The sequence below is a fragment of the Charadrius vociferus genome, unplaced genomic scaffold (assembly GCF_000708025.1).
Source record: "Charadrius vociferus isolate BGI_N301 unplaced genomic scaffold, ASM70802v2 scaffold235, whole genome shotgun sequence".
In the NCBI taxonomy this organism is placed as follows: Eukaryota; Metazoa; Chordata; class Aves; order Charadriiformes; family Charadriidae; genus Charadrius; species Charadrius vociferus.
Genome location: NW_009648536.1, coordinates 1,764,337 through 1,868,114, shown reverse-complemented (window position 1 = coordinate 1,868,114; position 103,778 = coordinate 1,764,337). Strand labels below are relative to the sequence as shown.

The 103,778-nt window shown below is 37.2% G+C and overlaps 2 protein-coding genes across 2 annotated transcripts in view; one reads left to right on the top strand and one right to left on the bottom strand.

Annotated features, from left to right (window-relative positions):
• Window positions 1-8,510, top strand: part of LOC104287168 (chromosome unknown open reading frame, human C9orf3) — a 221,923-nt gene extending 213,413 nt beyond the window's left edge. Inside the window, 2 exon segments of the mRNA XM_009885835.1 lie at window positions 5,651-5,737; window positions 8,370-8,510. Coding sequence (XP_009884137.1) covers window positions 5,651-5,737; window positions 8,370-8,510 — 228 coding nt within the window.
• Window positions 8,511-22,010: 13,500 nt separating this feature from the next.
• On the bottom strand, window positions 22,011-89,805 carry FANCC (Fanconi anemia, complementation group C). Its single transcript, XM_009885834.1, has 14 exons — window positions 89,641-89,805; window positions 87,957-88,041; window positions 82,540-82,634; window positions 53,360-53,479; window positions 52,506-52,570; window positions 48,426-48,590; window positions 45,290-45,446; window positions 39,202-39,254; window positions 36,091-36,190; window positions 31,556-31,631; window positions 30,665-30,746; window positions 27,083-27,254; window positions 23,983-24,183; window positions 22,011-22,154 (listed from the first exon to the last, which is right to left on the bottom strand). Exons 1-14 carry the CDS (start codon window positions 89,803-89,805, stop codon window positions 22,011-22,013), a joined length of 1,680 nt encoding a protein of 559 aa, XP_009884136.1.
• Window positions 89,806-103,778: the final 13,973 nt, after the last annotated feature.

The following is a 103,778-nucleotide window of genomic DNA, read 5'->3' as shown; positions in this document are numbered from 1 at the left end:
CCCACTGAAGCAACCTGGCTGGCAAGTTAAACAGTAACTATTTCAGATAAGATAGAAGGAAAAAATTAGATCATTAAATGCACTGTAAAATTGGCAATTCTTGAACTGTAGTTCTTCCATGTTAAGCAATTGTAAAACCTGTTTTTGAGTCCAAATATTGCCCTGTAACATGTGGCATTGTTCCTTAATTATCTAGGAAAATGATCTAATATTTGAATCCAATTTATGTGTAGATAGGAAGAGACTAGACATAAATGCTTTCAGATGGAACAGAACAGCATTCTGGTGCTCTGGAGATACCAGTTTCCTTCTTGTTAATTAAAACTAATCTGTAGTAGCGTGGCTTGGTTATTTGAAAAAGTTTCTTCGTATTTTTTCCTCTGCAAATTAGACTGGAGTCTGGCCTCTGAGACTCTTTAATTAACATTTAAGATTCAAGTTGTTCTAATTTTTTTTGATAGAGTCTGAACCTGTGCTGTATAAAGATCACATATGCCTCCTACATTTTATAAAGGTTCCATTTTGTTGGACAATAGCTCTTACTGTATTTCAAATTACCCCGTTTTCTAAGATCTCTCAGTATGTTGCTTTTGTTCAGTGATTTAGATTTGTTGTCTCCTGGCGCCTTTTAAATTGGATCCAGCTATTAGCAAAATACACTCTTTTTCCCTGAAGCTACTCTCCCATTCTGCAGACCAAAGGCTTAGTAAACTCTAGCTTTTTTCTCACTTTAATAAAGGCATGGTTTAAATTACTTGCTTTCTAAATCTTATTTGTAGACCTCAGAAGTAAAATATTTATTTTTTTGCTTGCATACATATGATTGAGAACATTAGCAAGCTAGATAATTACAATACAACATATGAAGCTTTCTGTGAGGATGTTTGCTTTAGGCTTGCCTGATCATTTATACGGGGCAGGAGAGAATAATATGGATTAGGCAAAGTAATTTATCACCTGGGTAAAAAAGATATTTTTTGCTTTAATTTAGAACTTGTTCAAAATAGTTGTTGTTCAAATACTGTTTCTCAGGTATGTCACTGGGAGTTTTTCTTTTGAAAGTCAAGGCACATATTCGATGCCTTAGATGGGTTTAGTCAGTCAGCTTCAAGCCCTGTTTCCCAAAAGGTCTTGGCCCAGGTCACTAAAACAAGGGGACTGTCTTAGAGCTGGACTATTAGTATATTTTATATAAGTATTTATTGCAGTTAAGTAATCTAATGCAACAGCTTGCGTTCTCTGAAGACAGACTAAGACAGCATAATTTTGGTTTCTTGCCATCTCCCATTGCGCTGTCAAAATACAGGTAATGTTTGAGTTGCAAATAATATTGTGCAATACTGTGTACTTTTAAACTGGAATTAAAAGATAGTATGAGACCACTGGAATTATTTGTATAAGCTGCTGCTCCTAAATTTGGGACTCTCTGCTATCTGATAGTAGCATCCCTTCAAGACATTTCATCTAGGTGCTGGCCACTGCTTATACATTGATGTAGTTGATATTTATGAAAATGTAAGAGCTGTTTTCCAAATTTCATACCTGAGACAGTGAGTGTTTCAGTGTCTTCCTGCCACCGAATTGTGCCTCAGAAATACGCTACTAATATGCGTAGTGTCTTGCAAAACTAACAGTAACAACCTTCGCTTAGCTTAAAATGCTGGTAGCAGAGAAGCCCGCACGAGCCGCAAAAGCAAGGTGGGAGGAAAGAACGATTTCCAGGCAATAAGGATCCATCCACGAGAAACCTGAGGTCCCAGCAGACCTCCGTCGCTCCCCCTGCCACCTCTCCCCATCCTCGGGAGTACCAGCCGTCAGTCGAGGGCTCGGAAGGACAGCTCTCAGCCTGGGATCGGAGGCTGAGAAAATAAATTGCGTTTCCAACTATGGCACGTGGGTTCCTGCAGCTGCCAAACCAGCAAAGTGTGTGTGGGTGGGTGGGCGGTTACAGGTGCTGCTTCAGGTCCAGACAAAGTTGTATGTGCTGTCTGCCAGCATTAACAGGAAGGATTGCTGTAAATTACTTTTCAGATTTAGTTTATATTGTTTATGGTGTAACCGGCCAAAACGACATATGGTGTGCATCTCTGAACCGTGCAGAAGAGCACAGAGAAATGTGCAGAGAGAAAACTGGGAGAGGACTAATGGATTCTTATTTTTGCCACTGAGTACTTGCTCCTGGGAGGAACAGCAAAGCCAAGAAGAGCATACACAGGATGCGGTATGGTTAGCTCAGTCCTACCACAAGCTACTTCGTTTTCAGAATTTCCTTTCAAGACTGGTTGTGCCTGTGCACATGACTCATTCATTAGGCTGTGAAGCTGTGGGGCCCGTTTTACTTTTCCTGCTCTAAGCATTGGATGAGACGTTGGGAACTGAGTATTTTTTTTTTTTTTCCATCCCTCTCTTATGTGAATAAAATTCTCATGTTTGTGGTATCAGCCTAGGGCGTGGATTATACTAGAAACATTACTTCTTTGTAGTGCATGTATCTGAGAAATGACTGCGTTGGCTTTAGCTGCAGTTTGTGTTACGCGGCCATCTACACACCGCGCTGCGTGGGAGCCGTGGGGGGCAGGAGGGAAACAATTACATATGTGTATATATATATATATATATATGTTCAGTCCAAGTAGTAACAAAGATTTCAGTGCCAGCATTGTGCAGGTCACCCCCTGCCCCTCTTTGACGCGGAGCCAGCCTCGGCGTCTCTGCTCAGCTCACTGGGGTCCCCGACCCAGACACACGGACACAGCAGAGCCGTCGGGGCCGGCCGCCCCGCTGCTTCCACCCGCGCTTCAGCAGCCAGGGGTGCTCCTGCACTTCGTTCTGCCACGAGAGCGTCTGGGGCTTTTTGGGAAAAACAGGAGGCAGAGGTGTAATCTGAGGATAACAGGCATGTGCCGCCCCGGCCCCAGCTGGCAAGGCGCCAGTGTTTTTGGATCTGGAAACGTGCCGGGATCTGTACTCGCCCTGGGAAAGAAGGAGAGGGGGGGGAAAGCAAAAGAGAGAAAGAAGAGTATGCCGTGCCCCAGATCTCATTCAACAAATAAGTATTTCCCTTTTAAGCGATTTGAAAGGAGATTTATTGCCAAGAACGGGAACCCTATGGGGGGAGGAACAATTAAGGAAATGGGCACAGCTTAATTGTTCCATGATTTCCAAAGTTGTTGGGATTCAGACGGTCAGGCTGTGATACAAATGTGAGGGAGACAAACACAACATCAGTGTGTGAGGAAGTAGGGCCACATGAACGCCTTCACAGGGAGAAGTTCTGTCCTGCTCTCCACGCAACTATTATGGTTGCACCAGAAAAGTGTTGTTGGGGACGAGGTGGCTTGTGTGCTGCACGAGCCAGGTCCTTGCTTCTTATTGAAAGTACTCAAAAAAGTAGGCCCTGAAGTCTCATGACCTCCTCCTTTAGGATCAATAAATATCTTAATAGCTGCAGGGGAAAAAGCAGCTTTACCAGGAGGTATGCAGAGAGCCCCATCCCAGAATACTTTATAAAGTGCTGTTGAAATACTCTCGCTGAAGGCACAGTTTGACATCTTGAGCAGACGTGGAAACTGAACTTGATTGCGTACCTCCTGGCTAAGTGCTGGAACTGCTCGGCCATGAGATGTAGAAGAGCAGTCATCACAGGAGAGGACCACTGACCCTTTATCCTCCTTGTGTTTCTCATACATGGTATAAGAATACATAGGGAATTTATTTTTTCTTAATATATGACAGAAGGTGCAAAATAAAGTGTGTCAGATGAAGACATACAACCTTTTAAATGTGGTTATATTCCGTATGGTAGACTAACCTTACAGATGAGAGGGGTGTATGTTTAATTTTTCAGCCTTGAAGGTTTGGTTCAGGCATGGGGCTGCTCAGTGCTATGAGAAACGCTCTGTAACAAAGCTGGATTTCCTGGGAAGATTTTACTGGTGAAATGTTTAGTGTCTCCAGGGAGAAGCAGCAGCTGGGTAGGGTTTTGAAGTTCCGCATTATGGATATGGGCATCTACAGCAAAGTGAGTTGAATCTTGGAAAGCTATTTACTTTTGTAGATTTAGCTCTGGTTCCACTTGCAGGAATCTTAACAGCTGTTATTTTGTCAGCAGAAAGCTTTAAGAGACAGCTTTCGTTCCCTATCATGCGTTGCATTGTGACTGTTCAGTATCTTGCGTGCTGCGAAAACACCACTCAGGCACAAAACCCCCTCAGGATTTTATTTCATTCATAAGCTGCGTTCAAACTATTTCATATAAGAGGTCAGCTGGAAGGAGATACCAGATACCCAAAAAGGACTCTTCCAGGATCTGTAAGCATTTATCACTTGTTGATTATGCTAATGGTATTAACATCTAATTACCTATGTCTGTGAGTTTTTTTCCTGAGATGTAAAATTGGCAAGGACTAGGATGACATGGAAAGTATTTCCAGATAACCTTATTTCCAAAAGCAACAATATATTAAGCGTGACTTTCTTCCCCTGCCTTTCTGGCTTCCATTCTCGAAGTTATCAGTAAATCTATCATTCAGAAAAAGGTTTGTGCTCGGTTACTTGATATGAGCACAATTTGGACTCAGTTTTGAAAAAATGTTAGAACTGCTAACATTTTACTCTTGCTGTGAAAGGTGTTTGTTATTAGGTGCCCTGTCTTTTGAAAAATGGTAAGAACAGAGGCTGAACCAGAAGGACCGGGAAGGTTTTATTGCACTTAACTGTTTTTCTTTAGGATCAGTGTTGAGCCACTAATGGAATGTAAAATATTAGGTTGATCACTGCCTACAGCTGAGGAAGCCTTACTGGAGAGTAAGATGATGCTTACACCACAAAAGCAGCTAAGAACAAAGTCAGAAATTTAAAGACAATGACAAAAAAACCCACGTGTAATTCATGTTTGCACTACTTAAAATATTTTTCAATCGCGATTTGCTTGAAATTTTCCTTACTTTTCATTACAGTACGTTAATAACTGGTTGTGTTAATGTGCATTTGGTAGAATAGCCTGGCTTTTTAAGTGTAGATGGATTTTAAACACTTTTCAAGGTGCTTAAACTCTATTACTGGCAAAGAAACGGTGGCAAAGCTACGTTTCATTTAACTGAAAGCTCCCTGTTTCATGGTTTTATAATCTGTTATCCTTTTGGTATGTATTTAGTATTGCTACAGAATTATATTTAAGCTTTTTTATCACTTGGAGTATACACTTACATAGGGGAAATTATCAATTATATCTTGTGGCTCTTCCAGATGTTGGCAGCGCTAATCTCCTCCCCCTCCCACCTTCTAACAGTATAAAAGAAATAACCTCTAGCCTAACTTAAAGGGAAAAAAAGTCAAGACTGGAAACAGTGGAGGTGAAGACGCTGCAGATCTGTACCTGGGTGTGGATTAGTTTCCTAACGTGGAACCAGGATTTTGTCTTTGGGTGTTCTGGGTTTCCAAAACTCAGGCTCACACACGCAGAGCGCTGCACCGACCAGTGTTGGAAGGCATCTGCCAGGGAAAAAAAAACCCAACCCACCAAAAAAACCCCAAACCCAACAACAACGACAAATCCAAACTGGTTAGAGATGTATTGTTTATCGACACTCACACAGATACAGTACAGTTTCCTTCCCCCCCACCCTTAATATTTTTTCTTTTCCCAAAGGTTCGTCATCGGTGGTGTGAACTTGTTGTTAAACACAAGTACGTGGCTGGGTATGGAGATGTTGAGAGATTTCTCAGAGAAGATCAGGTCAGTTACATTTAATTAGCATTTTCAAAGTAGTCAACTTTTTGACACCTTAGTGTGAAACTAAAGAATGATTTTAATATGTATTATTCCTGCAGTTTGTCAAAAGCTTAGGGGTGTATTCAGTTTTTGCCTCTTTTGCTCCTTTAACACTGTATTTTAAGGAAGTCATCTAGGGGTATTCAACCCCACCTAAGCATGCTCAGTGGAGAAATAGACTATATTCCCTCCTCTCCTTCCATTTTATGAAAGCCAGAGGGAGCAGTGACGCTAGAAAGATTCTTCTCAGCATTGATTTCTTTTGCAGGATGGCAAAGGCAAGTCTAGCTGTGAATATTAATGCGTGTAGATTTGAGCTAGGGGCAAAGCAGTCGGTGCTGTGGTGACTTCAGTTTTCAACACAACGTCCAGAAGGAGAAGCGTAGCACAACGATACACCTCCGGAGAATGCAGACCCCCCACGGTTAGGAAAATGATACCACAAGATTTTGAAGGCCTTAAAAGGGTGGCCATACATGGTGTTTTTACCATGGCTTTTTATCTAGGCCATTAGGAACTTACAATTCTAATAGTTGTACCTCTGCCTTGTTTTTTCTATTTCACTTTTATTTATTTTTATTCACTATATGAACTCTAAAGCAAGACATTCCCTGCTTAGGATGACTTACATATATTTAAGATGCATGTAAAAAATAGAAAGTGTTGCAAGATATGTCAAGGTCTAAGCAAGATATTAATGTCTTTACCTTTTATGTTGACAATGAACAAAGCCATTTACAGCCAATGAGGTTTTTGTGCTTTCAGGCAAAAACATTTTGTCACAGCACAATAAAGTTATTGCAGTCTCTTTCAGCAATTGATAGAGTACTATATGGGGGGAAGATTAAAAGAACATTATTTGTGAAATAAGGAGTTTATATGTTGTGTGTATTTTAATCGTATGAAAGGATGGAGATAACCACCAGCAGAAGCCTGGGGGAGGTGGGAAATCCTTGAGTTCATAAAACCAAACACACTGAATTGCATTATGTTTGGAACAGATACTATGCCAAATAAAGACTAACATTATCTGCAGCGCAGGGAAATAATTTTTGCAACTTTTTTTAATGGAGTCTTCAATATCTTTCATTTCATGTACTCCAGCAGTGCATGCAGTTTATGGCACAACCAGTTTCTGGAGTGATTACAACTGAAATCAGAGCAGTTGCATGTCCTTACTGATCATGAAAGACTTGGCTTTTTTTAAAGTCTGGGAAAAATGCAAATGTGACTATTTAAATCCTTTTCAGGACTATAAAAACCCAGTGTGTTTACTGCATGTTAATGTTTAGGCTTGAGGGGAAATTATTAATGCTGGATAGAGAAGGTATTTCCTATTTGTAATGAAATTCCAACATTTTGAAATTCTCTCTGAAAGTGAGTGGAGCCCGGCTCCAAGGTGGTGTGCGTACTTGGTATGGAGGCCAGACCCTGGTCCAGCTGCAGACCCTGGAAGTCCGAGTTCTTGGGTCTCTGGATGGAAGGAAGCACACATAGGGGATTGGCGAGGAGTCTGGCAGGTTTATACCACTCCAGGACTTTTTCCTTTAACTTCAGTCTCTGTTAAACTTTAAATTTCCCTTCTTGTTGAAGCTAATTTTTTTTAAAGGCTTACCAGGCAATGCTAGAAACTGTGAGGAATAGTATTAAAAATTGTGTTTTTTCAATGCTATCCAAATTTTTCCTCTCCTGCAACTGTCCAAACATTAAGCACAACTGTAAAAACCAGTGTGCTAAGCTGCTAATATTTTGTCACACGTGTAATCCTATTTTGATAAGTGCAGTTTAACGCTTACTGAATTCCTGTAATTAGGTGAAAAAAAATTATATAATCAGAAAAAATTGGCAGTCCCCAGTGTGTTTCCCATTAAGTTAGCCGGTGCTTTTTTTACCTGCCCAGAAGGGGCCCAGATCTCACCCCCAGCTACCCTGTTATCTTTCTTGATAGCCACTATGTCCAGAATGAGTAGTTAGGAAAAGCCTGCTGCCTTACCAAACCAGAATTTGTGCATCTTCAGCTATATCTCAAATGTAGAGAGAAGAGTCTGAAACACAGACCTGACCGCATTCAGTTGATGTCCTGTTACAGAATTGCCAAATGGGAATTTGAGAGTGTACCGTTTCGGTTGATGTCCTCTTTATTTGTGTGTGTGTGTGTGTATGTAAACATCCCAGTTGGAAAGAAAATGTGTATCCTGTTGAAGGAAAGACAAGATATTTTCTTAAGGGGCATTTGGAAATATTTCAGATATTGTATAAAAGAAAACGGATTTCAACCTGAAAAGTGGCAAGAAAAATGGAGTGAGAAAGCATTTTCTTCTCACGACATAATGTGCGCCTCTTATATTCATATCCTGTTCTTACGTACTCAATACAACACAGCGAAAACCATCCTTAGGCTAAAGAGATCCAGAGAAACCTACTTTTTGGGGGGAAGGGTAGGTGTTATAGAGTATATGGTATTTTCTGTGTTTTGGGTTGTTTGTTTTTGTTTGGTTTTAGTTAAATGCGTACTAGGAGGAGGTCAATGGAATGAAACCCAGCTAACTGGTCATTACTGGTGATAGGATGCCTGTGTCTTGTGTTCCTATTTCAGGCAATGGGTGTGTATCTCTATGGTGAATTAATGGTGAATGAAGACGTGAAACAACAAGAACTTGCACATAAATGCTTTGCTGCAGCAAGAGAACATATGGATGCGTCCTCAGCCAAAGTGGTGGCAGAGATGTTATTCTGAAGAGGTGATTTTTCTTTTTAAATTAAACACCCTGATTTTGTCTGAAACAGAAATAATATGCAGAGCTCACTAAATGTAGTAAACTTTGGCCATACCATACAGCTTGTGGCTGCTTAGCTTCAGAAGTAACTCTTGTTAAATATCTTGCCTTTTTTTTTTCTTTTTTTAAGCCCAGCTGCTGGAGCAGTGAGTTAGATACGTGTAGGCACTAGCTGGAGAGCATGGAGGATGGCTTTGTTGTAGACTTTGTAACAGACTGTACAAGAGGCAACTGTAAGTCCGAATGGCCAGAGAAGGCCAGGCTCCACCTGCAGTTGTTTCCCATTCTGTATTCTTAACTCTGCTTAAGGAAATTGCAGTTGTGCAAAGGGCATTTCTGTTTAACTGCATGTTGGCTTGATAGTCAGCACGGTCTTTGAAAAGAAACTGAGCCCACAGTGGAAGTACGAAGCTGTGCACTTGGAAGCAAATCTGAATCATGTGAGAACAAGCTGATAATTCAAATGTTTTTGTGTTAAGTGTAGTGAGGCCTTTGAAGACTGATTATGAGGTAAGAAGAGTAGCCTTAACATGAAGAAGCTGACTAATACATAATCTAGCTTGTTTCTGAACTTAATGGGGAGGAATCACCAGAGAAGAAGCAGAATTGCAAGAAATACTCATGAAATAAAGATTGCTGCAGGCTATAAACTAGTAATTTGCAAAGATATTCTCCGTTTCTCAGTCTATTTGAGTAGCCGGAGGTAACCTTACAGTGTTTGTACTTGCATGTTTAACACACAGCCAGTTAGGATTGGCATGAAGGTCTCTTCCACTACAGCATACCTCAGATTTTTGTTTAATGATATAACTCATCTGCCAGACTGATTGCCTTGGCTGTTCACATAACTTTACAGTTGATTTGTGGTATCAAAATTCAGGTGTCTCATTTCACAAAATCATCATTTTCTCATTGGTAATGAGCAGAAATCTTATTTTCTCCTGTTTGTGCATATAGCAGTACTCAATAGCAAGCTCCACTTGAATTTGAGGTGTTTACTTTATTTATATGAAATACAGCAGGTAGATATCATGAAAGAAAGTTTGTTTATGAACAGCCATGTTGTTCTTCTGTATAGGCAAGAACTGTGCCTGCCAAGAAAACTTTTTTTGGAAAAAGTGGGTTAAACTGTGGAGTGCCAGGATATCAGTTATGGGGTAGGAGATTCACCCTCTAAAACAGGTAGGGCTAAGAGACTTGCTTGTGTGCTCCCAGTTACCAAGGACCCACAGAAATTTGAGTTATGTTCAACAATTTTTACTCTGGCAGATAGATGCCTTCAAGTGTATGAACACCAGAAAAATGGAATCATAGAATATTCTAGGTTGGAAGGGACCTTTAAGATCATCAAGTCCAACCATCAGCCTAACACTGCCAAAACCCACCACTAAACCATGTCCCTCAGCACCACATGTACCTGTTTTTTAAATACCTCCAGGGATGGAGACTCCACTACTTCCCTGGGCAGCCTGTTCCAATGCTTAACAACCCTTTCTGTGAAGAACTTTTTGCTAATATCCATCCTAAACCTCCCCTGGCACAACTTGAGGGCATTTCCTCTTGTCCTATGGAGATGCAGTTTGTTCTGGTACTACTGTACTTTGAACTGTCTTCCTATAGTTCCTTCAATAATAAAATAAGAATCAAAATTTCTGCAAGCTTCTGGTGGTAAGTACCTACCACAGGAAAACTACATGGTATGTATGTGTTAGCAATAGTCTAGAATTGCCCGTTTGACTTTTCAGACAGACTAGAAGTGCATAGTGAGCTGTAACATAAGATCTAAAGATACTGTTATGAGAACAACACTCTGTGTGACTGCACAGCTTTCTTTTAATGTTGTGGCTGTTTGGGTTCCTGGCATGATGATTTGTGATTTAAGATTAAAATCACATTGCCAGGGATTACCACACAGCCATGACCACAGCTGCTAGTATGAAACTCACCTTAACTATCTGGTCTGTGCACAGCGTGGAATCCTCTCCATCCATTAAACAAAACCGAAAAAAAAAAAACCCCAAAAACCCAAAAACCAACCAAAAAAAAAGAGGAAAGCAGCAGATGCATCATGGAAGAACCTCATCCGATAATTAGCTATACCAAGACGGAGACCTCTCTGTCGAGGTGCAGAGCTTAGCTGATTGGTGAACAGTGATTGTTTCCCTCTTTGTTCACAGTGGCTAAGTTCTGCACCTGAGGAGAAGGGGAGAGGAGACTTTGCTTAATGTCAGCCTGCGCAGGGTGGAGAGCGTTTGCTGGCTGAGATGCCTTGCTGCTGAATGGGCAGACTTACAAGGAACACGTGTGTGCGAGACGCAGTATATCGAGCATAAGAGGCAGAGGTGACTTGGGGAGGACCAAAGACTCTTGGTTTTAGTTGAGAATAAACAATTCTCCTTAAGTTCTCGACCTGCCTGCAGAAGTAAGGCATCGCCTACAGTAATTTGGTTACCATGCTTTTCTAAAGGTCAGAGGAAATAAATGTTTGTGACTTTAAAACTGGAATTGTCTATAAAGCTTTGTTTTGTAGTCTTCTCTTTAACGGATGCTGTCTCTGCAGTTGTAGCTTAGCACTGTGCGTCGTTTGCAGGAAATGGTTGTTTCCGACTGGAGCTGCCACTTACAGCTGCTGCTGTTGTTCCAGGCTGTTGATGGACCCGTCCTCCGGTGCCTACTGAGCTGATATCAGTTCTGATTTTACACACTGGCTCAGTTCAGCATTAGCCCTAGAGCAAAAAAAAAAAAGATGTACCTTTTCTAAGAGCCTTTGAGAAATGCTGTTACTGTTTTCTCTCAAAAAACGGAATTAATATACATTACAATGTCCTGATGCTAAAGACTAAACAGCCTAAGGTGGAAAAGCTACCTCAGTACTGTTTAGAGAACTGTTGGCTTAAGACGAGAAGGTATGTGGGCATGTAGCACATCACACAGTACTGCTCTGGTAACTGACCTCCAGCATCATTTTCAGTGTAACCTGCTAATAACCAAGAGAATGTGCTTGCACTGTGGATCTTCCCTGTTTTCCCCAGACCTCGTTGTGGTAGCTGTAGAAATCTAAAGAGATCATTGTAAACTCTGTAAACACTGTTACACTCTACTGGTAACCTAAAAAATAACTCTGTTTGGAAAGCTGGGGCAATCAAGAATGCAGGGATAGGCCTTTATCGTGACAGAATAATAACTTTTACTGCTGTTTCCGTTGCAGGAAAGATCACAGAGAAACTCTTTTAATATATACCCCGATGGTACTAGGATTTCACTGACCCAAGACATCAAAGGAAGGATTATGTGACTGCTAAAACAATCAGCTGACAGGAACATTTACCTCAATATTTATGTCTTCCAGAGGCTCACTGTAACCAAGAATGCAGGCACACAAACCGAACAACACACACACACACACACACACGTTGCTGCAGCTTTAGGTAGTTCTTTAATACAAGAAAATTGGGGTTTATCCTTGCTCTTTGGTGATACAACTGTTCCAGTTTGCAGATGCCAAGGACTCTTGATTTGAACGATTTTATGCATTCCACTCATTTGGCCAACATCAGTAATCTCTGAAATTCAATGACACTGTATTCTGTACTTAAAATTTTGTTTGTAACTTCTATGCCAAAATAAAAAGCCAATATAAAATTAGTGGGAGCTGGAGTGGGGCTGGGGAGGTTAACTGGAAGCTGAAATAATCTGTGAAAAGTGACCAGCTGTCATCCTGGTGATTGGCACAGGACTGAAGGAAAGACGAAGATCAGCATTCTCTCTCCATCTTGTTTACGTTAACTTTTACCAGAAATATCAGACCTTCCATTTTCTGAAAATGTCTTCCATAGCCCTGCGCTGCTTCTTTTACGCAGTGATATATCAAGTGTAGCTCTTCTTTCCTAGGAACGTACTGCTCCACTGGTCAGAAAACATCTTAATCGTTCCTTTCAGAGAGTAAGAATTTAAAACACAAAAATTTGTGAACATGTTTACTTTGTACACTATTGTTTTACATCAAATGCTGTTATAGAAATAAATATTTTTTGTCAAGTATGTGTAGTCTTTCCATTGCACAGTTAGTTCAATATTAATTTACAAACTTAGGACAAAGAATTTCTGCTTTTGCTGTAGGAGAGAAGCAGCTGAAAATCCTTAGTTAATGCATATTAACATGAAAAATTAAATGTGGTAATTTTTAAGTTCTTGGGCTCAGAATCTAAAGTAACAGCCTGCCTCAACAGCGACTTCAGTCCAAAGAGTACAGTTCCTCTTTACCTCACTACATTTTCTGACCTCCCCCTTTCCAGGCACACACAGCGTCAGTACCTGAAGTATGGAACACTCAGCAACTTCTTTCAAATGCAGCAAAAACTAGGGCATTGTCCAAGAACACGCTGAGATACTGCAATGGTTCCTAATGTAGTTACGCTCACAGATGTAGTTATTCAGGGATCCCGTTCATAAAAGAGTTACGCTTCATTTCACAGGTTTTTCTGCAAAGGTCAGCAAAAGAAACCAGCTTGCTTTTTGCCTTTTCCATTGTGTAAGGGAAAAACCCAGAGCTGCATAAGGCTTGTGCACAAGACACAAAAATCAAGTATGTTGTAAGCCTGTTCATAGCCAGTACTGTTAACACTACATGGCAGGTAAGATATGCCACACGTTTGTAAGTATCACCAAATTTTTGTTCTTTCGACACAATTTACTTTTCTTACCTTTTTTTAAAAAAAAATATTGAGAACGGCAGTAGTTTATTTTGCTTGCTACAGCTGTTCCAGCGTGTCTCAGCAGTATTAACATAAGCATGAACTTGAACATTGATTTCTCTCACAACAACTCTGTCCATCCATCATGCACTGTAGCAGCTGAAAAAATGAACAGAAAATAAAGCGCTAACACCAGAAACCTAAAAAATGGCAGAGATGGCAGCCGTGGCCCTGCATCTGGGCTTGTATGGCCCTTTGTTGCTAATCCAAGCATTGCTAAATAGAGTGAGGCTCCAGATTAAGAAGGAAGCTAAAGGTGGTTTCAAATAGTTGCTGTCACCGTAACTCATCAGAAGTGAGAGAGAACAGGAGACTCCTGTATGTATTATGTAGTAGCTTTATTAACATGATGCAAGCGTTACCATTAGTTTAAAATCCTTCTGAATCATGTTAAAAGCTCTGAGAGTGAACCATACAAAGTGCCATTTAAGTTTTTAATAGGCCCTATTCAGAGATTAGCAGGGGAAAAAAAAAAAACAAAAACAACCCACAACCAAACAAACACAGTGTTTAGCACTGTTCATTTTACTCCAGATTCTCCCAAGGTGGGTGTTTCTATATTAATTTCCTGAGAGGAGGAAGTTGTAGATTCTAATTACAGTAAATAAAGCAAACAACAGCAAAAAACATCCAGATTCAAATTTATTGTCACTAAAATCATTACTGGAAGTGATGTTTTATCAACTGATACCTCTATCCAGACTTGACTGTCAACACATTAAAATCCAGTGAAACTGCCCATTTGTTAACTTGTTTCTTCCTAAGTATAGTGAGGCATTTGGGGAAAGTGGCAGAAATGCTACAACGTTCAAATCTCTCTGTAGCTGAAAACTAAGACTTCAAGGCTAACATACATCTACATATCAATGCACGTGGCTGTGACAAGCACAGGCATTCACCTAGGTGTGTCCTTGCCCTACATCGGTTCCTTTCTGCTTCTGTTTCATAACCACCCCCTTCTGAATAGAAGGGGCTGTTTGTTTGGTGTGGTTTGTTTTTTTTCTACCAAATGAGAGATGTGTTCCTGGTCATATGCCTTCTGCTACAAACACAGAGTAAAACATACCATTTTGCTGACAGCAGTTCCTCTGCTTTGTTTTCTACCCTCAGCTTTGCTGGGAGGTGTTTGCAGCTGCTGCTGGCTCTGTGCTTTCTCCTTTAGGAGGGAATTAGATGTACCTTGTTGCCCGCTCCGTGTAGGTAAGAGGGAAGGGAAGAGGTCTAGCCTGGAAACAACAGGTCTAGCCAGGAACACAGCTGGAGCAAGTGGGCAGCTTGAGGAAACAAGCAGGACTCAAAGCATAAGGAGCATATATGGATTTCTGACACATACAAAGCACTATGGAAAAGGATATTACAAAAACAAACAAAAACAAAGTTCTGTAGAGCCAGGCCATGATAATGTATCACACAGAGTACTGTGGCCAGCCAGTTTATCGCCACAGCTGATGAAAGTCTTAAAAACTGGTATTTCTATTACAAAATTTTAGCTGTTTTGGTAACAAGAGCTTGCAGGCACAGGCTCCTCTGCATACACAAGTGTCCGCAAGGAAACCACGGCACCTTTGTAAGAACGAACAAGCAGCTGCGTTACCGTCTGCCATTACGCACCAGAGGCTTTACTAGTTTCGGGTTGATTCTTTCCGAGCAGAAAGTGGTCTGGAAACATCTGGAAAACCCACACCTTTCAGGAGCGGGTCACCCCCAGGCCCCCATACCGCAGGCAGGTGGTGGCGGGCGGTGGTGGGTCCTGCAGGTTCTGCAAGGCTGACGCACGACAGCAGTGAGTCGCGGGTTACGGGTTGTCCTGCTGCGCGGCACTGCTGTCTCACCTTTTGGGCCTCAGGAGGGAGGAATTTCCATGCCTTGGTTTGTCCTTCCATACGCATGATTTAAGTGTCAGGAGTAGTTGTGTATGAATTATCTAAGCATGTTCAAATTTCACATCTCTAACTTAATGGTGTTTTCCTCTGAGCAAAGCACTCTCTTAATATAGTAACATATTCTACAGTAAGACTACCATTTGACATAAACCCATACACTGAGCACAAAACCTGTGCTGTAATTCACTGCACAGAACCTTCTTCCAGGACACTAATTCTTAGTATCTAAAAGAAAATAAAGATATTTTGTGGTCTTTTAAAATTACAAAATATCTACCTTTGTGCTACAATCCCCAGCATTCAGGAATCAGGTTTGATGTGCTCTGTAACAGGCAAAGATTTTAACAGACGCTTATGTGCATCTCTGTTCTTGGCTCAATCTTTGATGCCCAGACTAGTAGTCCAAAAAAAAAAAAAAAAATTACAAGAAAGGACAAGCAAGCAACCAAAAAGAGGAGCCTGACTCATCTAGAATTTCACCACGAGTATACTCAAGTGTAGGCACATATAAATACTGAAGTGAATGTATACACTAACATGGATATGTTCCCTTGTTTCTGTGGGCACAACACATCGGAAAAATTATTTTAAAAACGCCCCTTGCTGGCAGGCTGACATTTTGTGCCAGTAAAATATGCCAGTGCAGAAAGAAATTGAGACATTTGCACAGTGCTTGGGAGATAAACTGCATTTGTGCATTTACTGTGGGTAAAACTGAGTGCATATTTTCTGCACAAAATTACAGGTCTCATTCCTTGCTGCTTCCAGAAGAACAGGCATTTGTTGTAATTGTTATTTGAAGGCATGCAGAAATTGCAATTGTGTAAACAATTGCTTTTTCATGATAATTTACGCATCAGAAAACAGAACTTAGTTTTAAGATGAGGATCACTTTGTACCCCAGCAGCAGTAACGCCCACGGTACGACCACGCAAAAGCCTGGTTTTGCTTATCACCCCCCTGTTGTAGAGGTGATGGCAGCTCTGCTGCCCTCTCGCAGGGCTCTGAGCAGCAGCTGGACATCACTGTAACCTTTGGTTAATGTAGCTCACTTTGGTCATCTCTGAAAAATGACATTTCTCTGACTACTTCTAGGCTTCTCTTCTGGGCTTGCTGGGAGCGATGTCTCAGCAGTGGGGCGATGGTGGTACCTGGGAGCAGAGCTGGCATCACACACATAGGGACATACAGGGGCTGACACGTTTCTTTCTCTTCTCTGGCAGGTACACTGGATGACTTTGCACCATTAGCCTAGCAAAACCCAGTTGGTTTTGGTTTCTTTTTTTTTTTTTTTTTTTTTTTCTAGAAACCCATTATGGCTCATACCTACATTCATCTTGGACCCTGGGCAGGAAGGGAGAGAGGGGGAAGAGAAAGAAAAGGCAGTGTTTCTGCCTAAAGAGAAACTGCGTCTCACTCTGCCAATACAGCAAGTGGAAGAAGAACGGTTGAAAAGAAATCAAGATCAGAAAAGCTCTGACGAAAAATCGCCAACAGCTATCATCTGAAACCTTCACATCCCAACAGAATTATCTTTCCGAAATGGATGTTATAGCTTAATTGCAAAGGTTTAGGCTTGACGTTTGCTCAGCATCCCCTCATGGCCAAAGTCAAGCAGGCCAGAGCAAGCAATGATAGCGATTCAGTCTGGCCCTAAAAGCACGCTGTACAGTGTATTGCTCAGCACTGATCACCTGTGTTTTAGCAAAGAAGCAAACCTACAAGAAAGGAAAGTTGAAATGTAATCATGGCTTTTGTGATGCATTTGAAGAAGAAATTTAGACATGGTCTATGGAGACATTTGTATTTTTGTCATGTCTCCAGGAAAGGTGGCAATGATCCCGCCTAGTAGAAACTCACAAATAACACCTGAATTCGCAGACACACATATCAGTCATTTCTATCTTAAGAATTAATTCTGCATTAAATTTCAAGGCCTCTCTCCTCTTCAGTGGAATTTGATACTGGCTTTTCCCTTGCTATTCACAGACATCTCAAGCTAATACGGAAGTACAGCACAATCATGAGTTTGAGAGCACTTAAACACTTATTGGTAGTCTCTGCAGGGAATGATAATACGGATGGGAAATTTGTATCTTTAGCTACCATTACGAGTTAGTTTGGAACAAAAAAAATGGAAGTCCTATCTTTAGACAACTTAGTAGAACTTACAGCATCATTAGTCAAAACAAAGAAAAGCTGCTGTCTCATACATGAAATATTAAGGGAACTTCTAACAGCAGCATGCCAACGACATAGTGCATGCACCTGTTTTGGGAGCCTCAAAATAAACCCACAAGCTAAGAAATAAAACAGCAAGGAGTGAATAAACTGTATATACAGGCTGATTTGGCACATACGCATGTGAAATCTGAAGGACAATATAATTCAGAATGTGGATAACTAAGTGGAACTGTTCATTATGGTCAAGAATATGTAAAAATATGTTCCTTTCAAGATGGCAATATGCATCTGCCAAAGTTCATGGGCCTAACAGATCTTTTTATTCAAAATAATTGAAAAGAGAGGGCCATTGTTCCTGAGGGGCTGCTTTTTTTAATGAAATGAATCTATCATCTGCCATAATACAGAAGAGTTATGAAACATGCTTTTAAAGTAGCAAGATTTGTTAAGAGATGGGAAGTTAGTTAAATGTACAGACCTATTAAAGACATAGTATTGCTGGAAATTTTTTTCTGCTACTTGTTGTTCAGGTTTACTGTCTTATATGGAATTGCTATTTCCTAATCCTATCAGTACTACGGTTCAATTGAATATAAACGTTACAGCTAAATTTCTGTAATCTAGTTTCAACATCCTGGGTTTTCTCTTCCTTCTTACCCTCTCTCCCTTCACACACATGCAAGAATATAGAATACAAACTAAGGCACAATCCGTGCCTTGCTACAACTCAGCTACAGCCGGCTGACATTTCAAATTTTTGTTTCAGGGGCTGATGAGAAGCCAATGTCTATCCCTATCTAGCTCCTGGCGCCTAAAAGGACCCAGTCACTATGAGTACACTTAAGCCATCAGAAGGGGCTCATGAGGTTTATTCCTCCCCATCAGCCAGACAGCTGGTTCAAGGAAGATGGCCAACGCAAGCAAGGGAAACTCCTTTTTGGCATTCACAAGTGAACAGACCACCTAACAGCAAATTCCCAGAATAAGGCAACAAATGAGCTAAGGCTACCATGAGCATATCTTTTAAATCCAGGCAAGCGTTTAAGGAAAAATTATATCACATGTAAGATAAACTTGCCAGAGAGGTAGGCGGACTTAAACAGGCCCACATGTGAATACTGCTATGAATTAAGTGCTAGAGGGCTGCCTCTAGCACCAGATAATTCAGCTGCAGTGGTTTAACTTCTGGTCTTGCCCAGCAAAACATGCTGACTGCATGACAAGGCCATTGCAGACTATCTGGAAAGTATAAAAGCATGGATTCAAAAACATGCTCGGTGCTTTAGTGGATGACTCCTCCCATAATGTTCCAGGTTTTGACTTTTCAAACGTGGGTCTAGTGGAAAGCTGTGCTTTAGTGTCAGAATTTCTCACCTTCCTACAGCCTTCTTATACCAGAAGAAAAATTGCATTTTAATTAGTGTGATATTATTCACTCACATAGAACATTAGAATCTTACTCTGTCATTGGATAATACAGCAAAGAAATGGAGTAAATGTGTTTTAGTAGCCTTTGGTTTAATAATTGCAAGTCATTTTTGCTAGACATTTCATCCTACGCTTGTATAATGCTTCAGAATATTTTTTTATCGTATCTCCCCAAAACCAAAACCAAGCCAAACATATACCACCACTGCATGAACTGTAACTTACCAAAACTAATTTAAACTCAGTTGCATCTTCAGTATGACTTTTACTACCACCTCTTTACACTTACAATGGAAACCTGATCACAAATCCCAGAAGTAACAGATTAACATGTTACTACTGGTCAGGTAAATTGCAATACCTGGTAACATACCTTTTCTTACCATACCTAATAAAATGTATTTTGCTTTGTGTATGCACTGTACTAAGATCTTGGTTGAATGAAAACCATAGAAATAGCTTTTTTTTTTCTGAAGAAAATCCACAGAAACCACCCAGCTCCATGCTAGAAAGCTTGTAAAATTCAAAAAGCTGTAACTTAGCAGTCTTAGATTGGAAATAAGCATTATCAACAAACAAATAAAATTTACTGTTTGTATCGAAAACAACTTGAAGCAGAAAAATTCTGACAAGCTCTCTATATTCAGTATAATATCCAGAATTAGGGTGTGTGCTGACACAGAAATTGGAGGGACAGGAACAAGCTACTTGAAAGACTGATTTCAGAACTCGTTGGCTGGTTCTGCATAAAAGTACAGCCCTGAAGGTTCCAAAGAACTTTTTCAGAAAGCAGTGATTACAGAGGAGAAGACGCATGTTAAATGGATAATGCAGGAGCCACCATATGAGAAATCTTCCATTACTCAGACCTACCAAATCATACTGTTGCCTTCCACTGGCAAACTAACAAAAGTAGCTTCAACATGCCACAAAATCATGGTTTATATCAAAGTTAGATCATAATTCAAGCACTGTGAAAGAACAAGGAAAAAGAAATACCAGAGACTTATAACTACTATGCTAAATAAAGCAAAATGAATGCCAGTACAGATGTATCTTTTTAAAGTTACAGATAGCATCAATTATGTTTCATCCTTAAAGCCTCCTGAAACAAGCAAACCCTCCTTGTAATGTTTAAATCACGCACTATTTCTTATGAAGCCAAACACAAGAAAACAAGAATGTACCAATTCACAACTAATTTTGTTCTTTCTGCCTTTGTTGCACATATCCTTCCTGCTTGAATTGACTTATCACTATTTAACAGTATATTCATTTTGTTTAAGAAAGTTAGAATTCTCATGCACTTTATTAGTGCAAAAAAATATGACTGCACTGTGAAAGGACAGTCACAAATTCATCTCCAACAAGTGTAATACACATATCATATCATTGACCTAACAAATCTGCAAGAATCACACATTGCAACTCTTTGCCAATATTTAAGTACTTTTATGTAGTTGTAATATGGAGAATTTAAGGATAACCAAAGAATCTCACATCCAACAACCAGATTAGAAATTAAAGCAAAAAAAAAAAAATTCTTTGGAGACACATTTTAGATTATTTATCATTCTAGGTAGAGCACTCTGCACATGTTCCCACTAGACAAATACCTCAGAGTTTCTGATCAACAAACAAATATTTAGTCTAATCCCATGCTTTTCAGGTATATTCAGGGAATAGAAAAGTGGGTTGCTTGATTTTGCTTTTTTTAGATCTGCATGGCTACCAACAACTGAAAAATTGCAACATATCTCTTTCTGATTTTTCATTCAGAAGTATTTTTAATCCAAAAGAGAAAGAAACCCCTTTCTTCACAGACATACATTATGTATTTATTCTTTCTCCGTATGCTGGAATAAAATATTACAAACATTAACAAAATGGCTGAGAGGACATGTAGCTTCTGTAATTTGGTCTATGACTCACTGGGAACAAAATTGTAAGGAATCCGTCAACAGCGTTACAGAAAATATCCTTCCACTTCTCACAGCCAAAGGACACTAAGTACCTCGTTTTTATTTTCCCTTGCTCAAAAACAAATGCTACATTCAGAAAGCTGTGTTAATTTAAGATACATGCTTCTGATTTTATATGCGAGAATAGTATTCCAAGTCACATCTTTGAATATAGCACAAGTGTTGACATTAAAGCTACATAATATATGAGACCAAATTACTGAAAAGAACTAAGGTGCTCTGTCATTGCTATTCTCCATGCTTATTTTTCTAGTTAAGCTAGAAACACGTTCACAAAACCTCTTGGGACAAATACTCTTCTAACAATAAACCAGTAAGCCATTGCTCACTGTCCATGCTCTTTGCATGAGACAAATAACCTAAATGAAGAAGCAAGCTAACTACCTCTGGACACAAATAGAAAGGACATGAGTTGTAACCATGGGCTCTTTTTAGGAAATTTGGCCCTCAAACTGGAAAGTTTCCTTATGCCTATGTTGTGCTTGCCCTGTTTTGTCTGAATAAAAAAAAAAAAAAAAGTCTTAAATAAATAAATAATAGCATCAGTCATGGCACACTGAAAATAGGCTGTACTGCAAGCAACCTTCTACCTGTAGTATCTGTTGACGGAGACCAACTATTGGGATAGTACTTTGCTGAGAACACTGTTCTGTGAAAGCTGCAGTACTGAAAGAAGTCATTTAGCAAATCTGAGAGGAGTTTTATTTCAGAAATATTTTCAAAAAGAACTAAGCAGTTCAGGAAACGCTGATTTCCTGAGAACATGGAGTGCACTCACCATGAATCACTCACTCTTACTTGAGATCATCGTTAGTTTCATAAAAGCAGAATTACAGAACAAAACATTTTAGGAACAACTTACCAGCCAAGCAACCGGGTACAATTTGCTAATAAAGCCATGTGCAATTTGGGAGAAAAACTGACCCTCAGCCAGATAAAAAAAAAAGGAGATGAGTGAACTGCTTTAAATGACATAGGTCTCTTATTAAAGAAGGTGCTCAGAACAAAATTTTCAACCATCTTCAATATTTAATGTTATGTTCTAAAAGGTTAACATTTCCAAACATAGGATTATTTTCAAATATATATAAGGGAATACAAAATCGCGGCATATCCTTAAGGCGATATTTTTCTACCCTTGGTAACCTGCAGTGCAAGATGTTAATTAAAGTCCGACACCTGGATAAAGATCTAATTTGTTGGCTTGATGAATAGATGACATTAAAAATCTAAACTTTCACTGTCAGTTTTTGAAGAAGTTCATTCAGGAGCTTCACAGTCCTTTGGTTTTCTTCTCCACTGTGGTTAATTCTGTATGCAGTACGGATAAGAAGGCTACAAACTTCTTTGCTTGTATCAGTTGCCTCAGTAATCTGAAGGGAAACAGAGAAGAAGGGAAATAATGCCATTATGTTGTTAAGTACTAAGCATCCTCCATTAATATTTGCAACAAAACCACTGATTTGTCCCTCACCACTGAACACAGAAGATGCTCTGAGTTCAAAAGCAACTTCTGCCCAAGGCGTCTCTTCTCATACTTCTTGGTGGAACTGAGCAACTTTGAGATTTCTACTGTTCTCTCAAATTTAAGAGAAACAAATCAAGATGTCAAAAAGTTTTAAAAGGAAACACAACTGGGTAGACAGTGTAACTATCTCCTTAGAAAACAACTAAAAGCACATGAAGGTTTTGGGTGGGTTTGGGAACATAATTCAACTCTGTAAAGCTTTCAAAAGTAAAAATAAATCCATCTCCCAAAAGATGACAAAGTACCAGGAAAGGACCTTAAGTCGCAATTTTTGCAGATCAGGAAGGACTTTACTCCATGTTATCTGCTATGTTAATCCCTAAGTTTACTATGCTAACCAAATCCACTGCCAGGCATCCCAGCTCGGTTTCACACCATTCTGCCTTTCATATATTGTCTTCAGGCCTTTTCAAATCACATGGAGAGCCTAGCTACACATTAATGATTACACGGATACAGGCAAAATTAATCATACTGATATACTCTGGCCTTCAACAACTCATGACCACCCTGCACTGGGAAATACTCAGAGTTCTGGAAGTTAGTTATGTTGCTTTCTATGAAGAAACAAGAAATTCCCTTTGGTCTTCCTGAAGAGGTTTAAAGCAGCAGACTATTATATTACAGCCTCACTGCTCAACAGCCACACTCCTCAAAAGAGAAATGCTGAAAACAGTAGACTGTAAAGATACACACAACCACCCTAATTTTATTGTACATTCTTATGCTAAGAAGAAATTGATCATTTGTGAACCAACACCTAAAATGCTAGAAATATCTTAGCCCTTCTTAAACAGAAAAATATTATGTCCGTTTAGTCATCCAGAAAGAATAACCACCAAAATAGGTTTTCAATTCCCTGTGTCATGAAATCAAACTCCGTATACCCTATGCACTGCTGCTGAAAGGAAAAAACTTTTGAAGTGCTAAAACCACACACTAGCCCTAGAACTGCTGGCACAGGAGACTTGTACTTCTTAAAGAGTACAGTTTTCTAGTCAGAGAGGAATAAATTCCTAATCTCATACTGTGATAGTACTATTTATCTTGAGACACACAAACACATTATACTGCTTGCACCAACACACCTGGAGGCTCTCATCAACAACAGAAAGATATTGTGCCACACTTCCAACATTTTACTCTTCTTCTCTTCATTTTTCACGTTAAGTGACACTCTCGGGTCTTTATTCTTTTTCCTCTCTGGCTTTGCTAAAGCACCAGACTTCTGCCTCGTCGATGCTAACACTTAGTAACCAGCTATTTTACACAGTGGCAAACAGAGAGAAGACAGTTCCATCATTTCTGCAGCAGCTGGATAATTAAGGGAGTGATTTGTAACTGGGAAAAGTGAAACATTTCCACATGCTATCTATGCTAGGTGCAAATGAACTGCAGGTATCCCTTAGCTGCAAGACGCTGCTCCAACTATTTCTGCAGCTATAGTCAGGACAGCAACCTTTTCAGTCAGATATTGTCAAGAAGCACCAACAAGGAAAATATTTGAATGTAGCTGAAATAGATATGTAGCAGGTTAGGTATAGTTGCCTTAGTCATGATCTTCTTCTATTCTCTGTTATGTATTTTCTTTATTAAGAGGTAGGAACTTAAATCCAAACCAGTGAAAATTATCTATTTTACTTAAAAACTGAAAAAAAGGAAGAAACACTTACATAGTAAATAAATTCCTGGCCAGTCATATGTGCACCAGAAGAAAAGAGCAAAAAGTTGGTAAGAAGATGTATTATGAGATGCTGGTTACAACATTTCTCTGTATCCATCATACTGTGTACAGCAGCCTCCAGATCTTTGACAGAAAGGATTGTACAGCTGAAGAGCATCATTAGACGATTATAGACTGCTTGAGCTTCTACCTGTAGAAAACAATTTAAAAGGCCGTAGGATCAGATAATAGTAAAGGTCATACATATGGTATTTTTCCTTTGGATTTATTCACTAACAGGAAACTGAATCCTTGGCAGAAACTACCCAAACATGAAAAGAGTTTGAATTTAAGCAGCAGGGAGAACAGGGAAGGAAGGGCTGTACACATTTCTTTGATACCGATTCACACACACAGAGGTGGACAGAATGGATTTTCAAACTTTCTTTGGTCTTGCAAACTAAGCAGGCAGGGCATCAAGCCAGGATTTGACCTTTTTTAATAATAAAAGGAAATGGAGAAAGTCCCTCAGCAGAACATGGTCAGATTTTTGCATTGTGGGAAAAAGAACAGAGGCTCCTCAAGGGCTCATTTCAGCATTGCTGCTACAAATCAATTAAATCCCCATGCAACCTGACCTCGGCTGATAAAATGTTCTGGTAAGAATGCAGTTTTTTCCTTCTTCCTGTGTTGTTTGCCACTTATGGTTTTACCTTTTGAGTTAGCCAATAAAAACTCATTTTTACTGGGAGTCGAAAACAGAAGATTTGGCACCTACACAATGGAAAAAGAACTATAAGCTACTATTGCAAAAAATCCTAACAATTACTCTGTTCACTATATTAAAAATAAACCAAACAAACTGGTAGAAAAAAATCCAAATGAGTAAGTGCAGGAACAATGGAAAAATATACCACTGCAGACCCAAAGGAAAGGACACCCATTTCTCAACTACGTTCACTAGGACAATTTGTTTCAGTCAATTAGCAGACCTTACTTTTCTCATCCCTGCCCTCTTAACGATTCCACATAAAATAGTTTGAAAAAGCTGGTATTCTTGAATTATGTCCACAATTACATGTCAGGCAACAAATGATACCAGAACCTAAAGGAAGGTAACTGGAACTCTTCAAGATTCTTTATCCATTTGTGCCTCCTATCCTTGGTGTGCCTCCATCCCATGTGCCACAGACTGGAGACTGATAGTAGCAGGCTCTGCTCCATGAGCTCATGTACCCTAGGAGACTCATTCTTAAGTTAAGTTAACATAGTATCTCAAAGTTACTATGACCAACCCCCAAGTTTTGTTCTTCCCATGTTTCAGAGTCTAAAGGTATGAAAGGACTCCAACAAATGAATAAATATTGAGGAGCAGAATATTCAGTCCTGCACCTATGAGTGAAGTCTAGTGAACAGCAAAAGTAGCCTTTTTCTTCTTTAAAGCATTTTAGCCCTATGTATCCCACTCTTGCTGATATATAAGCTGCTACCTACATTAAGTAGCAGAAAGACAAAATCTTAAGTCATGAGTGCACACCTTTCCACACAAAAATACCCTGAATGAAAAGTCCTCCAGGCTGATAACTGCCAGAAGTTTCCATCCCATCTTAATCCTCAACTGGTGAAAAGTGCAGGAGTTGAGGAGGAAACCATTCCATGTGAAGGAGCTGAGAGCTAACCTGCCAAAGGACAAATTAAAAGAAAAAGCAAATATCTAACTAAAGGCAGAAGCTTTGCATGAACTGCAGGAACGCTTCTGAAGTAGCCCGACCTGTGGAAAAAGTCTTACTTGAAGTAACTAAAGAAAAGAATCCTAATGAACTGAAATATTAGACCTCTGGGACAAGATGAGTAACTATGTAGGCTGTCAGTGAAAAAGCTTTTTTCCCACTGTAGTTTATCACACATTATGACAGAATAACAAATTGATAGAATAGGGGACACACAGGGAGATAATTTTATATATGGGACAATGTGGTTTCATTCTGTGGTGTTGGAGTTAGGACAATGTTCCATACATACATCTGCACCTATAGTCCTTCAGTTTCATTCACTCATGTTTATTGCTTAGGTATTGCCTTCTTGCCCAAAACTGCATTCTAAAAACAACCCTGGTTTCCTTACTTCACTGTAGCTCTAACCTAACTCTGCTCAGCCACCATCCCACCCCTGCTCCTAGACAAAAAGAAATTAAAGAGGAAAAAAAAATTAAAATTGATTGGGATGTAAGCTTGCATTTGTAGTGACATCGGGGTGGCAGGAGGAGAAGGGAAGGAAATAGAGTATTGCAGAACACACTGTTGTACATTGACCATTAGATGTAAAAAAGTATGACGTTTTACAAGCGCGGTGTACTGAGATGCATTTTTAAATCAAACAGAATTGGTTTTTGAATTAAGGAAAACTAGAGATGCTGCAGCCAGATTTTGAATCCGGGCTTTGTAGATCAGATTGCTTGGGCTAGTTCAAACTTGCATAACATCTCTAAATTAAAGGCTTTCACGTATTTGCATGCATACACAGACACACAGCACTCTTCGTGCAGTACAGTGCATGAGGTTAGAAGAGTGCTTCCTTCTGTTAGAAACCTAGCATGTAGGAACATAACACACTTGTTACAATCTCATACATGCCAAAAATCAGTAAAGATATGGAAAAGAAATCAGAATACATGGGCAAGGTTAGGCTTCAAGGCTGTATCTGGTAAATATCTATACTGCTTTGCCTGCTGTTGTGATTTCTCCTGTGTTTCCTTCTCAGAAGATGCCATAACACAGGGATGCTGAATTTTGTCACACAGTGATTCAAAAAATACCATTCCTAGAGTAGTTTTACTTGTGATTAAAAGCACACAAGATATGCAAAAGAAAGCCAAGAAGGTTCTAACCTACATAATATACTTTAAAAAGAGCAAAAATGTTTTCTAGATGTCACAAAGGAAATCCACAACAATTCTCTTTCAACTTCTCCACTGCAACACAATTTCCAGGAGACCTTGTAAAGCTAATACATTCTCCATTTGTTCTGGTGTGCACTATTTGTTTTATGGCAATATCATATAAGCAGTCTATTGACTGCTTATTGCTGCTTACTATCACTACTTTACCCACCATAGTTTGAGTCCTTTGTTGGTTTTCATTCTGAGGACAGTAGTAAAATGCCAGCAGCCACAGCAAAGCATCTGGTTCTACCGGAGCCTTCAGTAATTGTTCTGCTGCAATATCCATCCATTCTCCAAAACGAGCAACCAAAAACCAGATTTCAAAAAGGTCAGCAAGAGATCTGGAAAATTACAAAGATACAACTAAGTATTTCTTGTTACTTAACACTTTTAAATGTCTTAAGTTAACTTCAAAGGGTGCTGGCATGAAAATAAAAATAGTTAAACCACTCTTCAACAGATAATGCCTTACCTGATAAGCATACACACTCATGTAATACTCTATTATCTGCAGTCATGATCAAATGAGACAACCCTGTGCTACCAACAGATTCCCTTTGTCAGTAGAATAGACTATGCATATCACCAGTTTCTAATAAACTGAGACAAAATACTATGTAATTTTATGATGTATATTTTAATAAACCTTATCATTTATACCCTCCAGTGTAAGGATGTTCAAAACTTTAAATTGTATCTCAAGTGTTACATTCTAACATACTGTTGCCTTATATTGTCTTCCAGTTTCTCTCTGGTGCTTTCCAGGTTATGTTCTAGTTTTCGGTAATTCATGGGGCATATGTTTTTTGGTAATTCATGAGGAATTACATTTAGATGGACTAAATGTGAAGTTTTTAAGGATATTTATCTGCTGACTCTTTAAAATTAAGGTCCTCTCTAATGAAAATTTTGAAGGTATTTACAAGTGGGTTACTGCAGTAGGAAAAGAAAGGTGAGAATGGACCACAGCTCATCTCTTCACTTTCTCACATGTACTCTTCTAAATTTAAGATATGACTAAAGGAAAAAAAAATAATGGGGACATGCAAAGTAATGGTAGGGGTCTCCAAAGCAAAAAGTCAAACTGAGAGTGGAAGGAAGGACAGACAGAAGTACAGCTGGAAGGAGATTAAGAAACTGGAACAATTATTCCTATTAAGTTTGGCAAAAATTTGAAGAATTAGAGGTTTTTCTTATGTTTTATTCCTGGGGACTCCAAGAGCTACTGTGCCACACTTCCCAGTAAACTCCAAGAGATCTTAGAAATGTCATGAGTTGATGAAGTTGTCTGATACCATCACATCATCTGAAGAACATGACAAGGTCATAGTTGGAAAAACTGCTTTATCTTTAAAACTTTCTGAATAAGTGGAAGGCATAGTTTTATCGATGAAGGTGTGATGTGTGCAGATAGTATTCTATGTCTGAAGTCTGGTGACTGATATAGTCTACAGGTGTCCCAGAAATTATTGATCCTATAAATTATATTGTGTATATGCCACAGAACCTCGGGTCTCAAAATCCCATTCCTAGGACACAAATCCACCACATCAGTATTTTTGGATAAGCACGATCACTGACATCAGACATAAGAGGCTGACACAGAGTCACAGAGAGAAAATAAAGTACTGAGGAGACAGCTATAAAAGTCATCATTGTTGATATTCCAGAGCTTTTGGAGGGGTAGCAGGATAGCCCAGACTGCAGGGAACTAGAGGTGTGTGACAAAATCTGAGACCAAAATTCCTTAGATAAAGGAACAGGATCAGCACTGGTAAAGTCTTTGAAAATACTAGAATTTGGAAACGCAACATTAAAAACCTTTGAAAAAACAAATGTGATAGTGCCTAGAACAACAGCCCTCTCCTCAGCAAAATAATCTACTTATCTGACCATAATTCAATGCTGTGACAATGTAAGCGGCTAGGCTAGCTCTGAAACCCACTGATGTACAACCAAAGATGAAATTTAATTAGAAGTTAATTACTGAAAACAGATAACTATACTTAGGGTAATATTGACAGTATTTATGACTAGAAGTGTTTAGCTCAATGGGTATATAAAACGTGACATAATATCTCCTGTTCACTGAGATGACTACATATAATAATAAAAAATGGCACAGAAGCAATCTGTTGGTTAGAAGTACACAGAAAGCACAAGACTTAAATTTTCTGTAAAGGAAAACCATTGAAAAACAAGCTATATAAACAGAGCACTGACTATAAGAAGCAAGATGATACGCTGTATAGTAGTATTTTTGCTCCTCTGTTAATCTTATCAAGTAGAAAGGATGCAGAATCAGGAATAAAGCAACAAAAGAAAATTTAATACAGTTTCCTCATGGATATTAGTATTTAAAACCTTAAGCCAGATCCATTTTCTTTGTAACTGAGAGGGATTTGGTAGAAAACATAATTGTTGCATGAGTTCTAAAGGAAGTAAGAGGATATTCTGGCAAGTACAATACTATTCAAACTAGTGTACTATCAAAGGAAAGGGGGAAAAAGACAATATAAGTCAAGGAAGGGCTAGGCAACAAAAGGAGAACAGACATGTTTCTAATATTGTAACACAATATGATTGATGATATTTGTTTTATTTATTTGTTCTAAGTTTGAGTTATGTCTTTTTTTAAGAAGCCAGGGTCAGCTACTGGTCACACTCCAAGGGCGGAAAGGTTTGACAGACTTCAGAGATGAACAGGTGAAACATAGCACTGAACTGCAGCTCATACAAAAAGTGAGAAGCTGCCAGCAGACAGACCGTCCTCAGAGGGAACAGCGAAAAGCTTTTGTCTGCCACTCAACACAAACAAAAGCCTCCATGAGTTAACCAAAACCAAGACTGGATGCAAGTATCTGCCTTCCAGGACACAGGGGGACAGTTGGGTACCTTGCTTTGCAAGACTATCTGGCCTAGGCATTCCATTTTTCTATTGAAATATTTCCAGTTTTAAATCAAAATGAAATTGGTTTCTTTCCATTTAAAAGCTGTTCGATACTCTTTGGAAAGCTCACTCGCGGAGAAGATCTCAGCCGACTCATATTAAAGTTTGAGATGAATCAGGTCTCATCACACACCTGATAAGAAAGAATTACAGGGCAGCAACAGATAGAGATGTATCTTTTTTCATTCTTTTCATATAGTCCTACAGCAACTACTACCAAAGCAGAATGCATGTAGACAAGCACTATCATTCATTATAGCAACTATTTGGACAAAAAAAGGCTAAGGGTAACAAGTCAGAAACATGGGATGTCAGCTCGAAGATGAAGATAGAAGAAACAATACTACAGTCTAGCAGTCATATCTTTAAGAAAAGAAATCAAGAAGTTTGGATGTTTGCGTAAGCTTGCAGAAAGCCAATACAATCTCCTTCGTAAAACATAACTACTCACAAAATATTAGCTGCTTTTCTGGTTGGAAGAGTTCTTTTATTATTCAATCCAGAATCAGTATTTAAAGTTTTGGGGGAGAAATGGGAGAGTAGGGAAGTAAGCATTTCTGTTATACAGCTAGCTGTTTGCTGAAATTAAAAGAACGACAAGATTTTGTTTAGTCAGAGGCTTATTGGTCAAGTCTATAGACACTACAAAGTTAGTAATCTAAGTCCTATTCTTTAAAACAAATTCTATTCAGAGAGTAATAAGAAAATTATGAGATGTAGCCACTGAAGACTTCAAATTACATACTTTTCACAAAGTAACATATGCAAAGGACAAATGTTGGAAAATATAATACTGCTTACGTAATGGTTGTATCTTCTACTAATTCTTTGAGCATATTCGAAATGTGTTTCAAGTGTTGAGGCCAGTGTGTAGTTGGCAGTTCTGAGGAGGGAAGATGAAAATAAAACTCATAAAAGTCTAGTCTGTCCAACCAGAACAGAACAGTGAAATTATTAAGATAGCATTAAAGTTTGTGCAACTTGATTCAGTTATCACAAAGCATTTAAAATTTCCCAATTTTCAACAATACCTACTGCTGTGTTTCTTAGAACAATTCATTGACAAAGCCGTGTGAGGAAGTACAGCTAGGAATATCCAAATGAGGCTGATACAGCCTTGTGTAAATGCTACCTCATATTAATATATAATCAGTAGAGTAACATTCTTAGAGGCTCTTGTACTGAGCTGAAATTATTGCTCGTGAAAAACTGTACCATATTGAGCAGTTGCTTCTTGATCTATAAAAATGGGAAACCTGAAAAAAAAAGTATTAGGTTTGCAATCTAAAAGATCAGCAGAATTCAAGCTTCCGAGACAAACAGCAAGGCTATTTCTTGTAATATACATATGAAAATTTTCGTAATCAAAATTACTATTATTATAAAGATAAGAATATTTAGTATTTTTACAATATCAGTAACTTGTCTTCATTCCTACAAAATTATGCACTCTTTCATTGTTATTCACTTCTGGTTTAGTTTTCTCTAAAGTTACATCTGTGTTATTGTTACATAAGAATTAGATGTTCCTGTAAAAAAATACATTAAAAGAATATTATTAAAATTGCTAAGTCTACACACCCTACTTAGGAAATGGCAAAATTCTGTCTTCATCCTTTTTAAAGTTATTTTAAGACATATACAGATCATGCAGGCTGGCTAATGCTGCAAATATTTCATGAAGAAACTTACCAACAGGACGTCTGAGTAAAGCTGTTACAAGAGGCTGGTGATGGTAAGGGAAGTAGGACTTCAGTGGAAATTTATGCTAAGATACAAAATCATTATTTTAAGAGCTTACTGGTCAGTTTACAGAACAAACCCACAACAATCAATCTCATTTAAGGTAGTAATACAGACTAAAGCAAGAGAACACAAAAGTAACTCTACACTTAATTTTAGGATTTTGCATAAAGAAAGAAGCGGATATTTAGGAAAAGCTTGCTTACAAAAAAGTAATTATTTATGGATTTTTAAAATACTTGTATGAAAAGAGATTCAGAGTATTAAGAAAATTACATCTTAATATTCTTAGGCTTTTTCCCTGTAATCACAAAACTCTTCATTCTTAATATGCAAAGGTTAAAAGAGACACTAATTGGTTTAATTTCATTTTCCAGTGTAAACAAGTTCACAGATCATATTAAACTGGAAACCAATAACAGCTACAAAATCTGAGAGTGTGATGTAGATTATTGCCTTATGTTCAAAAACGGAAACCTAAAAGTCTTAGGATCCGATTCAGCACAAGGTAGGGTAATCATAGATAATGTATTTGTCCTCTATTTATCTGGGTACATGCAATTTGTATAATGAGAACATTGCTGCTTGTGTAATTGAGACTAGCAGCAGCATACCCTTAATCATTTTGTTCTGCAAACATCTACAACAGGCACGTCTAATGTGTACCATGCATGTGGAAGTACAATACGAATTCCCTTTGAGGTGGGTCACCAGAGGGTGGTGATCATTGACACAAAGTCTAGCTGGAGGCCAGTAACTAGCATACAACCCAGGGGTCAATACTGTGTCCACTCCTTTTTAACATCTTCATTAATGATCTGGATGATGAGGCAGTGTTCCCTCAGCAAGTCTGCTGATGACATAAAACTGAGAGAACTGGCTGATACGCCAGAGGGTCATGCTGCCATCCAGAAGGACCTTGACAGGCTGGAGAAATGGGCTGACAGGAGTCTCATGAAGTTCAACAAGGAGAAAGTATACAGTCCTGCACCTGGGAAGTAACAACCCCAGGCACCAGTACATGCTGGGAGCCAACCAGTTGGAAAGAAGTTTTGCAGAAATGGGCCTGGGGGTCCTGGTGGACTCCAAGTTGAACATAAGCCAGCAATGTGCTCTTTCCACAAAGGCAGCTAATGGTGTCTTGAGTTGCATTAGGCAAAGGTTTGCCAGCAGGTTGAGGGAGGTGATCCTTCTGCTCTCCTCACCACTGGTGAGCCGCCACTCCAGCAGCCAAACCTGGAGTACTATGTCCAGTTCTAGGCTCCTTAGTACAAGGAGCCAGAGGTTCTGTCTGAATATCAGAAAACATGGGGTTTGGGTGGGGTTTTTTGGTGTTTAACTGTGAGGGTGACCAAGCACTGGCACAGGTTGCCCAGAGGGGTTGTAGAGTCTCAGTCCTTGGAGATATTCAAAAGCTAACTGGACATGGTCCTGGGCAACTGATTCCAGGTGGCCCTGCTTGAGCTGGGGTGTTGGACAAGGTGACCTCCAGAGGTGCCTTCCAACCTCAACCACTCTATGATTCTGTTATTTCAGTCTTCAAGTCTCCATACCAATGACCTTAGAACTCTTCTATCTCCTTTCTTTAGGAACAAGAGACTATTTAGCAAATAGATCATCTCTTGAAACACAGACTGGGAATACAGACTCCATGAAATGTGATAAATTTCTAAATCCAATGGAGACTGTATTTAGTTACTCATTTCTTTTGGGATATACATGCACGCATTTTATAAACAAATGGAACAACACATTCTTTCTCTACTAATTTTTTTGTTCTGCAAACAACAGTTAACTGAAATTACAGCACACTAATATATACAGTATTCTCAGTCTATGTATCACTGGTATGGTAAGACTCTAAAAGTCTACTTGTCAAGTAGAATTACATTAATTAAAAATTATTAATCCCTATACTAAAGTATGCACATAGCCAATTAGCTTGAACAAAAAATCCCCATGAAAAAGCAGCCCTTGACACAGTTAGTAGTAGCCAAGACAACCCACAGCATGCGTTACATACGAAAAAAGTATTGTAAACTAAGTGAAAACCAGTTTTCAGCATACTGTTTAAGCAAAGCAAAACATGTCTGCTTCCTGACATACAAACGCAGTATTTTAGGCAGTTCTTTCCTTGCATAAACCATCACAAAGTGCAAAACAATGTACAAAGAGACAGAACGAGTTTGGATATGGCTGGTTATAATAATTGCCATGATGGAAATAAAAGTTGAACACCAGCTTAAAATGCTTCTCCAGCTATTTAAAACAAAATTCCCAGGTGAAAACCACTGATAATTCTGAAATGATCAAGGGAAAATAATCCCAGAAGAATTTATAATTTCCATCAAACAAAAACATGAACTTTAAGTTCATAAATTTACAAGTAACATGACCCAAATATCCTTAGGTCAGCTTTCACTACCATCACAAACTTGAAAGAAATCTGCTTGTACAAAACACGGAGAGTATTACTCCAACAGCAATCTCAGCACACCCATTCTTAAATTTCTTATTCAATGACTACACAAATGGTCTTTTTTCCTAAGTAGGTTTAAATGTCATATTCCAATTATACCTTTTTCAGTCTCCCAAAACATAGCTAAACCCTATAGCACTGTTTTCTCACACTCTTCATCTTTTTTCGCCAAGCCTTGTTCTCTCTAAATGGTCTACAAAGTTATTAGAAAAGACAGCTATTTCTGACAGCTGCCACATTGCAATAGAAAATTGTTCTCCTCCTACCTTGCAAACCTGTGCGGCTGCCAGACATGACCTGGTTCTTTTGAAAATTTTGTGGACACAACTGTTTGCCTAGCCTTTTTTCAATTAACTACTATAAATTCCTAAGGTCTCAGACGACCCAGCCAGAACCCTTTTTGTCCTCTGTCATTAATGGTTTTACGATTCCTCTGTGAAATGTTAATGGAGCACATTATGTCCTGTGAAGGGCGCTCAGATACTACAAAGATGGGTGCCTTATGAATATATATTATATTGGTACGGCAGAAAAATAAGATCTGACTGATTTAAACAAAGTGTAGGAAGCAGTCTGTGCCTCCATTTTTTCACTCCAACTGTCAGTTAACATTATGATTGATTCATAAACGGTGAAACAAGATATTTTAAATTCTAATATTGAAGATATACCTTAATTAGAGCCCATAAATTAAACTGTATACGAACTAAATAGAGGAAACTCAACATTTAAAATCATTTCAAAAAAGCAGGCAATAGTCCATGTCACAATGCCAGCAGTTGTAGGACTTTCACCCTACCATTGAGCAAATGCAGCACCTGCGCAACAGCATTAGCTCTTGAGTGTCTGATGGATGTGGAATCTTTACTTGTGTTCTCCACCCTGTTGCCCCAACCTGGGGCTACACAGTGTGCTGCTGCCAGGTAGTCAGGGTGGCATAAAATTAACAGGCACAGCACTTACATATTAAGCAAGACAGCTGCAGTTTCATCCTTAATTCATATTGCCTGAAACTAGAAGACAGATTCAATCACACTGCTAATTAAAGGCCAGTACGTCACAAGTTCCAAGAAGTCCCAACATTTTCTTAACTACCATCTCCCCCAAAAGATGCAAAAATCAAAGGAACTAGAGATTTTCTTAAGTCTAAAATGAAAGCTATTAAATTATAGGATACTTTCCAAACTTATATCATATGAACTGGAGTTAAATAACCAGTCAAAATGGTCAGGATGTGAAATGACAGTGATTTGGGAACCTGAAAAGAAGTTTGCAACCTATGAACAAGACAACCTTTTCATATCTCCATTTTGAAATTTAAAAATGAGAAAATGATCCTGCTTTTGTTTAAATTAGTACATACAAAAGTAATTCTACTTAATTCAGTTCAGTAAGATCTGTATAAAAATCTACACACAAGAAGAGACACTAAACTGGGAAATATGAAGCCTGAGACTGAGGAAAGATTTCTGAGAGGCCACTGGTAAAGACCAGAAACTGAAACCAGTGCGTGTTCTGTGTCTTTTACCTTTTGAACAAGCAAATCTGACTACTTGGTGTCCTGCTTACAATTATTTGGGGGAATGGGGATGGGGTTACTATCTCTGTTTCATTTATTATCAGAAACCCCGCTACGGCAAAAGAAAAATGCAGCTAAAGTTTTTCATCCTTTCTATCAAAGATGGATGATCATGATCATGTTCACTATACAGGCAGAAACTTCAGCACCAGGGGAACTGCCCCTGTGAAAATCACAGTTTAGGTCGCAGGATTACCTCAGGGTAGTCAGGTAAATTGCTCTTACATATTGGTTTCACACTATTAATTTTATTCACAGGTGAAAATGTTTGAACTGAACTTTGGCATGTATATACAGCTGTAGAGAGATGCTATTATTCAGCTCATTATATTCAATCACGATACTTAACAGTAGAACTGTTCTTTTCTTGTGAAATTTCATATCTTCTTACTGAAAAGAAACATCAAGAAAAAGATCTTGACTAACCTGCTTGTTTTCATTCTGATGAGCTTGAAGGAAGAGCTGTGTAAACACCTGTATTATGGTCATAACTTCTGGAGTTCCAGCAGTTTCCAGCAGTGCATTCCTAAGCATTGGAAAGTCAGATTAAGACAGATCAGATAATTAATCTGTCCATCACACCACTGTTAACTGAAATAAAGAAAAAAAAGGTACATTCTTTGTATGCTGTAGATTCAAGCTGTGTCTGAGCTCATTATGCCAGTGTGGAAACTGATAGAAATGCTAACTTTGTGGGATTTTTAAATTTTATTTTTACTTTAAAAAACCCATATCCAATGCCTACAAACAAACTAGATTTAGTAAGTATATACAATATACATGCAGATACACATAACTTACCCTACCAATAGGGGAAAAAAGTGTAAAATTAAAAAAGAGACTACCGCAACTTTATTAGGCAAATTTGGTATCTGAACAGTCTTACTGAGTTCAGAGCAACTATTCCCATGCCTACAGTTAAGCATACTTTAGTTCTTTGTGGGACTGCATCCCACAAGCCATCTCAAATTAGGAGAAAGTACAATATAGTAAAATATCCTGGGATATACAACCGCAGAAAAAAACTAACCCAGAAACAAAAACAACCTCCCCCAAAATCCAACTTGACTTAAACTGTTAAATATAACACTCCTTCTGGACCCCGAGAAACAAAAAAACAAACAAACAAATGATCAAATTTAAAAGCTACATATTTAAAAAAACTACACAAGGAGACTGAACTTAAATAATACAGCTGCTGCTCCAGTCACTGTGGTTCCTTAGTGATCATTAAGCAATGAATCAGAAGCACAAACAGAAATGAGTGTATACCAAAGGCGTGCTTTAGATCAGTAATTGCTACAGATTTAATTAGGGACCAATGCATTCCAATGCGCTTTCAAAGGTGGAATCATAAACTCCATTCTGGAGGTTCAGGAAGGTGAATGCTTCAACTGGCCTTCCATAGGGCATAGCATAACCTTGAGCAAATGGAGTATATGGGCAGCAAAGTGTAATTTTCACTCTGTTATTTGAAAGACATATAATAGTAAGGAGAAAAAAAAATGTTAAAAGCAAGCTGCCACTGAGATATAAGCTTTTTATTAGAGAATTGTTTCATTCTTCCCATAATGATCTAAAAGATAAGAATGGCTAACTACTGTAACAGAGAAATTTCACAAAACTACGGGCACATATAATCACTGATACAAACACAAGAAATAGTACACAGAAACTGAAAACAGTCTAGCTATGTGGAGTTCTGCACAGACACACTTTGCAACAAAATAAGCTTCCTCTTGGGAAATAAAAACACAAGTTAATATCCCTGAGATAAAACCGTTTAGCACAATCAACCTCAATAAAAAGCATGCAAATAGCAGGAAAAGTTATTCCTGAAAGAGACACAATGCTTAGATCTGTGCTTCTAACAGAATATTAACCCCCAAAATAAAAAGAGTTTTCTGCCAGGTGTAGAAACATAACACAGTTTCAAAGAAATGAAGTACAAGTTCCTTATCAGCAGCTTTCTAAAATTTCCCATGTGACTAAACAGTATCTTAGTGTCTGCACATCACTTGGTAATAATTGGAAGGATGCCAGAGAAATACAACAAAATGAACACAAACACAAACACAAAGCTGCAGAAACCAACTGGCAGAAACCAACTGGTCTGCAAAAGCCAGCTAACATACACAGCTTCACAAGACCTGAAACACAGTATTTTTAAAACATAAGGGTTTAATACCAACAATGTAGAGGAAGAAGCATACTAAGTAGAAACAATGGAAAGCAAACAAGGCAGCAGAAATGAAGGCTGAGCAACAGGAAAACATGATGAATTTCTAAGATGATTTGGAACATTAATACAAGTGTGAAGTTTTATTAGGAAATACTCTGCTTGACAAAGTCCTGCATTATCTGAGAAACAGCATCTCATCCATTTCTACTGTCTACCAAACGGAAAGGGTGCAGAAGGGTTATGTAGTCCCATGTCATTTTTTGAAAATATTTTTTATACCATGACTCTAAATAAGCCAAGAAGCTTGAACAAATTTTGTCTCGTGTACCATCACAATACACAGCCTAAGACATTAGTACAGATCTGTTGAAGTCGCATCAGTTTCCAACAGCATTTTGCTTGGGGAAAGCGACTGGTCTCAGCTATTCAGCAAATGCCAGCTGTGCTCAGATGCTGGACCACAGCAACAGAAAGGACGGGTGTAGCAATAGCTGCTGGGTGGTTCCACTGTCACAACACAGCCGTCTACAGTTTCTACAGCAAAGACCCTTCTGTTAGTGCCTGCACAAACCTTAACATGCTCATAGAGGCACAAATGCCCCCAGACACTTGCACCTGGGAGTCCTTTTTTCTTAGGAAGGAAAACACTCGATGGACAAAGAATGTCAGTCACTAAACACGTTATTGTTGTATTGGAACTGTAATACTGATAAACCTGTCAGTAGATCTACTTAAAAAGAATGACAATATCATAAGTCAAGCAAAGTAAAGAGAAAAAGCAACTGAAAACAGAGTACAAAGGACTGGAAGCCCCCATGTGGTAAACGATATCTATTGCTTCAAAATAATCTTAATGCATTCAAACCCAAACTCATTATTAACAGGCAGATCAATAGTTTAATGCCATTAAGAGCATATCTCATATCAATCCTGAAGACTATTAACATAACGTAAAAGAGGCTACACTGGTTAGTGCAAACGTTTTAGATAAATTCCATCTTCAGGCCAGCATGAGCCAAGCCATTTCAGCATTTATTTTTCACCTCAAAATCGTATTTCAACCACAAATCTCTACCAAAGTACTAAATAAATTATAAATTTTAAAGGTTAAAATACAATGTAGTCAACTGTCAATTATATTACAATGTTACTTTTATGTAAAGTTCACGTGATTTTTAACATTTTTCATTATTTGCAGTATGTTACACAGAAGGGGACGCTAATAGACACAGCTAAAGAAAAAGGCATCCTGAAATGATACTACATCCCAGATTATAATACTCCTTCTCATGAGGAAAACCTCAATGTTTAAACTGATAATTTGAAACACTTCCCACTATAATTTCAAAACTTACTTGAAAATTTCATTAACAATTCTGAAAATGGCAGGATGGCTTGCTGCTTGTGGCTGTTGATAAACAAATGAAATAAAATTAGTCATTAATAAGAAACAATTCAACTGCCACTGTATAATTTACAGCTTAACTCATGGATGCTATTACACTGCAATTATTAAACTGTAAATGTCAGATCAACTCTTAGTAAATCCTCAGATTTTCTCAGGATTAGGTTCTTCAAAATAACTGTATCAAAGTCATGGAAGGAGATCCACAGTAATACCAAGCAGGCTAAACAGCTGACAAATGCAAACACCTGGGATCCCAAACTGTTTATGACAACAATCACTAACAATACTGAAGGTGGCATATAGAAAGAACAGGCTGTTGCACGCAGTTGCTGGAGGCAAGATACAGGGAGCAGAGTTACAAAAAGCTTTTCTCTCCTCTTCACAGACATATCCCTTTTGGATATGCTTTGAGATTCTTGCTACATCTTCAAAATTAAATTCCAGAAATTTATTTTATTTTATCACCTGTCTTTAACACTACCACACACATTTTGGTCCAACACATTTTTTCACTGTATTATCTTCTTCTGTGAATTTCGGAGTTGCTAGTACAAGCTAAATATCTCGGTGCACCAAATTTTTTGTTGAACTAGTGAAGATTTTTATCATGCTACCACACAAAAGACTGTTTTAAGAAAGTTGTTGTATTAAACATGCACTAGTAAACACACTACTTTCTAATCCCATATTCTTAAAATTCTAAGATTTATTAGGCTTTTACAGAGAACCAAGAAAAAAAACTGCTTACGCATCCCCCAAAGTATATTTGGAGGGGGAATATATTTGTTATCTTTGTTAAAAAAAAAATTCATGCTTTGTGTTTCTAAAGTCAGCACCTGAAGATTTGATAAGAATATAGTTCTTGAACAATCTAACATGTTTAGTAAAACGCATTCTATAAACTTCAGGATGATGGAAGGAATAGGATTTATAAATGGCATTTATTCTAACAGCTTTTAGTGCCTGACACACTACTCCAAAGAAAACTTTCACACTTTTGTTTCAAGCTAAAAAGTAACAAATAGAATAGAATGTTTTTCTTTTTCAGTGCACACAGATAGAATGAGGACTTTATATGATCCCTATGTGACAAACCCAGAAAACAGACAACCTTTAACACAAACTGCCTAGGAAAGCTCCTTGAAAAGCTCCTTGTTTCTCACAGTTGTCTTTGCCATACTGGAAATATTAGGTGGCACCTCATTTTCATGTTTTACCACACTTTTTCTCTGTCACACGCCTGTAGCTAAGTTGTCCTATTGAACGTATGCCATCTAGTGTTCCAGAGTATTTACAGACAGTGGTTTGGACGTGTGAAGAACAGCATGCAGCTTGGTGCAAGGTTGATCTACAAACTTCCAGTGCTAGAGGGACAAGAAAAGCTGGCTAGCTAAGGCAAAAAGGACACGTTCACCTCTTTTTTTTTTTTTTTAAAAAGGACATGTTCACCTCTTATGTTTAAAAAAAAAGAGGAAAATTTGGCCTAGACGATCTCGAGGTGCCTTCCAACCCTAACGCTAACGCTAACCCTAACCCTAACCCTAACCCATTCTGCAATTCTGTGAAAACAGCCGAAAGTGAGAAGTATGTTTTTCAGTCCTGTGGGCTGAATGGTCGAATTCTCCATTTCTCCGCTGTCTTTTCAGACACTCTGCCTACCTTTGAACACATACTTCTATGATGACGTACCAACCCAATGTTGCTTAGACAAGCTGAGTATAAACTAGGAAGCATCCATCAACACGATGCCACACATATCAAATCAAATCATAGCTCTTTTGAACAAGACCAAAATAAACGTGCTGTATGCAACAATGAAAAACCCTCCACCCTTTCCTGCCAGACACCAGCAATCAACAGTACTCACTACAAGAAACCACAGTTAATAGCTCCTAGTATTTAAACTACAATACTGAAATTGATATTAATTTCATCACTGGTGTTCAAAAGGGGGGAAAAAAAACCCACAAAAAACTAAACCCCACCATTGTCACTGAATTCCACAAGATTTTCATCAATGGAGTGCATGGAATTAATTTGCAAGCACTCAAAGTAAGAATGCTATTATAGTCTCCAATTTGAAGATGAGCCTATTGTGTAGCAGGACTAGAGCAGGTAGCACAATTCTGCTGTGGGCCAGCTGCAATTCTGGAGTTTGGGAAGGACTATAAATTTCAGGAGTGATTCTCATAGGGTTTTCATGTTGTTGACATTATGTCCTTATTATAAAAGGCATTTTATGTTTTAATAATTTTGTCTGTGACCGTGCAATATTTTTCACAGAAAGCTCAGCAAACTAAGCATACTGTCTACCAGGAGCTTGTTCCATCACTTTTAAAACATGCACAACACATATGGCACAACACACACTAAACCAAAGAGAGACAAACACAGGGAACTGGAGCTGCATGTGTGGTATCATGATTACATATTTTAACAATGTTTGCCTCTTCAGAAAAAAGAACACACACACAAAACCACTGGGATTTTTGAAAGAAACAAAATAGGAAAAATATACTGTAACATAAAGTATTACATACACAAGTTCTATGGAACTACACTGCTTTTGTATCTGTATTATCAGAAAGAATCCTAAACAACTAATTTACAATACAAACCAAGACCTGAATAAAGACATAAGAAAAATACATTTGTATCTACAAGATGCAAGTAAATGGCACAAAGAGGAACATGTTCATAATCACATACTATGTTTTAGTCACATCATAGAAAGCTCTGTAACAATCACAAGTAAGGTAAACGCACAGAAACAAATTGTACCCAAGATCACACTGCAACAGATTTGAGGTGGTAACACCACAAATACAAGTTCTCGACTTCCAGACTCACATGTAATTAATTAGACACAACACTTCCACAGCTAAACACATCTAGCTTTAAGAAACTACTACACTGCTGTATGTAAAATGTTGTCTGTATCTCCAAATTGTATATTTACCTGTATTCCTGAATGTTATATTTACCAATTAAAAGTAAGAAGTGCCACTTAATTTTTTTCTTATACCAAGTGCCAAATGTATTTTTATTTTGAAGCATACACTTATTTTGAAAGCACAAACATCTTTTTACAGAGGTTTAAAAAGCTCCTGAATTCATCAACATTATGAATAAATTAGTGTGCAACTACTTCAAAAATTTTACCATAACACCACAGGTTTTGAAGACAGGCAATACTGACGGACCTAATTGTAACTCAGCTGGACTGTATAACAACAAGAAAAAAAAAACTTCTCATTTTCTCTCCCTATCCTTCCTCCTTTCTCCCTCGTTAATGCCTATTTCATTGGCACAGCTCCCAGAAAGGTGAGCATGGATCCAGCTAGACTCAAAACTTGGGGATAAGGCACAGCAAGAGGGCAATGCAGGGGCATGGGAACCAGAGCAGTCTCCCACTTGGTACCCTGTCAGGCAATACCAGAGTCACCGTATCCCCCACTAAAACTGTGTTGGGTCTGTAATGCTGTAGCGAAAATAACAGCAAGGGAGACCCAACAGCTAGAGCTTTAACAGCAGAGCGCAACATAATTTCAATGCTGGGCTGGACTCGGGAAAGCTGACAAGCTGGAAAATTAAAAAGCAGCAATGACTGATCGTTTATAAAGGAGAAGCCGAGAAATTTTAAGACCTCTCAACCCATTGCACTTCTCTTCCAACATAACTTTGAAAGAAATAAAACTACTTTGGAAAGCTATCTAAGAACCGAACACAAACTGTAATTGACACTGATTAATTCACATCTCTCTTTATATACAAGTGCTTTAAAAATCTGTTTATACACTCATCTATATAATTTCTGGTAAAGCATAAAATTCTAATATGTGTATTTATTTAAATTTTAGTTGTTAACGCACACATACAAACCTTAAAGTTACTTCAGAAAGGAAGACATCCACTCACTGACCAAATTCTGAAGAAGCTAAAAGACCATTTGTGACGGTCACTTCACTTGTTTTTATTACTTCTAAACAACTATAGAATTTCCAATATTAATTCCAGTTTAGCCTCCAAAGCACAAACTTAATAGCATACCATGTACACCATCACACTCCAATTACTCTTGGAATTAAAATACAAGAGTATTTTATATCAAGCTTCTTTCATAATAGAAGTACAGTGGTTTACAGCTATCTGGGTACTGTAGATCTCTATGAAGTTTATGTACAGTTTGGTTACTGTATCAAGGTATTTTATTTAGATAAATTACTCTGATAATGCAATTATGAAAGAGCTTATTGAAACTTCCTTTGTATTGTACACTATAATCAAATCACTAACATATTTCTGCCTATTTGTACTTTAAAGGCTTGCTTCCAAAGAGAAAAAAATGTATAAATCAAGTTTTGTCTCATGATTCCACTTTTTACTACCATGTCCATAAGGCAAACGGAGGTCACATCCTACAAGTACCATAATCCAACTGCCAAAATATGTATAGGCATATTCCTAAATAAATATTCAAATGTCTTTCATTTGAATATTTGTCAAATTTCAAATGTCTTTCCTGTCTTTCCAGCAGCAATCATACTGTTGGATTCAAAGTGCTGACTGATACAATGTCACACAAGTTTCTTTATAGTACCATGTGCAGGTTGTATAAAATATCATTTATTTCTGGATCACAATATCTGGATCAAATCTTTTCCTTCTATACCACTTCTATGAAGCTTCTCACCCTGTTGTTTTTAATTGGTATTCCACCTCCAATTTATGCACCCTTCCTCTCATCAATGACTATCAATCAGCAACACCCATCTTCCAACTGCTCTCTTCCTTAGGCCTCCGTTCATTCCACTCCTTGTCCACAGGATGTCCTCTCTAAATCAGCACTCAAAGCTGCTGCACTGGCCTTTCCATCCTGGATATCCAATTCTGAAAGCACAAAGTCTTTGGAGCAGAGGCAAGTAAGGACAACCTAAGTGTGGTAGCAGAGTAATGTTCCATTCTTTTCAGGGATCAGGATGTGAAGACAAGGTAAATATGAGCATTGTTAATAAACAATAATAAACCAATAATTAAAACAAAAGATTTACTTTTTATATATAACCTAGATGATTTTTTTTCCTCAGCCACATGTGGTAGCACATACTGTGTTCAATTCACAGTGTATCTGATACAGAAAAATTAGACACAGGCCTTGTATATAGCCTTGTCTTGGAATAGCTAGATCCCCAGATGACACATGAAGTGCTGTAGACGCCAAGCATTTACGAGATTTGCGAGTATCAGAATGGATCCCTAAAACAGAAATTTGCAGATTCAATTAAAAAGAAAGAATATTTAAAGAGAACCTTTTCCTATCTAAAAAACATGCTCTGTAAGCAGCTTTATAGGCTGAAAACAAGACACCATGTGCCATTTTTTAATTCTATCCATTTTATGAAATATATAATTTAAATGCATAGCACGCACGCTATTTCACACTGTAATTAACAACTAAATTTACATTTAGTGTTGCAAACTAGCTCATTATTTTGGAAAAGGTATTGTGTCATGTTTTGTCATAGGAAAGATTTTCAGTGCACTGCATAACACAGCATTTGAAAACAAACTTTAATTACAGTTTAACAAATGTTTTGTATTAAGAATTTTGTTCAGGTTTACAAACAAAACTAAGTAACTAAGCAGTCCATAACAAAATAATCTACAAGGAATTTCAATTGTTTAAACTGCTAAACTCCCAAGGGCACAGAGATTGAAGTAAAAACAGATTCAAATCCTTCCTGGCCAAAGTTTATAATTTTTTAAGACAGAGGCAGGTAGTCAGCGCCCCCACCAGTCAGATTGTCCTCTCCATCCATTCTTCATCACTGGACGAAATCTTATTTCTCTTCTACCCATTCAGTGTAGAAGTTAAAATTTAGTAACGTTTGCAAGACTCATGATTTACCTTTGCATTAGCAAATTATATGCCACATGACAGCCATTTCCCTCAAATATGCTGACGTATTTGAAAACTCACTGTAACTTCTGAAGCACCAAAAAGCAGTATCAAATGTACTACATGTTGCACATACCAGTAACGAGTCTTTTATGACACAAGCCACTTCTTCCAGTGAATTCAACTGAATGGAAACCAGTTGGTCTAAAAGATGCAATGTAGCTTTTTCAAGGCTTGGTAAGTGACGAAGCCAGAGGCTGAAGACAGCTGATTCAGGGAGGGAGATCTTCTTCCTGGTTTAGAGACAAAAATACTGTTTTCCCTGAGAAACTGGAAGGGAGACCAAAATGTACCTTTTTTTTTTTTTTAAAGCACATTGAAGATCAACCTGCAGCACGAAATAGAAAATCTCGTTTCCGGTACTCTGTTAGATATCAAATAATAACAGCAAAGAATAACAGAGAATCACCATCATCTACAAATGAAACTTTACCACATGTCTTTAAAACCTAAAAATTTTGTTCTGATGGATCCTAGCAAAAGGAAGCGGAAGATTTAAGCCTGGAGTTCCCTTCCTCTCTAGAGAAAGGTCCTGCCCCACAGTTGCGCTGTTTCAAACCCAGACTGCTTCCTGCAGACCAGTCAGCTCAGAAAATGTCAGCAGCTGACAGAGATGCAAGGAGGTCTGGCTAAATCAAAGCATTACCTATCTTTGCAGAGAAATTAAAAAACAAAACAAAAAAAAAAACAACCCCCAAACAAAAAATGAGGTAGAGGTGGGTAAGTCTTCAGCCCACCAACACTGACCTAAGCCTTTTAAAAAACAAACGGTTAAGAAGGTAATTATCTCTTCACTTAAAGCCTTCAACTATAGCTCGGATGAAGTATAGTGTTGCATCACGAGGAAATAAAAGACACAGTTTATTTTAAGACAACACCGTAGTTTGTGTTGACCAGCACAAAACAAAATATAATAAAGTAAATACCCAAGAAGAAGACATATCACAACACAAAACATCCTGGAATATTTTTGCGGCTTTCATAATAGTTGCAAATTAAAAGGTTAAAAACAAAAAAAATACATTAATATCAAGAAATATCTGCCTTGGTCTTAAACCAAGTTAAGACCAAAACCCCTAAAATTAGGCTGGAGAGTACATGCAAACTAAAGCTGCTGATAAAGAACAAAAAACATCAGCAGAAAGAAAGATTTAATAGCATTTTAGGATCTGTTTTTAATGTATGTATTTTACCATACATTCGTTTAAATATCAGCCTTCAGAATCTGATTTCCATTGAAAAGCTGTATTTTTCTCCATTCAAAACTATGTAATAGCTTAATTTAAATGTGTTCATCTGTAGACAAGAAATACATCCAAGTACACAGAATTTGAAAATTGTAAAACAATGCTCAATTTCAAGATGCTGTTTAATTAAGCATCACTGTTAAAGGACATATGCACATCAGAGTAAATTAAGAATGACAAGAGATGATTTAATTTTGCCACAATCCTCTTTGTTGTTGTTTTCGTGGTAGCATGGTAGATATTATAGATATTATGCCAGGAAAAGAAATCTAATAAGCTTACATAGAGATGTTCCAACTCTGAGATTTAAAAACCATACAGGAAGTAAACTGCAGTCATTATCCTTCTGCAACTGAACTTGCAAATGGTCCCACTGGGACAATGCTGAGTTCTATGGAGCACTGCAAGTCCCAGTATTTAATAACCCTGTTTCCTGGAGCAGGCTTCACCCATGTTCAGAAGGAAAACAAGTGTTCAGAACACAATGACAGAGTTAGGGAACACAGAATTCAATTGTTAAAGTGGGGTGTAAAAAAAAAAATAAAAAACCAAGCACATTCATGTTAAGATCATACGAGCGTCAGTGACAGGCCAGGAGTATACCATGCAAAGCACATGTGAACCTACATCTGCTCTCAGGGAAACCATACACTTCTGTCAAGGGCCCTGCAAGAGCCACCTAGTCAAAAGCTATATGAATTCAATTATTTTTGCTCACCGTGACAAACAAGTAACTCAAAAGTTAAGGAAAGCGATGTCTGTTTCAGTCACAAGAACCTCTGATGACCATCCAAAGGATTCAGACTCACATTATGAAGTTGCTAAAGTATGTCATGATGGTCTGCCCATTGGCTCACTGACCACAGTACAGACCATCTATGTTGAACCTGTGAACTTGGTTTGAAAGTTTTCCAAACTGTGTTACTGTTTGTGGAACACATCCAGTCTGAAGCCACAGAAGACAGACAAGTGAAAGATAGCGCTCTCATTTTGGGACACATCTTTCACTAAAGATCTTCACATTCCTTTTTCACTTATTTTCCTCAGCTTCTAGTAACGTGTACAAATTAGTAATTGTGCTTTTCCATTAAGTATTTTTGCTGGATCCCCTCAATGGCGCTATGTAACAATCCTCATTGTAACACCTCAACCATTACGACATTAAGTACAGAGGAAGCAATTAAAACTTTGATTAATAAGGAGACAAATGGATAATTGAGGTAAAATGTTCACAACGGACTTTTTCTAGTATATAAAAATTTTTTTTTTTATAATACAGCCCATCAGCTACAACTTGGATAAAGCAACTCTCAACCAAAGTAGGCTGTGCTTTCCCTGACGTCTTTCCTTCCCTGGCATAGCCAGTCTTGCTGATGTTCAGTTTCACTCAGCTGTTTTTTATTCATAGGCTGATTTTATCAAAATAGTGATTTTAGTGGCAGCAAAACAAGGAAAGTTATATTTCACAGATTGCTCCTATCAGACTCATTAAAAATAAGCTGCTGAAAAACAGGAGAATTTAAAATCTCGAGAATCGATTTCACAGAAAAAAAAAAAAAAGAGAGAAATTTGGAACCACTCAAACATAAGGATCTATCTTGTGCATGGAAAAATAAAGATGGCTCTCAAAATGTCAAGTTAGGAATGTTGACAGGTAAATAACATTTCTATGAAAAGTGATCACGTCTTTTACAAAATTCCTAAAATCCATTTTAGAGAAAAGGTGGGACAAAGTTCCAGTCATTATTTAAAGCTGTTATGCCACAATTTGTACATTAGCAATTTAAAGTTCTGCTTTGGCCTACAACCTGAGTTCTGCTATTCAACTGCAAGGAAAATGTTTTATTAGAATGTAGAACATGTACAGTGCATTCGGCTTACCAACACAGAGAAAAGACATTTAACTGAATTAATAATCTTTATGAAAAAAGCATAAAAATCATACAGACCGACCATGATACTTACTTTAAAAAGGCATCATTCACAGCCTCTAGAAACTCTGAACTGAGAATTTCTTTTGATGCACCTCCTTGGTAAAGAAGGAGAGTTTCCAGCAATGGAGTTAGATCAGGCAAAGTAATGAGAGGGAGACAGAAAAGGGACACATCGTTCGCACGGCTGCCTGAAACTCTGAGGGAAAAAATAAATACAGTTCATATTTCAGAAAAGTCAAAACTTTAATTTCTAAATTGCTAAGATAAAAGATGATTAAATTAATTACAGAACATTAAATGTAAGAGATGAGATACATACCTAACTGCAGAAAAATTATTTATTGGAATGACTGTTGACATGTCACCTATTGCCTGAAGAATCTTAAGGAGCAGTCAGATAATTTTGGTATTTTAGTGCTTAAGGCAAACCACAGTATCAACCCAGTTCTGAAGTGCAGCCAGTTGCGTGCACTTAGAAATCACACCCTTCTTAACAGGGAATGCTTTGTCTTTCCCAGGATCAGCAAAGCACAGGTAAGGAAGACTACAGATACGCAGCTCCCATGTAGGTTTGCTAGACCCTCACAAGAGACCACCTAGCTGCTTTTAAGGCCTCCTGTTACTTCATTGACCCCTCTTCTCTCAACAGAGACAACTTCTATGAAAGGAACAATACAAATCCTGCTGTCTTTAAGTGCTCAGTTGAAAAATTTTTATCTTACAGATCTACAGTTGAAGGAATATGTAACACTTTCAGATCTTAATATACTAACCACTCGCTTGACCTGCTTGCTAAAATACATGCTTGGAAATTACTAGAGACAGTGGAACCTGGAACATAAACAAAACATGGAACCTTTGGAACATAAACAAAAAGGAAAATGGCATACAATATAAGAGATAACATGTGCAAAAGGAAATCACAAGTCTCCCAGGGTATACATAGTTTCTAGAACATGAAACTGCAGATTTTTCTACATGCAGTTTTGAAAGGAAGACATTTATGAAGACCAAAAACTCCAATATATTGAATTCTAGCAAATTAAAAACTGCTAGATTGTTTGTGAAAGGCTTCCTTGAGTTGCTGCAAGTTTCTCCCGATTGCATTGTTCACTAAAAATGGTGCATTCTTTGCAAGAACCCAAAACTGTTTTCTTTGGGGAGCCACCAGTGCAGACTCTGAAGAGCTGAGACAGGAATTAACCTACAGGCTGCTCTGAGTAAGAGCTAACCCTCTTGCCCTGCATGTATTAAAGCTACTCCCAAACAGATGTTGCCTAATGATCACTGGCATGTGCTGTGACAGAAGTGCTATGACTTGTGGACATGAGGTACCATTATGGTTTCCACAATGACAGAAATAAAACTTAACACATTTTCAAAGACTCCAATTTCTGAGTAAGTACCTAACCAAATATATGTTTAAGGTTTCTTACACTGAAATACTTCGAAATGCAGTTTTAGTATGAGAAGTGTTTCTGTGACAATGTTAATTATGGGGCTGGTATTTATTGTGCAGTCATGTTTCCCAGGGTAAATATGTAAAGTTCACAGACTTGGGACTCTTTAAGCCAGTCCCCTTTACAAAATTCTGTTTCTAATTCTTTATCCAGGATTAGCAAAATTTAGTAGCTTACTTTACTCTTACTTTTACCTTTGAAAGAAAAACCCTGCAAAGGCAATTTTCTTCATCTTCTACATAATCTTCAAATATGTTCTTGGAGAATACTGCAATTGCATTCCACTGTGTGTGATGAATGTGTACAGACATTGTCATGTGTGTTGCTGTAAGCACCAGTGAATGGAGAAATGAGAGACAATGTACATCCCTAACTACAAATGACATTATTCTCTGCAGCTTTAATAAGGAGCCATACCATAATTGCTACACTCAAAAATCCACTTAAGTTCAAAGTTTTCCTTTTCTCTGGGTAGAAATCACATATTTTTCTTCCCAACAGTCTCACTAGCTTTCCAGCTAAGTCTGCTTCACCCTACATTATAAAACATGGGTGTTTGTTTTCTACATTGAACAAACCTTTGTGATGATCCTCATTAACCGTGTCCCTGATTTCGGTACTAAAGTCAGCTCTAAATTAATTCAGACCATTTACTATTCCTTCCACAAACACCTAGGTGCAAGAAGGAAGGGAGAAAAATAGCCAAGCTGTTGGCTCATGACACAAGGAAGATATTTCAATAAGCCTCCTCTTTCCTGTAACTTTACAGGCTATGTGGTGTTAAGTCATAAACTCTCTTCATCATGTCAGCAGCTTTGACCCTGAAGACCAATGGTATGTGCAAGGGAGAGCCATACATTTAAAATATAAGACACAATCTGCATTTATAGTCTATATTGAAAATATCTATCCTTATTTTTGCATTTCTTTTTTAACTGAATACACTTAATTTACATGCAATCAAAATGATCTACTGACATATTCAAATACAATAGTTTTCAAAGTACTGACAAAAGACTATGATCTGGATTTCAAGGTCAGTGGAAAGGCACAAATTACACAGTGGGAAGGTATGAGCAAGTCAAAAATAGTGACAACAGTAGCATTAGGCAAATGTATTCCCTTTTTTATGGTCACAGGTTTTGGCTTAATTATGCAGATTTATGCAGTGTGGATGAAGAAGGTGATTATTCTCACTGACTACAACTAGACATGTAGAAACAACCCACACAATGTTGCAAGGTGATTATTAGCATCTCCTGATAATCTGCATTGGAGATCTGGCCAGCGCACATCACAATTTCCTTCCCACCCAGTGTCTCAGACTTTCATCCTTAAAAAAACAGGCCAAGGAAGCTCTAAAAGGGTGGAAATACTATGTGCTTGGGTACATTTAAATAATTGTATCTACAACACTCAGTATTGCCACAGTACTGTTTGGTACCAGATGAAGGAACTAATGGAAGGAAAAGAGAGATTCTTTAAATAAGCACGGACAAATTTTGTCATTAATAACAAGTGCAAAGTAACTACTATTCTGTCATATTAAATCACTCACACAAACACGGGAAAAAAAATCCTTTGATTTTTTTTCTTTTTGCTTTTTCTTATAGTAAATGCCAGTTAGCTTTGGTTATAAGGATGCATACAGCAGCCAACAATATGATTATGAACCTCATGAGTTTCAACAAGGCCAAAAGCAAGGTCCTTCACATGAGTTGTGGCAATCCCCGGTGTCAATACAGATTGGGGGATGAAGGGATTGAGAACAGCCCCGCAGAGAAGGACTTGGGGGTACTGGTGGATGAAAAATCAGACATGAGCCAGCAATGTGCACCTGCAGTCCAGAATGCCAACCATATCCTGGGCTGCACCAAAAGAAGCGTGGCCAGCAGGTCAAGGGACATGATTCTGCCCCTCTACTCTGCTCTCGTGAGACCCCACCTGGAGTACTGCATTCAGCTCTGGAGCCCTCAGTACAGGAAAGACATGGACCTGTTGGAGCTGGTCCGGAGGAGGGCCACAAAAATGATCAGAGGGATGGAGCACCTCTCCTATGAAGACAGGCTGAGATAGTTGGGGTTGTTGTTGGTATTGGAGAAAAGAAGGCTCCGGGGACGCCCTACTGCGGTCCTACAGTACTTAAAGGGGCCTTATAAGAAAAAGAGAGAGAGACTTTTTACCAGGGCCTGTAGCTGTAGTGATAGGAAAAGGGGCAATGCTTTTAAACTGAAAGAGGGTAGATTTAGACTAGATATAAGGAAGAAATTATTTATGAGGGTGATGAGACACTGGACCATGTTGCCCAGGGAAGCTGTGGATGCCCCATCCCTGAGAGTGTTCAAGGCCAGGTTGCATGGGACTTTGAGCAACCTGATCTAGTGAAAGGTGTCCCTGTCCACAGCAGGGGGGTTGGATTAGATGATCTTTGAATGTCCCTTCCAAGCCAAACCACTCTATGACTCTCAGGTTAAGTGTAAACTCGTATGTGAAGCACAACTTCACAAGCTTGCTCGTACCTGAAACTGTCTACATATATATCCAAAACTTTCCAGCTGAAGCCTAAGTTGCCCAAGACTGTAAAAATATCCTCACTGAACTGGAATGATCCAAACCAAGACATATCAAAATGATGTTTTGATAACACCTACCTCCCCTGCATGTTAAGTCCATTGAACTGATTTCCTCTGAGTTCTGCTACTAATGAAAAGACCATCTGTTAAATAAAATAAAAATAAAACAAAATAAGTTACACATACGGCAAATAAGCAGACATTAGTTGCGTGGTTCTCTGTGTGATTGACATACTGTGGCGGTTAATAACATTCTCTGTTCACTCAGTTTGATTTTTTTCTTTTTTTTAATTATTAGTGCCAAATTCAAGCTGTCCAGATCACTGAATAAACTGTGCAGCAAAACAGTTTTTGAACACACGTTATATACCTTCCACATGTAAAAACTAAGAAGTTATTTATTTTAGCTCTGCTTCTCACCAGTTAAGGAAAAATTTTCAGAAAAGCACTACTAATAATTTTTATATGCTTTATCTAAGTCAACGTATTATGAAATATTATTCCTATTATTTTTATATATTAAAGGTAAAGGACACCTTCCCTAAGATTTAGGGCTTATCTACCATTTTAAATGCAGTGCTTACAGTCAAAGAAAATATTCCAAAAGTTACGTTCTAATACACAAAATAATATATATAATTTAAACTTCACAGGGAAAAAATTATGATAGGGCAGACATTTTTGTCATATCACAACAGCAACAGGAATTTTGTTTTTATGGACATCTATTACAGTATAATCTAATAATTTTTTTCTTTTTTGTCCAGAGATCTCCCACTTCATTTTTTCCCTTAAAAGGCTGTAAAAGTAACTGAGGTAAGAAAGATAAACAAAGTTTAGTTCATGTTCCTTATAACAATGACAAGTCCATGTATGTGCTTATAAATTGGTGATTTATTATTAACAAAATTTTGGTTGCACAAAATACTTACATTTTTCACTAAGTGATAATAATAATCTGCTGACGTGTAGCCAAGAGTTGATATGAATGTACTGGTTTCAGCTTCATTACTTTCCCACTTAGAAGAAGAAAGGAGATGGCACAGCAAACTCTGCGAGGAATCAACAGAAGGGCAATAAAAAAAAATATTAGGCTACAACATCCTGTGTAAAAAGAACTGACTGCTATTGAACTAGATCTGGCGTAAGATCTTTTGGTCGGTTGTGGCCATTTTACGCCATGTCATCGAGACAGAAGAGCTTGCAGCTCCCATCAACCATAAGGAAAATGCTGCAGCTCCTACAGGTTCACACACCACACGATTTCAGTAGTTGTGCAATAGCAATGGAGGCCACCCGTGTCAAAACCAGACAGACTTCAGGTAGGTTTCAGTTCTCTGGAAGCCATTTCAATCTGTTATCATCTGGATAGCAGTAGTCACGTTGCTACACAGCAAAAAACTTACCTATAGTCTTGATCAGTACCATGATCAAGAAGAGAAAGCACGAAGTTAACATTTACTTTTCCATATCACTCCTTCAAGAGGCCCCAGTATTTTTATTAGTATATTATTTATATTAGTTTAATTTGCCGAATTTCCTCATTGTCTTGAAATGATAATTATAAGATTTTAGTTTGACATTTACTTCTCTACCAATTTCACTATGGAATGGTTTATGTCACATTTAATAAAATCCTTTTAACACATCATATAAAAATCAAAACAGTCCTTTGATGATAGATTCAGACTAAAGCCAGAGTAACATGTTTGATACACTGATTCTGCAGGTATATATGGAGGACTTTGAACATAGTACTCTGGTTTCATGCTTAGAGAGGACTCTGAACATAGTACTCTGGTTTCATGCTTTCACTCTTCAGCGCTATACAGCAGCTCTGCTGTCTTTTGGACAGATGTTACACCCCAGCACCTTCCCAGCTGAACACAGTTATGAAAACGGTTGTGTGAAATCTTGACCAGGTTTTTGCATCCTGCTGTCGTAACTGAGCAGAGGTAGTTTTATGCTGCTTATTAAATCATCTGCTCTGAATTTGTTAACAGTTTTCTTTTCTTCCTGTCCGCTACTGCTACGTGCAGATATAACAACAGCTACATTCCCTTTCCAAAGGTTCATTTCAGGGCTTTATATATCACTGACACCCAAAGCATAAACTAAATTACACTTTGTATGGCAATATGTATAAAACCCTTTGTAACGGAGGGTCAGGATTAGCAGACACTGAAAAAGAATTTCATTTCAAAAATATGTAATTAGAAGGAAAGTGCAGATGAAAACTCTGGGAATTCCATGGTCTTAGGGGGCTTCACTCTATCTATTCTTTTAAAAAGATGGATCTCATGAAAGATTCCAGACCAAAAAAATAAAAAACCAGTGATCTCATTTTCTGCTTTCAGAAATACAAACCACATATTTATGCACGCTTTTGTTGAGCATCTAAAAAACTAATCTAAGTAACTGCTTTAGAAATCCTGGAATTTAGATATATTCCATATATTACATTTGATTATTGTGATAGAGAAGATACAAACTGCAGAAGCACACCAGACGTCAAAGAAAATTCATTACTATCAAAGTAAGAAACAATCATTTGGGACACCTTATTTATTATACTTTTGTTTAGGATTATTATACTACCTTGGAGACTTGTGTTAAATGCCTAAATATCCTTTACTTTCATTGTAAACCTGGTTTCCTAAACCGCGCCGAACAGGCGAAACTGCTGTTATACCGCCATCTAGTGACTTCCCTAAAACTAAGGCGAAAGGAAAATGCTTGTATCAAAACAAATTTTAAAAGAATTAATTTACATGCAACTTTTGCATTTTTAAGAAAAATATATGAAAAGATGGATTTTCAGAACGTACAAGCGTCTAGATACAAGCATCTTAATCAATTTAATAATATGGAACCATGTATATTTTTATTGTCCTTTGCAACCATCGCTAAAGTTAAAATTTGTTTTCAGAAGACTATCAAGGGTTCAGACAAGCAGTTGCTATACAATAGGATGCCAAGTAGAACTGCCAAGTAGAATGAGATATGGGATCAGACTGCAAATTGAAAACAAAATAAAGGAGGAGTTAGCAACAACAAATTTGGGATGCCACTTCTGCTAGAGCTAAGGAGGGGGCTTGAAAAGTAGTTTGTTGGATTGCTCAGTGAAAGACCTGCAAAAAACTTCACCCATGAGAAGAACAAACATAAAAAGCTCTGAAAAGGATTTGACAGGTTGACATGGCAGCTTATGACAGCTAAATGAGGGAGTAGCTTAAAACCCCATACATTCACCTGTAACACTACAAAATGTACTGTCTAGTGATCTTCTCCGTAACCACAATTTACCTAAAGATAAAACTAATCAAATACTCTTTATGTGAAGACTAATTTCAAAATTACTTTCCCCCTGTCCTTGTGCAACAGTCATTGTTCACCAATGAATAAAGGAAAAGACAAGACAAAATTACTACACATCATCAGAGTCTGCATATTGCCTGCAACATTTTCCTAAGTTTTGTTGGTTGGTTGGTCGGTTGGTTTTTTGTTGGTTTTTCCTTTTCTGAGCACTTCACTACATCCATGCTAGGATTTTACAGATCACTTCAGCTATTTTTTTGGAACACACAAAACCTCTGAACAGCCAGAAGGGGGCAAGGGAAACAGGGGTAAGGAGATACTGTAGTCCAGATGAAAGGAGGTATTGGGTATGTATAAAAGAAAGGCATGTATATTAAAGGTGAAAACCATTTAGAATTCAAGCTCTATGTCTTAAATATTTCATTTTACAGTTGCTATTGCCAGTGCAAAGCCTGAGACATACCTACATGCAACAAAGATAAGAAATTCGGTAACAATACTTTAAAGCATTTCTCTTCTAAGGTTTAAATGCTTTCTTTGGTCCAAAACACATCCAGAAAGTTCTCCTTCTCTCTAGAAAATGTAGCTTATTTACTGCACATGATTCTGGCTGTAGGTGATACTACTATACATGGCATTAGCAGGGAGCCATCTAAAAGAAAAATAAATATTAACAATTCACTCTTACATTTGACAAACGGACTGTTAAATGGCTAAGGAACTGGATAGATGGCTGTGTCCAAAGAGTTACAGTCAATGGCTCAATGTCTAAGTGGAAACAGTACTGAGTGGTGTCCCTTAAGGGTCCATACTAGACCAGTACTATTTAATATCTTAATTATCAAAAACACAGTGTAAACCAGGAATCACTAATTTTTAACTAAATGGCAGTGACAACTGCTGTTTCTACCTCAAGCCTCAAAGTTCACAATGTTTAAATTCCAGTAATTCTCAAATCTAAAGGGACTGTACCAGTAGTTATTTCATACCATACTGCAGAACTTCATTAGAATCAGCTCTAAGACCAAGTGTAAAAGAATGTTTTCTTATATGCAAGTTTCTCCTTTTACTTTTGAAATTAACTCTTTCAGGAAATACTATGGAGAAATCTAGAAGATTTCAGAAGATTTTCTCACAGAGGTTCTTATAGGATGCTATAGAAATATTCAAAACTATTAATATGTTCCATTACTGCATTATGAAGCCCTCACAAAGCATTTTGGAAAAGAAATAAACGTAACATTTTATATAGCCACAGTGTGGATTCCTGGGGTCAGAGAGATCAGTAGTTAGAGACTAATGACTTTTAAGGAATCATTTCGAACCCAATAGAAGGTATTCAAGAACATGATGGGAAAGTTGCCAATATGAAGTGGACTCCTGTATTGATCATCTCAGCCATGAATCCTAGCCTACTCCAGCAAAGTGGACAATTTGAGAACTACATAATCGTCAGTTATTATGACTGTTCGATTAAGCTAAGACAACTCTTTTGATACTCGTATTTAAGTAATGAAGGCTGATTTCCACGTGGTACAAGTGATTTGTTGAGTTACTCCATGAAGTTGTTTCTCAGAGACAACCATCTCTTGGAGCATAAGCATCTGTGAAAGCCTAGAAATTATTTTCCTGGAGCAGAATTTGCCACTCCACTAAGATAAGCAGCACAGCACCAGGCAGATATCAACTCAGGTAGCATCCACAACGCCAGCAAGGGGGAGGAGGTGCCTTGGTCTTCTAAACACTACCTTTGCTAAGCAGGGATCCAAGAGCTCTGAAGCCTCAACAGCTCAATGTCCAAGTGGAGACCAGTGATGAGTGGCGTTCCTCAGGGGTCAGTACTGGGACCTGTACTGTTCAACATCTTTGTTGGCAACGTGGACAGTGGGGTCGAGTGCACCCTCAGCAAGTTTGCCAATGACACCAAGCTGTTTGGCGAGGTAGACACGCTGGAGGGGAAGGAAGCCGTCCAGAGGGACCTGGACAGGCTGGAGAGGTGGGTCCATGCCAACTTCATGAAGTTCAACAAGGCCAAGTGCAAGGTCCTACATCTGGGTCGTGGGAATCCCAAGCACAAATACAGGTTCGGCAGGGAATGGCTGGAGAGCAGCCCTGAGAATGACCTGAGTGTGCTGATTAACGAGAAGCTCAATATGAGCCAGCAATGTGTGATTGCAGCTCAGGCGGCCAACCGTATCCTGGGCTGCATCAAAAGAAGTGTGGCTAGGAACGTAGAGGAGGGCCACAAGGATGATCCGAGGGCTGGAGCATGTCTCCTACGAGGAGAGGCTGAGAGAATTGGGGCTGTTCAGCCTGGAGAAGAGGAGGCTCCGGGGAGATCTTATTGCGGCCTTCTAATCCCTAAAGGGGGCGTAGTGATAGGATGGAGGGGGGATGGCTATAAAATGGAAGAGGGCAGGTTTAGATAAAACATTAGGAAGAAATTTTTCACTTTGAGGGTTGTAAGGCACTGGAACAGGTTGCCCAGAGAAGCTGTTGAGGCCCCATCCCTGGAGGGGTTCAAGGCCAGGCTGGACATGGCCTTGGGCAACCTGGTCTAGTGGGAGGTGTCCCTGCCTACACCAGGGGGGTTGGAACTCCATGATCTTCAAGGTCCTTTCCAACCTAAACCGTTCTATGACTCTATGATTCTTTCTGTAATAGGAAATATCCTCCTACTCATGTCGATAGGGAAAAATATAGAAGCCTGAATTAAAGGCACAATTACCTCTGAAATTAGACATCAACACAGAAATAGCACTTGATTTTTATTACAGGACCACATGACAAGTTTTATGCTAGGAACTGTATTTGTGTAGCAACTGTCCTGGAATTTATGACAGTTTCAAAGACATTCCAGGGGAACCAGATAAACCAATTTGTTTCTGGAAACTTCTCAACACACTCGCTCCAAAGTATTTATGATTCTGAATGTTCTCAGAAGCAGATGTGAAAATCAACAGGGGCAATATATTTTGGAGAGAGGAGACGGATGGTTTCACTGGGATGAGCAATTCAAACCTGATGCTGATTAGGACTTCCCAGTGACACTACTGGGCTCTTTTTGCCAACTTGGATGAGTCGGTCAAAGCAACAGGTAGAGCAGGATGGAACAGAAGTATCTAGCATTTATCCTAAAGGACATTTATCTTTAGTATATTCTCCTTGAAACACAGAGTGCCATTATTTTTTGAGAGGAGATCACTAATGACATTTTGCTGAAAATTATGATTTATATGAATTTGTTGGAACCCGTACAACACAGATACCCAAGGGTAACTTTCTGAAATCTGGTCAAGTAACAGGTTTATTTCTGACCTTTCCATCTGCTTCGACAGAAACCAGATTTCCCCAGCTCTGCTAAGAAAAAACAAGTATAGTAAGAAAAACTAAATCTTATTCAGAGGAAGCATTAGAAGTACGTGCTATTTCCTCTTTGTATTTTATCAGATTTTGGAATGAGTATTTCTTGTACGGCAATGATTTCAAGAGTCTGTACATCAATGTTGTTCATAGGTGTTCCCTGTATAGTCAGATGGCCCCTTGTTTTCAACACAGTTCTAGAAAACAAGACATCAAATTCTGTTTCCCACCTGGCTTTAAAATTACTTCAAAACAGTGTAATTAATTACATTAATGATAAATTAGATAATAAGATTTCCAATCATTATTTTAAAAAAAAAAAAAAAAAAAGCTGTACAATAGGTACTTTTTCTTTCTTTAAAGAGGTAGGATTCTAACATCCCAAATTACTTCCTAAATTATTTAAACTGGGTCCTCAAGAATCAAGGGATACACATTGCCCTCTTTTATTTAAATGTAAATTTTATTTGCTAGTTTTCAGCAGCTCAGTCCAAACCAAATTCCTCCAGATATCTTTCAGGAATATTTTCCTAAAAGCATGCCTGAAGACTTCAGAGTTTCATTGTGTCCCATACCTTCTAGATTAAATGATTGACAAACACAAAAAAATTACAAACAGGTCTGGTATTTTTAGAACCTTTTTACTACAAAAAACCCCGATCCAACATTTATGGAGAATTGTAGTGGCTATGTCCATAAATGATAAGGCAACATGCTCATTCAGAGACTGCCTTAACACCAACTGTTTATGAAACCAATTCTGTGAGTAGGATGCTGACATAACACAATTCGTAATATTTCCACACACTTATCCCATCATAACAAAGTCTGTGACTTTTAATTTTGCTTACAAGACCTCTTGCTCACTTGCTCCTTAGTTCCAGGAAAAGACAGAAAATTAGCTTTCCACAAACCAAAACCAAAATGTAAAAGAAAATAAGGTAGTAAAGCATCATACAGATTTAAACATTATGTAGCTTTCAAAGTCCTATTTTACTATATATGATTTTGTTTTCTCAACATTTTATAAAAATCTCAGTGTATAAATTCAGCAAGATTATATAGCGCATGTTTGTTAACAACTTAATTATTATCAGTATGTGAGTGTATTTTATAAGCTAATTAACCACTGACCAAAATCTCCAATTTCTGCTTGAAAATTGAAATTGTTTAAAACACATTTTAAATAGACAAAATGTTATACTACATACACACTTATATTTCAATGAATAGCTAGTCTACACAACCTCCCACTTTACCAAATTGAGTCTAGTCCAGTAACCGCTCAGAGGTTTTGCACAAAGAAATCCCTTCGTTTTCAACTTAACTTTAAGAAAGCTTAAAATATTCTTCAGTAATTTACTGGATCAGGGCCAAAGTGCCTAAGTATAGGGTAAGGAGGGCTTTTCTTCCCACATTTCTTTCTGACATTTACTGTCAAGAAGTTTTTTGGGTTTTTTGTGTTTCAACAGTTTATGGATACACATTCTTTGCATTTATGGGATGGTTTTCATTAGCTAAATTCTATACCAGCACACTAAATAAAATTGTTGGCCACAAGTACATGTTTAGGATTTACTGGAGCTTCTCAGTTTTCTCCTTATTCACTTGGAATGACAATCTGATGTCTGCCCACATCTAAATCTCTATTGATAACCATGAAAGACTAGTTTATGGTAAACAAATTATTCTGCTAAACACTCCTACACGGACAAAGGTCTTGCCATTTAAGCATGTGATCAAGTATGCTATGAATTGTGTTGATCCTGCTGATAAATGTAGCTTATTAAAAAGACTAGGCTCATATTCTACCTCTGTTTATTAAAATGGAAGAAAAATGTTACATACTTCCATACAATTCAAAATGAACCTGATCCTAATTTCCAAATGATATGCAGCAAAGAATATTATGGGCAGGGGGAAGCTGCATTGTTGTTCCCTCACCGATTCAGGCTCAGTTAACTTCTGTGAAACTAGTATAGGAAAAACATGTTTCACTACTACTGTGGCTAAGACCACACAACTTTTTAATGGATGAGTTCCAAAGCCTAAGCTCCATCTGCAAATCACTAACAAAACCCTCGGAAATCATAAGAAAGAAGCTAAAGAATTGTGGGGCTGGCAAGCTTTCAGTCTACTCTTGGCCTCAGACAGGAAAAGCAGTTTCAAATCTCCTTCTCTTTTCTTCCTCCTCTCTCTTTAAGAAACACCCACCTAGAAAGCGCTATTACTCTTTGCATTAAGAAGCGGGAGACTTTTGCTGCTGAAATAAAACACATATTTACACTAACTTACAAAAGGAAATTCAATAGCTTTACCAGAGTCAACCATAAATCTTTTTTTTTTTTTTTTAAAGCCTTCTGGTTTAACTAGCCAGAGATTTAGAATTAATTTCCCTCTTCCCTCCACAATTTTCAAAAGCCAAAATGCAAGCTTCCCACAGAAGTGTTTCTTAAATCCACAAAAAATCATATGGAAAAGAGGGATGAATAAATTTTAGTCTAGAAAAAGTGGATGCATCATGAAACTGGTTCACTTTTATCTTAAATTTGTGAGTTGAGTAATTTCTAGAAAATATACAATCCCAAACTTATGCTTTTTTCAATAAATGTATGTGCCTTATGTCAGATTTTTATAATTCCAATAGGTATACGTTGCAAATACCCAAAGATAACCTAACCTAGTGTGATATTCAGGAGAAATTGATTTCTATCACTTGGTTTTGGACTTTGTAAGTATCAAGCTGTTAAAAGTTTAAGGGGATAAAAATGTTCACTGAACTTTTTAGCAAAAAAGCACAGAATACATCTATAAAGGTGATGCAACAAGTGCTATTAGGTTTAGCTCAACCTCAATTATATTAGGTTGAGCAAAAATATCTAACGCCCATAGAATTTCTTCAAATAGAGACCTCTTTTTGTTTGTTGGTAACAAATCATTATTCTTTACTACAGCCACCTGGCACTACTAAAGTGCTCTGACAAATGTCAGCTGGCTAGCAAATTGTGACACTTGCTGTTAAAGCTCAAGCAGCCTTGCAGGAAAGCAGAATCCTTAGTTTCTCATTTGTTCTTTCAGATACTTAGCTTTTGTTTATTTTGGCCCAGAAGCCAAGAAATTATTTATATTCATGTTAGCTTGGCATTGTTAAAGATTTATCTGTTTGAAAAAAAAGAAGATAGGTCTGTTTTCCCCCAGCCCATTCATATTATCATGGTATTTTTAACTAGAAGAATGGTAATACTTGCAAATTTGCAAACATTGCAAATTCTCTTATATCCTACCAATGCAATTATCTATAGGTGACTAGAGAAGGTCCAGATCAGCTTAGAACGTTGATTCAAAAAGGGATTAGTGAGAAGCTAGTGATTTAGATATATAATCTTCAATAGGTTAGAAATGACCAAGAACTCTCTCCAGCTGACTTTCCAAAAACTAAAAGAACAACAACAACAACAAAAAATATTGTCCTTGAACTCAGTAAAAGTTCAGGACAATAAGCAGCAGAAATTGATTACGTGCTACGTATGAAAACCCATCTTCATTCTTCCATGTTCTCTCACTACATGAAAAAGAGCAAGCCCCAATCTCTTCTTGTATGAATATCTCTTAACATCTTCAACCACCCTCCTGTCCTTTATGAATAAAATTGGTTTAGAACATATTCTATTAGAATTCTTGAATATATACTGTCATTGTATCAACTACTTAATCATCTTTGATTCATCGATCAATTACAGTTTTCACTCCAATCTCCCACCTCCCCCAGAAGCGACCCACTCTAACTATACTTAAGAATCTTGATTTTTAACCTGCTAGAGGCAGAACTGTACATTAGCAAGTTTAAGAGGCAGATATGTCAAATCTTAAGCAAGCACTGCTGGGAGAAGTGGGTTTCCACCAGCATAGTCACATGCACCTCAACAGCTGGTGCAGCTGAACAAAAATGTTAAACGCTGGTTCTGAAATCACTCCACCTCTGGCCCACATATTTTGTGCATGCACAGGACATGCCCACCAGGGACAGGACAAAGATGAGATAAAGAGGGACACAGAAGCTCTGAGGAGCCCGTTTCCCTTTCCAGGTTGGTACCCAGGACGCAAACAAATTGCATAAAGGCCTGACAAAATTGGCTTTATCATTCATTATTCCCTCAGGACACACTGCAAAGCAAGCAGACTTGGTCCTTAAAGCTGAATTTTAACCAGTAATTTAAAAGTTAAAAGGTCCCATATCACATTAGAAGTTCATTAACTCATGGGGCTCTAATTAATGATGTCAGATCTTAGAAGTATGCATATATCTCATTTAACAGTCTTTTGCTTTCTGTTTTGATTCAAAGGAAAATTGACTTCAGTTATCCAGTGGAAGTAAAGATGTTTCTTTCAAGCTCATTTGCATACTTAATGCCACATATGCTTAAATACCATGTAAAAACTCATCTATCAAGATGTATCTTTTCATGTCCTTATACTTTATATAACAGAATTACAGTATCTGTCCTCAATTGCAGCTGATGTACATACTCCAAAAAGGCCTCTAAATGCAGTGTAAGTATTTGCATGACCCCAAGTTTAGCCATTTAAATCTATTTCATGAAACTCAAGATTCCAGATGAGTATATGTCAAATATTTAGGAAGTGAAATCAGCTTCCAAAGCCATAAACTGGCTGCCAGGTTAAAAAAAAAAAAAAAAAAGTTCCTCTTCATTTTGGTTGGAGGAAAAGTGCTGTGCTAATGGCTAAAGTGACAGTAAAATACTTTAGAGAAACAGTAAAACAACACTCAGGAGTGACACAAAAAAATTGGGAGAATGAAAACAATGAGGATGAAAGGCTTTTAAAAAAGGATTAAACATTATACAGCACTTAATCTAAGCACAGAGGTTACTTCTTATTGCCAAAAACCAACAAAACATTCGGGTTTTAAAGTAACATATATTTTAACAAAAAAAAAAAAACTCAAACAACTTTTTGAAGAGTATATATATGTTACATTATATACTATTTACTTCAAACAGAACTGATTGAGGAGGAAGCATGACCTGTATGGTTATGGCTGACAGAAGCAAGCAGCCAAAAGGAGGGGCGAAGGGAAGCTATACTTTCTCAAAATTAAAAACCCCTAGAAGTCTGTGGAATGCTGTTTACTTCAGTTCTGTTTTACAACCACTGCTGCACAGAGAAGGGATTGACTGAAATGTATGCAGCCCATGGCCACCCACACTATGGGAAGCACTATGATTAAAGAGAGTGCTACGTTCTTGTATCTGCCAGCAAAGTCTGCTCCATGCTGTAATTATTATACTTTCAGTCTTCTGATAATCTATTGCATCTGTTGTGGGAAGTCCCCTTACATTGTCCAACAATAAAACCATTGAACATGAATAGCAAGTTATTTTTAACGTGCACAAATGGCTCAAAAACTGGATACTTTAAATACTTCTGTTTTAAGTTTATGAAAACATTTTGCCTTATAGTATAGCCAGTGCCACAGCAAAAGAAAATCTACCACTGAAACGTTCCCTTTAACCTAATTACCAAAAGATATAGCCTGACACACCACCCATTCACCCCACAACTTTATAATAAGCTAAGTCGTTGCTTTAGATCTCTAAAGCACAAAAACTATGTGAATTGTGGATTAGACACGTATCTTGAGAGCACTAAAATAGTACAATTACATCTGTCACTTCGTTAAGTGATCACACACATTGAACATTTCCGATGACCCTATGATTTAAATGCATTATAACGTCTCCCTTCCTGTTTAAAAATGTTTAATATTTCATGGTAACAATAACTTTCAAAACAATAAATTAAGCCCTAAGCATCAAAATAAGCAATAGTTCTCTTAGAAAATTTTATTTTGAATTCTGATCTCTGCAATAAGTAGTAAAAAAGTTCAAAACTTATACTCCATGCATTCTCCTGATGTTGTTTGGTGCTCTATCACACAAAATTAAGCATTACACTATTGTTGGAAGCACAACACATAGCTCTTATTGCACTCTTCCCTACCAAATTTATGAGGGAGTCTGTACGACTTCAACAATTTTGCCAGGACTTGGCTGCACAGATGCTTCTGTGAAAAGCACAGATTGTCTACTGGCTATAAATATGAAGTGTTACACTAACCAGTGTGCTACCACCTAGCAAAGGAGGGAAGAAGGATGTACCAAAAGCAAGGCTGAATGGAAAAAAAAAAAGTCGAGGACTGGGTAAAAGCCCATTCATCTCCACCCACTCCAGACCACTTCCTGAGGAAATGTCTTTAGACCCTCTTTGACATAAAACTTTGATTAGAGGCAAGGGTAAATTCCACATATTGTGACTGACGAAAACTGCCGCAAAGACTCCTGAATGACCAGGGGAAAACACAGAAAAAAATAATAGAAGAAGTATAAACAAGATACATACTTTAATCACCATCAGATGTCTTTCATCTGAAGGAATACACTACAGTCTTTGCAGTGATCAAAGTTCCTGATGATTATTTGCACAGGTTAGAGAAGGAATGACAACTCCTCTTTTCCAAACATACCAAAAAAGCCGTAAGATCCCTAAAACCACAAGAGTGAGTCTCAGAAAGTGATTAAATAACTTTGAACTACTTTGGCCTCCAGGAGACTTAACATTTTCCATTTCTCTCTTGGACGCGTGCCCCCTGGAAAAGAGACCTCTCTCTTCCCATAACTACTAGGGAAAACCCACAGACCCTTCTCCACACCTCCCCTTCCCTCTTCAACTGGCATTCCCTTCTAACTATTTTGTATTTTACCTATGGTAAAATATTATAATGATACTATTACAAAGATAAGAAATAGTTTAAAGCAACTCATTTTTTACCTTAGTCTGAATGTTACTAAAAATAGTGTTCCCCCATTAGAAGGGGGAAATGACAAAAACAAAGTTTCAGATGTTGTATTTGTAATAAAACCATGCTAAAACCTATGCCATAATTTTATTTCAAATATCTCAGTTCAGCACTTAATCTCCCTCTTTCAAAACTGTCTAGATAAGAAGGGAAAAAACGTGTTTCTCAGTATGACCTCTAGCAATTCATAAGCCTTTTAATAGATGCATTACCCATATATGTCATTAATATAGTATTCTTATCTCACAGAGACATCATTTATTGTAAATCCAACATTATTTTAATATTTTTCTGTATCAAATGGTCCTGGGGCCCATTTACCCCTGTGCAATGACAATGATTTAGGCTCTTCCTAACTTAATAAAGCAGACTAAAGAACAGATCTTGAGGTTCGCTACGATTTGTGCACTAAATATCTTCATGTTACCTTAAATTCCCATATCCTAGAAAAATGTGAACTTGTATATCTGCTTTTATAAAGACAAGAGAATACTTTTTTTAAAAAAAACCCAACCCTTTTTAGATTCTATTTGAGTTATTCTTAACATAACATGTTCTTTTCTAACAACATTTTCTGAGGTGTTCTTAACCGTCTGACAAAGCGTGTATATAAATAAAAATAGTATGTAGCCAGTTTTATTACAAGACAACAAGTATATTGGCCACAAAATCAATTCAACATTCACCTAAGAAGAGACTATTATAATACAATGTACAACCTACATCTTTATGTATAAATTAATGCATCTGTACTAAAGTTTGTAATATTAGAGAGAGAATGAAGAGATGGAACACTGTCTCCTTAAATCACAATGATCCAATTTATATTAAACCAAGCTTACAAGTAACAACAGTAAAAACAAGCCAAACAATGGTCTTTTATGATGGTAATAATCTCCATAAATGTCATTCCTTTTCTTCTAAAAATAATAAAATACAGTGCAGTTGCAGTTCTTTTGAGATGTACTGACATGCAGACATCTATTCCATCAAAAGCGGATTCACAGAAAAGGGAAAGTTTTGCAAAAAGAGCATGTCATACCCTGCCCTACCTTGTGGTAGATGTGTGACCTCAAGAGGGTAGTAGAACCCTAATAAATTCAATTCCTACTAGAAAGAAGTTGGTAAGGAAGTTAGTAAATGTTTAACACACAGCTGTTCAGGTTGTAAAGAGAAAACCTTCTCTCACTTCTGAGTACCTACCTGAATGAAAATTCATTCTGTGGGAAACTTCAGTCTAGTAGTGGATCTTTGAGTTGTCTTGGAAAAAGACATTCTGCCAAGGATGGTATTGTTTCAGGGAGCCTCCAAGATGACCTATCGTTTTGGTGAAGGTATGAACAGAACTTCAAGTAATCATCCCACACATACTGGAATAAGGCCCAACTTCTGGTGGAGCGTGCCTGTATCATTTGAATACTTTTGTACTCCCACAGTGTATCCTAACAGATCTCACCATCTTTATGGACGTTTTCTTCATATAAGTGCTATGCCATGTTTATTTCAGCAACTGAAATTGAACAAATTGAGAGAATAACAGAAGTGTTTCTTTCTAAAAAGCCCTAAATGTGAAAAAATATTAAACATGAGTTTTGGAGAAAAAAACAGACAAGTGAATCTGAGCCAAATATACAGACAGGAACTACAGGTGGGCCCAAGTAGATTAAAATATGTGAGCACTAAACAACCGCTGATCCTGGGGAAAAAAAGAGGTCCATGCGGGAGAAGGTATATCAGTCTCTGACCAATAGATGAGGATGGGAACAGTAAAAAAAACAAGATATGGAGAAGCCCTAGGCAAAAGGATCTCTTGCTCATTACTGAGACAAAATCGTTCACCTCAGGCAACCCAGATCCTGGGTCTCCAGCTCATAATCTTGTATCATAAAGATACCTTCATGAAATCAAGGAGAAATGACAGACAAGTGGGTTTGATGATTCACTGCCCGACTCCTAGAAGATCATATTTTATCATGCTTTTTACTTAGGCAAAATACTTTAAAATGTTACCAACTATCATCTGGTTAGACGATCAGCAGACAGGGATTACAAACAGCCTTGAACTCTTGAACATTAATATGCAAACTTCTCTTGACAGGAGAACAAAAATATTAAAACTGTTCACCAACTGTGAAATTGTCTCCCTGCCCAAAACTAGGTCACTATAACAAATCATCCAGACTGAAGAGGCAAAACTCCCTTAACAGACATTAAAGGACTCACCATCACAGGAGAAAGCATATTCCTGGATGCAGAAAACCTGAGTGGCTTAGATACTGAGAAAACAATTGTACATTTGAAGCTTAAAGGACCACAGTGTGAAGTCTTGTATAAGAAGTAAAGGCATTTGACTCCAACTTTCAGCTGAGATTCTAGTCTGACAGTACAGAGTTAAGTCCCTCCTACCAGCAAAGCAGTCATAAAGGAACTATGCTAATGGAAACCAACTCAATCCTAAGGTTCCCATATTACTTCAACGGAGTGTATCAAAGGAGAAAATATTTTTCATTGTTTACCTGAAGAACCATGATGATCAAAATGTATGACATGTATGTGAACCTAAGCTGCCGAGGTACTTCTGCATAGCAAGTTGTCTTGATGGAAACCTCCTGAGATATCCACTGATAGGAGGAAGACGACTGGTGTTAAGGAAAGCTAAACATCTGATCATAAGCATGAGCTATTATGAAGCACTGGTGCTTACAGTAAAAGATTCTTCATAAGGGAATTTGAGATTAGATCTTGAAATTCTGTCTATGTGGCAGAAAAACCTGCTCCATTACAAAATATGTTAGTCAGCCTTACTCTTATTTATTGTAGCAGCCTGTATGTCCACAAATTAGCCACTAATCAGATCTAATCAACTCATTTAGAGTCCGTGCATGAGACCTCTTAACTTACCAATTAGACCAAGCAGAGAATGCTTGGATGGAGAACATTCTCTGGGGTTTCACCTTTGAGGGATTTGGAAAGTGTCTGGAGAGCAGATAAAGCACTTAACTGTCACAGACTTTCCAACCACAAGATGCTTGTTTCATCTACCAGAATACTTCCAGTTCCAACAAGCTTATATTAGATCACAACATCCCAGTATCAGTTTATTCTCAATCTCTAAAAAATGCACTCACTTCTGTGTTTCAGACACTAAATGAACAAACTTTGCTTTGGCCATCTGGGAGAAACCGACTGTGACCCTTGGGCAGAAAAAATTCACACATAATAATCTGTCCCACTTCCCCACCAAAAGACCTTTCTGTCACCATCTGTAGAGCTCAGTGCACAGATTGTCCAGTTACCTCACGTATACAAGTGGCAACTGAAAGATAAGGGGAAAATTAGCTGCATAAGCCTTCCTAGGAGTTTTCATGCAAAGTTTTATAAACTGTATTCCTAGGTCTTCTAATTCACATCTGCAGAAACCTCACATTGTATCACTCAAAAATAATTCAAGGCAAAAGTAAGACTGAAAGAAATCTCAATCAGAAAACAAAGCCAAAAAAATATTTCATTAGTGTGGCATACCTCAAAAATAGCCTACTTATTTGTGGCCTGCTAATGTACTATAGAAGAGTAGTTCAAGTGCTATACATACACTGAATATGCTATATTAAATATAGTATCTGATAGGCAGGTTATCTCTAGGAAATACAGCAACAATCCAAGTACTTTTTCTAAAAAGTAAAACAATCTATACCTACCCAACTTCCGTGCAGTCTCACTTGACTTGGCCTGTAATTCCAGCTTCTAAAATAAGCCTTAACAGACTTCTTTGGATCATGTCATATTTATTTGAGACCAGTCTGAAACATCTCTGTCAGATCTAAGAATTCTTAAATCTATGAATACGCTTTATTTTTCTCTTTTAATATATTTTTTCAGTCTCTTAAAGGAACCACCATGACAAGTCTTAAAGAAACCACCAGAGTACTGCAATACCCTCCTTTTGCCCTCTCAACCTGACAGCAATAGTCAGAACTGTGTTGTTGTGATCCTCTGAACTAGTATTCTTAAATTACATTCTTGTGCTCTTAAATTACATTCTCTAACACTACCCCTAACAATTACTACACATGGTATGTTTGAAATGAGACAAGTTTAATTACACAGGAACAGAAACACCGTAAAAATAGCTTTCTATCTAGCCAGTATACTGTCACTGACAATAGTCAAATGCAGAAGTCTTAGGAAAACTTGTACGAACAGAGCAGGCATCTAGTTTTATTTCACTTATCCCTCCTTCCTAGGGGTTTGGCTGGCTGTGCTCAAGGCCAGCTGTCATACAGTGCTGTGTGAGCAAGAGTTGTAAGAAGCTGGGTCCTTCTGGCTTCACTTGGGAAACTGCATTTAAGCACAGGCAAACAAGGCTCTTAGTTCCTGCCTCAGCTAAGTTGCAGCCGTGCCTGTGCCTGGTCGCACACCTTGCTGCTCTGTGGAGCCTGACCCATGGCTGTGACTTCCCAGCTTGACCTTGGACCTGCCTCATCACTGTGAACCTGCACTGGACTCATGGCTGACCTGAGCGATTATCACTGGACTTGCTCTGCTCTTCTTGTGCAACTGCACCATTTCTGCGTAAAGCCACAGCCCACCTGCCTTCTACTCACCTGTGGATCCTGGCTCACCTTCCCCATAGAGCAGCCTACCCTTGACAGTCCCTCACACCAAGTATGTCAGTGTCCATTTATCTACACTCAACTTCCTCTGTCACGTAACAGCCTCAATACTCAACCTCACAAGGTGCCACTAACAAGTCTTTTCAATTAGCCTCTAAAACTCTCAGATCTTACACAAATTAAAATAGTTGATCTACACCTAGGTTTTGCCTCACTGAGGTTTTTCCAAATGCTTACTTGATTTTCCAGTAAAAACCAATTCTGTCCAAGGTCTGAATTTACCTTTTCAAATACTATATTCAGAAGTGAAAAGTGTTTGACTACACAATTTATCCTCAGACCTTTTGCCTGAATGGCCATAATTGTTTTATTACCATTTCAGCTGAAGCTCAACTTCCACTACAAAAAAGCCCCAAACATTTTACTGCATGAACTGAGGCCAGTGAAAGAGTAGGAGTTCTTACGCTTGCTTTTCTTAGGCCCGTGATACAAACAGCAGCATTTTCCCATTTTAACTGATATGATTGCAGTGATTCCATCTCTGTTTTTTTGCAGAGTCACAAGAATTGAGGATTTTTTTCTTAAATTAGTCCCTTCTGTCTAAAACTCTTTTCACAAGCTGCACAGAATGTTTACTAAACAGTTTTGCACATCGATACACTCATAAGGATGGTTCAGGAAGCTTGATTAAGTGCATAAACTGCATTCTGAACACTTTTAATACAGTCATCCACATACATGATACTCCTCCTCAGTACATTCTGTCTTGCTTTATACTTCTCCAGAGGTATGTTACATCCATGCAAAGGCATTTTTGCATATTTCATTTAACTCAGAAGTTCTGCTTCTTTGAAAAAACAGCTTGGGGCTTCTGACCATATTCTTTTAGTTTTGGGTTTGCGTGGTATTATTATTTTTTATTTTTTTTCCTTAAAAATATGTTCCTGTATTCTGGTGAGAGAAACTGACTGCTATATCCAACCCAAATGACAGCCAAGGAAATAAAAGTTTTCCTCATGGACAGGGCTGAACTTGAAAATATTTGCTCTGTTTTCCTAAGAGCAACTATTAAACCCCGACATCACAGCAAGCTTAATATCTGGCACCAATCAGGAATGTCTCTCCTTGTGTGTCATTATCAGATATTCTCTTTTTAAATATTTAATCCAGCAGTCTTTCAGTGGTTTTGGTTTGGGTTGGTTTTGTACAAGGCCAACTAATGCACCACTCAGGTGTTTTTCAGAACACCCAGCCTTCAGGAGAGACTCAAAGAGTATTTATGCCTCTTCAGCTTTATTCTGCACTTTAAGTATTACTTTTCTGAATTGGAAGAATTTGTTTGTTTGGGGTTTTTTGGCCAATGCCCCAAACCACAACACCGTGCTTTAGCTTTGACTAACACAAGCTTTTTTGTTTACTTTTGACAAAAACTCTCATTGTCAAATTGCTGCTTAACAAAAACCAGGCATCAGAAATTAGGTCTACACCTGCTAACACACCTCACTGTTTATTCCAAGCCCTGATCACACTGTGATCTCTTACCTGTGAGTCAGCCCTTAAGTTTATAAGACTGAGTGTTTTTCCTTCTTATTTACAGTTTTCCAGAATTTACTATTTTCACTTTTGTTATGCATTGTCTAAAACATCTCATTTTTATGTTTCATTTTACACAATACATGTTTGTATAGCTGTTGCATACACGACTGAAATGGCAATTCACTCAGCTGCCACTGGTTGAATTAACTAAAAATTTTTTAAAACACCAATCAATTTATCTTAGATAATTACAAAGAGGAAAGCTGGCTTCTGACTTTTCTGGGTTTTAATACCATTGCCTTTTACAAAACAGCACATCATTTTTTTGTATGTCCTTTCATCTATACAGGTGTTGGCATTTAATGTGTTCTATCTACAGTCAGAATAGTTTTATTAATTTTTGCTAGTATACATATGTCCTGGTTTCAGCCAGGAAGGAGTTAATTTTTTTCCTAGTAATTGCTGTGAAAAGAATGTCAGTAATGCATATTGTTTTAGTTGTTGCGGTGATGTTTATACTTTTCAAGGACTATTTTCAGTTTCCCATAGAAGCTGAGAAGGAGCATAGACAGAACAACAGAATGGCCAATGAAATATTCCAAACCATAGATGTCGTGCTTGGTATATAAATGGGGGTTGGTGGGGGGAATCCACGATCACTGCTTGGGGAGGTATTAATCCACCAGGTGGTGAGAGTGACTTATGTCATCATCATCATCATCATCATTATTATTACTGCTATTTTCCTTTTCTGTTGTTGTTCTATTAAACTGTCTTTATCTCAACCCATGATTTTTTCCTTTCCCTTTCCCCTTCTTTTATCCCTCTTGTCCCTGCCCTTATCAGGGAAGGGGGAGAACTGCACAAGTAGCTATGTGGTCCTAGCTGCCTGCTGGGGTTAAACCACGACAACATAACTGAAAAACCACTCTAGAATAAAGCGACCTTCAGATATCTGTTTCATTCTCCACCTGAGATCTAGTCTAAGAGTGTGCGTATGCACTGCATATCAAGAGAGGTGGACAAGGTGAGCAAAACAGAATTTTATAGTTGCCGCCATTATTACGTGTTTAAACTTCCTTGTACAACATGGTGGACTGAAAACTACCCAGAAGCGAGGGTGGCACAAAGGCTTCTGATCCTTTATTGCTTAAAGAAACAATTGGAAAACTGTCGCTTTAACTGTTTTAACTGAATTACATTCACTTAGGCATGTTTGCTGTTCTTTAGTCAACTTCATTATTAAACAGATAAATAAAGTTTAAAACAAAAACCCTCTGTATATTTAGTTTCACACATAAAAAAATAAAACTACGTAAGCAGAATTTTAAACATGGAATTGAGAAGCAGTATCTTTGATGTTTTCCCCTTATATCTGGACAACATTTTAAACTTAGTTTTTCCTAGTCAGAAAGCTAATGTGCTTCCTCATCATTCCTTGACTCACAAATCAAATACCACATTCCCGTTTCTTGGATGCAACTTTGATGGCTTGTCAACTTACCAATGCCATCAAAATCTGTATTTCCCATCCTGTCCACAGGATATGAGCCTATGTGGGATTTGAAATTGGATTAAAATTTTCACGATGAAGAGAACACTAATAATTGCATTGTGTAACAATAAAATTTCTAAAATTACATTAAGTTCCAAGTGCTTCAATGCTCTGACCAATCATGAATTATAACAATAATCTAAAAATCTCCAAACATAAACAAAACAAATCATAAATGGGATCACTAGCCTGTAATTACCCAGAATCTCTCGCGTGTCCACAAAAGCCTCCAGAACAGGCAATCATTAGTAGCAGGATACTCAGTAGACTGTTTTTGTTTGCTTCTGGTTTTATGAAGCATATTTATTTAATAATTGTTCTTAGTTTTAACTAAGAATGGAATGGAATGGAAAACTTTGTAACATACAACAGCTTCCATGGAAGTGTAATGCACAACAGCCAATTCCCAGTTTTTACTTCATGTTACCAACTTCAGTAAATGGCCTGTTCATGCGTAGCCTGTAACAGCATTACTTTATACCCATTAATTCAGTTGCAGAAGTCAAATTCAACTTGGTCCTTCCTAAGAGGAAGCACTCATCTTCATTTGTCGTCCTTATGACAAATTTGACAAATTAAAGACAAACTACTACATAATACTGCATTTCTAACGAAACACATCCATATGGAACCAGGGAAAGGCTGCAATGTTATTACCATTAGTTTAATCCCTAACAACATCTAAATTACTCTAAAAACGGTGTGTGAGAGTGCATGTTTGTGTGATGTATACGTGGGCAATCAATACAGAGAGTGCCATCTACTGGTATAATTTTTCGTAGCCTACTCCGCTTGCTAGAGTTGCTGGGCTAACAACGCACTGCAAAGGCAGACTCTTAACAAGGTACCAGAAACAAAAGAATGGATGCTTTGTTGTATGCGATATTGTGGGCAGGGTCTCATGCCCACAACAAATAAACTTTTGAAACCAGCAGCAGTGAAAAAGGTGACAGAATAAATTAAAACATGAGAGCAGCAAAACAAGTAATATGATGACAGACATACTATAAAAATTCTGGGATAGATGAATGGTCCTTAAAAATACTGTGCACAATGACACATGAAACCACATAATAAGGTTTGCCTAGGGGAAAACAGAGGAAGGGAAATACAAAAATGCTACACTGTTCAGAATACTATTTCTAATTTTATAATGGTGAGGAAGGAGGCAGCTGGAGGAAAGGAACGGTTGTTTCTTTTTGATTCTTTTTTCTAAACCTGTTTGCATTATGAGTTTTTCATTGTAACCACTTCAGAACCAAGAATGTATTCTAAACTGTTTGCGTACAGTGTTTAATAGAACAGATCCTCAGATACAAAGCCCCTAAGTACTAAAAAATAAATAAAACATGAAGAATTAGTTATTATCATATCAACAAGTGAAAACACAGGTATAGTTCTTCCACATCTCTGGAATAATTCTGGGCAAGAAATAATAAAAAACAGTTCAACTGCATGCACTGTCCATATAGGACATAGGAAGATAATGAAATTAATTTTGATATTAGTGAGTATCCTGAATTGTTGTAAAAAATTTCAGGAATCTTAACACAGAACTCTTGCTACTACAAGCATCATTAGACAGCTAAAACCCAAAACAATGCCACACAATGTGGGCAGCAATGAAGCTGGCTCCCAATCTAGAGACTGTTATTAAAAGAAAATGTTCATCTTCCCTTACAAGAATACATATTAAAATGCTGTGAAATGGAAAGCTGTGTACACATTAGTATAAACCATACATATGTATACCTGTATATACTATACAGAATGTCATCTACTGGTACGTAGGAATATACATCATTGTTCATAAGTTAGTAAACAGCTATCATAATATGCAACAAAGTTGTCATTACTATGTACCGCGAACAACTGTGTCCAGTTCCAAACTCTTCCTCACATACTCGGCATACTGCATTTTAACAAATACACACCAGCCATATATCCTGCAAAATAAACTTACTCTCACAAAACAGACCGGGGTGGGGGGGCAGAATTATAAGGTCTACCTCCCTTTTTCATCTTCCATTTCACATAAAAGCTATGTTGGATACTTTATAAAGATATGATGAGAATCCCTGTATTTCTCAAAGATAATCTAGTCCCTCTCGGTTCCTTCATGTTTTACTGTGATGCCTTACTATCCTCATTGCGACAGAAATATTGAAAATGCTTTGGTAACTCATTCCAAATAGAAGCCAAAAATACATTAAAGCGCGCACACACACAGGCACTCCTCACACTTCCTGACCTTTTCTTAAGTGATTTCTTTCCAGTTTTTTTTTCTCAGCTATTCTCCCCAACTTTCCCATAGTTCCATCAATGTCTACTCTGTAACTTTTTTCTTGCAATACTTCTATTTCAACTTCTATGAGACTTACTCTGAAGTAACTAAATAATCTGTTGAAGTCCCAGTAAATCAATGAGCTACTCTTCTCTGACAGACAAAACAGTAAGTCCACATAAATCCTAAAATTTTAAGAAATTTCACTTTGCTGAACCCCAGTTTTTATAACAGTGTTGGTTTTCTTCTATTCCTGAATATTGTTGCCTAACCAAAATATATGTCAAGAAATTAAACTGTTAAGAATGACAAATATAGTAACATCTGATCAGACAGCTGGATGATCCAAAATATGAGCGAAGAAGCACTTGACACCCAAGGAGGAAAGGAAAACAACACACAAGTGCAATTTTATAGTGAGAGGTAACTAAGCATTGCAATGCAGGTGCATCTGTCCCAAGAATTAAATCACAAGTGTTTCCATTTAGAACCATCACTGAGAGACCATCCTTTCAATGTTAATTCATCACAGTCTTAGGTATATTGCTACACAGAAAGCAAAGTTCTTAAAAACCCATTTTACCGAAAATTCTGGCACAGATTCAGAAGTAGGGGTCAAAGGTCAGTGCTTCATTAACTGAACCAACTCAATTAAAATTGTAGTTTAATTAAAAAGTCAAGATGATCATAAAAAAAAACAGGTCATCCGGAGAACATCACTAAAAATCTCAAACATCCTGTTCTTAATTGGCAGTAAATTTTTTGATCTGGTCTATTTGAGGAGTAGCAATCCACTGCAAAACAATTTAATACAATAGACAGAATTCCATCAAATTTAGTCTAAACTATTACAGATTCAAGGTACATCAAAAGGCTGGCAAGTGGAATACAGGTATATGTCTTCCACTCCTCTGGAAAACAAGACTTCCATTCAGATGTTTTTATGTGTCCTCCACAGGAGGCAAGTGTAACAATACTAAAGGGAAACATCCCACACAGAAGGCCTTGACATTATGTTTCAGGTTTATAACTCAAATTTTAAAAAAGAAAACAAAACAAAAAGCAAAACCAACCAAACAAACAAAAAACAACAACAACAACAACAACACAAACAAAACAACCAAAAAAGCCCCCACAAAATCCCTTTTTCCAGAAACATTCGAGCGTTGCTATACAAGCAGGTGTTCTACTAAACACATACCATATTAAACTAATGGCTTTCAAACATATTTCCATGTTTGTTAATCAAAAAATAACAAGATGATATTGATGTTCTAGTATACATCCTGTTCCCCTAAAAAGCAGAGGAAACTCCAGCAAGCAAATGCTGCAATTTTACTGCAAACCCTGTATTTGGCAAAATGGAAATAATTTACCTGAAAAGACTATGTTTGCATTCTTGAAGAAGTACCCTCAAGTGGTGAACTTTGTTCATTGAGTGCTGACAGTGTCCAAAGGAAATAACAATATGGTCTCTGTTTTCCATTGCACACATTTGGAAATAAGTGGTGTCCACCACCTTTCCACAATATTCTTTAGCTCAGCAGAAAACAGATAAGTTTAACTCAAAGACAAGAGAAGGAGGCAAGGAGTACAGACCAGAATTCAAAACCTTGATCTCCCAGCAGAAAAATCTCAGCAACATTCACAAATGATTAATAGATGAGTCAGAGTTTGAGAGGCTGCTTTTTTAAAAAATTAGTTTTAGTATTTTCATAGGAACATTATTTTTACACAGTTCTGTTAAGGAACTAGAAACTCACTGACGCAATAAAATTAAAACTATCTGAATCGAAATTTTTACATCAATTTGGCATCATACCATCCTCGGTTCAAAAATTACCCAGAATAACACCGGCAAGAGAAAACATGTATAAAATCTTATGAAAGACAAAACACACACTTTTCATTAGGTATTTTTGGAAAATATAACAAAAATAGTTGTATAATTCCAGTGCCATTAAAAATTACTCTTACAAAGAACACCTATTTCTTTTGTGGCCATTTATATAATGTGGCCTTGCACAGGATACAGATACCTAAAAGAACTGCACATTTCCAGAAAGGAAAACCTGGCCAAGCCCAAAAACCACCTCTAAAAACTTATGCCAAGGCTGACAGGCTTCCACCCCTATGTTTAAGATATTATGTATACACTGTCTTGTTCCTTTGTATTCCTTTGAGGGAAAGTAGGGCACTAAAAAAAAAAAGTATGTTATATCAGAAAAAAGAAGTTAAAAATTTTAAAAGAGGGATATTAGCTGTTCTTGTTTTATCCAATTTGAAAAGGGATGGGCTGCAACACTCACAAGTATGTATGGCCTTCCAAAACAATGCAACAAAAGCACTATTTGAAACAAATTCCAAAGCAATAAACATTTCATAAACATAGTTTATAAACTGAGAGCAGAGGAGGAAGTGTGACCAAGTTAATAAAATGGAAATCTAGTTCAGAAAAGCTCTCTAGTTGCTGCAGTGTGATTGCAAGAGGAACACAGTGAAAGGAAGCTGTTATAGCTCCACCACATAGAAACCAATGTTAGAGCCACGCTCACTGCACAACTCCAAATCTCTGCCCAGCGAAGGCCAGCTGGAGAAACTAAATCACTTTCTTTCTTAGAGATTGGTTTCACCAGGTCATGATTGATTCCACCAGTGACAAATCTGTGGCAGCATGTATCTTGGTTTCCTACACAGCATCTGGCTGTATAGGAGACCTATGGAACCTGGATTCCAGCACTACAATTCAGAATCATTAAAAAAAAATAAAAATCTACCATTTTAAACAGCATCTGATCCTAAAAACACTGCAGTCTACATTGCATGTTTTAATTAAATTCCAAGTCATTTCTTTGCACATTTTATTCTTTCAGAGGCCTTATAGACCTGTATGATCTTGGATTCTGAAACTTACTAATTACACAGTTCAAGTGGGTAGCTATCCTTCCTGCTATTAAAAACAACACAGCTTTTCTATGACAATGGCAGGTAAGTTAAAAAGTAAGCAAGCATCAAATAAGAAAGCATCAAATACATTTTTTGCTACTTTGAAAATGCAACTTAGCAGCTGAAAACAAAAGACTTGAGATCAGCCTTCCTATTAATAACTAAAACACATTGAAAGGCTACAAAATATTCTTTAGGAACTCGTCATGCACAAAAAGCAAGGTGTAATGTAATAGTCAATGTACATAACCAAAAAACAAAGGAAAGAAAGATTTTCACCACTAACTTGACTAAATAATATCATTTTCCAATCAGATATAACTTTGCATTTTGGGAGGGAAATTTTCACATAAGCCACATTCAAACCCCATAAAACTAGGAAGCAATCTTAAAAAAGGGTGGGGGTTTTGTTGTTGTTAAAATTAAACAGTTAACAATAAGCAGGTAAAGTTGCCTAACTCCATTATAGGCTCCTCTTCATTTTTCGGTAGTTTGGGTGGGGTTTTTTGGTTGGCTGGTTTGGTTTGCCTTTTTACTTTTTTTTTTTTTCTGTTGTCAAAGAAATGTACACCCAACTTTCCTAATTTATTTGATGAATGTTGGCTTACACAGTGAAGTACTTTACCTTTTTAAAAGTTGAGTATTCCTCCTCAGTGTATGCTGAAGTATTAAGTTGAGGAGAAAAAAATTAACTCTCAGCTGAAGGGCCAAAGGAGGAGGCTACTGTGAAGGTCACTTCCACAGAAGCTGAAGAGCAGTTCTTATATGTAAACCACTTTTCCATGGCTCCTATGTCAGTGCATACAGACCCAACGCAGAGCCCCATTCTGTGTGGTCATGGATGGCTTTCCATCTGCAACAGCTACAGAGAGCTTAAATATCTTAGATAATCTACCACTTCATTCCAAGTACAGGCAAGTTTTCCATAATACTAAAAAACTTTTATATAGCATTCAAATTTCAGGGCTTTATTTAGAATTAATTTCTGGATTTCAATTCCCTTTTCATCATGCAGCCACAAAACTACCTTCCTCCCCACCCCCAAGAATTTGTTTCAACTATGTATTTTAGACCTCTGGCCATTTTTTCCATAATGTACCACAGTGTATTTGGCATCTTAGCATCAGAGAGTAAATGTCACTGCTGTAAAAAGCTCCCACCTTATTACAAACAAGGCTGAGGTCAGGTCAAACCACTGCAGAGGTTGGTCATCCCATCAATATGAAAACAGCTGATGCAAACCTCAAATCATGGCTTTCATAGTAAATGTGTCTTGATCCCTTTGTGACAAACTTTTGAGACACATATCATATGGAAAATTAAGGAGTTCAGGAGGAAACAATGTTAAGTATGCACTAGGTGGGTCAACAGACTTACTGTATGTTTATTTTTTTTTAAATATAAATCATTATCACACATGGCAAAACAAACCCTTCAAGAGTAGCAAAATATTTAAGTTAGGTTATTCTGTACAAACAAGCATGATAGTCAATTGCTGGTGACAAGAATTACAATGTTTATTAGGAAAAGGATTTTTTTTTTTTTCATTGAAAAGCTTTGTGGTGATGCACACTGGACAGTAAGAAACAAGAAATTCTAATGACTATTGAAAATAATTTAATTTCTTTTACTCTCAAGTTTTATATCCTTATGCTGTACATTTTACAACCTTCCTTACCTATCCTTTTTTTTTTTTTTAATTAGTTTACAAAGAGCTGTTTCTTTCCCTGCAACCAAACTATGAAAGCATTACACTTCAGGTCATATCATGCTGTACCTACTTTAGGCAACTAGAGAAGTGCTGAATGATAAAAATAGCTAGTAAAACCTGCTTGTGCTTTGAAATCCTCTGTGCCCTCTTTCCTATCACTTTTAGGTTAACTCTTGACCCATCATGTCACAATGACTATTAAGGTGGATTCAAGCACGCCAAGTGGGTGGGAAAATTCCTGCATACTACAGTGAGGCTTGAATCAAATGCTTACATGTTAGTCCCAATCTAAGACAGCTTCAGGTGGCAGTGCTGCCAAAAGCAGCAGTCCCACCTTCACCCATTCCCCAACTATTTATTGTTGTTGACTTCATACTTTTTCTAGTATCAGCAACACCATCAGTTCAGTTACATCAATCAGATCAGGCAACTGATCTAGATTAAGATAACTGATTTTTCTCCTCCCAGAAATGGGACGAGATTCACTGGGTACAACTCTCCCTCACCACTTAACATCATTGATGCATATGTTGCTGCTAATAAGAAATAAAATTACAAGTTTTGCTCTGTTTGATAACTAAGTCCATGCTACTGTTCATCTCCTATGTCATTATGAAGAGTATAGCCAATCAGCAAGACTACGTTAGAAGAGGCAGAATTTTTTTTTTCATCACTTTACTTTGGTATTCAACCATTGCCACACTGTGAATTCCAAGTATACTGATCTCAGGAAAAGCACCTTGGAAAAAGTTAAAGACAGGAAGAAAATAAGGATGATTATAGTTAGTATTAAGTTGTTAAGAATTTCATGGTGTGTGGTACAACCCACCAAATATGTACATACAGGCACTCAAGGGCATCTTAAAGTGTGAGAACCACTACTGGGTATTACTGCATCTAAATCAACAATGCTACACAGTTAAATACACTTATTTACCAACATAAACATATGCAGTATCATTACCTATTTTATAATAATTTCTACATCCTAGTATTACACGCATACCTAGATAAACTGGTATGTACAAAGCCAACTAGTAAGTAAGAAATTAATTAGCAGACTTGTACACAAACAATGATCAGGCTGCTACATTCTCACTAGTTGTGAGCACTACAAGATATTAAAAAGAATACATTAACAAATCCATTAATACTTTTTACCATATTTTGATATGGACCCATAGAGAATGCAAGGACGTACAATTAACACCACTGCACCCTCAAATTGCTATTCAGCAAAGTAAAGCATTAAGCATCAATGTGCTGCAAGTTATTTACATGCTGATGTGCTTTGCTAGTTCAGTGTGGAAATATATAAAATACAAACAGATGTGCCATGCAAAACCCTAAATTTGGGATTAAAGTTAAGGATTCATTATTCCTTAAGTCACTAAATATAAATCCACACACAAGCACTATCCCTCCCCTCTATGACTGCCTTTGAAGAAAGTTTGGATACAATTAAATTCTTCATAGGCAGGAGATTAAACAAAAGCAAAAAAGAATAAAATTAAAGAGCAAATATAAGACGTTTTCAAAACAAACTATGGCATTTGTCCAGGTTATTTATTTTATCCTAATTGAAAGGTTGGAGCTTTTTTAAATAATACTTGCGTCTCTTCTGATTTTTGGTCATTGCTCACTATTCACAGTTACTAGACTTGGTGAATCTACTACGTTAAAAGCCATCAAAACTACCCACTTTAAAATGCCACATCTTTTTAATATTTAAAATGACAGACTAGCACTGACTGTGTTATAATTAGAGTGATATATACTTCAACACAATATGTATGCAAGTTATGTTTGGAGCAGTTTCTTAAATGACAGTGTCTCTATGCTATAGAAGTAGCACCTTTAAATAATCAATTTAATTCAAAGCAGTCCTGGGAAGGATTCATTCACTTACCCGTATCCAGCTGTTGGCCTTCAATTCCACGGGGTTCTGCGGTTCACTGCTGTATAGACAACATAAGCACCACATCAGAGTCTTCTGGCTTTCATCTGCAGAAAAAAAAAAAAAAAAAGCAAATAAGGATACATTTAGAGAAAAAAAAAAAAAAGCAAAATCAAAACATAGACAGAATTACACACAACAATCCCTATCTGTCCACTAAACTAAAGCCCTAAATATCAGTCTCAACTCATAATGCTTCTATTCTACCAGATTCACACCACACTTTTAATATTATTCATATGTAGTTCTTGTGTAATTGTTTCCTTCAATAGCAATTTAATAGGTATCAAAGAGCTCAAAATTTATACAATATTTAGATGGTCTTAAGAAACAAGCATGACCTAGTGATTAATTCACATAAATAACATTGGCAGCTATCATCAATGAACTTTCAGTTCAGTATCTAAACAGCATCACTAATAATAAACAAAAAGCAACAGTAGTAAAATAGTTATTACATTTCGTCCAAAGCTTGCACAACTAAGGAACACTCACTTCTGAAAAAATTAATTTTGTGAAGTAGGAAATAATTCATAACAAGAATGTAAAACATCAAGCTTTCTGTAAGAATATATTAAGATTCTCCATGCTTCAGGAAAATGACATTTCTGCAGACAGCAGAATAGCTAAATGCTGATGTAAAAAAATCCTGTTGTGATTTTCTGTTCAGGATCAGATTAGGTTTTACTTAATTCTAACCCACTGTTGGAAATGAGTTGCCTTTTCTATAAAACTACTATACTGAGCAATACTGTCACTGCCCAGTGCACAGATACTATCATAGACGAGCTGAGTATTTCGAGTAAGCATTTGAAGAGCCATTTAACTTATTATTGTTTCCCACAACTTTGTTTTAAATAGGTGTTGGGGTTTGTTTTTTTTAATGTTCTTTGGCAGATACCAAGAGTCTCTACACCGAATTTCATCCCAGAATAAAACTGTGATTGTAATAAAAATTATAAAAACTGGATGTAGTATTGTAGCTCTGATGTAATATCCACTTAGTAAGTGATATTATTCTTTTTAAAAATAATACAAATGAGTAATACCACATGAGTTTTAGAAATTATATTAGGAGACAATTTGATTACCAAGCTCAGCAAGTGATTTCTTTTGTGTTCTGTATATTTGTTATCCAGGATGCAATAAACAGTATTATTTAGAAGTGCTTTGCTGGCAAAGCCTGAAGAAAAAAATAAAAGCTCCATTAAGTAATGCCTGTATTTTCACCAGGTGATCAGAGATGTTAATATTGATTTAAACCAGTATTCCCTAATAAATGTCCAAGAAGCTTGTAGGCCGTTACTGGCCTCCCACTGACTAACATCTCTGCACAGAACTGGTTTCTCAAACATACACATTTAACTGACTACAGTTTGGAGTATTCTGCCATTGTGTGTATGGGGATTCTTTTTTAATATGGATTTTTACACGGCTAATAATTTCCTAGGTTGTGTAAGATTGGAGGTAAAGGGGACATCTTGCATACTCCTCAACAGAAATTCAAAGTATCCTTATATTTTGATTGTAATTATATCCAACTAGCACTCAGACATCAGCACTAAGAGGCTACTCTCTCCTTAAAAAACCATTTCACCTAAACTCTAATATGAAATTATATGGGAGGAGAAAATAAACAAATACTGTTTTATTTGTTTAAATGGCTAAATTATAGCTATTTGTTTCTTGGAAAATGAAGATTTTAAACATTATTAATTACTAGCACTAAAAGCTTGTCTGTTTATAAAGTCTTACTTTTGAGATAATTTTCAATTATATGACTTATACTTAAAAAAAAATTTTTTAAAAAATCAGTATATGCAGAAAGAGATAGAAAAAAAAAAAAAAAAAGAAAAATCAAGTCCAAATAGCATATCTGGAACAAAGTATACATCGTCCAAGTGTTCCTTTTTTTTTTTTGAGTCATCTGTATATCTGTATATCTACGGTATGGCATTAAGTCGTTTTATTCAAGTTATGGTTTTCTTTTGACCCTAAAAATTAAAGGAAAGTAGCTAAAAAAAAAAGCATGTAACTGCTTAATTAGACTTCTGGATGAGGAGACTTTTTGCTACACAAGATGACTTGCTGCATACTATAAAGTAAATTGCACATATTATTGCCTGTCAGAAATGTAAATCAGTATGATGAAAGCTAAAACGATGAAAACAAGGCTTAGATAAATGACATACTGGCGCACTTTGCAAGATAATGAGTTTACACAGATTTAACTAGATACATTCAAACCTCTGCCTAAGTGAACAAACTTTTATTTGTGTCAGAGCTACGCCAACGGTTCCCAAAAAATAAGGGACTTGTACAGCTTCACAATTTTCGCAATCAAAACTACTTCTCGGCTACAACCAAAACCGAAATAGCCTCCCATAGACCTATGAAAAGTAGGAAAAGGGACCATACAGTCCTCTTGATGAAGTACCCAATGACACTCTGAGGGCCACTGTCAGGTTCACTGTTTTCTTTTCACAACTGCTGTGGAACTAGGGATGAAAGATGGGAAGATTAAGAATAAGGGGCGGACAGATCTTAAAATAATTATGGCAGATGCAAAAGGTAATCACATCAAAAGACCAAACAGAGAGCTACAGAAAACTTACTGGTGGGTTTTTTCCTCCCATTTTTCTAGTGACTGTGATCCCCATGGAAAACATGCCATCATGGTACACACTGAAAACCATTATCAGCATATGAATGAAGGCATTTGATCTTATTATGGCATGAAAGAATGCTCGCTACCCAAATAAATACCCAATTAATACATCCAGAGGAAGAAAATTGATAAGTCAAAGGTGGAAATTATATCACAAAAAAGGTCACCAGATATCTACTGGACTTCTTAAGTAGGTTAATACTGTAACTCCACTAAAGGAATGAAAATTTTCTGTAGGAAATTTAACATGGCTTGGAAGCTGTTTTGTAAAAAAATAACATTTAAAAACAAACAAACAAACAAAAGCCCAAGACTTTAAGATTAATCAGATTGCATTTCTTCCCTGCCAGTCTCACATCAAAAAGAAAAAAAAAGAAAAAAAAAAAGAAAAAAAGGAAAAAAAAAAAGGCAATGTTTTTCTCATAATACAGTGTGGTCTCAATCATTCTATGATACTTTCAGTTTACAAATACCCTGTCATGAACGGGGCCAGATGCAAGGAACTAATAAGAAAACTCTAATCTTACAGTCAGAAATATTCTTTTTAGAGCTTGTTGTAAAGTTTTATTGAAATATATCAGGAAAAGTTGATTAGCTAAAATAGAACTTTCTGTAGAAATGAATGCATACACCAGCATGCATGCTCAAATACATATACTGACATACAGAGCCATCAAGAAATTCCTCAGCATTTATAGTATTAGTTTGGGATTCAAGACATTTGGGCTCAAAACTCAAACCAGGAGGGTCCTACTGAGAAGATAATCCCCCAGCCCACAGAAAAAACATTGGAATTCCTTACCAAGTCTGAATTCCTCATGTATCCCTTGTGGTTTAGGACCACAAGTACAGCCATAAGATTTTCTACGGTCATGCTTCCTTCACATTAGCGTTCTAAATAAGGCTAACTTGGTCACCTCCTGCTCAGGAGTGTTTATGAGGAGATTATTTTCCCTTGGAGACCATGCTTCCTGCACTGAATGGTCAGCCATGTCAGCTTCCAGCACCAACAGACATTCATCTAAGGTGATAGGTATTGTGGTTTGGACATGATGCAGAAGTATAATGTTTTTCCTCCCCCATTTATTAGTATGAAAGACTGATTTGAACAAAATTAGCTCCTTCTACTGCAAGGGTGGCCTGGTCTCTGACACATGCCTGAATGAGCTATTTATCCAAATGAGAAATTACATGAAACCCACTTAAGAGTCAGCATCTGCTATGGCCAGCACTATCTTAAACAATGTCATCAGAAGTAGTGCCAAATAAAATGAAAATCTGCTGAATCTAAAATGCCATCAGTCCAAAGAGTGCTCAGGTGGCTCTAAAAAGAGGAAGTGGTGGGAATGTATAAGCAGACATCTTCAGGTCTATTGATGTCAGAAAATCTCCCTGACTCATCTTTAAGCATTAAAGTGAAGGATTACATTTTGAGCAAGTGAAGTTCTCTGAACTGGCTTGCTTGCAACTTTGAGACCCAAGAAAACCTACAGTAAAACTCCAGTCTCTTGCAGTCTTCAGAGGTAATTATCAACTTGCAGAAAAAATGCTTTTCTTGCTTTAGAAAATGCTGAGGGATACCATAACACATCTACCATGTGTTTTGCAGACAAGTTCATTCTGCCTGCACTTGGAGCTGTGTAGAAAAAGATAAAACCAAACAAGAAGACATATGATCACTTTAAACCAATGCTGTGCTTGACTTAAAAGGTGAACTTCCAGGTGAATACAAAAATTGCCCTTTCATGTCTTTCCCCAAAAGGAAGCATAAAGCAGAAGAGACAAAATGCAGCCTTTTTTTTCTTGCTGTAGGTTAGTAGTAGCAGAAGACTGGCTAATTATTTAAGAGATTATTTAAGCTCACAAAGAAGCTTAAAATTAGCTTTCTGCTTAAAGAGTAGATCCCTAGTCATTTATTAACACATCAACATCTCAGTTCCTGGAAAATGTAGTGGAACCGCTGGTGAGGTAGCACAAGCAGTGTCTCCTCCCTCCCAAGGGTTTTCCTGTCCCCAATTTCTTTTCTCTTCTTTGTTCTCATCTACACACATATACACTACCAGTAAGAGGCTTTTGGTCTTTCATACGTTTTTTTCCTGTGTCACCACTTTACTGTTTTGTTTTTGATTCTGCATGTATTTTCACTAGTTTGCAAGATGGGGAAAACATACATTAAGAATAAACTCAATAAAAAAAAACCACAATCATAACTTAGCACAGCTTTACACTAATAAAAAAACCCCAAACCAAGTATCAGAAAAATTAATTCTTCTATTTGAACATATAAAATACCATATTCTGATGTGTAACTGGAAGAAACTTTTGTTGAAAGTAGTCTGAAACACTAGATTTTATACATTTTGAGAACCTAACAAAAACGTAGTTAATACAACAAGAAAATAAGAAAAACGGAACTCACAATGCACATAAACACTCACTGGGTTTAAAACCTACTGCTCCCCATTCTGTAACTAATACATGAAATTAATTAGCCCTAAAGGTAAATTTCAGATTTCTCAATGCCATGTATTTTAAATAACTTGGCTAAGCTTTCCATCTCAAAATTTTACTTAAGTAAAAAAGAATGCTGTGTTTTTATGGGGAAAAAAAAATATCAAAGTATATAACAAGTTGTATTTTCCTAATTCCTACAGAATAAAGTTTATGAAACTGCTGCAGAAATATCATTACACGTTCTTACCATATCCTATAACAAAAGGATTCCAACAAAGCCTTCCTAGAAGCTGGCCAATTAAAGGGAAGTGCTGGATAGCTACAATTGAATCCTGTTAAAACACAGAAACAAAAAGATAGTAAGTAAACTGCACATCAAAAGTGGGTTAAGAGAACTGTTAATGACAGATTGTTGTAAATTATAATCCCAATGATTTTGCTATGCAATTCTCTGGAAGAAAAACACCTGCAGGTATGTAATAAAAGCAGAACTTCCTGAAATTGGCTAGAATGTCATAATTAAAATAAGTTAAAGCTTAAGTAAGTAATTTCCTCACCTAATACGTAATTATGGTAGAAAATTTGTTTGCCTCACATCCAGTAATCAGAAAACAGTATTAGTAACCAAGATTTCACAATAATAAAAGTACAATCAAACTATATTTTTGTTGATCCTCTGTTGTAATATACTGTCTCACAAAGTTTCTGAACAAATTAATACCTACTATGGCATAAAACTAAGTATCTTTCTGTTACTTTCGCTTGCTTTCTTTAAATTAACTTACACAACGACTAGTCCGTAAGAAACTGCAATTTAACTTTTAACTAAATAGAAAGCAGCTTCACTATAAAAGTAGTAGACAATGTAGTTCATATACAACCCTGTGTAATCAGTCTTATTTTTCCATTTTTGTAGATTTACTATCTCATAAATGAAGGCTTTTAAAAATGGTGCTGTGCTGAGATAGCATGGAAGTAGCAAGAACGATAACCATCTCCGGCTGCTGCAATAAATTCCTTACATTTGTGTCACGTTTGGGGCTAGCCCTAGACTTTCTGGGGCCATATTCACAAGGTCCATTTCAGGCCAAGCCTCAGATTACTTGAAGGAGCAACATTAAAAATAGGTTTTGTTCTTTTTCCCCCTCTTAAGAAAAAGACATATAAAGTATGGGAAAAAAGATCCCTCCCCAGAAATCTTTTATTTAAAAGTTAAATTCAGGAAAAAAAAAAGAAAAAACTCTGCAGTCTCTAGATAAGAATAATATTTAAAAAGAAGTACTTCCATAAGAAGTCAGCCTCATGCCATAATGCAATATTTCTAAAGCTAATTATAGTAAATACATATACTGAAAAAGCCACACTCAAAAACATATATACAACTAAACATATAAACAACTAAGCTTACTTCTAAAAAAGCACTCTATCGAGTGAAGACAATAATTAAATCACTAAACCAAACAGCCAGCAGCATATGCCAAGTATCTGACCATGCTGCTAGAATTCACTATGTGTGCCACAACACCGGGGTTAACGTGTCAACAGACTCTCTAAGATTTAAAGGATCAGTTACAGTTTTGCATGTTAAGGCCTTTAAATAATCCAATTTATGACCTGACAACCAGAATCAAATTCTTGTTTATTTTAAAGAGTTTTTTAAAGTGGCTAGAGCATTGGCTGGGAAATCTCACGTGACAATGTCCAATCAAGAAGAAAAACCTCCTTTCACAATAAATCAGGGAAACAGGAAGCACACTCCTGTTTGCATTACCTATGACTGTTTCCCCAATTTGCCTCTCTGATCCAGCAATACATTAGGTCAATAACACAAACCTCTTTGCTACTGTTAGCTTCTGTTTTGTCAAAACATGGTGCAGGTTTTTCCAAGGGCGTCTTCAAAACAGGTCACTGTTCCTTTTAAAGTCACTTACCATATGTTTTAAAGTTTCATAAACCTGATGTAAAAACTCCTGGAGCTGAGGCAAGTGAAGGCACACATCCTTCTGCAATTCCAACGTGGTGGCTTGACCCCACTTAATAGCTTTATCCAACCAATATTCAAAGTCCAGTTTGGGCACTGTAGTGTCCTGGGCCATTCCACAATCCTGAAAAAAAGATTGTAACTCCCCATCAGGCAGCACTAAACACTGGCTTCGAACTAAGAATGAAAACGGGAAGAAGGATTTCTTCCCTTTTTTGTGTTCACATGTGAAAGGGGGGTATGGAGTGTATCTTTGTATTTACATCTCATAAGGGTGCCAATTTTCTTTATAGTAGCAAGAGGGTAAAATAATAACACCATTATAACAAAGTAGCAAAAGGGCCACAGTAATAGGTAAATTACCTTAGAACATACCACCCAGATGTGTCTGGGGCTTTTATTATCTGAATTTGTTGTCAACAGTATTTCCCTCAAAGAATACTAGAATAATGTGAGCATGCATTTATTTAGAATGTTTTGCATGATGAAAAACTGAAAATGCCCATTTAAAGATAAATGAAAACATGAAAACAAGGTTCAGTCAAAACAAAAGGGGTTAGGGGGCCTTTGCTTGTTGTAAGTTATACATTAGTAATTGATCATTAGTTTTAAGTGCAAAAAGAGTGTTGTCCTTAAAGGAAACTAATAAATTTAGTATTTCGGTTCTGTTTTTCTTATTATTATACAAAGGAGAGAGGAAAAAATATGACCACATGCAGCTTTACATATAATTCAGTTCTGAATAAAAGCTATACCGTATACAGTCTACATCCAATGGCATACTTCACTGTAAAAATTGTCTTTGAGAGATGAGCGTTATTGCCAAGCCAGAATGTTAAAATCTAACCAAATTGCCCCAGCAAAAGACATGAAAAAATAAAAAAAAAATCCACAGTTTTTCACCTTTCCTATTATATTTTTCGTTGGCAGAAGGACAGAGAATAGCACAGCAGGCACTACACCAATCTTTAAATCTCTCTGAAAGAAACACCTCATAGGCTGAAAGAGCGAAAGAGCTCTTGCAGCCATTCTTTGTTCTTTCTGTCAAGACTGTAAAGACAACTGTCAATTAACACAAATGTGGTGGCAGTTTTCAGAAATGAACTGTTGCCCACTTGGAGACAAACTCAGGCACTCATAGAAGCAACAGAAATCAGTGAATATTTATCTTTGCAAAAGCTACAGACATGGAGCTACAGACCAAAAAAATAAATCTGAACCTGAACAGCAGCCCTTCAAATCAAGCTTGCTTTAAACAGCTAACCCTTACAAACACATCATTTATATACATGCTAATCTGAGCCAGACAAAAATCTGAAGATCATGAATAAACTTATTTAATTTCTACAAGTAATAAATAAATAAATAACCTATAGTGAATCGCAACTATTATTTGACTTTGGATCCCATCCAGCAAAAAAAAAAGTAAGGTAAAGCTGTTGGCTGGCCAGAGTTCAATGCATATTTGCCCTAAACAAAAGTAATGTAAGTAAAGCCAATGCCTTTGTGTTCTTTATCACACTCCCTTTTCTACCTGCAACTGTCATGTCAGCAGAGCTCTTAACAGACCTGTACAGTGCCAAGACATTCTCTTTTTTGATATTTTTTTTCTGGTTGTAGTTAAAAAAGAATGTACAGTCTTGGACAGTTTTTTTTATAAGGCAATGGCTCCAGACCAGTTACGGAATTGCTAAGGAGTCTCTTTGTACCAGCAATCCAGTTTATTTAGCTGTAAATAAGAAGGGAGATAAAACACCTTTCTTATTGCGGAGCTGGGATGTCAGACTTCTGGAAAACGACCATGCCCTTCTGCATACTAGAAAAGTAATGACAAGTACTTCACATAAGAGATAAGCCTGCTTGATTTGCTTACCTCAGATCCTCTGTTAATACGTAGTCAACTCTTGTGACTAGCCCCAAAATGCTAGTGTCTGTGGTTTTGGTTTGATTTTTTTCCCTTTTTCAAAAAGTTTTAGGAGCCATTTTTTTAGGGGACCTATTTTTCAGTTATTCGGGAGGATTAGTCTTACCTGGGAACATCAAACGGGCTCACTAATTGTAAATTCAGTTCCTGGCTTTGATTTGTTCTTGAAGTCTTTATTACATCCCTGTGATAAGAGCGTTTGATGGCTAATTGCTGCTGGGTGTTTGACCTATGTCACTTCAGAGAGCTATGGTGATGAAGTCTTGTAGCCTGTGTTAGATACACATAGAAGATCAGTAAGATCAGTGCATATCATAAGAGAAAGGAAATCTTAAAAGTATATCTATTCTATATGTTGCAAACAGCAAGTGTGTATTTTTCACAGTTTCTGATAGCTGATTCCCTTAAGATACCTGTCCTGAGTATCTTGGCTATGAGCAAAGTACTGTCCCATCAACAGACTTGTACTAGTCACATAAATAACCTGTCTTCCCCTCACCAAGAAAACAAAGTAGTTCTGTGTTCAGTGTTATTCAAAATCCTCACCTGAGGATACACCGCATGTGTATTTTTCACAGTTGTCTTGTATGAAAGCATAAACAAAGAACTAGCACCAAAAAAAGCACCTCTACATTCTACAGTTCAGAGCCTATCTTCAGAAGGAACAACCCTGAACTTGCTCCTTTCACATCATTTTCTGATGAAACAGAAACAGAGTTCTGTTTCTAAAACAGAGTTCAGAAATTTTAGCTGCAGTCTAGTGCTCATTCATGGACAAGTTTATGGGCAAAAATGGAGAAGTCAGTTTTCCATCACATTTCTGAAGTGGATTAAGGGACAAATAAATGTATTTTTCTGTGCAATTAATTTTCTGAAACTGCTCAAAATACCATAATATCAGAAATAAGGAGCAAGTGATCTCTATGACTAATAGAACGGGAAATCCACACTGCATATCTGTAATAAACTGTGGTTTACACACTGAAAAAAATAGCAAATAAACCATTAAGAGTGATACAAATAACAATCTTCTTTTACACTCTTTTTGGGAGGAGGAGGCAAGGTTGAGCAGTTCTGTAAAGCTTTATACAAGAACTACTCATGCCAATCCAATGGCAGCAGAATCCCTTACAGCAACTACTAGGAACTGAACGTAGATTTTTCAAAAATTATCATCAGAAAAATTCTTTAAGTGCTAAAAATATTGCTAATATCTGTTTTAGGATACAATCAATTCACATTTTACAAAACTTACCCAGAGATGTACAGAAGAGTATATTAAAGTGACATTTCCAGGAACTGCTGCATTGTTCATATAGGCCATTGGCCTTTTTTTAGCATTTTGTATGTGCTTCAGCTCATCCTTGGTCAAGAACATGCTTAATTTAATATGCACTAATATTTAGCTGCATTACTACACTGCTTATGCCACACTAAAATAAACCCAGAAGAAAAATAATTATCCCAAGCACCTTTTCTACTTGCAATAGCATGATTTTTAAGCTGTACTTATGTGTTTGCTTTCTTTAAAAGCCTCCAATTAAACAGTTATTTTATTGATTGTTTATTTTAACTATAGCACCTAGTCCTGAAAAGAGCAATTTTATTCATATAGCTTACTCTTGTCTTCACCTCCACATTACTGGAAAGCATGTAGTAAAATTACTGAATGTATAAATAACACAACTTAAAAGAAAACGCAACATACCAAACCTGACACAGATTTAATTTCAAAAAACTGTCTCAGGATATATAGTTTATTAACAAGAGAAATATAAAACTAGTTAATTAAATGTAATTTAAACATTCAGATCCCAGTCAGATACAGATTGTATTAAAAGACTTAAAGAAACGACAGATAATAAAGACTTGATTATTAATTTGACTTGTCATACTGTCAAGTGTATTCCTAAAGTCTCTTTCAGGTTCATTTCCACTCTTAGTTAGTTGGGACTCCTTTTATTTTAGCTGCCCAAAACCAAATACTGTTTCTTATTTATGACTATGTAGTCCACAATACGAGAAATTCAGAACCTGGATTTACTGTGAATCACTTTAAAATACCCTTTACTTCTAGAAAGAAGGGGAAAAAATAGTCTTTAGCCCTCCTCCCTCAGAACGCCCAGTCAAACCCTTCTGGTCTTGTACTTTGAAGCACAGGGAACCCTGTGGAGCTCAGGCATGAGGGTACTTGTTATATCTTTCAGAAGCTGAAGGCAGCATTTCCAGCAAGGAATGGATTAGCTTTATTCTGTCAAGTGAGCTATCTGGATTAGTGTCTGAAATGTAACACTTTAGTCAGTAACTTTTGTTACCAGATCTTGAGGCAAAGTCCTACAGTATACCAGGGCACTCCACTGAACAACAGAGTTACTGCTACATCCTCCAGAACACACACATACAAACACCACACTGTCACAGTCTTCCACATTAAGATACACCTGAATACTGTTCATCTGCAACAGACAGTGAATTATTTGCAAGGGTAGGAGAGACACCAACAAAGTTTTCAGAAAACTTCTCTCAACTATGTCCTTATCTATAGTCTGAAAATTAAATACTTGTGCATTCAGCATGTAAAGTAGTAAAAGAATTAAGGTTTTTTTCTGTAGAAGTCTAGAAATAAAACCTTTTTAAGTAAAACCATAAACAGAGAAAAATCAAGTGAAAGCAAAGTAACTTCTTTACTATTACAAATTCTGAAACTCAGGACAGCTGTAAAAAAAAAAAAAAAGGAATATGTGGTTGCTAAACATTACCTGTCCTCAGAAAGCATTTCTGTCTATAGTAGGAAATTCAGTAACAAACTTCCGTAGCTTTCAGTGTCCACAAATCTGGCTTTAATACATTGCCAAAAATTACTACTAAACTTTTATTGCTTAGTTTGTCTTTAATCTTGTAAATTCAGTTGTTATTTTTAAATAAATAACAGCATTTCAAGTGGAAGGATCTTTGTACCATTAAGGTGCATATTGCCTTATGTCACAGCATTCCAAATAATGTGACAAAAACTTGCATTTAAGGTATAAGGCTCTCATTTTCCTTGAACCAGTGATAAGTAGCTCCACACTCCAAACGAACACTTCATTTTCCATTACTCCATTGCCTCTCTCAAATCTTGCCCATGCAACCTCAGCCGTGAAGAAAAAACAAAACAAGAACACAGTTTAAATACCTGTACGACACCAGGGTTCAAAGGCCCCAAACAGAACAGGTCACCACTGAGCTAACAGAACTCAAACATACATTAGGAATTCCAAATTATTTTTAGGGTTGTTAACACTTAGAAAAGCAGTAGAACAGTCCCTTTGTGCACGTTTATTACTCTAATAGATATTAGGAGACTAATACTTGGAATTAGGAGACTACATATTAGGTAAGCACTTCAGTATATTATATAATCAAAAGATACCATGATTTTGACTCCTTAGTTACTCACCCTTAACTCAGGATACAGCATGGTTGATACACTAATAGAGAAGAAAACTAGTAACTTACTGTTTCTACCTTTCAAAGATTATGACAATCATGTCATAAATTTAATATCTAATAGATGATAACTTGAGGTTATGAAAAAAAAGGTAGCAGTTCTCCAGAAAATAGATACTATTTTCTCATTTATTATTTCTCTACATAAAATGTTTATTAGGTTCTTTCACCTTGTTTCCACAAGTGTATTTTTTATTGTCACCTTGGCAACTCTCCTTGTACTTGCCAAGAACAGAAAGAAAACGTAAAATATACTTAGTTAGGCAGTAAAATCAATCATGATTTATTTCCCAATTTAAAGGAAATCTATTACTAGCCCCCCAAAAATTAATTCAGAAAAAGTTTATCAGGAAAAAAAGTGTACACTTTTTAAAAAACTTCAGAAATGTCCAAGAGTAGTAAAGACTATGTGAAAAATAAAAATATGCTTTATTTATTCCTGCCACCTTATTTTTCATAGTGTCCCTTATTAAAAAATTAGGTTCACAGGCTGGTTTATAGGTTGGTATTAAACCTAATCCACGCTTACTGGCAGTCCAGCAGTCAAGAATAATCTAGAGAACAATTTCCATCTTGATTCTGGACCATGTGCTTACATCCAATGTTGATTAGTGTTGGTTTTTCATCTAATAACTTTTCAGATAAGAGCAAGTTTGCCTATTCCTCTTTGTGCCTACATCCTCAGAAATTTTACAGGAAGAACAAACCACTATCACAGAAAACTCCCTGTCTATATGCAGACTTTTCAAATTAAAACAAATTGCACGCAAATGTATCTTCCTCTGGAAATAAAACCAAAGAACTGAGTTTCAGCAAAAGAAAGAAACCAACATTGGCTCAGCAGCATGCAAAATCTGGTAAACTAAATAGCTGTCAAGCAGATGGGTGGCATTATCATTCAACTTTTAGTCTAACAATTCTCCTAGAGAAAGTAATTAAGTCCTCTATTCTGCTCCTCTGTCTTTCTTTCCTCTGTTTACTCCAATAATTAGTATTTTAATAGTTGACACATCTGCCTTCTGAACTACATCATCAGGTCTCACAGGAAAAAGAGCCCTATTTTCATCTTTAAGGGACTGTGGCTACTAACACGGCTACTTTCATGGACATCATACGTACTAAACCTCTTGCACAGGTTTCAATCTGAATAACACGGCAAACAGCAAAATTATGTTTCCAGTTGCATTCTGTTGCCCAGCAGGACTGAAGAAGACTCGATGCCCTGAGAAAGCATACATTGCTAGGATTTGTACAAGATCTCCCTTCCTAGAACACTCAAAACTTTACATCTCCCTCTACCCCCCCCAGAAGGACTACATGATCATAATTAAACCTTGTCCTCCCCGTTCATCAGGCTATAAGATTCATGACCAAAAAAAAGTTATTTATTAGCCTTCCCTGGTAAGGCAAACACTTCACACAAAAATTAATTTTGAAACTTTCTGGTACTAATGGCAGGCTTGTCTTGCAGGAGCAGATCTTCCTTCTGACCTACCCCATTTCAAGAGGCTAAGAATAAAACCTTCTCTAATGGGAAAGGCAGAAATAATATCTCAGCACATCCATCTAACTCCTTCTTTTGCCCAAGGGAATAGTGAAAGATGTGAAAGACATTTAGGAGTGATATCACTGAATTTAACAGATGTTATTTGTTACCTTCCCATAATGAATCTTAACAGAACAACAAGGCAATTAATTATCACTTCCATACACAAAAGATGCAATTACCAGCCCACAGAATGGATCACTATGTTTTTAGGCACAAATTGAATACAAAGTCTGATCACAAGCCACTGGAAGTCGCTCCTGCAAGAAACACACCGACTAAGTTATCAAGACTCCAACACCACAAGTATTTTGTTTTTAAAAAAAAAAGTTACATTTAAGAGGAGAAAACAGACAATAAGGTAAAGTGACTTTCTATCTCTAGCAGAAGGCTCTACGCAATTCAGCAAAGTACCAAACCATACAATGTCCTAATTTAAAAGAATTTCAATGTCAGGACTAACCAGACCAAAATCCAGCAAGGCCCACATAAAGCTGTCCATACCAACAGGCAGAGAATCAGATGCATGTACAAAATGGAAATTTATTTCAAGGCAATAAAGCAAAACCCAAATTTGACTGGTGCACACTGATGTTAAGCAGATCAACATGGCCTTCCAAAACAAAAGCCAGGCTTGAAAAAAAAAAAAAGAGGGCTTCTAGCTCACCCTTTAACTCCATGCTTGTTCTTCCATATCTGAATTGCTTAGCCCTCATCAGTACACAGTGATCTACCACAGAAAGGTAACAACAATATATGACAAAATGCAGCAGAAGCTAGAAAATACATAGTGGGCATGGTGAACAGAAGCACAAGCAAGTACACACCGTTATAATCTTGGGGGAGGGGGCGGGGGGTGAAGAGGTGATGAAGACTATTTTTCAATCTATTTCCACAGTAAGGCAAAAACTTACATATTTTGTCTTGAACCTCCCAAGTTTATTGTGGTAACATTCTGGTCATCGTAATGTGGCAATCTCTCCTAGCGCCTAAGGGATAAAGATTTTTTTGGGATAGCTCTAATGAAGATGAATGTTAAAATATTCTTGGATTTAGTTTGCTGGACAGAGTCTTTACACTCAGCCCAGTTCATTTTCAGCTGACTTCTCTGAAACAGCTGCAATAAAGGCCACACAAAGAAAAATGCAGCTAAGAATACAATACAAAAAAAGAAATAAATGCAACTCAGGAAAGAGGCATTAGGTCTGATTCAGCCTCTGAACTACAGGAGGCAGAACTGCTTCTGTAGAGTAGCTGGTAACATAAAGGTAGAAGTAACATATTTTTACACAACTTACCAAAAAGTCCAATCATTGCTAATACCAGTTTAGCTTCACTACGGCTAGTAACATCACACATGCCCCATGCATGCGTCTCTGAAATCAGTATTCTGAACACTACATAAATTAGACCTTCTTTTGCAGGTTACAGGAAAAGGAATTAAATTCTTATTCTGTTCACATGAGTGGCAAAATTTTTGTTAGTCATGGTGTACTCAAGACACTGAGTTTATCCACATAAGAACTCACCAAGTCTCCACACCAGAAAAGTTAGACCTATTAGCAATAATGGCAAATTCTTGTTAGATGTAATTTATTGTTTGTATCCCCTCTCCTATACCAAATCTGCCAGCTAATGCGTCACTCAGTATCTTGTGGGCTATCTGACATGAACTTTGACTATAAAGTTTTCACTGCCCTCTTCTGGAAAATAGTATGCTGTCACATACCTTCATGTCAACCAAAGCAAAGATGTGAATGAATTATAATTACTTAGATACAGAGTCATTTTTGTATCAAATACAAGTTGTACAAATGTACAAATACAAATTGTACTTTCTCTGGTTATCACCGTCTCCTTCGGCTTAAATCCACTACTAGACATTTTTGCTGTAACTTCACATGCCTAAAAGGCTTTCTTTAACCTCTTCTCTACAGAACAACAGTTCTTCAGAAAAAAAATGATCTGGGAGTGCTGGTTGACAGGAGGCTCAATATGAGTCAGCAGTGTGCCCTGGCAGCCACAACGGCAAACACCATCCTGGGGTGCATTACACACAGCATAAGCAGCCAGTCAAAAGAGGTGGCAACAAAGCTGGTGGAAGGGCTGGAAGACATTCCTGTGAGGAGCAGCTCAGGACTCTGGGTTTGTCTAGCTTGGAGAGAGCGGCGAGCTCATTGCTATCTACAGCTTCCTGAGGAGGGGATGTGGAGAGGGAGGTGCTGATCTCTTCTCCCTGGGATCCAGCCATAGGACATGTGGGAATGGTTCAAAGCTGTGCCAGGGGAGATTTAGACTGGACATTAGGAAGCCTTTCTTTACTGAGAAGGTGGTCAAACACTGGAACAGACTTCCCAGGGAGGTGGCCAATGCCCCAAGCCTGCCAATGTTTAAGAGGTATTTGGGCAACGCCCTTAATAACATGCTTTAACTTTTGGTCAGCCCTGAAGTGGTCAGGCAGTTGGACTAGATGTTCGTTGTAGGTCCCTTCCAACTGAACCATTCTACTCTATTCTATTCTGATCTGAACATAAACCAAATCATCGGTAACAAATCTGATCTAACAAATTCTGATCTGAACATAAACAAAACCTCATCATTGAACCTTCTCTCCCATTAACTTGTATTTGTATACTGCTTGACTGGAATACAGTGAAATGTATTTCCTTAAAATACAGTTTCTCTAAAGAAACCAAAAAAAACTTTAACTAGAGATTAATTCAAAGTTTCACCATGAAATAAACAGCATTCCTCTCCTTCCAGAGTTGCAATACTTCGAGCTTCCAGGGGGCGGAGCGTGCATATACACCAATACAATACACTTTAAGTTCTGCAATTAACAAATATGCAGTAATTCCCTTATTTCCAAGCATAAGTAGAAGAACAAATATTAAATAGTACACAGCAAGTTAGAACATTAGTCCTCTCTTCAGAGGAGTCATACAAGGCCTGTAATGTAAAAGAAAAAACTATGTATTCCTTTGTATTAGTACATCAAGAACAGCCTTCGCTTCTACCTGTACATACTAAAACCACAAGAAGGCAGGGGGGAAAGCCTAAAAAAGTTCCTGCTGGAAAATGATCTTCCTCCAACTATGCTGCAGAAAAGATTCTGCAAACTGGTAGCACAGTCCAAAAATATTCACCTTTGTTTCACTATTTAAAAAATAAAAGGAAGGGGAGGGGGGCAACACACAAAACATGGACGCAATCTATTTAAACACAGAGAAGAATGACTAGCCTTTCTTTCTTCAATTAAATTGTAAGTTAACACTAAGGGGCTTTGTATTTTCAACAATTATGCTTCTTTAATAGCCATGCAACTTTTCTAAATTCAAGCTTTACCCGTGACTTACACAGATGTAAGAAAAGAAGATACTTGGTCCAAACTCTTTATCACAAGTATTTGAACATCAGTTAAAATACTGCCTATGGTATTGATGTCGAGAGCTATTCATACAGTTTAGAGTTGTCTTGCTTATACTAAGTGAATTCCTTTCTCCAAAAATCTCTAGAATTGCTTTTTTTTAAGAACCTCTAATATTTACTATAGTAATGAAGCATACACCTTTCATTGAAATTCTTCAACTCTACAGAGTTAAAGCATTTCTACATAAACGTAAGGAAACAGAGGCACAAACAGAAAATTACTTGTCTGAAGTCACTGAGGAAACAAATGACAGAAAGAGATAAAAGACACAAATCTCATATGTTCTAGCCCATTAGACAACAGTGCTTCTCAAGGATTTCCTCAAAGGTAATCTGTTATTCAACCTAAGTTCCTCAAGCATGACACAATGGTTTATGCAACGGTGAAGGGCAATAAACCACCAAAAAGAAAATGATCACACAACAATCATGGGAAAGTATTTTCTTTCCAGTTTTTACTATACATACTTACTTTTGTATCAACTCTAGTGAGAGCATAGTAAGTCTAAGTAAAAATGATACATATTTATTCTAACAACAGTTGAGGCTGCTGAAATTCTGTCTAAAGCACTCACATAGTCCAAATGCGATGAAAGCAAGTTTGCAAATGAAAGAAGGCATTTCTCTTTGTCATTAAAAAAAAAAAAACCTCACCAAAGAGTCTCATACTTTTCTCCTCTCTCTCCCTGACTACTCTCACCCAGAAGTAGCCAAAGACTAAAATCTTCTGAATAAAGATGCTTTTATGGCACTAAGTACACCTGACAGAAAAAGAAAAATGTATTCTTCAGAAGAATAAAAATAACTTCATGACATCCACATCAACATTTACACCTTTTTGTTGTACATTATTTTAACACACTCCCACAGACACTTGTCCCTGGAGTCCATTGACAAGGTTTCATGCTATTCACAGGCATTAAATCAGGCTATTCATTCTTTGCAAACAAGAAGAGATAAGTTTCCTCAGAAACATCTAGAGCAAAGACTTTCAATGATTCACTCAGTCAAACTAATAATGCAGCAACAATTAGCTATGTGGGCATTTACACTGGAGACAGGGCACTGACATTCAAAGCGATGAGGCACTGATTTGGGGAATTCTCAGTCAATTGCTCCTGTGTATTCTATACACATATACTTTTTAATGTGCTATTAGTGGATACTGTGACTTGCCAGTAAGATTTTTGTCACATCTGTTCATGAAAAACTTCACAATTTAGCAATGCCATCCTTGGCATGAAATTGGAAAACAGTATTAGCTAGTGATAGGTCTCCTGGTCTCTTCTCCTTGGACGCTCATATATGTCAATTTAGTTGTATATTATGATACTTTATTACATTCACTGTTTGGAATATTTCAATAGTGCAACATAGTTAATCAAGATTTATAAAATAAACATGTTTTATAAAATAAACATGAATCTACTAGTAGGGAGGAAGGACAGCCTTGCAGTTTGGCTCCAGGAGTCAGAAGCCAGAAGGAGTCAGATTCTCACTTCTGACACATCTCACACATGACACTGAAGATGTCATTTAAGTTTCCAAAGCCTGTTCTACTTCACCTCTACAGGAGACTGATTAGTAGTGGTCCTATTTTAAAGTTTAATAGTACAGTGTACTTTTCTTTTTAAATCAAACTAAAAATACATGTCTGATAACATCAGATTTGTTCCATTTGCAGGGAAAAGGAATTTGTTCCTCTCAAAGATTTACAAAGTTCCTCGTGCTGTAGTAGCCTCGTAGACTTTATTTCCCCAGACTACTGTAACTGATGCTGTGCAAATTACATCTGAGCAAGTCATCTGTCTTTAGACTGTGCACAGTAATATCTGTATAATTCATTACTAGTAAGCTTACAAAAATATAACTCACAACATTGCTTACCTACAGAATTTCTATTAGAGGTTAAAAATGCATGCAGAAGTTCTATGTTAGAACCCTGCAACTATATGCATGGCTAACAGTTAAAAAAATAACAGAAATCTCTTGCAAATAACATAAGCCTGACATGAGTCCAACCTTTACTGTGAAATAGTTAGAGTAAAAACACTCTTGAAAAGATGTAAAGACATTGTACCAAAAATTTCCAAATTCAGAAGATTTAAATTATAATTGTTAACTTAATATAGATTCCTTTTTACAATTTATTTATGATTAATTTATGTTTATGTTTAATCAGTTCATGATTAATACGATACTAATCAAGAGTATTTTTGTATTAGGGATACAGTGTTCAACTCCAAATCATAACACACCATTTGTCATATCCGTCTACAATAAATATTATTTATATAGTAAAATGCATAACTAAGTCTTACTAATTTTTAAATACTTTAGCAATACCCACTAAGGTATTGGCCTTCACCAAGGAGAAAATATTTAACATATTCTACATTCCTGTAACTTACAAAGTAAACTAACTGTGTGGTCCTAAATTGGTCTCTGAAGTTGGTGGCATGTGCCACCAAGTTTCAAGACAAAAAGGATTTTTTTAATTCCAAAACTACATGAAAGAAAATACAGGTTTTTAATAAGCATTACCATTGTCTTCATCCCAGCAACATTAGTAATAATGACAGCCATTTATGATAACATTAACTGGAAAACTCAGTCTGGGAATAATAACTTTCACCTTCTTGGTGAAAGTTAAATCATTTAATTAAAGATTTGACTTGATTTTTGAGAGCTGTTCTACTGTTTATACATGTAATAAGATCTTTACAACCTGGCATACTTTCATGTATTTTTTAGATCAGGTTGGCACAAAATATGTTGTATTCACTAAAAAAAAAGAATCCGGTAAGCCGAAGACTGAGGATTTTTATTTGGGATTAATCTCATGCAATATATGCATCTTGCTGTAAATGTGAAAAAACAATTCCATGTATATCAAAGGACTCTAACATCTGAAATATTGTTTCAGGAAAAAATTGTTCTGCCCACCCTTCACCTTTCACAAGATCGTTCATCCATGTTTTGCAAGACAGATTTGTCACAAACAGTACCTTCACAACAAAGTCAGTACACTGAAACATGGTTTAGGGAAAAAGAAAGCAAAGAAGTTACGGTTTAAAAGTACACTGAATGCACAAGGCTGCTCCATTAATAGGAGAAAAATGTATCTAGTACCTTCAAATGGGTATCTTTTGTTCTCTTAACTCTCCATAACATCTGCCTTAAAACCCAGATTCCCACTAGTGTCCCTTATGACACTTTCACCCATGGTATCCTACAGTTATTTTCATCGCTGACCATCCAGCTGGCCCATGTGCATGTGCTGACTAGGTAGAGGACTACTACCAAACAAAATGTGGAACAAGAAGTCTCTCTCTCTTTGACCCTGCCCTCAATTTTTAGAAAATATATAGGAACAGAATTGTTTTCAAACCGTTATCCTGCTTTCAAACTTGCTCAAAAAGGGCTAGCATGTTCAATTCTTAGTAGCCAAAGACATGAAGATGGGGAATCACACAGCTCTCATTTCCCAAGGAAACTAAGACAAAACGCACTGAAATTGTTATCACAACTTGATCCATGCCCATAAGTGAAACGATAACCTTCAAGATCTGTTCCTGACTCATACTTCCGCACCACCATGTTCTCTAAAGATAAATCTCCACTGAGGGGCAAGTATAGCAGCGTTTATATTCTCTTTACAAACCAACCACTAGAGGACAACAACCACAAACGTTCAGCA

What these genes read in the sequence shown, in the direction of transcription:
- FANCC (XM_009885834.1), bottom strand. Translation starts at nt 89,805, where the DNA reads ATGGCCCAGGACACTACAGTGCCCAAACTGGACTTTGAATATTGGTTG. An exon ending in TTTACTCAGACGTCCTGTTG is followed by an intron (nt 30,747 to 31,555) that starts GTAAGTTTCTTC and finishes TTCCCTCCTCAG; the next exon opens with AACTGCCAACTACACACTGG. An exon ending in GCCAGGAATTTATTTACTAT is followed by an intron (nt 22,155 to 23,982) that starts GTAAGTGTTTCT and finishes GTTTCCCTTCAG; the next exon opens with ATTACTGAGGCAACTGATAC.